The sequence below is a fragment of the Brassica napus genome, chromosome A3 (assembly GCF_020379485.1).
Source record: "Brassica napus cultivar Da-Ae chromosome A3, Da-Ae, whole genome shotgun sequence".
NCBI classification, from domain to species: Eukaryota; Viridiplantae; Streptophyta; class Magnoliopsida; order Brassicales; family Brassicaceae; genus Brassica; species Brassica napus.
In genome coordinates this window covers 25,311,521-25,432,292 of record NC_063436.1, presented here as the reverse complement: position 1 = coordinate 25,432,292, position 120,772 = coordinate 25,311,521, and the positions used below count along the sequence as shown (strand labels likewise).

General features: G+C 33.9%; 12 protein-coding genes, 4 long non-coding RNA genes, 2 other non-coding genes and 1 pseudogene across 21 annotated transcripts; 10 read left to right on the top strand and 9 right to left on the bottom strand.

Moving 5' to 3' along the window:
- Positions 1–12,480: 12,480 nt before the first annotated feature.
- Positions 12,481–15,263, top strand: LOC106440480 (ACT domain-containing protein ACR7). 2 transcript variants are annotated; one of them, XM_013882163.3, is made up of 6 exons: positions 12,481–12,776; positions 13,260–13,305; positions 13,399–13,513; positions 13,604–13,671; positions 13,767–14,438; positions 14,517–15,263. In XM_013882163.3, exons 1-6 carry the CDS (start codon positions 12,715–12,717, stop codon positions 14,904–14,906), a joined length of 1,353 nt encoding a protein of 450 aa, XP_013737617.2. In that variant the 5' UTR covers positions 12,481–12,714; the 3' UTR covers positions 14,907–15,263. The 2 variants fall into 2 exon arrangements, with proteins under 2 accessions (XP_013737617.2, XP_022572561.2); XM_022716840.2 differs by lacking the exon at positions 12,481–12,776 and adding an exon at positions 13,152–13,173.
- A 4,806-nt stretch (positions 15,264–20,069) lies between these two features.
- Positions 20,070–22,065, top strand: LOC106440481 (AT-hook motif nuclear-localized protein 2). Its single transcript, XM_013882164.3, has 4 exons — positions 20,070–20,794; positions 21,064–21,131; positions 21,212–21,343; positions 21,451–22,065. The coding sequence occupies exons 1-4, from the start codon at positions 20,392–20,394 to the stop codon at positions 21,835–21,837; spliced, it is 990 nt and encodes a 329-aa protein (XP_013737618.2). The 5' UTR covers positions 20,070–20,391; the 3' UTR covers positions 21,838–22,065.
- Positions 22,066–27,095: 5,030 nt separating this feature from the next.
- On the top strand, positions 27,096–28,128 carry LOC125575715 (methylsterol monooxygenase 1-2-like). Its single transcript, XM_048777062.1, has 4 exons — positions 27,096–27,260; positions 27,547–27,708; positions 27,805–27,837; positions 28,009–28,128. Exons 1-4 carry the CDS (start codon positions 27,096–27,098, stop codon positions 28,063–28,065), a joined length of 417 nt encoding a protein of 138 aa, XP_048633019.1. The 3' UTR covers positions 28,066–28,128.
- Positions 28,129–28,386: 258 nt separating this feature from the next.
- Positions 28,387–28,459, top strand: TRNAK-CUU. Its single transcript has one exon. It is a non-coding gene; the product is annotated as a tRNA-Lys (tRNA).
- An 805-nt stretch (positions 28,460–29,264) lies between these two features.
- On the top strand, positions 29,265–31,944 carry LOC106440484 (annotated as a pseudogene).
- A 603-nt stretch (positions 31,945–32,547) lies between these two features.
- LOC106440483 (probable protein S-acyltransferase 13) lies at positions 32,548–34,726 on the top strand. The gene is made up of 7 exons (XM_048762680.1): positions 32,548–32,894; positions 33,374–33,596; positions 33,690–33,781; positions 33,879–34,008; positions 34,110–34,195; positions 34,279–34,344; positions 34,474–34,726. The coding sequence occupies exons 1-7, from the start codon at positions 32,706–32,708 to the stop codon at positions 34,603–34,605; spliced, it is 918 nt and encodes a 305-aa protein (XP_048618637.1). The 5' UTR covers positions 32,548–32,705; the 3' UTR covers positions 34,606–34,726.
- Positions 34,727–35,003: 277 nt separating this feature from the next.
- Positions 35,004–37,434, top strand: LOC111208247. Of its 2 annotated transcripts, XM_048762679.1 has the most exons (7): positions 35,004–35,199; positions 35,789–36,220; positions 36,308–36,477; positions 36,551–36,631; positions 36,721–36,796; positions 36,891–36,968; positions 37,060–37,434. In XM_048762679.1, the coding sequence occupies exons 2-7, from the start codon at positions 35,794–35,796 to the stop codon at positions 37,188–37,190; spliced, it is 963 nt and encodes a 320-aa protein (XP_048618636.1). In that variant the 5' UTR covers positions 35,004–35,199; positions 35,789–35,793; the 3' UTR covers positions 37,191–37,434. The 2 variants fall into 2 exon arrangements, with proteins under 2 accessions (XP_048618636.1, XP_048618635.1); XM_048762678.1 differs by having other exon boundaries at positions 35,789–36,477.
- Positions 37,435–42,889: 5,455 nt separating this feature from the next.
- LOC106387487 lies at positions 42,890–44,216 on the bottom strand. Of its 2 annotated transcripts, XR_007326129.1 has the most exons (5): positions 43,801–44,216; positions 43,615–43,722; positions 43,394–43,545; positions 43,239–43,305; positions 42,890–43,159 (listed from the first exon to the last, which is right to left on the bottom strand). It is a non-coding gene; the product is annotated as an uncharacterized LOC106387487 (long non-coding RNA). The 2 variants fall into 2 exon arrangements; XR_007326128.1 differs by lacking the exon at positions 43,239–43,305 and having other exon boundaries at positions 43,801–44,214.
- Positions 44,217–45,123: 907 nt separating this feature from the next.
- LOC125589956 lies at positions 45,124–45,978 on the bottom strand. Its single transcript, XR_007326126.1, has 4 exons — positions 45,742–45,978; positions 45,584–45,656; positions 45,393–45,489; positions 45,124–45,278 (listed from the first exon to the last, which is right to left on the bottom strand). It is a non-coding gene; the product is annotated as an uncharacterized LOC125589956 (long non-coding RNA).
- A 108-nt stretch (positions 45,979–46,086) lies between these two features.
- Positions 46,087–47,415, bottom strand: LOC125589955. The gene is made up of 4 exons (XR_007326125.1): positions 47,060–47,415; positions 46,888–46,980; positions 46,313–46,405; positions 46,087–46,152 (listed from the first exon to the last, which is right to left on the bottom strand). It is a non-coding gene; the product is annotated as an uncharacterized LOC125589955 (long non-coding RNA).
- Positions 47,416–63,892: 16,477 nt separating this feature from the next.
- LOC106440486 (flavonoid 3'-monooxygenase CYP75B137-like) lies at positions 63,893–65,805 on the bottom strand. Its single transcript, XM_013882168.3, has one exon. It carries the CDS (start codon positions 65,681–65,683, stop codon positions 64,106–64,108), a length of 1,578 nt encoding a protein of 525 aa, XP_013737622.2. The 5' UTR covers positions 65,684–65,805; the 3' UTR covers positions 63,893–64,105.
- Positions 65,806–74,873: 9,068 nt separating this feature from the next.
- Positions 74,874–76,649, top strand: LOC125589951 (MYB-like transcription factor ODO1). The gene is made up of 2 exons (XM_048762667.1): positions 74,874–75,400; positions 75,876–76,649. Exons 1-2 carry the CDS (start codon positions 75,138–75,140, stop codon positions 76,420–76,422), a joined length of 810 nt encoding a protein of 269 aa, XP_048618624.1. The 5' UTR covers positions 74,874–75,137; the 3' UTR covers positions 76,423–76,649.
- A 3,439-nt stretch (positions 76,650–80,088) lies between these two features.
- On the bottom strand, positions 80,089–80,162 carry TRNAN-GUU. Its single transcript has one exon. It is a non-coding gene; the product is annotated as a tRNA-Asn (tRNA).
- A 56-nt stretch (positions 80,163–80,218) lies between these two features.
- LOC106444502 (auxin-responsive protein SAUR32-like) lies at positions 80,219–81,512 on the bottom strand. The gene has a single exon (XM_013885975.3). The coding sequence runs from the start codon at positions 80,910–80,912 to the stop codon at positions 80,454–80,456; it is 459 nt and encodes a 152-aa protein (XP_013741429.2). The 5' UTR covers positions 80,913–81,512; the 3' UTR covers positions 80,219–80,453.
- Positions 81,513–96,418: 14,906 nt separating this feature from the next.
- On the top strand, positions 96,419–99,425 carry LOC106440438 (probable trehalose-phosphate phosphatase G). Its single transcript, XM_048762664.1, has 9 exons — positions 96,419–96,649; positions 97,306–97,373; positions 97,460–97,843; positions 97,933–98,073; positions 98,164–98,235; positions 98,320–98,433; positions 98,514–98,750; positions 98,839–99,072; positions 99,169–99,425. Exons 3-9 carry the CDS (start codon positions 97,616–97,618, stop codon positions 99,229–99,231), a joined length of 1,089 nt encoding a protein of 362 aa, XP_048618621.1. The 5' UTR covers positions 96,419–96,649; positions 97,306–97,373; positions 97,460–97,615; the 3' UTR covers positions 99,232–99,425.
- A 20-nt stretch (positions 99,426–99,445) lies between these two features.
- Positions 99,446–100,712, bottom strand: LOC111214277 (protein INAPERTURATE POLLEN1). Its single transcript, XM_048777061.1, has 2 exons — positions 100,069–100,712; positions 99,446–99,970 (listed from the first exon to the last, which is right to left on the bottom strand). The coding sequence occupies exons 1-2, from the start codon at positions 100,492–100,494 to the stop codon at positions 99,611–99,613; spliced, it is 786 nt and encodes a 261-aa protein (XP_048633018.1). The 5' UTR covers positions 100,495–100,712; the 3' UTR covers positions 99,446–99,610.
- Positions 100,713–101,920: 1,208 nt separating this feature from the next.
- LOC125589947 lies at positions 101,921–103,395 on the top strand. The gene is made up of 2 exons (XR_007326122.1): positions 101,921–103,019; positions 103,128–103,395. It is a non-coding gene; the product is annotated as an uncharacterized LOC125589947 (long non-coding RNA).
- On the bottom strand, positions 103,242–105,243 carry LOC125589943. Its single transcript, XM_048762662.1, has 2 exons — positions 104,478–105,243; positions 103,242–104,347 (listed from the first exon to the last, which is right to left on the bottom strand). The coding sequence occupies exons 1-2, from the start codon at positions 105,186–105,188 to the stop codon at positions 103,568–103,570; spliced, it is 1,491 nt and encodes a 496-aa protein (XP_048618619.1). The 5' UTR covers positions 105,189–105,243; the 3' UTR covers positions 103,242–103,567.
- A 607-nt stretch (positions 105,244–105,850) lies between these two features.
- On the bottom strand, positions 105,851–107,517 carry LOC111214704 (protein INAPERTURATE POLLEN1-like). Its single transcript, XM_048762655.1, has 2 exons — positions 106,491–107,517; positions 105,851–106,408 (listed from the first exon to the last, which is right to left on the bottom strand). The coding sequence occupies exons 1-2, from the start codon at positions 107,181–107,183 to the stop codon at positions 106,070–106,072; spliced, it is 1,032 nt and encodes a 343-aa protein (XP_048618612.1). The 5' UTR covers positions 107,184–107,517; the 3' UTR covers positions 105,851–106,069.
- Positions 107,518–120,772: the final 13,255 nt, after the last annotated feature.

Here is a 120,772-nt window from a genome sequence, read left to right as displayed (position 1 = left end):
ATATCTTTTTGGAGCTCTTCTACGGGTACGTACTTTTGACGCAAAGTAGTACGATGTGAAGTGAGAAATTTCTTCCGTCAAACTTCCAGCAATTATAGAACCTTCAACTTTGGCAAGGTTCTTTGCTTTTCCCTTCAAATATTTCATGGCTCGCTCATACTGATACATCCATCCGTAATGTACAGGTCCACGAAGCAATGCTTCATATGGGAGGTGGACAGCTAGATGCTCCATGACGTCAAAAAATCCAGGAGGAAATATCTTCTCCAAGTTGCACAATAAGATGGGATATAAAACACTACGAACCTGCAAGTGCTTCATGTACGTTTGTTGGAAGTAGCTCCGCAAATGCAAAGGGCAGTAGTCGTTGCATAAAGACATGACAAGCATGACTCTTCATCCCAGAGAACTTTTGACCCTTTTCAACACATCTAGAGAGATTTGAAACATACCCATCGGGGAACTTCACTTCTGATGCCACCCAGTTGAACAACACCGACTTTTTTTCTAAAGACAGTCTGAATATCGGAACGGGAACTTGTCCATTGCTTTTAATATGTAACTCGCTTCTTGAGCAAATATACGGCAAGTCCAACCTCGATTTTATGTTGTCTTTTGTCTTCCCTGGGACATTCAATATTGTATTCATGATGTTCTCAAAGAAATTCTTCTCTATATGCATCACATCGAGGTTGTGGCGCAGAAGAAGATCCTTCCAATATGGCAACTCCCAAAATATACTCTTCTTGTGCCAGTTGTGATGAACACCGTAAGAATCAGGCATATTACGAGGGACATGCCAATTACCACCCCAACGAACTGTTTCGTTAGCTCCGTAGTAGTCGATTTGTGCTTCAATTTGTTCTCCAGTTAGATATGGTGGAGAAGTGTCTCTCACAACCCTTTTGTGCCTAAACAAATTCTTGTTTCTTCGGTAAGGATGGCCAATGGGAAGAAATCGACGATGACAATCAAACCAACTTGTCTTCCTACCATTCTTCAGTTGAAACGCATCTGTCGTTCCATTACAATATGGACAAGCTAATCTCCCATGTGTAGTCCATCCAGACAACATCCCATATGCAGGAAAGTCACTTATGGTCCACAAAAGCATAGCTCGCATCGTAAAATTCGTCTTCGTTGAACAGTCATACGTCCTCACCCCTGTTGACCACAAATCCTTCAACTCTTTTATCAGTGGTTGTAGGAAAACATCCAGGGACCTTTTTGGATGGTTCGGACCAGGTATCAATATCGTCAAGAATAGCAACTCCCGTTGCATGCACATCTCCGGTGGCAGGTTGTATGGCGTAAGAAAGACTGGCCACAATGAATATTGTCTCCCTGACATTCCGAACGGACAAAATCCATCTGTGCATAATCCGAGATACACATTCCGGCTATTGCTAGCAAAATCCGGATGTACTTTGTTGAAATGTTTCCAGGCTCTTGCATCTGATGGATGAGTCATCTCACCATCCGTCTGAGTATGCTCGGCATGCCATCTCATCTTTGCAGCAGTCTGCTCTGATTGATACAATCTTTTCAATCTGTCTGTAATTGGTAGGTACCACATCCTTTGGTACGGTACCCTATTACGTCCCCGTCCTTGCGGCTTGAATCGTGGCTTCTTGCAGAATCGACATACTTCTAGCTTCTCATCATCTCCCCAATAGATCATGCAGTTGTCGATGCAGACATCTATCCTCTCCGAAGGTAACCCAAGACTATAAACTAATTTCTGAATCTCATAATAAGAATCAGCAGACACATTGTCTTCCGGCAAATACTCTTTAAACAAGTCCGCCCATTCGTTCATGCAACTTTCAGGTAGATTGTGATCAGTTTTAATATTCATCATTCTAGCAGCCAACGACAATTTAGAGAGACCTTCTCTACAACCACTGTAAAGTGGTTGATTCGCCGCGTTTAACATTCCGTAAAACTTTTTTGCATCTATATTAGGTTCTTCATCTTCATCATGAGCTACGAATGCATCAGCTACCATATCATGAACCCTATCATAATCTACCATCTCCTCCTGATGGTAACTATGTTCATTATGCAAATGATGATTAACCGGTTCTTCCTGAAAATTGCTATTACTACTACTAGCTTCATTCTGATCATAATTATAACCTTCCCCATGTTGAAACCAGATATAGTAATTTGGCGTGAAGCCTCTATTTATTAAATGCTTCCAAACATTTTCACGGTTTGCCAATTTCGAATTGTTGCATTTCCGACAAGGACAGAACATCTTACCACTTTCTTGGGCGAGCGGTGTTGAATCTGCTTGGTGCATAAATGTCTCCAGCCCCGCAAGGTATTCTTTCGTCACTCTCCCGTTAGCATCTCTATGCATATACATCCAATTCTGCAACTCGTAAATAGTCCCAGAGCCAGCCATTTTTTTTTCTTTCACGTTTTTTGTTGTTGGTGTGTTTAAAATGATGTTCCAACATCCATATTTATAGAAAATTTCGAATCTGGTAGTTGTAATTTTACTATGAAATTACGACGAAAATTAATTGTATGGCTAAAAAAAAAACGTGAGCCACCTACCAAGTTGGTGGATTCAAAATTTCCTCGTTAAGTACACGTAAAATATTTCGTCGTAAAGCACTCGCGAAATTTACGTGGCTTTTACGAGAAAAAACTATTTCCTCGTAAAAGCCACGTCAATTTACATCGTCTTTACGACGAATATTTTTTGTCGTTACCTTACGACGAAATAACGATGCTTTTCTTTCTCAACGTACTTTCCTCGCAAAATCAACGTTTTTTACGAGGATTATTTTTCCTCGTTGAACTTCCTCGGTAAAGATACGTTTTCTTGTAGTGTTTGTACTTTGTCGGTTATAATTTGTTTTCTATTTGGGAGATGTTAAAATTGCAATGGAAATGATAAACAAACTTTTAAACAGTGTGTATATATATATTTTGAAACACAAACAGTGTATATATGTATATATTAGTATATAGTTATATACACTGCATAACTAAATGAGGTAGACTACTTGGTTTATACAAACAAGAGGATTAAGTGGTTTAGGTTTGAACATCCCATGTGATGCATCATGAATTAGCTTGTGATTTTCCTTGAAGGCTTAACACATATTTATTACTTCTTGCAATATATTGTCTGCTTTGGTGTGAAATAGTTGTTTAGCCGCTAGGCTTGTAGTAAATCTTCCTTGCGATATTATTCTAGTAATAAAGCTCGTGTAATCTTTTAAAATGTATAGTATAAATATCAATAGAATGACTGAAAAAATAAGAAAGTGAAAGAATTGCATTTATAATTTTAAAATGACAATAATTAAGTGGAAATCGTTCTAGCATAACTAACAATTGGTGGGAAAAATACATTTATTCTTAAACCTAAAATAGCCGAGAAATTAAATTCAGTAATGTAATCACATCATTATACCTGCAGTATGCTGATCATCTGTCAAAACGTGCATCAAAGATGCCGTTAATTGATAACCTGGAGCTTCCCTTCAAGATTGTACTCATTCTTAAGAGCAAGCATATTTTATTTCTTCATAAAATTAACTAGTTACAAAAAGTGAAATCCATATATCTTTTAAACTAAAGGTAGTTGTTCTACCTTTTAAAAAATTAACAAGCTATCATTTTTCGTATACAAATACAACGACTAATCTTGGTATATGATCGTGATCAGGCAGTTAGTTGTCGCTGTAATCATCAAATCTAAAGTTCAAGTTCAAAACTATAAAAATTCATCTTGTCAGAAGAACAAATTTTATGATTTTTTTTTTTATAAATGTTGGCTACAGCTGTAATATACGATACGACCGTAACAGCGACATATAAATACTAAGTATATGTTTTATAGTGATACAAGCAATTAGAAGATGTCACGATCTTCTAAATGTGTGAGTCAAATATTTAAGAAAAGTGGATTATAAAAAATGGCCGGTTCAAATGTCTGAAATTACAAGCCAAGTTATAGTCCCACGCCACACTCTTCTTTTGAAATGTCTTTTGATAATTACTACTTTTTAATTCATACTTTTCTTAATTCCGGCTTACATTTTAAATAATTTAGTCATCCACTAGTATCAAATGTGAATGGAATTATATAAACAAGAAAATTTGGAATCATATCATTGGTTTATTTGATTAATCCTGTAATTCTGACCATTGAGAAGTGAGAACTGTTGCATGCAGTGATCACGTGTTTTGTCTTTGACCAAATCTTAATCGTCTCTTTTGTTCTATGATTCTTAAGATCTAACCTAGCCGAGATCTACGGCTCAAGTCTTCCGGTACTTCAAAATATCAAGATATCACATAAGTTACTCGACGATGCGGTTTTTTTTTTTATCTCAAGAAACAAAAAAAAGTCCTCCAAACAAATAGATCCAATAATAGTTTATCCATATTGGTTTGAAAAACTCATCAAATGTTATTATACAAAGTCTTTTTAAAGATTGCACTCGGATTCAAGTCTATATGCCATCGGTCGCCTATATATCACATTTTTCTTGTGAGCTGTGAAAACACACGCTTAAAGATTGCATCTCTTATCTCGGATTCAAGTCTAATATCTATATATATAAAGAAATGTTCGCCTCTCTCCCGTGAAGCCACATCATCAATTCGTGCGTTTTGAGAGTGACACGTGTCCCATTTTATATTTAGGGCCAAAATAAATGAATGCAGTTAAGGGTAATTGAACCCAGCACCTCTAGCACTGGTAATTTCTCTTAGAACCACTAGACTAAAGTCACTTTTTATAAATATGTGGCCGCGAAAATACTTATTATCGTGTCAGTTGAAAGCCCATGCTTCTTCTGCTTGTGGCCGGGGCCGACACTGAACTAACATCAAGATGAAGATCGTGAAGTTAAAAACTTTGTTCCAAACAGTTTTGCAATGTTTCCAACCTTTATAACTTGATGCATATAATATATATCAAAATACATTTGTTGTACACGCTTTTATTAGTTTTGCTTTTAAAAGAAGGTATTTACAGTTATAAATGTTTTGTGCCAGTGAAGAAATGGTTGAAAAATCTCTATACATATGTCATTTTAAAATAACACCTAACTTCTATATATAGTCAATACATATGTCCATGTTATATTCTAGACTAAATATTTTCTCTTTTAAAAATATAGAAAATAATTTTTTTAATCTACAAGCAAATGTTGTAGAGCAAGTATGCATTATACAAAATAATATATATTTAAAATCCATACACAAAAACATAAAAGTTGTTATAGACCTCTTTCTGACACATGTACACTCCACTATGAATAAGAATTAAAAAAAAACAGTATTGTCATCAAACTTTATCACAAATCCACATTTGTACATCTATAATTATGAGTTGGACAATTAGTTAATTTGATACAATACCAAAGCAAGAATAATCGAAAAACAACTATACCACCGCATACTAATAAGTAAGACATAACAGATAACCAAATTCTTGAATCTTAAAACAAATTTCAACTCGAGCATTTAGTGAATATCAAATTAACTAATATCCCGCCCGTAGGGCGGGCCGACCCTAGTTACGTATAAAAGTAATCAAAAATAGGTGTGAGTCCATAAAAAGACGAAAAAACACAGCGTTGTTACCTGCTACAACTACAAGCACTCAAGCAGACACTTATCATGTCTTCCCCATTTAATATGTCTCGAACCTTCTTATATTTCACATGACACTTTCAACCTCTCAAACATTTCTTAAGATATTTTATATTGCCTAGTAAATCACACTTCCGTTACCGTTACTATACTTCCATATAATAGTGACAAGTATTTATTTAATGGTAACAGAACGGTTACGATCTACTATCATTTATGGCTAAATTTGAGACGGTGAATATTTATGAGTATGTTGTGTATCTTTTTTTTTTTTTTTGAACCAAATGTATCTTCTTTAAAAATGAACAAATAAACCAGCCATGCCGACCAAAGTCGTTCGCATGTCGATAGGTACACGTGGGACCAACTTCTGCTTTGACGCGCCTTCGACTAGTCTTAAAGCCAGAGATTTCTTCTTACCGTGGACACATGATTCTTTTTTCCCACCATTTTCTATATTTTTCAACACGTTTTTGTATTAAAAAGCACATACCCACAACTTATCTTTTCTCTTATCTTCTAATTTCCTCAATTGATAATACTAATATTGTTATTATAGAAAGATAACTTAAAAACTGTATAATGCTAAAAGTTCAAACATTTGGTTCTCTCTATATTTTTCTATAATTTCTTGAAAATGTAAATACTAATATATGTACCCTTTAAATTTTAAATATTTGGTTTCTAACAAGTCACAAGTACAGTTGGAAAACAAGACAAAAGTTTTACAGGTTGAATTTAAACCGTCAAATTTTTGTGTGCAAAAAACCTTTCTGTCAATTAGTGAAATGAAAATCTAAATAGCCTAAAAACATCTGCTAGTGACCGTGATATTTGGCGGGAAAACAACCGACTTTCCGCACGAACCGGACTCATCAACGGCTGTTTGTTGTTACGTGAATCATGTGTCCTAACGGCGTTAATTGTCATTTGCCGTTAACTTTACCGTTGACAAACGCGCGTAAAAACTAGAACTCTCCCACATGTCACGGGACCCCGACAGACCAACTAGCTCTAAGTGTTGCTTTTCCTGGGTTGTACGGCCGAGCCATATTGACAATACATTCTGTTTAATATATTGATTTTCACTGGTTTGTTTGTTGATAATAACGGATTAATCTTATGTTCTGTTGATCTTCTCATGAATTTCTAGAAGGAAACTATTGCCAGTAAGAAAATAGATGAGATAAACATAAAGAAGAAGAATAACGAAGAAGAAGAATAACGATATTCAAGAAGATTGATCGCAACGTCAGGGACACAATACTTGGAAAGAGGAAGACTGCCCTTGTAACAGCCCGATCCTCCGGCGTCCGACCGGGGTTATCGAAGGGGCGTTATGGACACGTGTCTACTCATTTAGACAACCCTACGTGTCCTGTTACTGGTCCCGAGAGACAAGCGCATAACCTTCTTTGAAATACCGTCACACCCACATCCATATACTTCTACTTACAGTCCTGCGCACAGGGAAAAAAAATGGAAATGGAGGGGTGAGCAACAAGTTACTCAGTGAAGTGGTTCTAGACCAGCCTGCCCGCATGACACTCTATACTACTCTATGCGGAAACTAGGACTGACTAGCCACTACAATCAGTTAATGCATTTTATCACTTCCTAACATCATCTATAATTTTCCACATTCACTTCCATTCATTTCTAACCACCTAATGATCAATCAATACAACGATCTCACTCATTGCCACACACGTCAAACCCTAGACTTTAACCGACTCATCTTCCCATTCTAACTCAATCCTATGACACCTTTAACTCCCTGTTACCCGACCATGATCTAAAAACCCTATAATGCACATCCTTTTCATCTTTTCATCCTTTTCCTCTTTTCATCCTTTTCATCTTTTCATCCTTTTCATCTATTCATCCTTTTCATCAGTGGGTAGCCCCAACTAGACTACTACCCCATATTCATGTGGATTGACCACATCTCCTATGGGTAGCCTAGCGTGGACTACTACCCCACCTACTTTCCTTAGACTCTCTATATGATCCCACCCATGCTTAACCTTAACGTTATTCTTCTATACTTTCACTTATCCTTTCACATCCTTATCATTTACACTTATCCCTTCCCATTTTTCATTTACTTTCCCTTTTCCACTTAGACTTGTACTTGGACTCAATCACTAGACGCCACCCATTATCGGTGTCACACACAATACACATCGCACTCAAGTTTCACTTACCATATCAATAGCAATTAGTAGTCATCTATCATCTTAGCATTCATTCTTTCTAGCCCCCTAGCTTTATTCACAAACCATACATGGGACTAAACATCCAAACATACAAGCATCACTCATCAACCACAACATAGATCAGTTCATCAAGTCCCGTTAACAGTATGAGGTTCTTATGCATCATGATTCACTCATCTATCATCCTAGCAGTTATCCTGTTTATATCATCCTAACTCTCAAACAGGGTCTAAACAACCTAACTCCAACATAAAGGAGTATACAGAATCATGAGAGAAAGTTGGGTTCGAGACACTCCACCTTAGTCTTAGATCTGGATCTGGATCTGGAAACGAGGATTTGAGGAGGTTGAAATCTGGTCAGCACCACCACTTCACGGCGCCGGCGAGAGGGAGAGAGAGAGAGCGTGCGACGGCGAGGAGAGAGAGAGAGAGCGACGCGCGGGAGAGAGAGAGAGAGAGAGAGAGAGAGGCGGCGCAGGAGAGAAGGAGAGAGAGCTCGACGGCTAGGATTTTCGGCCTCCGGGAATTCTCTGCAGAGCTTCGCTTCAGATTTGTGATGAGGCAAAAAGGGAGACTGCATCTCTTTTTATAGGAAAGGGGAGGGGAAGCCCTAGGGTTTTGCCAAATGGGCCGTAGGGAAACCCATATTCTTTGGGAAATTTTTATGGGCCAGAAACCGGGCCGTTACAATCCTCCCCCGTTAATCGGAATTCGTCCCCGAATTCCAAAGCCCACATCTTTCAGACCAATCCTTCGTTACCGAAATGAATTCACACATTCACACAACAATCAAGGGAGGCATACAAAGCATGATAACTCTACTGAAATCTTTAAAACCAACGAATGAATGTCATAAATAAAAGGAGTAGGACTACAATAGTTTGTAAGAGAAAACTCAGCACATCTGCACAAAACACAGAATGCCGTAACGAATGGAAAGAACACCAACTCCAATAACCAATAAATGAAATAAAACCAATAGCGAAACACGTGTCCTACTCCTACGAATCGTCCCTAGGATCTCGTCTAGCCACATTGACATGGCGAGGGGCAGCGGGTCTCGGATCCAAGGTCTTCATCACCCTCTGCGACGCGATCATACTCGGCCTCCGCCTCACTTTCCGCCAACCACTCCTCCGCGTGCAGTGCTTGGTTGGCCATCCTTCTCACCAGTGCAAATTCCAGAGGCTCCAGAACTCCAACGAGCTCTTCACGAATATCTCCACGTAGTCCAGCCCTAAACAGATGACACCACTCCTCGGCTGGCTTCGGTTGACACCTCTTGGCCGTATCCAAGAACTCCTCCAGGTAATCTCTCACCTTGCGTGGCTTCTGAACCATCTGGACCAGTACGTCACAATCACATGTCACTGTAGGAGGTTTTCGCGGACGCCCCCGCTTTCCCTTAGCGAGTTCCCCGACCGGCACCTCATGGCCATCGACGTCCCTACCCGGGTTTCCTCCTTCCGTGCTCGAGAGAGCGGCCACATCGGCTGCAATCTTCTCTTCTGCCTCCATGGCGAAGCCTGCCATCCGCCTCACTAGCGCGAACTCTAGGGGCTCCAAAACACCCCTCAACTGTGCCTGGAGTTCCTTACGAAGCCCGTTCTTATACCATACGCACCACGTCTCTGCATTCTTCGGTTTGCACAGCTTAGCTTGGTTGATGAAGTCCTCGGTGTATCCAGCGACCGATCGGTCCTCCTGAGCATTCTTGATCAGCACTCCACACTGGCACTTCCCGGTGAACACCCTTGGGGGTCCCCATGCTGCACTTGGCGGCTTGCATGGACGGCCACGCTTCCTCGGGGGCCCCTCTTCGGTTGCAAGCTGGAACCTCGCATTGCCCTGCAGTAGACGTTCCTCCATAGCCATCCTCTGGAAATGTGGCATCAACACCTTATGCCTCACAGTCTGCTCGTGCGGGTACCTGAATGGAAACTCCCTGTACTGCTCTTCAGGATCCGGAAACATGGGTAGCACCAAGTTACCCTCCATGTCATAGTGACGCCTTTGGACATACTCCCTGGTGTTCCTCCGTCCGTAGTGCATACGCGGCATCCTCCACTCGTAATGGTCAAGCGAAAACATCCTGCAATAAAAATCAGAACCATAATAGAAGTATGGATATAGTGGGATTTTCAAATAATCTTTCACAATCCAAAAACACTTAGTAATAACGAAATAATATATATATATATTTTTTTTTTTCGAAAACGATTTTTTTTAAAACGTCGGAAATGCCGATCCCTTAGGACAGAACTAAGGGATCTTAACCCGCTCTGATACCAATTGTAGCAGCCCGATCCCCCGGCGTCCGACCGGGGTTATCGAAGGGGCGTTATGGACACGTGTCTACTCATTTAGACAACCCTACGTGTCCCGTTACTGGTCCCGAAAGACAAGCGCATAACCTTCTTTGAAATACCGTCACACCCACATCCATATACTTCTACTTACAGTCCTGCGCACAGGAAAAAAAAATGGAAATGGAGGGGTGAGCAACAAGTTACTCAGTGAAGTGGTTCTAGACCAGCCTGCCCGCATGACACTCTATACTACTCTATGCGGGAACTAGGACTGACTAGCCACTACAATCAGTTAATGCATTTTATCACTTCCTAACATCATCTATAATTTTCCACATTCACTTCCATTCATTTCTAACCACCTAATGATCAATCAATACAACGATCTCACTCATTGCCACACACGTCAAACCCTAGACTTTAACCGACTCATCTTCCCATTCCAACTCAATCCTATGACACATTTAACTCCCTGTTACCCGACCATGATCTAAAAACCCTACAATGCACATCTTTTTCATCTTTTCATCATTTTCCTCTTTTCATCCTTTTCATCTTTTCATCCTTTTCATCAGTGGGTAGCCCCAACTAGACTACTACCCCATATTCATGTGGATTGGCCACATCTCCTATGGGTAGCCTAGCGTGGACTACTACCCCACCTACTTTCCTTAGACTCTCTATATGATCCCACCCATGCTTAACCTTAACGTTATTCTTCTATACTTTCACTTATCCTTTCACATCCTTATCATTTACACTTATCCCTTCCCATTTTTCATTTACTTTCCCTTTTCCACTTAGACTTGTACTTGGACTCAATCACTAGACGCCACCCGTTATCGGTGTCACACACAATACACATCGCACTCAAGTTTCACTTACCATATCAATAGCAATTAGTAGTCATCTATCATCTTAGCATTCATTCTTTCTAGCACCCTAGCTTTATTCACAAACCATACATGAGACTAAACATCCAAACATACAAGCATCACTCATCAACCACAACATAGATCAGTTCATCAAGTCCCGTTAACAGTATGAGGTTCTTATGCATCATGATTCACTCATCTATCATCCTAGCAATTATCCTGTTCTATCATCCTAACTCTCAAACAGGGTCTAAACAACCTAACTCCAACATAAAGGAGTATACAGAATCATGAGAGAAAGTTGGGTTCGAGACACTCCACCTTAGTCTTAGATCTGGATCTGGATCTGGAAACGAGGATTTGAGGAGGTTGAAATCTGGTCAGCACCACCACTTCACGGCGCCGGCGAGAGGGAGAGAGAGAGAGCGTGCGACGGCGAGGAGAGAGAGAGAGAGCGACGCGCGGGAGAGAGAGAGAGAGAGAGAGAGAGAGAGAGAGAGAGAGAGAGAGAGAGAGAGAGGCGGCGCAGGAGAGAAGGAGAGAGAGCTCGACGGCTAGGGTTTTCGGCCTCCGGGAATTCTCTGCAGAGCTTCGCTTCAGATTTGTGATGAGGCAAAAAGAGAGACTGCATCTCTTTTTATAGGAAAGGGGAGGGGAAGCCCTAGGGTTTTGCCAAATGGGCCGTAGGGAAGCCCATATTCTTTGGGAAATTTTTATGGGCCAGGAACCGGGCCGTTACAGCCCTGTTCCAGCATCTAATGCAGGAATGGCTGCGACATGAATAGCTTTCAGATTTTTTAGGAAATTTTGCTGTTGGCTTAGCCTTGTTTATTTTTTGCCAAGGTCAACTTAACATAGTATTCTCTCTTTTGTAAAGTTTACAAACTTTTCTCGTATTTATATGATATTCACATTTTGGCAAAAAAAAAAAATGATCAAAGCTAAAACAGTCAAAAATACAAAATGGTAGCTAATAGCTTACCATATTACGATCAAGAAAAGATAGCGAAAGAAGAAAGTTTCTTACTGTATTATTCAACTCAAGTGTAAAGTAAAATACAGAGTTCTGATTATATACATATTTACATAGCATGAAAGATTAACCTGACTATGTCAACATTAAACCATTGATAACCAATCTCTTAACCTAATGTTTTGTCAATAAGCCATTGTATTTTTTCTTTTTCTTTTCCTGATGTTCGTGAAAATAAAAGACAGGAGGGAAAGTGGGTAAGAATCCAGATGGGTGAAAAGGAGACAGAAAGGAAAGTCAAATAAGAAGATTAGTGATTTTGAAAATTCTAATGGTTTAGATTTGTTTTCCTATGGGAGCCCCTAGACGAATCCAAAACAGGAACAGGTCAGCGTCTGTTTTGATTTTTCAAGAGCCGGTCGTAACGCCTCGTGGATATTTTATTATTCTTATTACTACCATTTATTTTCTTATCCTATTATTAAAGCCAGACTTAACTCTGCCCCATAAGAGGAGAGAGAAAGACAGAGTGGTTTTTAGACAGAGAGAAAGAACGACTCTGTGCAAACACATGAATTGTTTTTTAATGATAGCTTCATCCTAACATCTGAAGAAGAAGAAATATAAAAGGGTGTTCCGAGAGGCTGTGAGATATAGTTTGAAGGATTTATTCTCTGTAACAAGGGCAAGAAGAAGAATTGAAGAATAAAGATGGAGTTATCCGATTGCTCTAATGAATATGAGAAGCTCGTTGTACGGATGAACATGCCCAGGTTTTTATTTTTTCTATTACTCTTTCTTTGTTTCTTATTGAACTCAAATCTTTATGCAGGAAAATAATCATCTTCTTTGAAGAAAAATCAAGATCTTTTAAACCAAAAAAAAAAAACAAATCCTATTCCCAGATATTAACCTCTTTTTCTTCTAATCATTAAAAACTTAAATTTTCTGTTAACGTTTTCATATTTAACCAATCCAACAATTTCACAAAATTATTAGTTTTTGATTATCATATGATGAGTTTGCTGAAACAAATATAAGGTTCTTCATTCTTGATGAATTAGTGAAGAAAGAAAAATCTCCAATTTGCATGGAAGTCTTTGTCATCTCCTGGCTTTACCCTCATATATTAGTGTAGAATATATAGTAAAACCAGAAGTCAAATTATTGGTAATTTTTAATTTGTAATGTTTTGGTTGTTTGATTCATACAAAAGATTGAGGTTAAAGGGTCACTGTCTTTTTGGTCACTTGCAGGGTCGTGATTGACAATGGAGTTTGCCCTACTTCAACTGTCGTCAAGGTTTTTACCCTCACGCTACCTTCCTCTGTTTCTTCCTTTTCATTTCAAAATGATTTATAATAATTAATTCATTTATTTGATTTTTCTTGTTAGATTGATAGCGCAAGAAGTCCAGGGATATTGCTTGAATCTGTACAGCTTCTCACCGATATGAATCTCTGGATTAGGAAAGCTTACATTTCCTCTGACGGAAAATGGAACATGGATGGTAAGTATCCCTAATCTTACGCTAATTATACTAATTTAGGAAGTAACAATAATTAGCTAATTCGATTATTTTTTTATTTCGCTTCTTCAGTTTTTCATGTCAGCGATCTTAATGGAAACAAATTAACTGATGAGAACCTAATCCGTTACATTGAAAAGGTAAATCTAAGTTACCATTTAACCACACCATTCATTTGTGAATGTTACAAGTTAATAGGGAATAATATAGAACACTCTTTTTTAAATATTTACAGTCGATCGAGACGTCTCATTACTGTAACAGCGAAGGGTACACCGGTTTAACCGCTCTAGAGTTAACCGGAACAGACAGAGTTGGTTTACTCTCAGAGGTTTTCGCTGTTCTAGCCGATCTTCATTGTGATGTTGTTGAGGCTAAGGCATGGACGCATAACGGTAGGATTGCCTCGATGATCTACGTTAGAGACGGTAACTCCGGGACTCCCATCGACGGAGATTCCGACCGTGTCCAACGGATAGAAGGGCAGTTACATAATTTACTAAAAGCAGACGATGGTTACCAAAATGATACGAGGACATGCGTTACGTATGGTGGCAATACTCATATGGAGAGGAGGTTGCATCAGAGGATGTTCATGGACCGTGACTACGAGAAGAAGTTTGATTTCGAGACATCTCCGGTCGTTTCCGTACAAAATCTTGAGAAACGTGGTTACTCGGTCGTGAACTTGCAGTGCAAGGATCGGTTGAAGCTTTTGTTTGACGTTGTTTGCACGTTAACGGACATGGCTTACATTGTGTTCCACGCCGCGATTCGAACGGTTGGAGAAACGGCATTTTTGGAATTTTATGTGAGGCATAGTGATGGAAACCCGGTTAATTCAGAACCGGAGAGACAACGTTTGATCCAATGTCTCCAAGCTGCGATTGAAAGAAGAACTGTTAAGGTATGAAACAATGAACAATTTCAATTCCGGTTTAAGTGAGATTGGTTTAGTATCTGATTTATTTTTACCTTTATGCAGGGTGTGAGATTGGAGCTATGCACTACAGATAGACCTGGATTGTTGGCAGAAGTAACACGAGTATTGAGGGAGAACGGATTAAACATTGCTAGAGCCAAGATATCGACTAAAGAAGGTATAGCAAGGAATGTGTTCTATGTGACAGATGCAAATGGTAACCTTATAGATCCGGAGATAATCAAATCGATTAGAGAGAAGATTGGAATCGATGATATAAGTGTTAAAGAATCATTCCCGCTTAGTTGCCGAGAAGCAGTTGAGAAGGAAGAACAAAAACAAGAGCAGCAACATCACCAAGCACGCATTGGAGGAGGGGCAGTATTATTATCACTTGGGAGTCTAGTTATGAGAAATCTATACCAATTGGGTTTGGTCAAATCATATTTTTAGGACATTAAACCGGTTGACTAAACGAGCCATATGTACCAATTCAATCGAGTTTGTTAACAACCCACGCGGTTGAATTGGTGTATTTGGATCAGATAGTCAACCGGTAATGGATTTGGTTTGTGGTTTGGTATTGTTATTGTACATAAAGATGGTGGGAAGTTAGCTAAAATATTGGTGGTCGGTCTTCTTGTTGGACCAATTGGTAGTAGAAGAATGTTAGGTAGATCTTGGTACATTTATTTTTTATCTGTACATATTAATTATATAACCTATGGTTGTTAAGAACATTAGCTTGTCAATAGTAAGTCAATGTGTTATGTGAATAACAAGTTAGTTTATGGGGTTTGTTTTACGTAAGGAGACAAGCTGGTCCTACATGTGATTACTCTTATTAGTTTGTTTTGTTTTATGAATCTCGTTCTCATGTGATCTCTTAGCATGGTTATAAAAAGACAACTATATTTCTTCAAGATGAAGATAAGCTTTACAAACCAATAAACAATTATTTGTATAAGAATAATTGTGTAAGACTTATTGGCCATGGACGTGCGTCCCCATGATGCAACACCCACGTATGTTAATGACAACTATGGTGATGCATAATCCTTGCTCTGAGTCTTTTCCGTGTTATAAGAAAAGAATGTCCTTTTACACATTAAATTATTCCATACAGATCAAAGAAATTTTGATGTTTATAACATTGATGACATTAAAATGTTAGTATTATCGTTGGTAAAAAATGTTTGAATTAATGATACTTCCTCCCTGTCAATTTAAATGGTATTTAAATTTTTATTTTATTTTATTTCATAATAACTGATGTTTTTATTATTCTATATAAAATTTAATGTCGTTTTTAAATTTATGACCAATTATAAAATATTATATTTTTTATGGATTGAACTAATTTTATTTAATGTTACTTTTACGTAACTAAGATAAACTATATAAATTTTTTATATTTTTTAGTTTTTGTGCAAAAATTTTAAACACCACTTAAAATGATATAAATGAGTATTAATTTTTAAAAGCAAAACATTTAAATTATGTGTACAGTTCCTTATAATTCATCAAATGAGAAAACAATCCAATAAGAAATTTAAAGAATCTATCAAGAATCTAACTTTACTGTGTCTTTAAATGCAAAGTTGCAAACAGCTAAGCCTCATTCAGTACCGGTTAGTACGAAAAAAGCGAACCACGTGACTTTTGAACCTGAAATCCCTACTAACCGGTTCTTCTGAGATGCTTCCTAATTCCGCCGGTTAAATTCGGGTTCGCATTTTAACTCCACCAACTCTGTTATTCTGTTTTTTCTTATGATTGACAAAAGCACTAAATTATTTAGTGGTAAAATAAAACCATAGGTGATAAAAAAGTATGAGAGAGTAGTAAGACTAGTATGGAATAACTGGACATAAAATTAGATACATTATTCGACCAAAAAAAAAAATTAGATACATTAAAAAGGTGAAAAGAATAACTCATGAAAATAATATAAGGGTTGAAATGGATTTTAACGATGTGTATCATGTGCTAATGACTAATTTACCTGCTTTTATAAATAAAATAAATAAATTTACTGGTTTGTATTAGTTTCGTTATCCGTATTACTATAGAGGTTCGAACTATTATATGATAAAAATATTTATAAGTTTTATTCTTGATATATAATGATATTTATTACATAAATAACATACTTTTACAATTTGATAAACAGTACTATAAGTCTATAACAGTGGTATCTACATAGGGCTTCTGTGGCCCAAACAAGTTACATTGAGCCGTTTATTACATTAGTTCATAGTTTGTTAACACTTTTATATGTATATGTAAGTGCATTATACATATCTATACAAATATTTTGTTGACATATAGTTGATATTTAGCAACAAAAACTGGATCATATTCGAATTCTGAGAAACAAATAAAATTTAGATTAAAATATTTACTGTAAATTAGTTGATATCAAAATAGAAAGTATATCATGTCAACAAAAATTATGAAATGATTTTAATCTTTTAACTCTCTAACACATGATATGAAAAATATTCTTAATAAACTTTTAATCGCACGCCGATGATTTTATAAAATTAGTATACTTGACCACTTGTATTCACATGGTATTACTATTACATACTGCCATTTGCCGATACGTCAGGGGTTAGGACGTAAAGGATAACCTATTTTAGAATAACATGTACTATTAAAATATCTTAGTATTAATCTTATTTCGTGTCACAGTATCTTAATAATGATGGCTTCAAGCCTTCAACAATCAGATGAGAACACTGAACACACATAGTCGAAACTCAAAACCAAACATTCACCTCTAAACTAAATAAATAGCACTAAAACTAAATAATAGTAATACTACTAGATATAAGTATAGCACAAATCGGGTATTTTTTTCTGACAAACGGTTTTCTCTTGTAATACATACAACAATACAAACCTATGACTTTCGCAAATTATACAGTTTGGAAAAGAATATATTAAAATATACTCTCTTTGTTTTTTATAGATCTATTTTTTAGAAAAAAAATTGTTTAAAAAAAATATTTTTACATTTTCAAAACATTAATTAATGAACAATTGTACTTTTCAAAAATACAACTATGTTTAATAAAATCTCATTGGTTAAAAGTTATTGAAAATAATTAATTAAGAAAAATAATGTATTAAAAATACAATTTTAAATATTTTTTTAATAAGTGTGAAAAAACTATAACATGGATTTATTAGAAACGGAAAGATTAAATATTTAATAGTAACCTTTAATTATGGTTCCTTCTTGTTGCCTTAGAATTTTGTACTCTAATTGTTTATTGGTCCGCATTCTACTAATTTTGATTTGTTGTTAAAGATTAAAAAAGGGAAGACTGTGGATTTCTGAACAAACACAAAATTGCCGTGAAAGGCACATCGGAATATTTATAAGAAAATAATTGTATTCTAACAGGAAAAAATAAATAAATTAATACTATAAATACGTGGTTCTTATTTAATCTTTATTTTCTTAATTATCTTATTGCTTTTGACAAATTAGGTGTGTTAATATAGCTATAAGGGTCAATGCTTTTGTGGTCCCGATTTACATTATATTCGGTTTTAAATATAAATTATAAATACTTATGATTCATGATTACTTCCATTTTCTAAATTATTCAAACAATAAAGTAGCCAAACCGGGAAAAAATATTTCTCTTGTATATTTTATCATATACTAATGTGTGTTTATATTAGCACATAAAGTGGCAAACTATAATTGTCGGCAAAGAAAATGATAAAATATGTGTGTATATCTATATATTAGAACAAATTGCTTATAATTGAAGATATCATTAATTAGTTTGGTAGATATCAATGTGAGCTAAACATGTGAAAAGATTACAACTAAATACAAATAAAATAAACTAATACTGTTGACAAAGAAAAATATACAATAAACATATATTCAGTTACAGTAAACATACTCCTCTTATAATTTTTATCATAAAATTAGTGCTCGTAACTCAAGGTGACATAACTTAGTTTGGTAGATAGCAAATTGAGCTAAACCTTAAAAAAAAAAGGGACATGTAATAAAACCCTCCATTGCACACAAGCATAAGAAAAAATATAAAATTTTAGCTATCCCAGACAAAGCCTTTGTTTTTGTTCAGCACCGTAATCCGGGTCAAGCTCGTCGGAGATGAGCAGGTCCTTTCGCTACCTGCCGTGATAAGGAACTCGTGCAGAAGCCCATGTAGTGTTCGATTGTTCCCAAAAGGAATTGTACTCAACATCTTTAACAAATACGTAAACTTCAGTCCTACGCCGTTACACGCGGGTCAATATGAACAACACTAACATAACTAATTATTTACTCCTCGAACCCGAGATTAGTCGGTTTATATTTAGCAAAAAAAAAGAGATTAGTCGGTTTATATGCATAACAAGTATACGCAGTGCAGTGATTGGAAATATCCAGCATGTTTAATCACCTTTTTATACATATAAACTTACTTTCTTATTTCAGAATATATATTAACTGCCGCTTAATCCTGTAAATTGCCATGAATTTTTTTCCATACTATATCCGTTAAAGAGTTTAACTAAAAATGCACGGCAGCATTTCTTTTGTGCAAATTTCCATGTTTACACCTAAAACAATATATACTATTCTTAGATGATGTTAAATTTCAAATTAGCTAAATCGCAGTATGAGCTTGAATGAACAGAGGTATAACTAATAATCTAAGTAGTTCTTCTTACAAAAAGATACGTACTTCTTCTTTTCGTGAACGTCTTTTCTTTTCATTTTTTTGTAAGTTTTTGTTGGAGAATATGCCAAACTCAATACAAGATTATGTAATCATAGGCCATAGACACTTAAAATTTTGAGAAGATTGAGGACAAAACGCTGGGATCATCTAAAAAGAACAACGACAACTATTTAATGTAGAATTTGCTAGTCTTTGAGGGTTACTAAAACAAAGTACATGTGTAATTGGAAATTTTAGCATGAGGATGTTCTAAGAAATTAAATTTGAACTTAGCATAAAATGACTTCAAACATTAAAAGACAGTATTTATAGAATTTGTGTCCTACATTATTTAGTTTTTTTTTTGCTAGATTTAAAATCTAGACATTACAAACAATAGTGAAAAAAATACGGCTAATGAAATAAACAACTCTTGATGTCAAAAAGAAAAGAAAAGAAATAAACAACTCTTATCTGCAGGCCACCTCTGTCTTTTATAATATATAATTCAAAACAAGAGAAATTCAAATTAGTATCACCCACTTTCAGTTTTTCTACTTAATATTTATTATTTATTCTCTCTTTTAATTTATTAATTTTCCCATCGGATTCCAGCTAAAAACACGAATTTCTATATATGCCAAAAAAATATCATTTTCTCCGAAAGTTAAAATATAAATTTAATGTGAGGTGTAGTATAATTTATAACGCTCCATTAAATACATTTCCTTTTACCAAACATACATTTTCTTTTCGAGATTACTTAATTTATTCAATATTAAATTATAAACGGACAGACAAGGAAAAAGTTAGGAAGGAAATGAACTGAAAGCCTGAACCGAAATATTAAAATATAAAGTAAATGTTTTTTTAATCATGATATTTCCATATTCAAAATCAAAATATATTCATTTTCTTTTTCCATCTAAACCATACAGCATAAATAAACCTAATTTTCCTCACTTTCCTCTCAAACATTTCCTAATTTCATCCTAATAATTACCAGTCTTTAAATTCTTAGAAACAATATTTCCTAGAAGAAAATATTTTTTTTGTCATGTATTTCTGAATGATTTTCTTCCTCTTTGATTTTTAATCTGATATTACAAAGTTATTGTTCTTATTTTGGTATTGCTTCTTTAATTTGTTGAATGCTTTAAGCTTTAGATTTGGAAAATTAAATCTTCTGTCCCAAAATCTATATTAAGTTTGTCAAAATAAGTAATAATCTTCTAGATATGGAGTCTACCGGAGAAGTTGTTAGGACATCCGACGTGAGCGACGGTGGCGTTATGGTAGTGAGATCCAACGCGCCGTCGGACTTCCACATGGCTCCGAGGTCAGAAACTTCAAATCCACCTCCAGCCTCCGTCGCTCCTCCTCAAAATTCCTTTGCTCCGACTGCGCCGCCGCCAACAACTGAAGGTTTCTCCAGCGGACCCATGAAGAAGAAGCGTGGACGTCCTAGGAAGTACGGACACGACGGAGCACCGGTGGCCCTATCACCGAATCCGATATCTTCAGCCGCACCAACGACCTCTCACGTCATCGATTTCTCTGCATCTGAGAAACGCGGCAAAGTGAAACCAGCAGCAACTCCGAGCTCCTTCATCAGGACAAAGTACCAAGTCGAGAATTTAGGTAATAATTTTTATGGTTAAAAATATACTTTTGTCTAGATCGTGTTACTGAATCTGAGTTCTCATGGCTTCAAAGTTGGATATAGATTTTTTTCGGATCTTTCTGGGTCTTAAGCTAAAACATGCAAAGAAAAGAAAAGAAAAGGTCTACTATTTCAAGTGGGACCTCTTTAACTTAGAACACGACTTTTGTTTTGTCCGTACGTATATGGCCATCTACGTATACATATACAGTATATTTACATGTATTTTTGTTGTGGTTTTTTGAAGGCGAATGGGCTCCTTCCTCGGCCGGGGCTAATTTCACGCCGCATATAATTACGGTGAACGCAGGCGAGGTCAGGACTATTTATATATTAATATATTTAATTCATTACATAAAATGGAATGGTAGTTGATGATTTGGTGGTGGTTATAGGACGTAACGAAGAAGATAATATCGTTTTCTCAACAAGGGTCTCTCGCTATTTGCGTTCTCTGCGCAAACGGTGTCGTTTCAAGCGTCACTCTTCGTCAGCCCGATTCATCTGGTGGTACATTGACATACGAGGTACCAATGATTTCAAGAAGATAATCAGATTGCGTATCCCTACTTCTCTCATTTTATGTCACTTTTGTAGATCTTGACGGTTGTGTTTATGTGTGCTTTTTTAAAAGGGTCGGTTTGAGATATTATCACTGTCGGGATCATTCATGCCAAGTGACTCGGACGGGACACGGAGCAGAACCGGTGGAATGACTGTGTCGTTAGCTAGTCCTGATGGACGTGTAGTAGGCGGTGGAGTCGCTGGTTTGTTGGTCGCAGCCACTCCTATTCAGGTGGTCGTAGGAAGCTTCTTAGCTGGAACGAACCAGCAAGATCAGAATCCGAGGAAGCAGAACCACAACTTCGTGTCGTCTCCAATGCCAACCACTTCGAATGCAGCTGATCATGGAACCATCCGTCCTACGTCGTCTTCTCACCAGATCGGTACATGGACACCAACTTTAGCTTCTGATCCAAGACACAAGCCCTCTCATGACATTAACATCACTTTAACTTGATTTCTTCCTCAAAATAAGTGGTGGATCCTCTTTATTTCGGTTTAGACTTCTCTCTCTCAAGGTTTAGGTTTTATGTTGGTGTGTACTAAATTAGGTTTGTTTTTCAACTTTTTTTTTTAATTTGGTTTCTTGCATTCTTGGATGTACCAGTAGAAGTTTAATCTTGTTCCCCAATCACTTGACCAGCTACACGTTCTTGTTATCATAAACCGTAGACAATCTCTTTCACACCGATGTTGATTGATGATCCTAAAGTCCAAATCAATGATTTGAACCTGATAAACTCTGCAACATAAAATGTGTGTCGGTATAAAACATATATCAGCAATTATATATCATTATAGACTACTTAGTGAGATTTCTAGAGTGTTAAGAATTTGGAAGTCATGCAATGTAATGTACTTTACAGAGAAATATACTATGGCTGTTACTGGTAACAAAAATTAGGAATACTCTGAATCAAAGGAATTAAAGAAAATGGAATGACAGCAAAAGGAATGAAGGAGGTTATGGAATAAAACAAAATGGAATGAGTGATCATAGGATAACATTTTGGTGAAGCAAAATGGTAACCTTTTAGAGGAATAGATTGGAATTAAAGTAACTATAATTTAAATCAAATTATTAAGAATATTTTCAGTATGCTAATAAAATATATCGAACATACAAATGCACTACTTAACTTAATTACTATAATATTCTAGATTAGAGTGAATCAAAATGAATGCTAAAAGAATCTCATATTTAACCAACGACAGAAAAATTATATAATTATGTGGGTATAAATCATAGTTCATCAAGAAAGAAAAGATAAATAAGCGTGGAGGAAGTGTTTCATTCATTTATCAAAAATACAAAATTAATATATAATATAAAAATGATGAAGGAGATAGAATGCTAGGAGAGAAGCAACTTTTCATTTGATGGTTTGATAATCAAACATGTGTTTAATCAATACAATACTAAAAGGAGAATACCAGCAATAGATAGGCTATCCACGTAGGACTCAAAAATCAACCAGTAATGAAACTTCATTTCGCCACGTCACTGCTATTCATCTTTCCGACTTTCACTTTGTCTTCAACAAATCAGTTTCTCTGTAATCTCCCGTTACCCAAGTTCTTCTTCATCAGTCAAATGTGCACTTTAATACCTTATTTACTGTTTCGTTCTACCTCCCCTCTTTCTCCTCATCTATAAATTGCTAATCAGCTTCGTCGAGACTTGCTTCCAAGCAAACTCCAAAACCTCTTTCCCCGTTATCGTAATTTTCTATAATGAGGACGACGTCTCAAAGATCTGAGTTTTTTTAAAATGTAATTTAATTATTTCAAATGTGAAATATTTTTTTTTTAAATATATATTTTAATTATAAAATTTGTTTTAAATAATATTTTTGATATAAAGATATTTGTTAAATTATTAAATAAATAAATTAATTATCTCTGTCTTAATCTCAAGATCGCAGGAAACCGCCTTTCTCTCTGTCTTGATGCCAACTCTTGGTATACTTTTAATTTTATCATACCCACCTTTATCACTATGAAAATTAGTTGCTTATCTATATTATTACATGGCAGAACATTAGCATCAGCATTATGCTCTACATTATCCAATCAACAATTGATACAAAAGCATTTAAAAGATATTTACTATATGCTAATGCTCTCTGGCAAATGCTCTCATATGAAACTTTTAGAAAAGCATTTGCATTCATAATTTATAAAATTAAGGAAAATATATAATTTATTTATTTATTTTATTTAATAATATCATAAAATTTTTTTTATGTTTTCAAATTATACTTTTTCAAATTCAAACTTTTTTATAAAAAAAAAATTCAAAATTTTTTTTTTCGAATTTTTTTTATTTTATTTTTTCAAATTTCTTTTTGAAAAACGAAAATTATGTTTGATATTTTTTAAAATTTTTTATATATATTTTTAAGTATTTATATATTTATTAGAATCATAAATTTCACATTCCAAAAACCCTACCCCACCCCTCAACTCTAAACCCTAAGTCTAGATTAGTTAACCCTAAGGGTATAATTGTATTTTATCCTTCATTAAAAGTGAAGGTAAAACTGGTTAGTGTAAACTTGAAAAGTGGTATTATGAATGTGATATTTGTGGCAATTTCCCATTAATTTACAAGAAAAATACTTAAAATAGGTATTTCACATTTAAAATGTAATTAAATTATTTCAAATGTGAAATATTATTTTTAAAATATATATTTTAATTATAAAATTTGTTTTAAATAATATTTTTGATATAAAGATATTTTTTAAATTATTAAATAAATAAATAAATTATATATCTTTTTAATTTTATATGTTAATATATTTATATATATATTAGAAATATATTCATTAAAAATAAATATATTATATATTATATATTAATTTTTATAATTATTTTAAATAGAATACTCACACTGCTCTACCAATCATCCTATTAAACAATTTAACCAAAACATACAGCTTCTGTAGCATACTGCTTCTATAGCATACTGCTACTGCTTTATCATCTGCTCTGCCAATCAATGCCTAAGTGGATTACTGGTATAAATTTCAGTACGCATAAATAATCACCTTATAATGAATATCTATACTATTAAAGCAAAATCCTTCTTATGATTATGCCCCTGGTTTTTTTAAAAAATTACAAAACATACCATTGTTTTTTTAAATACTTTTAATGGTTTACATAAATTTAAAGCTCATTCGATAGACCCAAATTGAACCATTGTTAACCCATTAGACCCATTCTGTTTAAAATATATTTAGTGAAAATCATTAAAAAATATTGTTTTATTTTTTATACAGAGATTATACATTTAAGAGATAAACAAATTTATTAATCCATTATGCCAATTTGTGTAAAATATCTATACTTAAAATTATAAAAAGCCTGTTTTATTTTTAAAGTTGAGATTATACATTTAAGAACTAAACAAATTAATATATGTGATATATTTAAGAATTAAACAAACAACAGATTTGAAGTCCAATATGTGTAAACACAATTTTACTAATAACAAATAAATTACAATACAATTTATAAAAATAAAACCATATTAGATAATAAACTATTCAAACACATACTTCCACTAATTAGAATTACAATTTATAAAAATAAAACCATATTAGAAAATAGACTATTGAAACACATCCTCATCTAATTAGAAATAATATTAAAATTGAAAAATGACATTTTAATAGGTAAAATACCCGCCATTTGAAATGGCGGGTCAGTATCTAGTTTACATTACATATTAATTTTAATTAAAACGTGTATACCTTAATTGATTGGTCCATTCAAGACCCAAAACCGGCGAAAATATAATTAGATAAATATAACCATTATTAGAAATTTTTGCCTTTGTTATTGACATATAATTAGATAATGGTGTAGTCAATAGCGTGTATATACATTTACCAGTTTAACCGTACATTGTAATTTGACAAAGAAAACAAACAAAAATCAATAGAGAACTTTTAAGGTATATGAAACAAAAATTGGAAATAACAATTCTTTGTAATTAAAGAATAATGCAATAAAATTATAAAAATACAAGATAAAACAAAAATATACACAAAAAGAAAGATTTAGTAAAATAAAATCATAATATAATTGTGACAACCCGCCCCGTGGGAACTACCTACCCAGTAGACCCTAGGTTCACTGCAAACTACAAATAAAAATGAGACATCATATTTGGATATATTTATATAAATAATTATAAATATATTATATTCTTGATAATTTTAAAATTACTTTAAAAAAAAACTAAATTATTAAAAAAATAATATACAAATAAAACTAAAGCAATATTTTTAAAATCAAAATAATAAATGAATAAAAAATATATTATGTTAATAAAATAGATTTTAGATTTTAAAGACTTCTAATTCACGTAATATTACAAAATTCGAAATTTGTTTATTACAATTAATATTTTACCATTAGATATATTAATATAATATTCTAGATCGATATTCAATTGTCAGTTTTCAACTATTACACGTAAAAAAATATTATTTAGTACGTTTTTTTTTAAAAAAAGGGGGTTTTATATTTTAAGTAGGTTATTTGAGTGCTTTTTATTTCCGGGAATTTATTCGAGATGAGATTCCAATCTTTTAAACTAAGATAATTTAGGTTTTATACATAATTATATTTTTTTACATAACTCTAAAATCTCGGAGTTGATTCTTCATATTTTTTTAGTTAATTGTGTTACATATAATAGAAATACTTACTTCAAACTAAAAATATAAAAAAAGAATCAAATTTAAAAATTAGTTATATATAATTTAATATATAAAAATTCACATTCAAATAAAAATGATAAATGTAATAAATTTAAATATATTATCCGCGCGTAGCGCGGAAAAAAGATCTAGTCAAACGTAAAAATACTTAAATCGGAAAGAAGATGTTGCTATAACTTTGTTGAATTAGCGACAAATAATAAAAATCTACCAGAATTTTAAAATCTTAACAATTCTACTATTTGACTGCATAAATAAGTTAGCTAATGTTTAAATTAATTAAAATTATTTTAAAATTTAATTGTGTTCCATTCCAATGATTCCATCTCATTCACGTACAATTTTTATCCTGAATGTATTACAACTAGATTCCATATGTTTCCACTTATTCCAAAATAATTTATGTAATGCAGTTTATTTTCTTTTCCATATAACTGGTAAATAAAATTTGAAATCTAAAGAAATAGGCTATTTCAAACCGTTTTATTCCAAAAAATGCTAATCTAGTTACACCCTATATCTTTTTTTTTTGAAACACAGAGAAATATACTGTATTACATCAAACTTTTGTCATATACTCCAAATGTATGATCCTAAAACATACATATTGAATAATTTTTTTTTCCTTTCCAAAATTATCATCCCAAGTATATTAAATTTATTTTTTACTAAAACCAGTAAGATACAATTAGTTATATATTTTTGATAAAACTAAAGTTTAAATTAATACCTGAAAATATCTTATATTAATGGATTTCGGTTTGATTATGTTCCACAAGTACATGTCAAGTGACATCACAGTTGTTCTAATAAAAAAGATCATGCCACGTCATCAGTCCAAATATTCGCCAGACCAGTTATATAACAGATAAAATCCAGCTTCTCTCTCAATCTGACGCCATCGCTGTCACCAAAAAAACGAGTGTCATCATCTAACAATGATCCCTTATGCAAGTATGCAACCATCGAAGAGGCGTCGATGGCGTTAGGCAGAAACCTCACGAGACTCGAGACAGTTTTGTTCGAATACTCCGCCTCAAAGTCAGATTACTACCGCTACTGCCACAACATTCTCTTCCTCTTCCTCATCTTCTCCCTCTCGTGTCCATCGATCTTTCGCGTCCGTTTCAGGCTGGTTCGATCGGTAAAAGATTCAGCCTAAGGTCAAGAACTCATTCTCCGACATGTTCCGTTGTTACAGAGACGTCATGAAGATATTTATCCTCGTCGTTGTCCCCTTACGTTTCTTATCCTTCGATCCAGGTAATAAAGTCTCGATCGTTGGCTGGTGGGTGGTTTTTTTATTGCATCGAGATTTGTCTGATGAATCTCGAACCTTATGGTTATGGATAGCTTTACGCCAAAATTGAAGCCATTGAAATGATAAGAATCTCTTCTTGTACAACGTTTGGAGTAATTGTATTATATGATGTTTACTTTGTAGATATGATTTTCCATGGACTCTGACAAAGTACATTCCATTCTACGGTGGAGCTGAGTATCATGATTACCATCATTACGTTGGAGGACAAAGCCAGAGTAACTTTGCTTCAGTTTTCACTTACTGCGATTACATCTATGGAACTGACAAAGTGAGTATATTGTAAAAGTGAGTATATTGTAATTTCACTTCTCCTTTCTAGTTAAAGCATTGACAATGTGGTTGTATCATTCTTACTTTCCATCAGGGTTACATAATACAAAAGAAGCTTCTTCAGCAGGTAAACTAAATACTTCCCAAACTGAGACTTGTACAACTAGCTTATGTCTTGTGATAACCATAAATGTAGTCTCTATGTCCTAGTTTAATGACATAATGATGAGATTTTTCTTAATGTTTTTTTTTGCATATACTCCTCCACTACTTAATGCTAATATCTTAAGAGTTGCAGATTAAGGAGGATTCCAAGAAGAGCAACAAGCAGAGTGGAGGAGAGAAATTGGATTAGTAAACCTGAAACTCCTCACATTGGTTCTGGTTTCTACAAGGTGATAAAAGTAGAAGCAGCTTATAGGTGATAAGGTACAATCTAATAAAGGGTACTTTAGTTTTTTTTTTTAATTCGCCTTTCTCCTTTTTTTTTCATTGTTTGACTTTGTATTTTGAATCCGTGATTTGAAACTCTAGTGTTATCCATAGATTTTAGCTGTAAAAGAGCATTCTTCATTTGGGTAAAGCAATGTTGATTTAGAACAGTTCAATAGAGTGAGATACTAAGATCAGTAAAGTGGTTAAGGCTATGTTAGTGTACACCAAGTTCCAATAAAAAGCCCGTCTAGCTCAGTTGGTAGAGCGCAAGGCTCTTAACCTTGTGGTCGTGGGTTCGAGCCCCACGGTGGGCGTTTGTTTTACAACATTACAAGAATCAGTAGGTTGTTTTTGTAGCATAAATTAAAATTACACACTTTTGTAACGGGTAAATAAAGCTACGTACTCTGTTGCAACGCATTGTATTCATCTCATCGTCAGTGACATCATCCATGATCCTAGCTCTTTTACTGTTTCTTCTTTGATTTTCCGTTCCATTACTTCATATGAGCGGCTTTGATTTTGGGTTACATAAATAAATTAAATTAAAAATGCCGAAACTAGCGAAGCATACATTTCACTAAAACTAGACTCAGCAAACTTCCAAACACTTATTACTAAAAATCATTACTGATTAGTTGATGATATTTCTAAGCATATGGAAAATTTGTGTCACTGCCTAAGAAAACGGTTCTTGTTGAAATTGCTGTTTGGTCTGAAGATCCTTTGTCCGAGCACTGTTGTTCAGAGACGAGAACAACAACTATTATGAGTGTAAGGAAAAAACTGAGGATGGTCGAGCGAAAAAAAGTAGAAACTATCGTTAAGACTCATTGTTTTGGAGATTATACGTGCTTTTTTTCCTTATGATCAGAAAGAACGAACAATAATTACATTTGCAAACTTCAACATTATTAATGACTTTGACTTATTGACTTAACGTGTTTGTGACCCCACTTGAATGTTTGGGAGCATCGCTGTTATCAGTTTGACGAGTTCAACACTAGAAATTATGGAGAGACACGGACAACTTGATTTTTATGTTTTAGCTTGTAAGAAACGGACAGAAGATGCGTGAATACTTTAAAGACAGAGATTTTGCTTTTGCTATTATCATCTTTCAAGTTTCAAGAAAAAAAAATGAAGCCGAGGAGTTTGATATCAATCCTCTGTTTTGTCCTCGTAACCTTTGGTGTTGATTCTGTTTCAGCACAATGTATGAACAGAGGGTATTTCACTCCTAACAGTACTTACGACGTAAACCGCCGTCTCATCCTCTCTTCTCTTCCTTCCAACGTCACAGCTCACGAGGGTTTCTTCTTCAGCGGTTCCATCGGCCAAGAACCTAACCGGGTCTACGCAATAGGGATGTGCCTCCCAGGATCAACTTCAGAGGACTGTTCTGCTTGTATCAACACCGGTTCTGATGGTTTGATAGAGGGTTGTGCTAACCAAACAGAAGCTTATTCATGGCCAGGTGAGCCCATACTTTGCCTTGTGCGCTACTCCAACACTTCTTTCTTAGGATCTGCAGATCTAGCCCCGTCTAGTTTTCAGGTAAACACTAGAGATGTCAATTCAAATCCAACAGAGTTCAGATCAATATGGGAAGGATTGATCGGACGTATGATTGATGCAGCCTCCACAGCAAAAAGCACAACATCTTCTAGTAATAACCATTACATAGCTGATGTAGCAAACTTGACATCTTTCAGTAAGATATACCCTTTGATGCAATGCACGCCAGATCTTTCCCCTGGTGACTGTGATTACTGTCTACGAGAAAGCGTAGGGAACTACAACTCATGCTGTGGTCAGAGGCAAGGAGTCCTTGTTATGCGGCCAAGCTGCCTTTTCAGGTGGGAGTTGTATCCATTCTTTAAGGCTTTTGATAATATTACGGTGGCTTCTCCTCCTCCTCCACCTCCTTTGGCTGTGACCACCCGCTGTTGATCAGGCCAGTACTATCCACAATGGTGAGTTTTCCAATTGAAAAGATTATGATTGTTAGAAGATATGAAATATAAATGATATTGTTTTTTTTGTTTGTGTTATGAGAAGATAGCAAAGGAATCTCAGTTGGAATTGTTGCGGCTATCACCATTCCAAATGTTACTGTTTTGATACTCATGCTTGTTGTAGGAACTTTTCTTTGGAGGAGGAGAAAATTATTCAACAGAACTGAAAATGAATGTTAGTTTCTAGTGTTTTAGCTCTTGTTTTTTCCTTTCATTATAAGTATATAATGACTCTTAGCCAAAAGGAGGTAACATGAACCATAACTTATACACCCTTTCTTTGCAGCTGTACTGATATTTCAGCTGCACATTCATCGCAATACAATTTTAAGACAATTGAAGCTGCAACAAACAAGTTTTCGAATAGTAATAAGCTCGGTGAAGGTGGATTCGGGGAGGTTTACAAAGTAATGATATATTTGTTTTTCATCTTTTCTAAGTTACTATAGGTTATGAACTAAGCAGCTATGTTTGTTTTCATTTAATGGTATTTGTAGGGTAAGCTTCCAAATGGAACTGAAGTGGCTGTGAAGCGGCTGTCAAAAACATCAGGACAAGGGATAAGAGAGTTCAAGAACGAGGCTGTTCTTGTGTGAAAACTTCAACACAGGAACCTGGTCAGGCTTCTTGGATTCTGTGTGGAAGGACATCTATGAGTTTGTCCCAAACAAAAGCCTTAACCATTTCATATTTGGTATGGTTGTACTTCCCTTCAATATCTTATCTTATATTTCAATGATTATTTTTTCAACTTTTAAACTGATTGATCATAAATGGAGATGAACAGGCACTGGAAATCAAAGTCAATTAGATTGGACTCGGCGATACAAGATCACCGAAGGGATTGCTCGAGGAATTCTTTATCTTCATGAAGATTCACAACTCACAATCATACACCGTGACCTTAAACCCATCAACGTTCTCTTAGATGTTAATATGAACCCCAAAATTTCAGATTTTGGTTTGTCAACCATCTTTGGAACAGAGCAAACTCGAGGAGATACCAACATAATTGCTGGGACCTTGTAATTTTCTGCTCATAATATCTGAAAACACAATAAGTTCGTTGAAACATGTTACTATGGCATATTAATACTAACTCGAGTTGTAAATATTTTTCAATGCTTACATGTCACCTGAGTATGCAATGCATGGACAATACTCCATGAAATCTGACGTTTACAGCTTTGGGGTCTTGAGATCATAAACGGCAAAAAAAAACAGTACTGTCTACCAGATGGATGAAACTAGTACTGCTGGAAACTTAGTCACTAATGTGAGCAAAAACACCTCAACTGTCAACCATTTAACATCTTTAAACATATGACAGAGTTCTTGATAAGTTCATTTGTGCTAGGCTTGGAGACTTTGGAGAAACCGGTCACCATTAGAGCTGGTGGATCCGACTATTGGAAGGAATTATCAGAGAAATGAAGTCACTAGATGCATCCACATTGCACTCTTATGCGTTCAAGACCAACCAGAAGACCGTCCAATGTTATCAACCATCATCTTGATGCTCACTAACACAATCACTTTACCAAAGCCTCGCCTACCAAGTTATTTCCGGCGAGTCTGGCACAAAAGGGACCATGCATCAGAGGGATTTGAATCAAGTCAACCTACAGGAAGATCTGTAGGTTGTTCTGTTAATGACGTGACGATTACTGAATTAAAGCCTCGTTGAAGATGTAAAATTTTTATGTGTTCAAGTATAAATGATAAAGTTGTAATTAATAGTGTTTTTCTTAGTTTGGTTGTGACTGAGAATATTCATGTAATTTCTATGCATTTGCTGGATTTACCAAACCCTAAGTCGTGCTTGACAAGGGTCTAATCACACCATATAACTTGGATGAATGCTACTTATCCACCATACGAAGCATTGTAGTAGATATCTTAATATCACTGATACAATTGATTAGAAAAAGTTGAACGAAGTATTAGGTTTCCTATAATGCTTATCTTTTGTTACGTTTTAAGATCGAACATGTGATGAATTCTTAAGATACAGTATAAAGGATGAAAAATGGAGAACGGAGACGTAAACAGTACGCAAAGACATAAATAAAAAGGAAATATCTATAAGTTTTAAATATATAGATTTTATACATGAAACATAGTTTCTGAAAATAATACGTGTATTTATCTTTCAAAAGAAATAATATATGTTCAAATCTAAAATAAATGCGAGAAAAAACAAATCAATTTGACAAAAAAATCTATATATTTTAAATCATACTGGATATTTGTAATTCGGATTCTAAAATTCACCTGCCTAATAGGTCAAAGTAAAATTTTAATTATTACTATTGTTCGCTTTGTTTTTTTATTTTTTTAAATTTAACCATTACGTGTTATTCTGATAGAAAAGAAAAAAAAAAGAAGGCAAATATGGTGGAGACAGGAAGTTGTTGTCGGAAAGGAAAAATATTGAATTTTGAGGTCGTGTTCCTCCCAAATTCACACGATCTTGTTCCTCAATTCAAAAAGGGTTTGCTTCAATTTCTCATTCCACCAAGAAAGCTCGGGTCTTTCAACCATGGCGTGGAACGTGTTCAAGTTCTGCACAGCACTTCGCGCCTTGGGTTCGATCATGATCCTATTCGTAATCGGGATCATCGGATTCACATACTACGCCCTTGTACTCGTGAATTACGGACCGTCTCTGCTACTCGGCGGTCTCGATTCGTTTATAGCTCTTCTCGTTTTAGCTCTGTTTCACTTCCTGGTTAGTCAAAAGTCTTGTCCTTTTTGATGGGACCTTCTAAGATCTTTGCACTTAGTAATCTTCTAATTATTACTCTTCGTGTTCTGTTTTGGCTAATCTTTGGTAGATGTTCGATACTACAATGATGAAGCTGAGGTTAACACTAGATAATCTAAGATTGGCCCTTTCTTTATAGTGTTTGTGTGGTCATAGGCGTTGGCTGTAGATTTGGTTAATTAGATTTGTAGCTGTTGAATTTCAAGTAGCACTATGGTCTCTGTTACTTCTTGTACTAGTACGCATTGCAATTGAATTAGCGAGCTTAGAAGTGGATATTAGAAGCCAATGAATGAAGCAATCAAATATTCATCTTTGTGGATTGGTTTAATGTGTAGAGAGTTACTGTGTTTCCTCTACTTTTGAAACTGTTTTGGTATATTGTAATAGACTATTCTACATTTCAACTCAGTGGTGATGATTGTTGTTGTTGTTGTGTGAAGCTTGTAATGGTACTGTGGAGTTATTTCTCTGTCGTTGTGACGGACCCTGGTGGTGTTCCACCTGGTTGGAGGCCGGAGTTAGACATAGAGAAAGGCGATGGAAACGAAGCAGCGATTGCAGAAGCAAGCCCACTTTCTGTTGGAGATTCCTCCTCTCATATTGTAAGGCATTGCAGAAAGTGCAATCAATATAAACCGCCTCGTTCTCACCACTGCTCAGTCTGTAAGTTTCTCCTCAATGCCTGATTCTTCAGTAATTCGAATCTATTTGTTTCTTTTAGTTAGTGAAAAATGGTTTCTTCTTGTGGGTTTTGAGGTGGAAGATGCATACTAAAGATGGACCATCACTGTGTTTGGGTTGTGAACTGTGTTGGAGCAAGGAATTACAAGTCTTTTCTCCTCTTCTTGGTATGTCTAGTAACATCTCTGCTAACGAATTCGTTGTTTGTGGTGGGCCTTACAGTAACAGTAACCTGAATAATGTTTCCATGATGTCAAAATGCAGTTTTACACATTTCTTGAGACAACGGTGGTTGCAGTATCACTGTTTCCAGCTTTCCTCGTATTCTTTACCGATGGAGATGATGAGATTACCGTATCACTAGGAAGCCTAGCAGCCACCTTTATTGCATTCAGTGGGTCCAGTATTGTTTATTTTTGTTTGTTTCAGAACACCGTAATGTTGTTACCAATATCGTTAGCTAATTTAGAATCTCCCCTTTTTCTTGGTATCCAGTATTGAACATAGCATTTGCGCTAAGTGTCCTAGGCTTCCTAATCATGCACATAATGCTAGTCGCTCGCAACACCACAACTATTGAGGTAAACACAAGTCATTTGCTATTAAGGTAATAATGGCAATAAACTTACTAAACCAGGGTAATACATTTTTTTTTTCATGGCAGGCATATGAGAAGTATACAACTCCTAACTCTCCTTATGACCTTGGTCGTAAGGCAAACTTCGAACAGGTTCTCTCTCCCACCTCAAAACTCATCCTTACTTGGTGCTAATAGAAGAAGTTTCCAGCTACTTAAGATGAAATCTTGGGACATAACCACAATTTTAAAAGTTTGTTTATTTTCTTTTGTATGAATCAGGTTTTTGGAAGGGATAAAATGTATTGGTTGGTGCCATTGTACACGGAAGAAGATATGAAGAGGTTGCCGACACTTGGAGGGTTAGACTTTAGGAGCAGGTTGGAGGAGTCGGAGCCGCTTCAGTCTCTATGACCTTGATTGAAACTACAAAACTTTTGGGAATGGGTCTGCTTTGTGTCTCGTCTGTATTAAAGATTAGTGTTTTTAATGGAATTTGATTTTTTTAGTGAAAATAAATTTCATAAGCTTTTTTTTAGCAGAGCCAACATGTATTTTTTTGTATTCTTATATTTTTAGAATTCATTTTTTTTTAAAGAGTTGACCATTAAAAATAAGAACCAAAACAAAAAATCCTGAAACAATTATTTATAGCAAATAATTTTCTCTACCTTAGATGCAATTTGATCAAAATGACAGTTTCTATAATAAAACAGAGCATATAAAGTAATAAAAATCCTTGTGAACAAATGAAAAAGTAATAAATATCCAAAACAGGCATTTTTAGTTTCAGAAATTAATAGAAAATCTAAGAATGACATGTTTAATTACAAAAATGGTGTTCGGGGGAGAAGCGTGTAAACCTCTCGAGAAGATTCTTTCATCGTCTTCCCCCACCCCGGAGAAAACTGCATAAAGGGTTCTAAGAAAATTCTCAACTTGGAACCGATAAAAAATTTCGTCTTTTCAAGTTTTAATATTTGCAGATTTGCTTGTTGTTGTTCAAAGGTATAACCTTTGATCTCTCTAACTTGAATTTTGCTGTTTTGATTTGGTTATGGTTAGGTTTTTTTTCGTTAAACCGATTTTGATTGCAATTGCTTTATAATCTTAAGAGTTTCTGAGCTGTTTAGCGATTATGTTCTTCGATTTTGATACATCACTCTGGTTTTGCTCTCCTTTAGATTGATTATGTTTGGTCATTTGGTTGGATTGGTTTACTGCTTGCTTATGATTGAGACGTGTGACTGGTAACCATCATATGAACAATAGGAACGGATAGGAAATGAATGAGTAGGAACAAAATTCTAGGAATGATGTTCCTTATCAAAATTAATGAGGAATTAATTTGTTTTATAATTTTCTACAAATAAAAGAATAAAGAGGAATGAAAAGGAAAATCTATTCCTCATGAATGGTAAAAAATTTAAAAAATATTAAAGAACATAGTGTTCCTCCTCGTTCATTTGATCACCAGTCACACTTTGTTTTGTTCTCAAAGTTGTTTTGTTAGTGTTTTTTTTATGACAAAACAGTTTCAGTTTTGATCTTGTGTCTGAAGATTGGCACTTTTCATATGAATTGTGTAATAAAATAGGGAAGATGCAAGGAGGTGGTAGAGATCCTTTCAACTCTGGTGGTCCTTTTGGTGGCCCTTTTGGTAGCCCTTTTGGCAGCCCTTTTGGTGGCCCTAACAACGGTTCACCGAATCTCATGTCTAACTTCTTCGGAGGAAGAGATCCGTTCGATGACCCTTTCTTCACCCAGCCTTTTGGTGCTGGCATGTTTCAGTCCAGCTTCTTTGGTCCCACCATGGATCCTTTCGCTGGAATGCGTCCTCCTCCTTCAGGTTTTATCGAGAATCATCACCAGCCACCACCACAGCAGAGAAGGTCTCATGGACCGATTATTGAAGAGATTGATTCAGACGATGAGGGTGAAGGGGATGGAGATAAAGAGAAGAAAGTAAGGCTAGGGAAACATGGCAGGTCAAGCAATGAGACTGAAACTGAAGACGCTAGAGCTGAAGGTGAAGATACCATTTTATCTTTTTTCTTCTTCTGGAGATTGTTTTGTTTCTTTGTAACTGACTGTGTGTTTATGTTTATATCTGCAGAGAGAAGGAACAGACAAATGCAAAACATGAATGTCAATGCTATGGTGAACAATGGGCAATGGCAGCCACAAACTAGTAGTTACAGTTTCCAGAGCTCCACTGTTACATACGGTGGTCATGACGGAAACTACTATACTTCATCCAAGACCAGAAGGACAGGAAGTGATGGGGTGAGTTGTAACTGTTAAACGCATTTAATTTATGTGTTCAACTACTAAAAAACTTGTCTGATTGTGTAAGCAGTTAACTCTTGAAGAAAGCAAAGAAGCTAATACTGCAACACGCGAAGCGGCGCACAGGATTTCAAGAGGCTTACATAACAAGGTAGCCTGAGGATGATGAATGCTCTTTCTCCTTTTTTGCTGATCAATGATTGAGCTCAATACAAGTGGTGTTCCTTCTTATGCTTGCAGGGCCACACAGTTGCGCGTAAACTTAACTCAGATGGTCGTGTTGATACAACGCAGACCTTGCACAATTTAAATGAAGGTAGAGTAACACTTTGTTGATGAGAGAGCCTTCAAATTAAGATAATTATGTAACCATTTCTTTTTTTCTTGCTTTCAATTGCAAAATTCTGCAGATGAGTTGGCTGATTTTGAACAGTCTTGGAGTGGAAATGCTAGAATGCACTTACCCGGTTCGTCTGGTTCCTTTGGCAGTAAGTAGTCAAATTACACCGTACATCTTTCTTTCTTTTTTGGTTCTTCTTACAATAAGAAAACCTGTCTTTTTTTTTGACATGGTTACAGGTGGTCTTGTAAACAGAGAGCAACCAATGTCGCTTCCTTCAACTGATCCAAGCTCTTCTTCACGTGCAAGAGCAGAGTCATCCGGAAGACCAAAGGCTGCAATGAATTTTAGAGGACATGGCAGAAACTAAATCTTAGGACTATCATGTCCTGTTAGTGAATGTAACCGAAGACTATATCATCTACTTAACTCAGGGTGCATCGATAATGTAGCCTGTATGATGACATATGACTTTGAGGCGCTTATGATAATGATATATGCATGTTTTTATTACATTAACCTGTTCTTAGCTGCTTGTAATCAAGTAATCAGATCAAGGCTTTTCTTGAGCCATAGACATATGCTCGATTATCTTAGTGCGATTCAGTTTTTGAGATGATGGCTTCAAGTCTACTAGACATGGCCATTTTATTGGAATCCAAAAATTCGAACAAGAACCTATTTGAAAACACTCTATGCCAAACCGAAACAAAAAAAATGATCTGGATAGATATGGATCCAAATAGATCTGGATCCGAATAAATCTAATACGTACAATAAGAATCGATTTAGGGTCTTTTAAAGTTTTAAAATGTGGATGTTGAAAATAATGAACAAAAAAACAGTTTTTTTTAGAATAGGCTTTCAAGACTCTAAAGATTTTTAAAGTCTAAAAGAATTGATTGACAATTCTTTACACAACCACAAAGGCTCAACAGTCCAAACAACAATCAGACCCTAAATGAGTTTAACATTAGAATGATTATGACATATAAGTGATAGTATTATTATCTTGCCAAAACTTACAACATACTGTGATCTCTCATATTGTTGGTAAAGCAATAAAGCATTACAATCAAACTATGTTTTTTTTACCCAAAAAAAGAGTAATTTCATGATTGTAAGAGAAATTATTGTGTTGACAAAAAAAAAAGTAAGAGAAATTATTGTAAGTTTTATTTTTGCAACTTTTTTTTTTGCAAATACTGCTTGTCTTTAGACATGTACTTGACTTGGCTATTTCATAAGTAGTGAAATGTTTTTAAAATAATAGTATTAAACTAAGAATACTAATTAACTATCCAATATACAATAACTTATTTGTTATTACTAGATGGTAATATCATAACTTATTTTTTATTTAGTAGAAGCAAAGTGATTTTGACACATGTATTCTCTACAACCATTTTCACTAAATAAATATGACATGACATGCTAGAAATGATGACATAGTTTATGGTTAAATATGACATGAACAATTACATTTAATGCTTAATTATATTTTTGGTAAATCTTTTAGAATAAGGTAGTAAAATTATACATCACCAGTAAAGTAAATCTATTCAAATATGACATTAAATAATATAATAATAGAAAATACGAATATCTAAAAATTTCAAAATATTATTTATTTCTATTTTCATAATTATACAATTTTATTACTAAAAAATATTTTCATTTTTTGCAGTTTTTCAAAAAATTAAAAAAAAAATTAATCTTAATATTATTAATTTCTTAATCTACAAATTTTAGAAATATTATTTAGTTTTACTTTCTGATAATTATACAACTATATATCAATTTTTTTTATTAATTTTATACAAGGTTATTTAATATATTTTATCCAAAAGAAATAGATAAAAAAATCTATTCTAAAATTATAATTTTGAATATATGTATCTATTCTTAAATATATTTTGTTTATATATCTTAATTTTATGTTCAATTAAATCAAATTTTATATTAAAATATTAGTAAAATAATAAAATCTAAAATAATAATATATAATTAAAAATAATAATTTGAATTTATAATTTTTATTACCGCACATGGTGGAAGAATATACCTAATTATAAAATATATACACAATAGAAATCTAAACGAGGTGAGGGAAATAGTGAATCTAAATAGAATAATGTATATTATTTATTTTTTTTGGTGTAAAATAATGTATAGTATTGAACCTAATTAATCTTTCGATTTTACGATCTATTAATACAAAATATATTCATTGGTTTTTGATGATGTTGAACATAATTAACATTTACCATCTATTAATTCAAAATCAAACCCCTTGGTTATATTCAATGAGTTAACAGCAACATTGTTGACATTCTTCTTTGGCTTGGCCTTACTCTAACTTCTACTCTCGGCCAGCTCCAACTTGCTCTGTTTCACTCTCTGTTTTTCGCTCTGTTTTTGTTCTTACCTCACTCATGCTTGTTACTTATGTTCTCTGGCTTATGTTTCATACTTGTGTTACAACTGAACATAAGCACACACACTCTCTTTACTCTCTCTCTCTCTCCCTCTCTCTCTTTTAAGTTTGTTGTTGTTCTTGTAGAGAGAAGAGAGTAAGCTTTAGTTGTCTACATTGTTAACCTTTTTTCATTACCTTTCTTCAAACACAAAAATACATACTTATAGTAGATTTCTCTACTAACTCCACTTACTTGCATCCACATCTAACCTATTATTTTAGGTCCTAGACTCTCTTACACAAGTCACATTACTCATACTTAGACTTAGTCTTACAAGTAAGGTTAACCAACTAACCTTACACATTCAACAACTCCTACTCATTCTTCCACTTACTTCAACTTAACTTAGTTACCTTACCAACTAACTAGTTACTCTTACTTTTCTTGTTGTGTAACTTCTAGTTACGTAACCCATTCATCTTTGACTTCCTGTTATCCATGTTGTCCACGTTGGTTGCTTCTACTTCTTCCTCCGTTTCTTGCCCTCCAAGCTTCTTCTTCTTTTTCTATTCCTTTGTAGCTTCTTCTAAGCTACTCTTGTTTGTTCTTCTCTTGTGTGGCAAGCTTCTTTTCTTCCACTTCTTCTTCTCTCTTGATTTAACCTTCTCTTTGTCTGTTTAATCAAAGGTTTAATTTCCAACACTCCCTCTTGAATCCTTTGTTTAAACTCTTCTTGTTCTTCTTGTGATTCTCCCTCTTGATATGAATCTCCAAGAGCTTCTTCTTCTTTTGCGAATTTTCTTTGTCACCTCCTTGACACATTTTCTTCGCAATCTTCTCTGTTCCCGTGAGCTTTCCTCACGTCTCCACCAGCTGCGTGTGCAACCAGCTCCTGCTCCCTCTTTGGTGAGATTCTTCCTGTTCACCTTGCTTCCTCCGTTTCTTAGGTAAGCAAGTCTTGTTCTCGGTTTTGCTTGAGCTTTTATAATTGCCTCATCCGAGATTTGCTCCTTCATTGGTTTGTTGTCTTCTTTGATCACCAACTTGTGCTATTTGTTTCTAAGAACGATCGTTGTCTTGTTCAACTTTGGTCTTCTTGGTTTCTCTTAACCTTCACCTCAGTTTTCTTTGCCTTAGTATGTTTCCAACTCCTTGAGCATCTCTTTCATCACCAAATTCTTTGCCTTCTTACCATAACCAATCTTGTTCATGTGAGCCTCTTGTGCTTCACATGTCTCTTGTTCTGAACCATCTCCTATTGTTCCTGTTTTTGTCGAGCCTTTAGCTCCATGTTCTTCTTCATCACTGTCACTGAAGCTTCTTCTTTACCAACTTGTGCCTTTAATTCTCCAAACCATCACCTCAGCTTTCTTTACCCTTGGACTCTTTGATTCTTTAAACTTTCACCTTGATTTGCTTCAGCCTCTTATTTCCCTCTTGGAGATAACTCTTTGTTGTTCTTTGCTTCAGCCTCTTATTTCTTCTCTTCGGCAACAAACTCAGCTAACATCAATTTCTTGTTTGATTGTAGGTACTGTCACGTTGCCGTATTCGTGGGATCTTCTTCGCCGACCTTCTTCTTTTCTTTTTCGGTCTCTCTTGACTGACCTTGTAACATCCCGATTTCTGGTATATGCGAAAAGACTTAAGAAAATTTATTTGGCTATCTATGTCACTAAAATTGACTTAACCTTTCCGTCATACAACCGTTTAAAACTCCAGAGTTAAGTGTGCTTGGACTAGAGTAGTGAAAGGATGGTGAACTATCAAGAAATGATTCGCGATACCGTGCGAGTGAAACTAAAACACGAAGAAAGGTCGGATTATGATTGCATGGTCAGTAAACAAGACTTTTGGACCTTGAAAAATCAACGCATGGAATGGAGCCCACAAGCCAAGTGAGTGGACGTGGGTGACCCATTAGCCGTGGGCGGTCGGAAAGTTATAGACCTCTTCTTCACGACCATGTACAGCTCTGATACCATATTGAACTTTTTCTCCTTCTTGGCTTGACCTCCACTCACTTACGGCCAGCCTCTCTTTCTCTTGTTCTCATTCAAGACTGTTTTCTTCAGCCTCTGTTTCCACTCTCAATATTTCTATTTCAATACTTGTTTATTCTCATCACATTTTCTTTGTGTGTTTAATCAAAGATTCAATTCCAACAAACATTCAGTATTTCTATGTACCAGATATTTATTATCCAAGGATTTTTTAACATGAAGTTCTCACTAATTACATTGACTAGAACTTTTCCCCGGGCTACGCCCAGGTTTTTGCCTATGATAGTGTTCCATGGATTTCTAGGTAAACAATTATTTTTCTTCTGTCTTGAGATCATGCAAAAGTTATAATATCCAAGGCTATGTTCACATGTCTGGGTTCTTTGTTAAAGTTAGGAACCATTTGAGAGATTCGCTAAGTATTTTGTTTCGCCTCCAATTTCGTTTTGTAAAAGTGAATAGTTTTATCAGTTTGTAATTTGCTTTAGTTATTTGTATTGAGAAGAGGAAAAAGACTTTTAAGGTTGTGTTTGTGATAAATGTTTGAGAAATGTAAAAATTTAGCAGACTATTCATGATTTTGTTATTGATCAAGGCTCATTTTTGTCCATGATGCAATATTTGCTCATAATATTTTAGGTTTGATTACATTAAAATATTTCAGTGTTATTTACTAAATCTAATAGGTTTTAAAAAATTAAAATTTTGTAAACAAAAACTATTAGTATATACGCCAACATTAAATCTTACTAAAAACTCATAGAAATTTTTTTATAAAGTTAACCAACTTAAGTGTATATATAATTAAGGGAAATTGGGTTTAATAACACCAAAAAAAACATAATTCACTATCTAATTAAAATCCTACCCTCTCTCCTCCATTCTCTTCCTATCTCTCTCTTCCCTCTCTAAAAATCTAATTTTCTCTTTTTTTGGTTATTTCACAAATAAGTCCTATAATTAAATTTCTTCCAGACTCAGACCTAAAAAAAAAAACTGCCCGCTTAACATAGGTTTATAAGTCAGAAATTGTTGTTAAACTTTAAACTTTGTAAATTTATATATTCACCTAAGATTACAGCATTTAAATTTTAAGGAAACTTTTGGAAACTTAGATTTTAATTTTTGTTTTACTCTTCTTTCTATGAGTAAAGTGGGTGTTTTATTTCAGTTTTATATTGTTTGTTATCTTTACATCATTAATTATATTGTAAGATTATATTTAGGAATATGGCTTGGACCAGCACTACATATCTCTCGAGCTTCTCTTCTGCTTGTCTAGTACTCTTATTGTAGAAACACATAATATTAGTCTCGAGATAAATAAACCTTCTGATCAAGCAAAACCATGTCTACAGCATAAACTCTCCCCCTTTCTTCATGTTGCCTAATTGGAAGGGGAAATATAGCTGACAATGGTTACACATCATCGTTGAGAAAAGTCGGGAACAACGGGACATCATCTTTGAGAAAAGTCGGCAACAACGGGACTGTATGTAATGTTATAAAAATGTCTAGATAATATCATACTATCGTTGAGAGTTATTGCAATAGATTGTTCAAATATGAGTAATAGATTAGATATCAAAAGATAAAAGCGGTTTAGTAGATTAGATTTTTGGTGGCAAAAAAAAAAATGTTAAGTATAACAAATAAAATCATTGTTTACAATTTTTAAAAATCAAAATTGTAAATCCAAACACAATGACAAAATCAGAGCACAAACAAAATTTTATGCCTGAAGTTTTTAGTACGTGTAAGTAAAGATAGGCAACAATGTCATGGGAGAGACCAAGGTAAGAATCAATATCAAAACTTCATACATATACTAAAAAGAGCCTTCTCTAGAAGATCTTATTGTTTGGCCTTAATCTTTTCCTTGCCGGGAAACTTCCTTTTGAGCATCTACAACTTCTCTGTAGAAGAAAGAAAAGACAGTATCTTGAAAAACGATAGGAAAAAAAAAACAAAACATAATGAGGATTTCAAACAAACCTGAACTCATCACTGATCTCTTTGCTTTACTCCTTCGTAAAAAGGCATTGGCTGCCTCAACAAATCTCTGTAGAATCATTGATAACTCAGTGAATTATAATGTTTCAGCGTTCAAAGTCAACTGCTTTTTGTAATAGAAGTGAGATGATTTTTACCTGTAGGAAACAAAGAGCAACACCTTCACGGAAACAACATCTTTTAGACCAATCAGGTTTTAGTTCTCTGCAGACGTTAGCATCATATAAGGCATGTTCAGCTTGCCCTAACCGCAACCAGCATAGGCTTCCGTTTCAGAAGAAGGTATGATCTGTGGGGTCAAATCCATAAAACGTTTTTATCTTGAAAACAAAAGCCACTCACCTAAAAAAACACTCACTTCATTCTTCTTGACTGTATCCCCTCTCTCTTCCAGGAGCCTAGTTGAACATCATCACATGTTCCTTTCCTCCTCGCAAGAGCTGTGCTGCTCCAATTTCTCCACCAGCTGTGATACGGAAACAACATGGATCAGAGAACTGAAACGCTAATTTAAAACCCTAAAACGTGGGTGTAAAGCTATTACTTTTTCCGGTGGGAAAAGTGACTTTGGACTATAATTCGAGATCCCACCAAGACCCGAGCATCCGTCATTCCCTCCAATCCTCTGTCTCTCTCGATGTTGACTCTAAGTTGTCACCAGGAACAAATGTTCTAGTGACATCTCATGTCAGAGAGAGTAAAGACACGGGTGTGTTATACGTTTTCCTACGCCTCTTTTTCTTATTTTTCCGACACACCTAAGGGTCCTGCATGATGAGGCAGAGCTTCGTGTCCGTGAGAGGTATTGGGGCCTCGTACTGGTTCCACTGCTTTGGTTGGCTCAGACTTTAGTGTGGGAAGTAGCCATGACATGAAAAGCCTTTGTGCCTGGAGGAACTATCTCCTCCTAACCTCTTTCATCGGATCATGAATGTGATGAGATTTTCCTCATGCTGCCGACACGAATCCAATAAACCGTAAATACCAAAACATAACTGGTAGAGAAAGTAAAGTAAGGTAAGGAATGGACATACCTGGTGCACCACCGTGGACATGTTGGCCAATTTGGCCTACGTTGTAATCTTCAGCATCCGGGGATGAAAAAAATAGTTTAGATCCCAATATGGGTAATCTTTAGTATTTTCAGTGCGTGCCCAGTCGATAAGGAGCAATTTATTACACCTCTTCGTTTTATGAGATAACCCAGAGAGTATGTCTTTAGACAGACAAAAAACAACACACTAGTAAAAAAAGAAACTAAAAAAGACAAAGACACTAAGAAGAATGAATCAAATACATACAAATATCAGAAGTTTCCTAGTAAAAAAAAGAAACTAAAAAAGACAAAGACACTAAGAACCATGGACGCATGAGCTTTTATATATATAATCTTGTCTCTTGTTGCAAACGTCAAAAAGAATAGCCGGTGAGGTTTGTGGTGGTTCAGTCATATTTGAGCTGCTAAACCGAGCCAAGAGATAGCCTCTAGATACAATCATACAATGCAATTTAAATATATAGAAAATACTCAAATAATTTATGCCATTAGCACTGCAATATATAAAACATAAGACATAACAGAGTTCAGAGCTCTTCTAGCATGCCTAAAGGGATTTGCTGACTAAACAGAATCATAATTTTCATCCAGGATGAAAAGAAAGGAATTATAAATCCAGCATCATACCTGTGACCACCACACATGCAATCTAATTATATGCCAGTCTGAATTCTCAATCCAGCGTCGAAGCATAGGGAAAATGAACATGATAGCCGTCAGCACATTTGGGAGCAAGTAAAGAGCGACAGCCAAGATATGGAGCGGGGGAACCCCTTTAACGTCTCGTGGAAGGAATGATATCCATTACTTCAGCATCCCAGGAGCAGAAGAATTGGACTGGGCATCGCAAAGCGGTAAGACTACACACCAAGCGAGACTTACAGCGATCTTGAGAATATTTCTCAAAATTTCAGTAAATTTCCATCTGTGGAAACCCGGGAAGTTTAAGATAATATCCAAGATACCTAGAATAGAAGGAAGAAACAATGTAATCGTTATTTCCTAGATAAGTAACAAAATGATGAAACAGAGGAACTCCAAACAGGGAAAGTTTTGTCACAACATTGAGGGTGACGTACTCTGGAGGAAGCGTAGAAAAGCTGCTGTAATGAAGATACTGGAGAGAGATCTCCATCATCACGCATTGGCCAGCCGAGATAGAAGCAATCTGGAGACCTATATAACAGTGATGTGCAAATGTCACAAAAAAAAAATTAAGATTTCCCAACCAAGTAAATATTCAATTTACAGACTTTGAGTTTTAACGTACCAAAAATATTCATACAGATCATCATAGTTGGACCAATCTGAGTGAGCGGCCTTGCCAGTGGCATTCTTACTTGCTTCCCAATTCATGGAAAAGAGAACTATGGAGTATAGAAGGTCAAGATTATTAAGATGTCATAAACCTATCATTTAAACATTTACCTTTTCAGCAGAAAGGCCTCATCATCTCCACCGTAAGAAGGCTTGATATTTTCTCCAGTAACGATGCTGACATTTCCAGCCAGGAGACCATGGAGTTCATAAGCCATCTGAGAATAAAAAGCAGGTAAATATTGATGAATTCTTGTGTTTGACTAATCATATCAGCTAAAAAGGATTTAAAAACCCATATACAGTATCTTCTGCTGTTGTATATCTTCAGCACCTTGAGAAAGCATTCGCATAAATTAAATGAGTGAATTTTTATTAAGAGTATAAACATCATTCAAAAAGTGTCTCATTCAAGCCATTTGTGAAAATAAAATGTTGCCTGGTACTTAAACTATGTTTGCACCAGTTCTTGTAGTTCTTAAAGAACTTTGTCTTGACGGCATCAACGGCTCTATCGTCGAGCTGCATCGATACATTAATTAACAAAAAACTCCATTGCTTAAAAGTGTTAACAGATAAATATGTATCTTTTTATTGATGGAATATTGAGATAATGCTGTGGTGTTTTACTCATCAGTAGTGTCAGTGGGTCTAGGTGAGTGGAGGGAAGTATCGAAGGTACCTTATTCAGAAACTCTGGCCTGGGAGTCAACCTTATATGATTATCAGCAAGTAAACAAACCAGATGCTCCCTTTGGTTCCTGACATTGTCTCTCTGTTAAAAACAAAGAAATAATAAGTAGGAAATATAGTTCACAGGTTCAACATAAATTCATTAGGTCGTCTTGTTACTCTTCTTAGATCAGCAACTTGCCTGGAATCCATAAATAGCTCTTAACCAGTCAAGAAGATCCAAATTTATGGATATCTAAGAATATAAATTAAAGACTAATGAATACACAATCCTACCCCATAAATAGCTCTTATCACATTAGTTCCATCTTGGTTTTTTTGAGCCATATCTAACTCCTAGCTTCTAAAGTCTTTGTAAAGAACTCTTGTTCCATTTTGGTATAATATTCACATTTTATCAAAAAAAAAGAAAAAAAAAATCCTACCCCAACATCAGCGTTGCCAAGGTAACTGAAATTATTACAGGTGAAGGAGCAAAAAAGACTAAAGAATACACAATCCTACCCTAGCATCAGCGTTGCCAAGGTATCTGAAATTATTACATGTGCAAAGGAGCAAAATTACCTTTTCGTTTTTAGCAGGAGCTTTTGAAGATTTGCCATATACATTTTTTTTTTCTTGAAGAAAGCTAAGTCTTTTAGTTTCATCTTTCAATGACTGCAGAATAGGAAGAAAAATATTCAACTTATACGCTTCCTAGCAAAAAGCTACATTCATTAAGATGTTGTGTATATACCTCTTAATTATTTCCTTGTCTGGTAAGATATTTCTTTTATTCAGTCTCAAACTCAAAATCGATCTCCTGCATACAAATATAAAGAACAGTTCTCAGTTTTTCTGAAACCCACAAACCAATATAGTGTTTTGAGATTCTAAACTAACAAAGGTACTACGTGCTGATTAGGCTGGTACCCTATGAAGCGACCTCCACCTTGATCGTAGCAGCTCTAAGCCAATAAAGGTCCCACCTTTTGCAATGTTTTTGGCCTCCCAGAAATGGATTTTGGTCCGAGCGAAACTTCGGAGGCAGGAGACTTACCGGTGGATTTTGTGGTCGTAATTGTAGCTTGGTTAGTGATTGTTTTTGATTTGGGCTTGATTCAGGGTTTAGATGAAGTGGCTTATATCGTAGGAGAATCAACGGGAGATGGAACAAAACCGTGAAGAAGAGATTAAATAGCAACTTTGATTGATGAAGAGGGCTTTGCAGTAACGGTGATTGCTAGAGAACGGAGATGGTAAAGAATAATGAAGAGTCAGATGGACACAGCTGCGTGACATGTCAAAATATAACCTTTTGATTGGATGAATTTTTAATCCGACGTGGCACATCTTAGAAGCCTTCATATATCCCTTTTAATATAGTATAGATTTCATTATAAAAGGTTTATTAACATGAATCTCTCACAAATTTTACTATTATTTAGTTATAACATTTCAAAAGCTTCAGAAACTCATGATAAATGTCTTCAAGAATTTTTTAATCTCTTATTTGACATGATTTTCAAAATATTTACGAAATTTTGGTTAAATATCAATATAATTTATGTTGACACTTTGAATTATTCAAATTGAGATAAAATTTAGATACTTATCTGGATGACGACATCACACCCATACATATTAGGGGCATATATAGCTGAATTTTACGTTTCGAGAGATGTGTGTGAGGAGATATTTCCTTTTTGTTTGTACGAATCAAATAAATAAAACAACATGAGTATCCATTATTAGTAAGGGCAAATAAAAAAAGGTTATGCAAAATCACAAGGTATACGAAAATTAGAATATTGTGGTACCTTAGCTGATTGCCAGTTCATTTATTGCTGAATCTATTTTCCTCTTTAAATTATTAAGAATATTATTGTAAACCATTTGCGGACCAACATAACCATGTATAGGGTCGTGTATGCGAGCCTCTGCCTCGTAACAGAGAGCGTTCACAGCATATTCATGTTGCCAAGGTTCTTCAAGACGACTCAGAATCTTATAGACATTTTTTACTCCAAAAACTTTATGAACAGATCAAATTTACCAGGCTCTGTCTATGGGAAATATGGTGCCATAACGCATGAATTCCCACTCCCAAGTGTACAAGGAACGTTGTTCGTGAAGTTGCATGCAGCACAAATTGGTAAATCCATTTTTCTTCTTTTCAGGTTTTCCTTTAATTTTTAAAGATGACATTATAAATAAATTTATTCAGTAAAGATTAACATATGCACATTCTATATATATATATATATACTAATAAAATAATATTTTATATATAAATAAAGATACACAATTAAATTATGGAGGGAATACCATAAAAGAGTTTCATCTGAAACGATTGGTAGTATACAAAACTGAAAAATAATGAATGGTTTTTGCGTACTTAGAAAAGAAAAAGAAAGAATCAGTTTTGATAAAAAATTAACTTTAAATTATTTTCTTCAAATATGAAAAGGTAAAAGAATAGTAACTTAGAAGTTAAGGTTTTTAGAAAAGATTTACAAACATATCAATCAACTCATATGATTATATCTGGAGAATCTTGAAACTTATGAACAACAAAAGAAATTACAAATATGATTTAAGTAAAAAATAAAGAATCTAATAAATACGTAAATTTTGACTACTATGCTTTATTATTTGACCACTTGTTCAGCAAAAGATTTGACTATTAAAAAAACGATTTGATTATTATGATTTACTCTTTTGGAAAGATAATACTTTTTTGAGAATGTTGACTCAAAAATGAGATCATATGGTTAAGCATTTGGTTAACCGATATTATTGGATGGATGGTTAACTTGAGTGAAAGAAGATGGAAAGACTCTATGTCAGATAGAGTGTTTGAGTTTTACAGATAAGCTCAACGTCTGTTTTCTGTTATAACGACTTAGGTAACTGTATCTTCTTTGAAGCTTGACATTTCTTGAGTCACAGAGGTTAGTGAAGTGTGCTATGCCATGCTTGATGTTAAAGCAACTTCGCTGCAATGCTGTTTGAGATATCCAGAATCAGACATGTTATGAAGAGTTGATTTGTCGGTGTTTGTTTCACCCCGAGGCTGGTTGAGTTCAATATTCATATCATCAAAAGCAGAACAATCTCTCAAAGAAGGATAATCAAGGCCCCATAAATCAGTATTGTTCTCAAACTGGAATATCTCATTCAACTTCTTGACACCTTTCACAAGTTCAATAAAAACATAGACGAAAATCGAGTCAAGAAAACAGAGAGAGAGAGAGAAACTTTACAAAAGACAATTCTATGAATCTTTACTCACCAGGAGGAACAAAGCCGGAGAGAGAATTGTTGCGCAAGTCAAGAGTGTCAAGCTGAGAAATGTTGTCTAGGGTTTTTGGTAGTACTCCTAAAAGATTGTTGAAGCTTAGATCAAGCCTCGTTCAATAAGATTTGTGATCTATTTAATATTTCTCCAGATATAGACTATTGTAATGTAAGTAAAGACCTGATCAACATTTGAGCTCCATTAAAGCTTTCAGCTCGGCATTAGCTACAAAAATGGTGGGGTTGAAAGAGAGTTTTTTCTTCTCTCTCTCTCTCTCTCTCTCTCTCTCTCTGATCTCTCTCTCTCTCTCTCTCTCTCTCTCTCTCTCTCTCTCTCTCTCTCTCTCTCTCTCTCTCTCTCTCTCTCTCTCTCTCTCTCTCTCTCTCTATCTCTATCTCTCTCTCTTTCTTGACTTGAAAATGAGGTAAAAGAATGAAACTTTCAACAAAAATTGAAGAGTTTTTTTTTAAGAACTTTTGAAAATTTTATACCCATGGAGTTTTAGCCTAGTAAGATTTTAATACTAAAGGCTATGCTAAACGCTCTGGCATCGACGGCCTACTTGTATGTCAAAATACCCGATTGTAGGATGTCGTCTAGAAATTTTATATTCTTTTTTCCCAATTTTTTTCTTTTAGAAACAGTTATATCACAAATGTTAGACAAAATATATGACTTTTTGTAAAGTTTTCTTGTTTTTGTTTTTGTTTTTGAATGGTTAATAGTTACCATTTATCAATACAAAAAATATTCATTAATTTTTGTTTATGTTGAACATAATTAATCTTTACAATATGTTAATACAAAAACTAAACTCTTTTTTGATATTCATTAACATTCCTATTAATACAAAATATATTTACTAATACGCGATTGACAATCATAAGAAATTAACCAAAAAAACTAAACTCTAAATGAAAAGTGGTGAACCTAATTAATCGTTTTTTATGTTCCTTAATTTTAAATTTTATACAATTTGTTTTTGAAACTTCACCAAAGTAACAAGCTGATGAATTAAAAAAATCTTTTTGAGTACCCACACAGTACAGTCCAGAATATGTAACCGATCTCAATAGAATGTGGAAATACAAGGTTAATCAGAGGAATGAAAAAAAGTTTGTGGAAAGAAACACGAGAGAGAAAAAACAAAGAACAAATGAGTACATAATCAGTTAACAACAACCTCTATGACCAAATATATTTTTTTGATTTCATTATTAAAGGTTTATTAACATGAATCTCTCACAAATATTATTATTATTTAGTTATAATTTTCAAAAGCTTAAGAAACTCATGCTAAAATCTCTTCAAGAATTTTTCAATCTCTTATTTGATATGATTTTTAAAACATTTACGAGATTTTGAATAAATACCAATATAAATCATATTGATACTTTGAATTATTCAATTTGAGATAGAATTTGGATATTAGCTGGAAGACAACATCATACCCATAAATATAAGGGGCATATACAGCTAAATTTTACTTTTCAGGAGATATGTGTGAGGAGATTTTTCCTTTTTGTTTGTACAAATAAAATAAATAAAACAACATGAGTAACCATTATTAAAAAGAAACAACTATATAAACTTTTGATGTAGTTGAAATAAAATAAAGGACACCAAATTATCCTGGGAATTGAGATGCAGCCAAATACAAAACAAAAAGACTTTAATTAATTTCAACAAAACTATGGTTGGTTTTGGTTTGGAGGTGCAGATGATGGTCCGGAAGATGTTGATGCACCATCATCTCTAAGAACATCACCTTGATTATTTTCTCTCATCCCAACGATTTCATCCACGTTCCTTCGTGCATCCACATCTGGGAGTCCCCTAAGTTGATTCTTCTGATCCTCATTTAATTCCAACATTTCATTAGTAAGGGAAAATAAAAAAAGGTTCTGCAAAATCACAAGATATAAGAAAATTCGAATATTGCGGTACCTTAGCCATGGTGATTGACAGTTCGTTTTTTTCTGAATCTATTTCCCTCTTTAAATTATTAAGAATATTATTGTAAACCATTTGCGGACCAAGATAACCATGTATGGGATCGTGTATGCGAGCCTATGCCTCGTAGCAAAGAGGGTTCGCAGCATATTGACATTGCCAAGGTTCCTCAAGACGACTCAGAATCGTGTAGACATTTACGACTCCAAATACTTTATTAACACGATCAAATTTTGCAGGCTCTGTCGATGGGAAATATGGTGCCATAATGCATGCATTCCCATTCCCAAAGGTGCAAGGGCCGGTCATGAATTCGCATGCAGCACAAATTGCCATAACCATTTTTCTTCTTTTTTGGTTTTCATTTAATTTTTAAAGATGATATTATAAAGAAATGTATTTAGTGAAGATTAACATATGCACAATATATATATGTAGATATATATTAATAAAATAAGGTTTTATATACAAATAAAGCTACACAATTTAATTATGGAGGGAAGACCATAAAAGAGTTTCATCTGAAACGATCGGTAGTATACAAAACGGAAAAATATTGAATGGTTTATGCATACTTAGAAAAGAAAAAGCAAGAATCAGTTTTGATAAAAAAAAATAATTTTAAATTATTTTCTTCAAAGATGAAAAAGATAAAAGAAAAGTAACTTAGAAGTTAAGGTTTATAGAAAAGATTTACAAACATATCAATCAACTCATATGATTATACCTGAAGAATTTTGAAAATTATGAACATCAAAAGAAATTAATAATTCCTGAATATGATTGTGGTTTATATTGAGAAAATGTCTTGAATTTATAGGCATATCTTAAAATATGATTTAAGTAAGAAAATAAATAATCTAATAAATATGTAAAGTTTGACTACTATGCTTTATTATTTGACCACTTGTTCAGCAAAAGATTTGACTTTAAAAAAAAAGATTCGACTATTATGATTTACTGTTTTGGCAAGATAATACTATTTTGAGAATGTTGACTCAAAACTGAGATCATATGGTTAAGCATTTGGTTAACCGATATTATTGGATGGATGGTTAACTTGATTGAAGGAAGATGGAAAGACTCTATGTCAGATAGAGTGTTTGAGTTGTACAGATAAAATCAACGTCTCTTTTCAGTTGTAACGATTTAGGTAACTATATCTTTTCATTAATTTTTGTTTATGTTGAACCTAATTAATTTTTTCCATCTCTTAATACAAAAACTTAACTCTTTGTTGATATTAATTAACTTTCTTATTAATACAAAATTTATTTACTAATACGCGATTGACAATCATAAGAAACATATAACTAAAAACTAAACTCTAAATGAAAAGTGGTGAACCTAATTAATCGTTTTTGATGTTCATTAATTTTAAATTTTATACAATTTGTTTTTGAAACTTCACCAAAGTAAAAAGCTGATGAATTAAAAAAAATCCTTTTGAGTAACCCACACAGTACAATCAAGAATATGTAACCAATATCAATAGAATGTGGAAATACAAGGTTAATCAGGGGAATGAAAAGAAGTTTGTGGGAAGAAACACGAGAGAGAAAGAACAAAGAACAAATGAGTACACAATCAGTTAACAACAACGTCTATGACCAAATATGTTTTTCTCGAGGGGTTCTTAACATGAATCTCTCACAAATTACATTGATTTCATTATTAAAAGTTTATTAACATGAATCTCTCACAAATGTTACTATTATTTAGTTAGAAATTTTCAAAAGCTTAAGAAACTCATGCTAAAATCTCTTCAAGAATTTTTCTATTTCTTATTTGACATGGTTTAAAAAAATATATACGACATTTTGATTAAATATCAATATAAATCATGTTGTTACTTTGAATTATTCAATTTGAGATAGAATTTTGATATTTAGCTAGAAGGCAATATCATACCCATAAATATAAGGGGCATACATAGCAAAAGTTTACCTTTCAGGAGATATGTGTGAGGATATGTTTCCTTTTTGTTTGTACAAATAAAATAAACAAAACAACATGAGTATCCATTATTAAAAAGAAACAACTATATAAACTTTTGATGTAATTGAAATAAAAGAAAGGACACCAAATTATTCTGGGAATTGAGATGCAGACAAATACAAAGAAAAAAAACTTTAATTAATTTCAACAAAACTATGGTTGGCTTTGGTTTGGAGGTCCAGATGATGGCTCGGAAGATGTTGATGCACCATCAGCTCTATGACCATCACCTTGATCATTTTCTCTCATCCCAACGATTTCATCCACGTTCCTTCGTGCATCCACATCTGGGAGTCCCCTAAGTTGATTCTTCTGATCCTCATTTAATTCCAACATTTCATTAGTAAGGGAAAATAAAAAAGATTCTGCAAAATCACAAGGTATAGGAAAATTATAATATTACGGTACCTTAGCCATGGTGATTGACAGTTCATTTTCTGCTGAATCTATTTCCCTCTTTAAATTATTAAGAATATTATTGTAAACCATTTGCAGACCAAGATAACCATGAATGGGATCGTGTAAGCGAACCTCTGCCTCGTAGCAGAGAGCGTTCGCAGCATATTGACGTTGCCAAGGTTCCTCAAGACGATTCAGAATCGTGTAGACATTTACGATTCCAAATACTTTATTAACACGATCAAATTTTTCAGGCTCTGACGATGGGAAATATGGTGCCATAATGCATGCATTCCTATTCCCAAAGGTACAAGGGCCGGTCATAAATTCACATGCAGCACAAACTGCCATAACCATTGTTCTTCCTTTTAGGTTTTCCTTTAATTTTTAAAGATGACATTATAAAGAAATTTATTTAGTGAAGATTAACATATGCACAATATATATATATAAGTATATATTAATAAAATAAGGTTTTATATACAAATAAAGCTACACAATTTAATTATGGAGGGAATACCATATAAGAGTTTCATCTGAAACGATCGGTAGTATACAAAACTGAAAAATATTGAATGGTTTATGCGTACTTAGAAAAGAAAAAGCAAGAATCAGTTTCGATAAAAAAAAAAGTTTAATTATTTTCTTCAAATATGTAAGAGGTAAAAGAAAAATAACTTAGAAGTTAAGGTTTTTAGAAAAGATTTACAAACATATCAATCAACTCATATGATTATACCTGGAGAATCTTGAAACTTATGAACAACAAAAGAAATTAAAAATTCTTGAATATAATTGTGGTTTATACTGAGAAAATGTCTTGAATTTATAGGCATATCTTAAAATATAATTTAAGTAAGAAAATAAAGAATCTAATAAATATGTAAAGTTTGACTACTATGCTTTATTATTTGACCACTTGTTCAGCAAAAGATTTGACTTTTAAAATAAAGATTTGACTATTATGATTTACTGTTTTGGGAAGATAATACTATTTTGAGAATGTTGACTCAAAACTGAGATCATATGGTTAAGCATTTGGTTAACCGATATTATTGAATGGATAATTAACTTGATTGAAGGAAGATGAAAGACTCTCTGTCAGATAAAGTGTTTGAGTTGTACAGATAAAATCAACGTCTCTTTTCTGTTATAACGACTTAGGTAACTGTATATTTTCATTAATTTTTGTTTATGTTGAACCTAATTAAATTTTATACAATTTGTTTTTGAAACTTCACCAAAGCAACAAGGTGATGAATTAAACAAAATCCTTTTGAGTAACTCACAAAGTACAATCAAGAATATGTAACCGATATCAATAGAATGTGGAAATACAAGGTTAATCAGGGAATGAAAAGAAGTTTGTGGGAAGAAACACGAGAGAGAAAGAACAAAGAACAAATGAGTACACAATCAATTAACAACAACGTCTATGACCAAATATTTTTTTTCTCGAGGGGTTCTTAACATGAATCTCTCACAAATTACATTGATTTCATTATTAAAGGTTTATTAACATGAATCTCTCACAAATGTTACTATTATTTAGTTAGAAATTTTCAAAAGCTTAAGAAACTAATGCTAAAATCTCTTCAAAAAATTTTCAATCTCTTCAAGAATTTTTCAGTCTCTTATTTGACATGATTTTAAAAATATTTATGATATTTTGATTAAATATCAATATAAATCATGCTGTTACTTTGAATTATTCAATATGAGATAGAATTTGGATATTTAGCTGGAAGGAAACATCATACCCATAAATATAAGGGGCATACATAGCTAAATTTTACCTTTCAGGAGATATGTGTGAGGATATATTTCCTTTTTGTTTGTAAAAATCAAATAAATAAAACAACATGAGTATCCATTATTAAAGAGAAACAACTACGTAAACTTTTGATGGAATTGAAATAAAAGAAATGACACCAAATTATTCTGGGAATTCAGATGCAGACAAATACAAAACAAAAGACTTCAATTAATTTCACCAAAATTATGGTTGGTTTTGGTTTGGAGGTCGAGATGATGGCCCGGAAGATGTTGATGCACCATCAGCTCTATGAGCATCACCTTGATTATTTTCTCTCATCCCAACGATTTCATCCACGTTCCTTCGTGCATCCACATCTGGGAGTCCCCTAAGTTGATTCTTCTGATCTTCATTTAATTCCAACATTTCATTAATAAGGGCAAATAAAGAGGGTTGAGTAAAATCACTAGGTATAGAAAGATTAATATTGTGGTACCTTAGCCATGGTGATTGACAGTTCATTTATTGCTGAATCTACTTCCCGCTTTAAATTATTGATAATATTATTGTAAACCATTTGTGGACCAAGATAACCATGTATGAGGTCGTGTATGCGAGTCTTTGCTTCTTAGCAAAGAGCGTTATGATAGACTATGGATTTGATCCATTTTTATCCATAGTTTATAAGTGTTTTTACTAATATTTATATTATTATAGAGCGTATTTATTATATTTATAAGATCAAGAAAGTTTTGGAGATAACTGATGATTTTGGAGCATTTTGGAGATATTTGGAGCAAGCACCCGAGATGACCATCGAGATCGACAATCAGTCGATATTGGAGAGATAGAATCGATCGATACCCAAAATATGGTGTCGATCGATAGCGAAACGCGCAGAAGCCCGTTTGGTCACAGCCGACTTGAAGCCCAAGATTTCATTATTTTACAAGATTGCCCCTGATGAGTTTTACCCTAATTATATAAGCTTTGCCGCCATGTTGGAGGCAGAGTGTGCTTTTGTTTTGTGTTCTTCTTTGTGTTTTATTGTTTACTGATAGATAGGAGAGAAGATCCAAAGTTATAATTTGTGATTGGAACTCCATTGATATTTATCTTATCTATTCTATGCAGTTTTTATATCTAACCATTGTTATGAATTGCTTAGCCATGGCTGAGTAGTTCTATTGTTAGATTTTAGGGTTTAAATAGGTTAGGAGGGATTAGCCCCAACTATGGATTGCTGAGTTGTGATAATCATCATTAGAATTGTTCATTAAAGCTTGTCTCTAGATTAGCTACCTATAACTTATCCTAGGATTGATTGATAAAAGCCATAGCTAATTCTCATCCTGAAAACATTCTAATTGAACTTTGTTTCTTACTATGAGTAAGGCGAGATCTGATCTAGTAACCTTAGTAAGCATTTATTCAACATGCGCATAAAGCTTGACTAGAGCGCGTCGATCGATATCATACTTGAATAATCGATCGACGGTGCAAAAAGTGTATCGATCGATACGCCCATTGGAATATCGATCGACACTTTCTATAGATCAATAAAACGAGAGTTGAGATCATAGATCTAGTTAATAGTCAATAAGTCAATGCTCGCAAAGGCCGAAAGACTTCTTGATCAAATTGTTGAGCTTTACTTGATCATGCATGCAACTCATTAGGCATCTATAGGATTATAATTCCAACTTTCCTGAATAAAAAACTCTAAGTCTAGCTATTTCCTTTTTAAAGCACCAAAACTCCAAACTTGCTATTGAACAATTATTTGTTCAATATATAATATGCAATTTACTTTTAAAACCTCTTAAAACATCTTGCTTAACAAATCACATTAAAACTTTAGGTTCCCTAGCTCCATGTGAATTCGATTCCTAAGTACTACAACTCGACTTCTTATTTGAGAGAGTATAAATCACTCTTTAGGGTAATTTGATTGGTATCACGTTCGCAGCATATTCACGTTGCCAAGGTTCTTCAAGACGACTCAGAATCTCGTAGACATTTTCGACTCCAAAAATTATATGAACACGATCAAATTTATTAGGCTCTGTGGATGAGAAATATGGTGCCATAACGCATGCATTCCTATTCCCAAGTGTACAAGGACCATTGTTCGTGAAGTTGCATGCAACACAATTTGATAAATCCATTTTTCTTCTCTTTTGGTTTTTCTTTAATTTTTTAAGTTGACATTATAAAGAAATTTATATAGTTATGATTAACGTATGCACATTTGATATATTTAATAAAATATGATTTTTATATATAAAGAAAGCTACACAATTGAATTATGAAGGGAAGACCATAAAAGAGTTTCATCTGAAATGACCGGTAGTATACAAAACTGCAAAATATTGAATGGTTTATACGTACATAGAAAAGAAAAAGCAAGAATCAGTTTCGATGAAAAAAAAAAAAATTTAAATTGTTTTCTTCAATTATGAAAAAGGTAAAAGAAAAGTAACTCAGAAGTTAGGGTATTTAGAAAAAAATTACAAACATATCGATCAACTCATATGATTATACCTGGAGAATCTTGAAACTTATGAACTGCAAAAGAAATTAAATTTATGAATATGATTGTAGTTTATATTGAAAAAATATCTTGAATTTATAGGCATATCTTATAATATGATTCAAATAAGGAATTAAAGAATATAATAAATATGTACGTAACTATAATACTTTATTATTGTACTATAAACCATATATTTGACCACTTGTTCTACAAAAGATTGACTATTATGATTTACTGTTCTGGCAAGATAATACTATTTTGAGAATGTTGACTCAAAACTGAGATCATATGGTTCAGCATTTGGTTAACCAATATTATTGGTGGATGGGTTTCCTCGAGTGAAAGAAGATCGAATATGTTAGACAAAGTGTTTAAGTTGAACAGATAAGCTCAACGTCTCCATTTTGTTATAGCGACTTTGGTAAATGTATCTTCTTTGAAGCTTGACATTTCTTGAGTCACAAAGCTTAGTGAAGTTTGCTATGCCATGCTTGAGATCAAAGCAACTTATGAGATCAAAGCAACTTGGTTGCAATGTTGTTTGAGATATGCAGAATCAGACATGTTATGAAGAGTTGATTTATCGGTGTTTGTTTCACCCTGAGGCTGCTTGACTTTGATATTCGCGTCATCGAAAGAAGAACAAGCTCTCAGACAAGGAAAGTCATTAATAAACCAGTATTGTTCTCAAAGTGGAGTCTCTCATTCAACTTCTTGAGACCTTTCACAACTTCAACGAAAACGTTGACGAAAATTGAGTCTAGAAAACAGAGAGAGAGGGAAGCTTTACAAAATACATTCTATGAATCATTACTCACCAGGAAGAACAAAGGCAGAGAGAGAATTGTTGCGCAAGTCAAGAGTGTCAAGCTGAGAAATGTTGGCTAGGGTTTTCGGTAGTACTCCTAAAATATTGTTGAAGCTTAGATGAAGTCTGGTTCAATGAGATTTGTTATCTCTTTAGTATTTCTCCAGATATAGACTATTGTAATGTAAGTAAAGACCTGATCAACATTTGAGCTCCATTAAAGCTTTCAGCTCGGCATTAGCTACAAAAATTGGTGGTGTTAAAAGAGAGTTTTTCTTCTCTCTCTCTTTCTTGCCTTGAAAATGAGGTAAAAGAATGAACTTTCAACGAAAGTTAAAGAGTCATTTATGAATTTTTGAAAATTTTATACCTATGGAGTTTTAGCCTAGTAAAATTTTAATACTAAAGACTATGCTAAACGCTCCGGCATCCACGGCCTACTTGTATGTCAAAAAACTCGAGTGTAGGATGTCTTCTGGAAATTCTATATTATTTTCTCCCAGTTTTTTTCTTTCATAAACAGTTATTTCACTAAGGTTAGACAACATGTCTAACTTTTTGTACAGTTTTCTTGTTTTTTTTTTTGAATGGTTAAAAGTTACCATTTATCAATACAAAGTGTTCGTTAATTTTTATTTATGTTGAACCTAATTAATATTTATCATTTGTTAATACAAAAACTAAACCCTTTGTTGATATTCATTAACTTTCCTATTAATACAAAATATATTTACTAATACAAGATTGACAATCATAACTAATCATTTTTGATGTTCATTAATTTTAAATTTTATACAATTTGTTTTTGAAACTTAACCAAAGTAACAAGCTGATGAATTAAAAAAAATCTTTTGAGTACCAACACAGTACATTCAAGAATATTTAACCGATATCAATAGAATGTGGATAAATCGAGAAAAATTGGAAGACAAGGTTAATCAGCGGTATGAAAAGAAGTTTGTGGGAAGATACACGAGAGAGAAAGAACAAAGAACACACGAGAACACAATCAGTTAACAACAACGTTCCTTATCTCTATTGATTTCATTATTGAAAGTTTATTAACATGAATCTCTCACAAATTTTATTATTATTTAGTTAGAAATTTTCAAAAGTTTAAGAAACTCATGCTAAATCTCTTCTATATTTTTTCAATCTCCTATTTGACATGATTTTAAAAATATTTACGAGATTTTGATTAAATATCAATATAATTTATGTTGATACTTTAAATTATTCAATTTGAGATAGAATTTGGATATTTAGCTAGAAGACAACATCATACTCATAAATATAAGGGTCATATATAGCTGAATTTTAACTTTTGGGAGATATGTGTGAGGAGATTCTTCTTTTTTGTTTGAACGAATCAAATAAATAAAACAACATGAATATCCATTATTAAAAAGAAACAACTATATAAACTTTTTAATGGAACTGAAATAAAAGAAAGGACACCAAATTATTCTCGGAATTCAGATGTAGACAAACACAAAACAGAAAGACTTTAATTAATTTCACCAAAACTATGGTTGGTTTTGGTTTGGAGGTCCGGATGATGGTCCGGAAGACGTTGACGCAAAATCAGCTCTATGAACATCACCTTGATCATTTTCTCTCATCCCAACGATTTCATCTACGTTCTTTCGTGCATCCACGTCCAGGAGTCCCGTAATTTGATTTTATGATTTTTAAATCTATATGCAAATCTAGTGTTATTGGTTATATGCTTTTAAAATAGATTTTGAAATCAAGTGTTCTTCAATGACAATGATTTATTTAAGGATTTGATTTGAAACTATATTTCCATGGATTTGTAAGTATTTTTATGCTCAAAATACAAAAGAAGAAATACAAAGGTTAACCTTGTTATTTTGCTTGGATTTGTGATATTGTTCATTTCTCCAATTCTCTACGCATCACAATATATTTTATGTTCACGAAGACATAAACCCCACCACCTACAGCTACAACCTCACCGGAACACATTTGACTCTTTTTCATCCAACTTCATCTTGACATCCTGAATAGCATGATAAAAGTTGTACGTAAAATTACATGTCAACATGCCAAAGCATAATGACTAAAAGACTTTATCGCTACATCATCTATTATGAAACAGAGGAAGTATATGAATTTAAATCTTAAAGGATACAATTTTTTTTTGCTATATAGCCCATAAAAGTTTTAAGCCGGCTCTACTTGTGAAAATGCCATCAGTCCTTAATATAGAGAACACTTTCTTATAATCATATTTTGTTGCTGTGTGTGATCTCTTTTTATGGGGTTAATTTGTATTCATTCCTTATTATGTAGTGCTTGAGGTGAGTGATTATGTGCTTGAAGTGCTTTTCACCTTTGGCAACACATATTTGAACGGAGACGACTTTGATAAAGTTAGTCAAATCACATAGTAACGATAAAGTCTTTTAGTCATTATGCTTTGGCATGTTGACATGTAATTTTACGTACAGCTTTTATCATGCTATTCAAGATGAAGTTGGATGAAAAAGAGTCAAATGTGTTCCGGTGAGGTTGTAGCTGTAGGTGGTGGGGTTTATGTCTTCGTGAACATAAAATATATTGTGATGCGTAGAGAATTAGAAAAATGAACAATATCACAAATCCAAGCAAAATAACAAGGTTAACCTTTGTATTTCTTCTTTTGTATTTTGAGCATAAAAATACTTACAAATCCATTGAAATATAGTTTCAAATCAAATCCTTGAATAAATAATTGTCATTGAATAACACTTGATTTCAAAATCTATTTTAAAAGCATATAACCAATAACACTAGATTTGCATATAGATTTGAAAATCATAAAGCTAATAACACTTGATTTAGTATGGATTCCTAAATCTATTAAAATATGTACACCAATAACACCTCCTTAACTATTATCATTTATTGTTTTGGCGACATAATACTATCACCGATTTGTCATGTATATATTTAAGTTACTTTATATTTAATACTTGGTCTTTTGACTGATGTTTAAGTATTGGATATGAGCACATACATGATACATGTATGATTACAGGTCCATGAATATGAATTGTATTGTCATAATTGCATTATATATTACCAATTGCCAATCTTTCATTTTATACCTACTAGTCTATCATCTGTGGGATCGGCTATTATTATTTAGATGACATGATCTATTGGCCCAGAGTTTTTCTTTGAAAAAATAATATTTATCTTTTATTATATATAATGAAAGATGCATAATAAGACACATTATAATATTAAAACTTCCACAACAAAATAAGAAAAAAAAAAGGGCAAATTACAATCAACTTCCCCTGAACCAAACCTTTCTTCTTACTTGGTCTGGCTAGCCGTGAGGGAAGCCAATGATGATATATTGATTGGCCCAGAGTTTTTCTTTGAAAAAATAATATTTATCTTTTATTATATACTAGGTGACCGGTCCACACCCTGTGCAGACATAACAAAATTCAAAATATAGAATAAATAGTGTATAGTTTTAGAAGTAACGGATTTTACATCTTAATACCACCGTCTTTGCGAGAAAGCATCAGTCATGGAGAAAAGCTGGTACTCAATATTTGACATGGACGAGAGAGAACAAAGTAACTTCAGTATCAAGAGGCACTTATTGTGTATAGTTATAATTGCAACGTCCCAAAATAATTTGTGTGTTTAAGAAGAAAATTTCAAGAGAGATTTTATATTGTAATAAGGTAAGTCATTACAAACGAATTAAGAATTTAGAAACACTAAGGTAAATTGGCATTTAAAATTTCAATAAATGTGATAATAACTTGGGCAAAAAATGTTTAAAATAAATAAGCTAACTTACATTTAAACTATTCATAAGTTACTTTGCAACTTGCACATGTCAAATCAGAAAACGACATGTGCAATAGGAAAAGAGCTGAAGAAAAAAAAATGATGATATAGCTCACCTTCCCAAAGAACATATAGAACATCTTATTATAATTTAAAACATATGATAAGCCAATATAAATAATTTTATAAACTTATTTATAATTTAATAAATGATTTATAAAGCATGCATGAAATTTATTAGACATTAATAGTTATTATGATACATTATATACAAATATAAGGCTTTCTATACGTATATAAAATCATTATATCAATTCAAATAAACATTTTTGTTTCTAATTTTATGTAATTTATAAATATATAAAAAATTTGATCACATTATTACTCTTTCCTAGTTTCAATAATTAGTTGCCATAAATAATTATTTCTAAAATTATGTAGATTATTTGGAAAGTGGTAATTGAATTATCATTTCCTTTTAGATATAATTATAATAAATAAAATCTTCAAATCATCGGCCAATCAAATTATAACAATTTGAAGAGTTCATGTATGATCGACACGTAATAAAAAAATCACTTATATGACTTCTCAATCAATATGTAGTAGGTTTATATTTTTATAAATAATTTATAACATTTTATAAATTATTTTAAAATTCTGATAAATTTATTCTTTAAACAACGATAAATAATTTAAAAATAATATTAATAAAAATGTTTGGATTTTTTTATATTTAAAATAGTTATTATATAACTATATTCGAATACAATTCATCAAGTAGAGTATAAAACTATGAAAAATTATCTTATATAAAATTTCGTTCATTTTATTTTATAGTTTATAAATATTGAAAGTAATAAATAAAACATTATTAATCTTTCTATAATTTAGAGAATTAGTTTCTATAAATTGTTATTTGTAATATTCTTTTGATTATATGGCACGTGATGTTAAATAATTTTAGACTTACCTTAAATTTGTAGATCTAAATTAAATAATTAAAAATTAAGAACAATCGACCAATCAAATTATAACAATTAAATTGAAACTTCATCTATGAGCGACACGTTACCAGAAATCACTAAAGTGACTTCTCTTTTAATATATAGGAGGATAATGAAAGATGCATAATAACACATTATAATATTAAAACTCCCACAACAAAATAAGAAAAAAGGGTAAATTACAATCAACCTCCCCCGAACCAAACTTTTCTTCTTACTTAGTTACTTAAGCTGTGTAGAGTTTGGGATCAGACAACCTCGGAACAGGAATAGCCACAAGCGGACTCTTCAACTTAAGAACAAGCCCAAACTTCTCCTCAACCTCAAACTTGTGTCCTTTAGGAGCTTTCCAGTCAAAAGAGTGAAGAAGCGACGCAATGTTGAAGAGAACAAGCCTCTCAGCCATGTTAATCGCCGCGCAAATCCTCCTCCCGGAACCAAATGGCAAATACTTAAAATCACCACCGTTGAAATCTAGCGAGTTCTCCAAAAACCTCTCAGGTTTAAACTCATTAGGCTCGTCCCAGTGCTTAGGATCTCTATGAATCGCCCAAACATTGATGAAAATCTTGGAGTCTTTAGGCACAGTGTATCCCGCAACCACCGAGGTTTCGCTGTTCCGGTGAGGTACAAGAAGTGGAAGCGTAGGGTGAAGCCTAAGAGTCTCTTTCATAACCGCTTGCAAGTAAGTGAGCTTAGGTAGATGTGATTCTTCAACGACGCTGTCTTTACCAACAACTTGATCCAGTTCTTGACGTATCTTCTTGAAAACTTCTGGTCTGCTCACGATCTCAGCCATAGCGAACTCCGATGCGTTAACGGATGTGTCGACACCACCAAGAACCATATCCATAAGCAATGACTTCACGTGAGTCAACGAGAGAGGAGCTTTCTCATCGTCGTCTTTAACTCTAATCAAGTATTGTAAGAAATCTTCTTCCTCTTCGCTTTTCTTACCAACCATTTTGACGTGACTCTCCATAACACGGTCGAATAAAATATCTAGCTTCTTAACATGGACCTTCATCTTCTTAACCAACCCCTGGAAATCAAACCTTGCTAACAAGGGGAAGAAGTCTGAGTAGTTTTGAATCCCTTCTATGTCGGAGATATCTGAGATTAGGGTTTTGAGCTCGTTCCCTAAGCTTGTTCTCTCTTCTCCTTCAACCGTCGCTCCCCACATCATTCTCGTCACGACGTTGAATATCGAAAGAAATATTTGCTCTCCAAGATTCACGGGCGATCCGTCACGTGCCATTTCGGACATGTGAACGATAGTTTGTCGTGTCTCTTCCCTCCGAGTGGAGTAAGAAGCTTCGAGAGTCGGCGTGGTGAACATCTTCATGACGCAAAGCTTGCGTAGTCTCCTCCAGTGTGTGCCGTAAGGAGACCAGAGTATGTCTTCCCCACCGTACGTGTTGATCTTCCCGACCTCGGGGAGGTCGTGGTTGGCGAAAGTGACGTCGTGTGTTTTGAGAACCTCGCGAGCCATGTCTGGGGAGGAGACGACGATAGCGAGTTTGGAGCCGAGGTGGATTTTCATGAGAGGGCCGTGTTTTTGAGTTAGGGCTTGGAACTGCGTGTGGAGGATGTCGGAGTTTAGGAACGGGAGGTTTCCGACGATGGGAAGTGGCCATGGTCCCGGAGGCAACGGTGGTTGACCGTTCTTGGACTTGGATTTTCCTTGAAGCCAGAAGTAGCAGAGGACGGCGAAGAGAAGAGCGGCGGTCAGCATGAGGGAGCTGTATGGATCCTCTGTGTTGAGGATTGTAGAGAGTGTGAAGTTAGAAGAAGTCGCTTCCATGTTTGTCTTCAATCTCTGTGTTTTGTTTCTTCTTTATGGAAAGAGAGAAGAGTCTTTGATTATTTAGTTTTGGAGGTTTTTGTGTTGTATGGGGGTGAAAATAGAAGAAGAGAGTGTGGGGATTTATATTGTAGGCGTAGATGATGACAGATTTGTATTATTTAAATTGTTATAAAATCAACATCTATGAAATTTCTTAGGTTCCTTCATATTCAAAACTCAAAAGTGGAAGATATGAGACGGCGGCGAAATTGGAATTAGGTATATTATCTAAAAAATTCAGGAAAGTCACACTAGACAACAGTATCTAATTTACACAAATTAGGTATTTTAGTAAAAGCAACTGGAAAATTATAGTATCTCGTAATACCACTAAATTCATAAGACCTCTTCAAAATTATATTCGCAAGTATGAAGGAGATGGTGAATATTAATAGCAATAATAATACCGCAAAAGTTAAGGATGAATAATACTATAATGATGTATTATTATGAATATTGTAAAAATAAATGACAGAAGGAACCTCAACGCCAATCTTGACTCAGTCGCCCCCAGTGTTGAAGTCCCGTTCAATAATTTTAAGATAGGAGACGAATGAGACAAAAAGAACGAAGTAATTTAATGGTATGAATCAAATACGCAGCCGCGAAAATAGTGTACCAACACATCACTCCGCTTGTGAATGAAATATTCCAAAACCTTATCAAGTATACATTAATCAATAGTAGTAGTAATATGTTGACTCTGACTTATTTTATTGTGCGTGCGCTGATTTAGTTGTTTACTTTTAATATTTAAACTAGTTAGTAACCCGCGCTTTACGCGGGATTAGATATCTATATCTTTGTTGATTGTATATATTATGATTATGTATAACATAAGGTGTAGCTTAAGTAAACGGTGCGTAAAAACTAAAGGTATGATTCGGTTAACTATGATGTTATCGATTCTGTGATTATACGTGATTAATATGTGTAACCCAGAGTCTATGACTCGAGTTTATTTTGACTTGATGTTGATATACATGTTAACTATTCGGCAACCAGTGTGATTATACATGTTTTTTTTTATAAACTGAAGTTTACAGCTCGTCTTGATGTTAATAAACTTCGAAAAGATAGGTCAAAACAATCAAAATTTGTTTCTTTTGGTAGATTAATGAAAATGAAAAGCAAAACCATAACAATATGGAATAAAAAAAATAGTTATCGAAATTCAAAAAACAACATTGAAGCATAAAAGCATTTGAAGGTTATTCGACCTTTAAAACACACATAATTAATGCATAAAAAATCCCAAAATTACATAAAACTTTCATAAGATAATATAATAAAGTCTTCAACTCTCTTGAAGTTGAATCAAAATGCACGGAATGAATCCTGAAAGTAAAAAAAAAAACATCAATACTAATTATGTTAACTATTGTTAGATAAAATCTTGAAATCATTATAAACTCACATTGATTTGTAGTACGTTATTTGAGAAATCTCAGAATCAAATAAAATATCCAAACAGCCTTCAACAGTTGTTAAATGTCTGAAGCGACCTATAAAACTCAACCATTAAGTTCTGATCATAAACAATAAACAATTTTGGGTGGGATATTTGCAACCTTGTATCATTGCACAAACCTTCGGTAGTATCAAGATTCCTTAATAACAATAGTAAAGAAAATACGGTTGTCAAAAATCATTGATCTCAAACCAAGCACCTTAATTTTCCACATAGTTTTCGCAGGATTCAAGTCGATAATGTTGTAAGAAATTCCAGCCATCTTAACGTGGAGTCTACTCTACGATTTTGGTTTTGGGATGGAGAGTAAAAGAGGCGGGGGTTAATATATATTTAGTATCCTCTTAACTATTGGATAGAATATTTCATCTTTGTAAATTAGGAAAGAACCTAGTAATGGTAAGATAATCAATAGTAATAGAGTTTTGCCATAATTTTAGAAATGATTACTTATTGAAAACTTGGGGACCAAGCATTATAACTAAGTTTCTATAAAACTTGGCTTCTGTTAGATGAAAGTACACGATCAAAACTGATATTTTAAATAAATCAATTTCAAATAAATAATCAGGCTATTAATTAAATCTCTTTAAAAACGAACACAACCATATAATACAAAAAAAAAACATAAATTTTATAGTAGACTTCGGAAGTTACACTCGTGGATTTAGCTACATGAAACTCACGTACTCTTCGAGTAGAAACACCTATCGTCTCTGTGATTATATTTAGCATGATGAAACCGAAAATCACGAGTTATTGATGAAGCCGAAAATCTAGTTTAAGGTATAGTGGAAACTACATAGAGGGTGAAAACTACAACCCATGAGAATAAGGAAAAACATATATGTTTATGTCATAAAGCCGAACAACAACTCAGTATCATTCGATAAGATATAGAGTCATCGAGTAACATCATTGGAATGCTACAAACATTACATTCTTTTACTTACTAAATCATCATGCCAATGAATTGTTTTACTGTCTTCCAAGAGCCTAGACCTATTTTGGCTCTCACAAGTCAGAAAACTACATATTCCGTAATATGTGAAAACTGGTATCAAGAACCGGCTACAACCCATGAGAATAAGCTTAGGGTGAAAACTGAGCTTTGCTTTCTGATTTCGTAGAATAATTACAGTGGAAACTACAACCAAACAAACTTGGGAAAACTCAGTGACAACACAGAACTCTTAATCGTTCTCTACCATGGAATCAAGTATTTCAATTATCTAATCATGACGTGGCTTCCGCAATATCTTAAAGCAAACACACAAGTACCGTCAAATCCAATGAGACTCACACACACACACACACCAGGTGATGCGATAGCACAGAATAAGTGATCTAACCTGGATTTCCTGTCTTACACTGTGTATATCTTCTGCACTCTTTTGCAACATAACCGAGTTGTGATAACTCGAAACATTATGGTTCAAGCCACGTAGAATAAAAAGAAGCTTGTCAGTACTGGACACATTATGCTTGAAGCCACTTAGAATAAATAGAAGCTCGTGAGTATATTTTGTCTTAGCCTATGAAGAACCTCGATTTATTGTCTTGGTATAACTTCGAAGCTCTCGTGAGTACTGGAAGCTCTATCACGAACCTCGATTTCTTGTCTTAGCCTGTTTATATCTTCTCTCAGGTACTGTTCGAGCACCAACACCTCTCGTCTCTATGAATATAGTTAAATGATGAAGATGATAATGTCGAGAAGAGAACTTTAGTTCTTACGTCGAAAAGAAACTGAAGAAAAAATATTGCCTTGAGATGTGTCTAGATTTTTAAGGAATGTAATGTTTACATTAAATTCTTTGTGTTTTTGACAAACATTCTCCAAGCGACACATATGCATTTTTTTAAATAAAAGCTTCTCATGAAGCCACGTCATACACTTTGCCTTTTAACTTATAAGGAAACTTTTAAAAGTGCTTCTCCTTTAATATATAGGGGATGCGTTAAAAGGAAAATGACAAAACTTTTCAATAATATGAACTACTTTTTCAGCATTTTTATCAATATTTTGATTATTTTCTGCATCGGTTACTTGTTAATCCCATTCTATTTTAAATCATCGTTAATCCCATTCTATTTTTTTAAGATTATTTTTTATAAAAAATAAATATGTTTACTCTAAATATAGAGTAAAAAATAATATTCATCTATATTCTTCTATACAGTAAAGTACTTCCATTATATAATTATAGTATTAGAACAAAAATTTCTTTATAATAAATTACTCTGTTTTTAAGAAAAAGTTAGATTTGGGTTAGCAATGCTTTTAAACTGGAGGCTAGTCCACTGCATCTAGCTCAATATTAGTTCAACATAAGAACTATATTAAATCCAAAACGGTGCAAGACCTTCACTAATTCTAACATTTTTATTATAAATTAATTAAAAAGATCAAATCAGTAACTTCCTTTATAATTTTTCAAAGGTCCAAAACATTCAATTTTTAAGTGAACTTCTTCAAAGAACTAATATGCGACCAATGTCTTCTAAAAGCATGTGCAACAAAGAATCCTTAACTCGAATCCATAAAAAAGAAATATTAAAACATTGGTGTAGGGTACAAATTTTGTAAGGATCAATCCGAAAAATCCTAACATAAAGATTGATCCTAGTTGCTTTTCGTTACTGTGTCGTGAACCCCACGATACATGGCGGCCCACGATTGGTTTGTTTTTAATTTTTTTTAATTGAACGAAAAAGAAAAAATACTAATAAAATAATTAAAATTTAACATTATAAATCGAGCTCTCCAGGTCTACCATTGCAGGTGCCCTAAGAACCTTAAACATCATTTGCTATGATATCACCATTTAAATTCAATGTAAGACTGATTGTTTCTAAATATTTTACATTAAAATAAATTTATATATTGAAAATGTTATATCTTCGTTCAACGTTTGAAAAGAAAAAATCATTTAAATAACAGCTGTTGATAACAAAGTTAAATGTAAAAAATACAGAGAAAACGTCAAAACAAAGAATGCAACCAATCAAGTTCGATATAACTGTTTATTTTGTAAATAGAGTCCAAACTAGATATGTAATGGTTAAGAGCATCTCCAATGTAAAACTCTATTTTTTTCTCTAAAATGGAGTAAAAGTGAAAATAGAATAAAATTATTTCAACCCTACTTCGTTTTCCACTCTATAATGAAATGATGAACAAACAAAAAATTGATTACTCTATTTATAGAATAAATCTATTTATGGAATAAATTCTATTATGAAGTGAAATATATAGTTGGGTTGAAGCATTTCTTACTCTATATTTACTTTTATTCTATTTTAGAAGAAAAAATAGAGTAGAGATGGAAATGCCCTAAAGCTAATCCGTATTACATTCAAAAATAAGATCAAACAAGTACATTACATGCCCAATCCAAGAAACTCCTAACAAAATCACTGTATTCATACCTGATGCCATCATCAAAAAGTCATGACTAGGAAAACAGAACCTTAAGATAGATCTTACACAAAGCCTCAAACAATCCAACAAATATAAGACAGAAACAAAAATGAACGACGTATCTTCTCCGGCAACGAATTCGTCGTATACTTTGTTCGTTTGTTGTTGAAGTGTGAGACAGAAGCAGCTACGTTTTTTCGTTCAATCAAAATGACGGGTCTGGGCTTAATTGCAGAGAATGAAATCTGTCATGGCCTCAATTTTATTACATAAATATTTTGGGCCTTACAGATATATGATCGTCGCGGTGCAAGATCCAACAAGCCCACTGGAAGATTTAACCCTTATATCACTCAATTTTGTATTTTTAGGTTTCGTCTTTGGTGATTTTTAGTCCAAACAACAACAATTGGTGAAAAGATAGAAATATTAATTCGAGTATGCAAATATGTCACGCGAACCATGCAGTGAGAAAGGATATTATTTGCTCAATTCTTCCCTTTTTAATAACTGGTTTTACCAAAGTGGCTTCTGTTCTAATAATGCTATGAAACATGTAAAGTGTTGTTTTCGTTAAAAAAAAAAACCAGCTCCGGTTATGGTTCTGTCTCCTCTAGGTTGTCCGGTACCGATTTTTCTTCTCTATACGGTCACTGTTAGGTGGATGTATATGGTGGAATGCAAAAGAGACGGTAATCTCTGGTGCAAATCGTTGAATGACGGCATCGTCAGTTTTTAGCTTTTCCTCGTACAGCCGGTGGTCTTTTTTACCTCTCTTGCTTTGAGTTCGTGTTTGGATTCTTCGCTTGGAAGCGTTCTGTATACCGGTTGAAAGCTGTAAGAATTGTAGTATTCAAGGTTTGAGGACGCCCTTCTCTCGATAGCTCGCGGCAACCACTCGACTACTCATCTAGTTCCCGAGTTGCTTGGTTCGAGCCCGTCCCGTTATTAATCTTGTTAATTGCTTGCATTGTGCTGCTCATGCTCGGATTTTTTTTATGTTGTTTGTAATTGTTTTCGTGTTTTGTTGATGGTTTTTTTTTACTACTAGTTATTTTTTGTAATGTTTGTCAAAAAAATTAAAAATTGATAATATTATTTAACATTTTACCAAAAAAATGTCAGTTTTTATATTCACATCCCTTATATATGCTTGCATAATATATTAATATATTATGAATGACGATGGCATTACTCGTAAGTTACGCAAGTGGTAACTTGAAAATGGGATTAAAGCAAAAGTATGACTTAAGACTTTTGATTAAGGAAAGAAGCGATGATTAAGAGTCTTATATCTTAATTAATAATTAGTACAGTACATGAGAGTTGTAGAGAAAATAGAAGAAAGTGGGGGAGCGGAAGTCTCGATACCCTTTTTTTTTGTGCACCAAACTTCTATCTCTGAAGTCTCGATACCTAAGGTGTTGAAATGTCACTTTTTGTTTTGTGTTGACGTATTGAGTTTAAAAAGGAATTAATACTCGTTTGACAAAAAAAGAATTAATATACTATCCCAGAGCATTTTTTTATGAATAACAATGATTCGTTTTATGAATAACAATGATTGGTGAGAAAAGGAAAAATCAAGTTGGTTTGCTTTTATTCTTTAATTTTGTTATTACACTAAATAGTAATACTGATATGTATTTTTTTTTATCAAATTGATGTTATATATAATATAAATATATATATGACTCATTGCACAAAAATTAAGAAATATACTTTTTCCCAAAAAATAACTTTACAAATATAATTTAAAAATCATTCAACTAATTAAAAAATGATTGCAAAATCTAATAGGTTATACAGTTTTCAGTAAAGTTAAAAATAATACAAATATATCAAAACTTCATCTATTTTGAAACAACATCTTTTAAAACATACTATTATGGAACAGGGGGATTTCGGCATATGCTTTAACCGACGTTTTATTTTTATCTTTATTAATTTGATACGACAGTAATTTATGTGCATTACTTAGTGAATTATACTTTCGTGAGTCTAGTTTTTACTGACTCACACTCACAGGGCAGCGAAGATTTTCGTGGCAACATATATGTATTTGGTGTGGACAAATCTAATTAGGAAAATTATTGTATTTAAATATTATTTTGAGCCGTAGTTCTAAACACAAATCAGCAAAATCTGAACCAAAGAAAAGAACTGTAAAGCATTAATTACTAACTTTTTGGTTGAATTGAACTTTGACAAAGAACAGAAAAATACACTCTTCTGGTTTTATACCATATGAACATAAACAGGTTTTAAATGAACTAACAATGTAAATTATGGAATTGGTTATATGAATCCATTAGAAGCATAGTCAACAAACTCTGTTTGCAAAAACTCATTTCAGGTTTAAGAAAATAAATTAATATTCATTTAAAAGTTGGTCACAACTCTTATTTTGGCATACTAGTGATACTACACATGTTTCATCATTTTATAACAGTATTTCAAAATATTATATACTAGCATATCCTTTTTGTAGAAGATTATCTGATATTTTACAGTATTTTTCCGTATCTCTAGATCTGTTCTAATTTACCATATCAAAACTGGATCAAACGAATTATATGATATCCTAAAAATTAAACCATGGACAAATTCTTATATGATCAATAGGTATTGCAAATGAATTTTGGAACAATAAATAGTCGAATGATCAAATACAAATATTTTAACTAAATATAACTTTTATAAAAACATAAAATATTAAATTTGGCTTTAATTTATTAATATCTTATGGTAATTTTGAGAAATAAAACTTATATACAATTACAAATGCCACTAAATTTAGTTCCTAAAAGTTCACTTGACTATGCATAATTTGTCAACTAATATAAACTTCATGGATACTAATTTTTTCTTTTTGGACAAATGTGGTTACTAGTTTTAGCTATTAAAATTTATGGTAAATACAAAATACATTTAGATTAATTTATTTGATATTGAACAAGTATTCGTGTCCAAATGTATGAGTCGCACGTGTGATTGCGTACATAGGCACGCACCCTATCCTTTCGTATTAGTTCAGAAGTCATTTTCACCAACCAAACGCAACATCCCCAGGACTCCTTTCTCTGAGCCTCTGCGACAGATTTAACAAAGTAAGACTAAATATATTTCTTTACCTTAATCATTATTTACTAGATTAATCTTGTTAATATAGGAAACTCATTTTAGATAATTGACTCGCAGTTGATCAATTGTGTATTTAAAAATGAACACTACGATATAAAATTTAAATGAACAATTGCCTACATATGTATGATAATATATAAAATCATAGATAAAATAAGATACAAAAGTTCCTCTCTAACTGTTGAACTTTCCCCATCATGATACATATGTTATATATGTACCTTAAATATTATCTATATGTACATATGAAGCACATGCATGATACGTACTCTTATTCAGACTCTTTTTTTTTGTTCAAACCAAACTTTCATTAGAAATTTAAAATAGTTCAACTTCACAAGGAGAATACATCAAAGCCACTAGACTGAAACATTGCTAAACAAAAGATAAATTGACGATACACATCGTAACAATAGACCATAAGAAATCGAATAACAAAGATTTCATAGTCTTCTTGAATAACTGCATACCGTATATACGTGCGAAGCACATGCATGATACTTATTTAGACCATATACTCCTTTATTTTTTCTATTATTAACTATGAAGAAGTGTTTGATCAAAAAAAAAAAAAACTATGAAGAAGTGAAGAATGGTATATATATACGATACGTTACATCATAAATTCTAAACAGATTCCAATTCTTTTTCTTTCTTTTTTTTCTGAAAAAGAGACGGTAATAAATATTTTGGTGGTTCTTTTTAGTGACTATAAAGAAATATCAAGACAACATTATCGCTTGTATAAAGAAACCTTTGCTTACTTTCCATTTTTAACATGCATATATTATATATTGATATGTTAATATATTGATTTTCGACTATCACGTGTGATTTTCAAACCACTAATATATATATATACTGTATATGCAATCAAAAATAAATTTAATCATTCATTTTTACGTGTTTTAACATAGTATAATTCCTTTTAACAAATTATACGTTATTTTGCATGCTAGGGTATATAAATCACGCACCCCCAAAACTTCCAATGTGAACCTGGCTAACGCACCATATTTTTAACATCATTTTAACGTTTCTAACCACATCTCTTATATTTTCTAAAGTTTTTTTTGTCATGATGACACTAATTTTTTTTGTTATGTTCTAGAATTAATAGGGTTAATGAAAACTCTTATATATGCAAATGCAAAGTTATTAATTTATTTATTAACAATTTTGGGAAAATGTGTGGTTATAAGGTTATATATAGGTGGGTGAGCTTTGGTAAGCTTTTGACATATCTTGCAAGAGATTTTCCATCCTCAATACCTTTAATCTTCGCACCTCTCTTCCCTCTCCCAACTCTCTATTACTTCACAATCCCTTCGAACATATATGCAATCAAACATATTTATACGCAATAATATTTAATGGGGAGGCAGCCATGCTGTGACAAGTTAGAGGTGAAGAAAGGGCCATGGACAACGGAGGAAGACAAGAAGCTCATAAACTTCATACTCACCAACGGCCATTGTTGCTGGCGTGCTTTGCCAAAGCTGGCCGGTCTCCGCCGCTGTGGGAAAAGCTGCCGCCTCCGGTGGACCAACTACCTCCGGCCTGACTTGAAGAGAGGCCTTCTCTCTCACGATGAGGAACAACTTGTCATCGATCTACATGCTCATCTCGGCAACAAGTAAACCTAAATACTAATTATATACTAATTCCACATAATTCTTACGCGAAGCTTTACAGGTTTACATCTGTGTTAGATTTAAAATCTTATGTTTTAAAACAAAAACTAGAGACCTAAGATAAACATTGGTTGGGATAGTGTATAGTAGGGAAAATTTATGAAGTTAATTTGCATGTATATTTAAATTATCCAACATGTTGTGGGTTGTGTATATTTTGCCAAATAAAAATTTAGACAGTTCCAAATAAGATTGTCAAATAGTAGAATCATATAGGGAATTAAACTTTCCATTTACATTTATATTTCTATGAAATAAACTTCAAGACAAAGTAACGTCTTTCTCTTCGGAAGATAGTTAATTTATTTCATCAATTTCTTGTTTTTATATTCCAAGATTTGGACCTCTCCACCAACACTTCCTAATATATATGATTCTTGTGATTAATATTTATTTTAAATCGTTGGTGTATTATAGGTGGTCTAAGATAGCTTCAAGGTTACCCGGAAGAACAGATAACGAAATAAAAAACCATTGGAATACTCACATCAAGAAAAAACTTGTTAAGATGGGAATCGACCCTGTGACTCATCAACCTCTCAACCAAGAACCTAATAACACTGATAATCCCAATAGTAGTTCTTCAACTTCAGATAATATCTTAATGGAACCAAAGAGCAGAAGCCCCAAAAACGTACAGACTAATAGCACGACTACAGAAGACGAAAGCAGCAGCACTGCTACTGGTCAAAACAGTTCCATTAACAATGAAAATCAACTACTTAGTAACATTACTAACGATGAAGAATTGTTTAGTTACTTATGGTCGGACGACACTGCTAAAGCTGATGCTTCGAGGAGTTGTAGTAATTATTATGGTGTTGGTGGAACATTATATAATGAAGATAATATTCCCGGCGCCAGAGCAGACTTTCCGATTTGGTCACCGGAAAGGGTCGGCGGCAAGGATTTGATGTTTCTTGATTACTGCCAAGACTTTGGTGTTCATGATTTTGGGTTTTGACTCTTCACCGTGACATATTGAAACTCTTACGGATGAGAACAACCCACAAGCATTAATCATGTTCATATAAATATATGTACATTATACGTATATATACACGTATACAAATAGTAGCGAAGAAATCCATGTAAAGCAGCAAGGGGCACCATGGTTTCAAGTATTATAATTATAATTATGGTAGGGTGTACATAGGGTTTGTCAAAGTCAATAAAATATAATTTAAACTATATCTGGTTTGTTTTGACCAAAAAAACAACTAGATCTGGTTTGTATAATGTATAATTATTCTCATATTTGATATTTCCAACCCCAAAGACCAAGAAGTCGTAATGAATGTCGTTTTTACTTTTTCCAATTAGGGTCCAACTTAAGGTTAGAATCAAACTTCCAAGAGTTTGAGACACTATGTCCTCTCCTGCTTATGTTTGTAAATTTTATCTTCTCTTTACAGTATATATATATATATTTTTTGGTAAACTCTTTACAGTATATTTCAGTATGCGTACTTTGTAACCTTAAGAGAATTAATATTAGTGTACAAATTAATAAAAAAAAAATCATATTCATCATTTTGCGTGCTTTTTTTAAAAGATTACTCCCTCGAAAAGTTAGTTTATTAAAAACTCCCTCGAAAAGTTAGTTTATTAAAAACTCCCTCGAAAAGTTAGTTTATTATAACCTCAAGCAGAAACCTCAATAACTTGCTGGTTTTAGAGCATTGAATAATTAATTAATACAATAATAATTTAATACTATAACTTAATATCTAGTTAAATTTGACAGTATGAAAATATATAATTATTTTATACAAAGTTGAGCGTTCTCATGAAGAGTCTTTCAAATTTTGTATATAAATTTTCATTTAAAATCTCATCTCGTCCACTATCCTTTTGCTAAAACTTTTTCTACTGATAAAAAACTCACTGAAATATATCTTCAACTAAAACTGATGCTCTTAGTTTTTTGGACAACAAACACTTCATTCATAAAGTTTAATACAGAGTGGGGTGGCAAAGAGGAGAGCGTTTCTCTGCTAGAACATTACAAGATCTCTGAACATGAGAGAAAAAGATGAAATCGAAAGATAAGGATAGATACTTGATATCCTTGAGAACTCCGTAAAGTTCCATAGGAAAAGACTTCGAGTTGATAGTTTTAATGAACTTGAGATTGTCGGATCGCATCCGGACGTTAGGAGAGTGCTGTACTGCAACCATGGCTTCCCTTAAGGCTAAAGCTTCAGCCACAAAGGGGGAGGAGACAAAGTCGGAATGGGTAGATCCCTCGATGAGTATACCTCGCTGTGATTCTTCTAGTACCCAACCGAACCCTGCAGCGGAGGATTCTTGAAACCAAGACGCATCAGAGTTAACAAGAGTAAGATTAGGTGGAAAGATCGGTTGGTTTCCAGTAATAGTGGAGGTGTGCGGTTTAACCGGTATAGTATCATGAACCATCTGCCATTCCCTTGCTCCAGACAAGGCGATATGTAATACAGTAGATGCCGAAACTGCCCTGTTCTCAAAGATCAGGATATTTCGAGCTTTCTAAAGACCCCACTGGATCCATGGGAGGATTTCAGCTTAGTTATCTCTTCTACACCCAACGTATAAAATTATTTGCCATTGAAGTAGTGTGTGGACTTACTTCTTGAGTTGAATTTGTTGATCCGTTTAAATTTCTTTGATGTTTTTTATTTACTTTTATCTTGGAATCAGTTTAGCCAGATCAAAAAAATTGTTAACTCAATTTGTAAGACCCAAACGTTTTACAAATTAATTATGCATCGTTTCCTCAAATTATCAAATTTCAATGTTTTTAAACCAATAATCTTTCAATAAATTCAATTAATTTTATTGAAATTTGTAATTTTTGTATAGAAAACATAAAAATATATTTTTATGAAACATTTTTTTTTCTAAAACTTCTATCTTAATGAAACTGAAGGAGTAGTATTTATATTGTTAGAGAAAAAACACCCAACCAAGTCCACTTCTGAATTAATTTGGACGAATACGAAGTTAAGATTCACTACTATCAGGGTTTAAGGATTAAATTATCTTAACTTAGAGTTGTGGCTCCTATTTTAGTTTGGTTTTTCCAACCATTGACCATATGTCATATATTTCGTTTTTATACTCTTTTTTTTTTTTAAATTGTCATTTTGACATTTTACATATATATTAAAAAATATATTAAAAAGTATTAAAAATGATTAAAAAGCATTTATGTTTTTATCAATTATACCTATGTGATTTAGTATTTAAGATATATAAAATTATTTATAAGATCAATGCAGTTTGCAGTTAATATTAAATTGAAAATAAATATAATTTACATTGAAATTCTAAAATACTTATTTTGTATAATAAATATAAAATGCATTTTTTTTTACCAAACAAGCAGAAAATATGTTGAAATAACAAATTTTAAGAAACTGAGCAACTATTATTTTCAAAGACGGCATGATTTTCATCAATTAAATTAAGGATGTGGAGGAGTTTCCAAATGTGCATCCACATCACAATCCTTTCCTGGGTTGAACCAGTTGTCACACCAATAAATTGTAAATTGTTTTTGGTAAAAGGACCAATGGGGCAGGTATACTTGCCAAAACACAGTTTGGAATTTCATATTGTTTCGAAATATGTTCAGTGGCCACATAGTTGTAGATCAAATATCGTCGTTCAAATTATGGGTTTTACCAACCACATTTAGCCCTTAAAATTAAAATGTTTGTAAGTTCTTCAAATTTAATGGACAACAGTTTTTCTATTGTTAAACAGTTTAAGTTTTCTTCCTAAATGATTCTGATATTTATTTTGGTGATGTTTTTTTTTTTATTTTCTCAATGATTTTAACCTGGTCCAAACAGGAACCGGATTGCTCTATGAGTCACCGGATCATTGGATCATTCGTAACTTTTTGACATCAATAAAAATAGTATATATATTTTTAACTAATGGTCCACCATTTTGATCACATAGCAAATTCGTTTACATTAATTATAAACAAATATTTAGATTAAATCTTTAAATTTACTTTTAATGAAATGTTTGTCTTGAATAGGCCTACAAATTAAATATCACATATGGCTAACAAGTTTGGTCTAAAATAAAATTCTAAATTAACAGATTATTTTTTTTTTCTATTTTATTCTCATTTTCTATTGGTTAAAGCGTTTAGAATACACACAAAAAATTAACATAATTGAATGATTGAATTTTTTTGCATCTAATTAACATAATAGAAAAACTAAAATAAATTATTGCTAAAATTAAAGTTTAAATTGTTTACTTGAAAGTTTGGAGTTTGTTTGATTCAATTTGTTTTATAAGTTTAGCGTTTTTCGACATTTTTTCTCGAAAAATATAAAAAAGTCTTAATTATATTGAAATAATATTTATGTGAAAAGTTAAATGGATTTCCCATGAACATGCCACACCAAAAAAAAAAGAATTAATAACCTAGATCAGATAAAAAAAAAAGTAAAGTTCTTTGCATTTGAAGAAACGAGCAGGTTCAAAACACGTAAAATGATTGTAACAATTTGAGGGAGTGTTCGTATCAGGATCATTCTTGGTAGTTGGTGGGTATATTATCTCTGGTTTAGATGTTGGGAAAAAAGCCAAAAAGGTTAGTTAGTTAATCAACAAAAGTAGATTTCGCTAGAGGGAGGGGTCGAACCTCCGACCTTGTGGTTAACAGCCACACGCTCTAACCAACTGAGCTACCCCAGCAGATGCAATTAGAATCAAATTAATATATCACATTCTATGCTTTTGGCAACAATCGGTTTTCTCCATTTTTGAATAAAATAACTTTAGAAATTTTATTCTTTGTTCATTCTACTAAATATGGTACATAATCCAGATCCGAACGACACTTTTCTTAATATTTGTACATCTATTGGACACTGGACTAATCATACGAACTCCCTTGTAAGGAAAAGTTCCCCATCTCTCTGTTTGACATTTGACTTTATTCTCAGGAAATATAAAAAAGCTAATTTAAGTTTTAGTAAGTCAACCCTATAGAATCTTGAAACTCCACTTACGTCGGCAATGATCCCATGCAGCGATCTTCATCTGAACCTGCTCAAAATCCGATACCCTACATGGTATCGTAATCTGACCCGGTTGGTCAAACCCGTAAACCCGCTCCGCCTGTTCCAGCAACTCCCCGAATAGAGGATGGTTAAAGTAAAACACCGGAACCACCACGCGCCGTGTATCATCGCCTGATTCTCCTACGTGTACCACTAAATGACCTTTGGGAACACCCAGCGACTCCGGGTCGTTACCCAACCGTGTCTGAACCGTTTTCTTTCCTCCGCACAGTCTACTGGCTCCACGACGTAGACACCGTGCTAAACAGCAGATTCTTGAAACCGGGTTGAGAATTCCGGTTAGGCATTGGCGTTTCCCGGTTTGGATTCTTCTACTTCGGAGGATCCATTTAAAGATCTTGAAACCTTGGAGTCTCTTCATGGTTGAGAAAACTGAGACCCAAAAAAACAAAAATGAAACCTTTTGGAGAAATTATTACTAGAACTGCGATTCAGAAATGGGTTTGAAACTTTGGTTTGCTATTTGTCTCTCTCACTCTCTGTATTGTGTTACAGTTCAAGATGAAGAAGAAGACTGAGTATAAGGTTGTGGGAATAGAGCCTCTATATATAGCCTCTGGGGTGTTTCTGCGTGCTTGCATGTGTACACGTGTTACATACTATTAATTTGATGTATAGTTTTCCAAATTTAACATGTCACTAATACTAAATACTAATAATATTTTGATTTTTTTTCTTGTAAAATTATAGTATATTTTAGGCCATTGTCATTTTTTTGAAAGCTTCATTGTAACGAATGTCATATAAGTACAATTAGATTTAAGAACAAACTCTTAGCTCAAGAATATTTGTCAAATGGTTGAATAAAAAATTACATGCTATCACGATTGTATCGTATCGCACTGTGAAAACGAAAACAAAAACATTACGTATGGAAAGGCTCTGAACCGTTCCTATAAACCGGTGCTGGTTAGTACTCAAGTAGCATAACAAATTACCGGTTACGCTTATGTTTTTGGCGACCAGAACTTTTTGTATGGTGTCAATCACTACTGAAAAGTCATACCGTCAACTTATTGAAGGTCACTCTAAGAAAATGCACAAAGGCTTTTCAAAGTCAAATTTTAGCAAAAAAAAAAAAAAAAAGTCAAATCCAAACTGTTGAACGGTAATATGCAATTTAGGCGCTGACCAAGAAGTTTCTGTATTATTTTGTCGCAAGTTCGTTGTATGATAAAGTCTAGAATGTTTATACAAACATCAGCATGGTGGCAGTGATGCAATCATCAGCATGGTGACATCAGAGAGGTCAATTTTTCTTCGTATTTCTCCCATTTGAAATATCAAACTATTCGTATTTAATTTCGCCCATTTGAAATATCAAAGTATATTTTTGAATTCGAAAGTAAATAACCCATGTCTTATAGGTTCACTTGTTTTCTTTAACACCATGATACAACACTAGTTGGTCAAAACTTTTATGCTGGCTTACGCAAGTGCGTGAAAACTATGCCGTTGTAAATTGCATCTAGAGGACCCGTTTGAGTTTATTGTTAATATACTCTTTTTTGGGTAATTCTCTCAAATAAGTCATTTTAAGTTTTTATTACAAAATAACTCTAAAAAAATGATCAAAATAATTTTTTTTATTTTGAAAATCTTAATATTAATTTAAAAAAAAAAATTGAAACCCTATCCTAAAACTCCACCCCATAACCCTAAACAATAAATTTAAATTAGTTAACTTTAGGATAAAAATTAATTTTTACTTTTTAATAAAACTTATTTTAGCTATTTTATTCATTGAAGATTATTCTTGTGAAAATAAATTAAAAATGGTTATCATATTAAATTTTTCTTTTCTTTTTATCAAAAACTCATTTATTTTATCATCTAAGTGTTCAATATGTCGTTTAGTGTACATGCACATATGGGTGCGTTTATCAGTCTACGTACATGCACTAAGATCATCTCTAACCCATCCTTATTTATATCTCTATATTTTCCCATAAAATAGAAAAACTCTATTATAGAGGTGAAAATGCTCTAATGTATCTCTCTATAATAGAGTTTCTCTATTTATAGGGGAAAATATAGAGATATGTTATTTTCACCTCTAAATATAGAGGCAAAAAGTAACTTTTCTCTATATTTTTCTCTAAAATAGAGAAACTCTATTATAGAGACATATATTGGAACATTTTCACCTCTATAATAGAAATCTCTATTTTAGAGGAAATTATAGAGGTGTACATTGGAGATGCTCTAATTAAGTCTTAGTCCAATTTAGATTATATGGGTTTTGATACGAGAACTCGATCTATCTATGTAAAAATAATAATGAATAACATAAACGGCCATATTTAAAGATATATCTCAGAGTGGAGATCAAACAAAAAACTTTTAGAGATGTTTAACTACTTCATGTCAAATTTTTATATTCTAAAATAACAAAAAGTAAAGAGCAGAGGATGAAGAAGAAAAAAGTCAAGCATTATTAGACACTAAGTGTCCTACATCGGTAGTTGGAAGGGATCCTTAGTAATATATAAAAGAGATGAGTCAATCCACTTATCACCAATTGATTTTAGGTTGGAAGCTCATCTAGCTTAACATGGTATCATATTCTGTTCCAAACAGTCCACTCCGATCTACATCGATCTGGCCCAAAGTTGGTTCATTGATCCTTGTCCGAACATTCCGAGATTGACTCTTAAAAAACCATCATTTCGAGTAGGCGTATTAGACACAAATTATCCCATATCGATAGTTGAAAGGGATCCTTCTTAGTATAAAGAAAGATGGACTAATCCACTTATGACCAATTGGTTTTAGATTACCCATCTAGCTTTAACAAGCATGTGTAGTGTAGGAGAGACATTAAGTGGGGGTTTGGTCGGCAGTCGGCACATCCCGTGCGATCTGCGTAACATGCTTCAGTTCACAGAAAGCGCTCCCTTTCTTTTTTCTCTTCAATATCATAATATCAGAATCAACACTGTAACTATTGAAAGACAAAAATACGAACAGCAAAATAGCAAGAAGGCAAGTAAAACGTCAGATATGTTTGGGGACAAGAAGATAATATGCGATTTTCTAAATTTGTTAACTTGTTGTTAATCCACCAATCACGGATCTTAATGTTTTGCTATAATCATGTTCCTTATCCTTTTGACATTTTCTGACTTGAATTATACAATCACTAGAATCCAACACAAAAACAGTTTTTATACATCATTCATCAATTACTATCGGTATGATCAGATTTCTAATAATTAAATAGTTTCGTGGAACTATCCATTTAAGTACTTGATTTCAGGAAATGAAAAAAAATGATTATATTTCTTTACCAATTAAACGACAATGAGAGTGAAATATAAAATTTAAAAAGTTTTTCCTGGATTGGCTACATTACCAGTAGATGATTTCATATATATATATGAGATGAGTTTAAACAATACATAACCCACATGTGTAGGATTTTTCTTTATTAAAAATGTGTATAAATTATTTTTACAATATGGAAAACTAAAACTAGACTCAACACAAAGAAACACTTAAATTGCTGGATAATTGGTATAATACTGGTTTGTTTTGTAATATACAATGAGTTATCTAGAATACCAGCTACTTCTGTCATCTCACATGTTCTTTACATGTATTTTTTTTTTTGATCAAACTAAACTTGCATTAATCTTAAATATGTTTACACTCCAACAAAAGAGGATACAATTAGGCTATTGACAGCCCAACAAACAACAACAACAACAACATAAGACTATATACAATGGTTGGATAGATTCAACACCCTATTTTTCTCTTTTTACTACTCCACATCATCTTCTCTCTCTTCCACGTAGTTATTCAACACTTATTTCAATACTACAAATAATGTAATACTAGTTTGTCTCCAGCAAAAAATCAAGACAACAAATAATGTAATACCACGTGTAACAATTTTTTCATTCTACATTCTAAACAAAAAAATAATAAATCAGTTCGACAACTTTTTCTAGTTTGTGTGGTCTGTATTGAGTAAGATAGTTTTGTGGGATCCACTTTTTGCTCTTTCAACATGTTGAATAAATTCAACTATGTTGAATCCACATCATTTTTTTTTAGTTTTTCAACAGCCTCAATGTAGCTGTTCAACAGTTAAATATTTGATTCAACATGCCCATTGTGGATAGTCTAAGAGATAGAATGGCGATACAAATCACAAGAAAGAGCCATATGAAATCGTATCACCACAACATCATAAGCTTTTTCAAAGACCGCATCTAGTGTAATCCGTAGGATCACACATACTGCACCATACGCAGAGAAGAGCATTCGATGGGAGGAAGATCCTTGCAATACCAACGAAACTTGTTCATCCAATTCACTCCATATAGGAAGAAATCTTAGGAAATAAGACTGATTCAAACAAGGGACAAACGAGAAATCATAACCCGCCACATCCATATTCATCGGGATAAAGATGACAATGAGCTTCTCTTCTATCTGCCACCAAGAAGAGAGATACACAAACACAACACCAACATCCAGAACAGAACCCGTAAGAGAACTGCATACCACAGAAGCTCGAGCCAAAGGCGATATAAATGCTACTAGAGGTCGCAAAGGTAGAACCAAATGAGACTAAGCCCATCGGTATATCACAATCATGAACCTCAATTCCAACATCACCCATACAAATAGCTGTCAAAACCCATTCTACAGTAGCAGAATAAGTGGAAAATAAAGAGCTAAGATGAGCATGAAGGACCTTACAAGGACGATTGGTAAGGAGGTTGAAACTAGAACTGATTGAATGCCAGTCGACACAACCAAATAGAGACCTGTATATCACAGGAGAATGGAGCCCGTAGGCAAAGGAAGTGTCATCGACACACCCAAATAGGAACATGTATACCACATGAGAAAGGAGCCCGTCTGGGAAAGACGTGTTGTTAGCAGACACCGAGAGACCACCACCACCACCATTCTTTGTCCCCATCCTGGATGGGGGCTTCAGAGTTGAGATATGGGTAAGAAAGTGAACAATGAGGCGGAATGAATAGTCGGGACAATCTGGTGGTTCTGGCGAGGAGAGAGCTTCGAACGGCACCGGAAAAGACGAGCAGAGCGGCAGATCTGATGGTTCTGGCAGAGAGAGAGCTTGCGCTAGAAAAGACGAACACGGCTGCGGAGAGAGAGCTTCGAACGGCACCTGAAAAGGCAGCCACATCGGCGGATCTGGAAGAGGGCGGAGTTGCAACGGAGGAAACGACGGCCGAAGTGACGATGGACGAAACACAATCACCATCGGAGCCATGGGAGAGGAGAGCTGCTTCAGAGGGTTGGAGACTGGAGAACTGGACTGAAACTGAAGAGGAAATCCATGGAGAAGGCCACCTAGGGAAGAACGTCATAGAGAAAACCTTTAGGGCGAACTCGCACTTAAAGGAGTGTGGACACATGTATTTTTTTGTTAAGACCCACTTCTAGTTGTTGTTATATAATTTTTTTATAACTTTTATGTATAATTTGAATTGTAAATACTAATGTTTATAAATTCTTAAATATCCTTTCATTTTACATTTTATAATTTATTTTACAATTATCTAATTTATTTTATATTAAAATACATTCCCGACAGTCCAAATCTGTTAGGATTTATAAAAATAACGACGGAAGGAATTTATCGGGGATATTTCTAAATTTCGACCGAAATGATTTGTCGGTTTTGCTTTACATTCTCGACAGACTTCTTTTGTCGGTATATTGAAAGGATCCCGACGAACCAAGACTGTCGGTTTTTAAATACATTTTCGACTAACAGATTTATCCGAAAAGTTGAAAAATACCGACGGAAAAGATACCGGTCGGTTTTTAATGTTCCGACGACATTATGCGTCAGAAAATTGTCGGGATAATGTTCGTCGGGAATCCGTCGGGAAATCCCGAGGATTTTCCGACGGATTTATTTTTCCCGACGAAATGATACCAACGGCTGTTTTCGTCGGGATTCCATCGGAATCGTTGTTTCCCGACCGAGTTCTGACGGTTTTGTCCGTCGGTATCCGGCAGTTTTCTTGTAGTGCGTGTCTATCACTTGGTTTAATTCCTATCTTGTAGGGATTGCAAATTGCAATACTACTACACGTTCATCTGTCTAATCTATATACTCTCTAGAACAATCTTGAAATCAACTAACTGAAAATGTATTAAAATTAGTTTCGAGGTTGTACGACTTAAAATAATAATAATTACATTATTAGGACCAGATATCATAGAATATAGAAATCAGACTTACAACCAAATTGATGCAGCAATCTTTTTCTTTGCTCCTCCGTTGGCGTCTCCGCCTTTGCCACTCCGTTGGCGTCTCCGCCTTTGCCACACATAACCATTAAAGTTGATTAATTACCATAAAATAACACTAACAGTTAACAAAAAAAAAACGCTACAACTCTTGTTCCAAAATGCACTAAGAATCTTCAAAACATAGGGGTTTCTAAATAAATGTTTGTATGTTCTTTGGTGGCAAAATTCCAAAACGCCCCAACTCATATTTTGGAATGTTTCCCAAATAAATATTGCCTTGTAAACGTTTGAACCCAACAATTTTGTCCCAATAAGATGAAAACTATAAAGTTCATGTAGCCCCACAACAACAAAATAAAGGGGAAAGTTAAAGCAAGTACCATTACAGGCAAATTTGTCGAGAACGCCACAAGCGTTGCTGACTTAGTCGTAGAGAGGTCGAGTTAAGTTGCCGTTAGAAGGATTAGCAATGAACATTTAGCAGAGACAAGTCACTTTCGTCTTGCTCGCCGTTTTGAGATCCTTGCAGCATTCTTCTGATTGCACTAAACTGATCCATGCATAGCAATGTTTGAAGATTTCAGGAATCGCTCACTGGATCCACCTTTCCTTTCGTTTTTTTTTTGTTTTTTCGCTTCTGTCCATTGAGGAGCGCTCATAACCGCTAGTAAGCGCGGAAGTTTGTTAGAGAACGAGCTCAAAATGCTCTGATACCATATGAGTAAAATAAACTCATTCTCATTAAATGAACTAGGCAAAGAGCCCGTGCGATATCGCACGGGAACTCATTTTATAAAGAATATATTATAATCTATAATATATAATTTTATATGCCTGATAAAAAAATTAAATCATATAAATAATTTAATTTAATTTTGATGATTAAAATATGATTTACAAAGTATTCAAATATATATATATATATATATATATTTTTATAAACCTTAATATTCCCTTTAATTTTTTATCAAAACACATATTGCATACAATTGTGTCTTCATCCTTTTTAAATTTTTTCATACATTTTTCACATGATAGTTATCTTCAACCACTTTTTGAACAAAATGCAATTTTTTTTTGCATGATATATAATTTTTTTCCTATTTAAGACATAATATTAAAATTATTAGTTTATAATTTTAAACAATTATAATTTGTATGTTGGTAATTGTTATTTTGTATATTTATCTACCTGCTTTATTTATTGAAAATAAATATTCAGAAAATTGAATATTGTAATAAATATATGTTGATTTACGTTAATATGACCTGTCTCATTTATAATATTTTTTTTTAATTTTTGGGAGAGTTCTCATAAAATACCAACACTTATTATATAAACTAACACATTACTTAAATAAAACCTATATTTTTTAAAGCAATCCCACTTTGAGATGAAAAGACACCTTGTTTAGATGAAAAATTGCAACTTTGACATTACTTTTTTCACCATTTTATTATTAGTAGATTAGTGAAAATTTGATTTGAAAAATGTATGGGAGAAACTATTTATAGATTTTTTAAAGCCTATTTGAATAGTCACAACCCTTCAATATGAATAGTTGCATTCTTCTAACACTCACAACTTCTCATTTTTTAAAAGATACTAGTGAATAGTCACAACTTTTAGACTATTTTTAGAAGGACACAACCTTACAACATATAACTCTTAGAAAAGACACAACTCTCTACACATATTTTTCAAAAGACACAACCTTTCAACATAATTGAAGTTCACAACCTTAGGAATTAATTGGAAAAGACACAACCTTACTACATAGAACTTTTAGAAAAGACACAACCCTTTACACTACTTTTTCAAAAGACACAACCTTTCAACATAAGTGAATTCACAACCTTAGAAATTAATTGTAAAAGACACAACCTTCCAACATAGAACTTTTAGAAAAGACACAACCCTTTACACTTCTTTTTCAAAAGACACAACCTTTCAACATAAGTGGACTCACAACCTTTGGAATTAATTGGGATTGCTACTATTAGTAGATATCAATGTACAAGTGTTGGTATTTATACTATGTACAGACTCTGTTATCTCCTGCTATACAAGGACTCTTTTTATACAAATGACTAATATAGATAATAAGAACAACTATTGCAACAGAACGGCAGCCGCTGATGGAACTTTAACAGTGTAAGCCATGACGGTTGTCTAGCGCCGGCAAAAAACAAGGTTTAAGTTATTTTCTTGAATGACTAGTACTATTATCTAGCTTTCCTTTTTTGTATGTACTTTGACTCCTCAAAAGTACATTATCATATAGTCTTAAATGTATATTACTAATAGTTTGATTATATCATGAAGTTATATTGTTTTGGTACACAGCCAAGTCTGAACGACTTTCTATATCCTTTCCTGGCATTTGATTTGTTCATATGTTCTGAGAATCTTATATTTATAAGTAAACACAATCACGTTCAGAGACGGTTATCATCCGGTCAAGGGTGTAAATGGTTTGATTAGAACAGATTATATACGGTTTTCATCACTTTACAGAGACATGGAGTGTTACTTGTTCAACTAGGAAGCATCTCCAAATGACAAAATTAAAACTCTCTAAGTTCCGTTTCTTCTTATTGCTACTTTTGATTGATACTCAAAAGAGTGTGAACTGTGGAGTCTATTTTTAATGAATGTTTTATGTTAGTTTTGGTTCAAATTCGATTTTATAGATTTTGCCCCTAACTGCGGCTGCCGATCAGTGGGCCCGTAAATAACTTTAGCCGAGAAACATTACCAAGCCCGTAAACCTAGAACTCTGATAGAATTTCATCTCACTGTTTATGTCCAATTAGTTAGAAACATATTTAGGCCCACCAGTGTAAGCGAATTTTTAAAACGTTAGAAAGTGAATAATGTAAGCGTTAATCATCATAGCTTGAACTTGGAAGTTGATTTGGTTTAATCATCTTATAAACGTGTCGTACAAATAAGACTTCCTAAAGTAAGGTCTATTGTTTTGTATATTTTAAGAACTCATTGAAACAGCTTGATTATTATGAACTAATTTGACGTTTACATGGTTTCAAACGCTAAAAATTAGGGCAGCTCAAAATTTTCAACAACTATGTATGTATTTTAATAAAAATAAGATTTGACAACAACGTCGGGTAGGCGTCGACCAACTAAGTAACCTCCCTAAAAATAAACGAGGGATTTATTTAATTGGGTGTTATATATTATATATAGAGTGATTGAGATATTTCAACCGTTTTGAAATAACCAAATGCTCGTGCATTTAATAATAATATACATATGGCCTGGCCTAAACTGGTCATATATTACAAGATACTCGACGTATTCTCCAAGATTTGCTGAGCCTACTAGTGCTTATTTCTTCCCATTTCTTTAACGCGCAATATGCTTCCACTTGTTAGCTAGTATGTTGCGCATGTGTAGTATAAATGATCATTGGTCATTTATCTTTGTTCAGATCCAATATAATACTATTGGAAATGTTGTTCACATGAAATAATATTATGTATTCGGTGGCCTAATACTAATCCTTTTCCTATGTCTGTTAACCATTTGAAGAAATACAAACCTCAATAAAAATGTCACGTAGCATGTGCTATATGAGTTGTTTCTATCGTTAGTGGATCATGATTGGTGGATATAGGATCTTTTGGTAAAGTTCCTGATCGACCAATCGAATTAGTTTGTTATAATGAAGTGGTTCCTGAGTTCTTAACTATGGTGGATAAAAACCCATAAGCATACTTGAAAAAGAAAAACTTTAGGAATATATACAGTATGTTATGGTATGCATAATTCTTCAGAAAGTTACCATGAAATTGCCATTACATAGGTAAGTCGTAGCCATTCTTTAAGTACAATAACAAGAATGTATCAATTCTAGCTACTAGCATATTTACCAAATGATTTACGATAGACTAGTTTTCTTAGATTCTGTTACAACATTATTCGAGTATTTTAGTAATCGGGTGCAATGCAAGATCTCATAACGAAACGAAAACAAAAATGTTGGAACATATACGATATACTCGAATGTATATTTATGAATTGAGATGCGTGGAGACACATATGCAGGTGACTTATAACCACGTTATATGTTATCATATAGTGTCTTCTTATCATTATCAATCTGATAACATGTGGACTTTGACAAAATGAGCTTATATTTAGTGGTCGGCACGCATGATTTCTTTATCAACAATTTCTTTATGTGTTATTATTATATTGTGATTTGCCAAACCAAGTACCATCGATACCAACAAAAGAATAAAGGTTACTACAGGCTGTTTTCCTCTGTACAATAATAAAAAATAATATTGCGAAGACTAAAACATAGAAGAAAAATGACTGTCTTTGTCTTTTTCAACTGTATGTTTACACTGGTTTGTCGTCGGTTTACATTGCAATGCCAGAGAATGGAAGGATCTGAGTAGTATTACAGCCAATATATAATATGTTACATTAAGAATTAAGATACATTGAATCTTGTATTTTTTTAGCACAGACAATAATCCCCTATATATTAAAGGAAAAGCACTTTTAAAACTTACCATAAAAGTTTATTGGCAAGGAATGTGATGTGGTGACGTGGCTTCACGAGAAACTTTTATTTAATAAAACGCTTAGGTGTCACGCAGAGAACGCTTCTTACCAAAACTGTAAATTTAATGCGTTCATACTAACATTACTTTAAAAAAACTTCATATCATCTTTATCATTATTTTTCTCGTCAAACACTTTTACGTGATAAACCTTCAGCTTCAACTTTGATTAGTTGATTTATCAATCGTCTCAATATAATCATAGCATCAATAAAGCTTCCTTATTTCTCTATATGTTTCTGTTAAAAACGATAACCTATTTGATCAATCGCCATTAAGTCGACTGATCCGTAGAGACGACAAAACGATGAAACTTTAGTATGATGCCAAGTGTTAATGAAATAACCATTTTCTCCATACATGCCTTCATGCATTTAGTAGAGCACTCACGTTCTTGAGAACCGTCTCTCACTGCTGAAAGAGGACGTTGAAAATATATTTCTAGATAAATGTGTCGTACTCGATTTTGTTACTGCTCGATGAGGTGATATCTGTTTCGAGGAGATTCAATCATTGTAAATCGTTTCAGTTTAGTGTATTAGTCTTCTCGAACAAGCAATATAAACATCCGAGTGTCACCACCTTCGCCGCCATGAGAGCTCTGCATTAGACGATTTTGAAAATGAGGAAAAAATTTCAGGAACGAACCACCAGCAAGTCTCACATGCTGGTCGCATCCAGAATAACCTTTACAATTTAGAAAGATCGAATAACCTTCATTTTTTCTATTATGCAACTATGTTTTCTGAATTTAAAAAAACTATACTTTTTTTAATTTCACACAGTTATTGTTTTGTTTATAATATGTTATTGATCCATTTTTTTCGATTTTATTTGTTAAATTCCTAAATCCATAACTATTACAACGTGATAAGCGAAATAAAAAAAATTATTTTCCAAAGCTTCTTCTCAAATGCAAACACCATATATCAAATTTTAATATTAGTGCACCCATTATACCTTTAGTTCTATCTAACTATCGCTTAAAGTATATCTTATGTTATACATAATCATAATATATAATTTCAACATTAATATAGACATCTTATTCCGCGTAAAGCGCGGGTTACTATCTAGTCGAATGTATTAATTATGCACTCGCACTAAGCCACTAATAAGTATCTTATAATGTTTTTTTTTTAATCTTACAACATTCAATTATTTAACCAGAAAAAGGAGAGAGAGCAGGGCTGTCTTTTAGCACGTGCATGTGGAGCGGTCGAACAGGGTCCAAAATTTTAGAGGGTCCATAATTTTTTTATTTTTAGTACTAGCTATAAATTTAAAATCATATATTTATTAAAAATAGATAACTATATTTAATTTAATTTTCATATTTATTAAAAAATATATATAAATTATAAATTTGATTTTGTTTACATAATCAACAAAAATGCAATAAGTCAGGAAAAGATTAACATTTATATCAATTATATATTTTGGAAAGTGAAAAATAGATGTTGTTGTTTGATTTAATATTCAAATTCAGAAAGTAAATATTATAATTTGATAATATTTAGGAAACTATTATTAATTAGTGATTGTAAATAAAGAGGGAAATATATAATTTTTCAGCAACTTTTACAAAAAAAAATAGTAAACACAAAAAAAAACACTAGCCTAAGCTTCTATCGAGAAGAAAACTGAGGAGTCTCCAACTTTTTGTTTAAACAAATCAAGAGTCCACGGTTTTATAGATTATAACTCTTGATTGTGGATACAAAAAAAATCAAAAAAAAAAAGAAACTGAAAAATTCATAGTTCCGAAAAGATGCTTTTAATAAGTTTTTAAATATAAAAAAAAAAGATGTTTCTTCCACTCAAATTAAATTGGTATATTTATTATATATTATAATAATATTTTAGCAGAAAAACATAAATTATTTTGGATTATTATAAAAGGTCTTTTTTTTTTTTAACATGGTTTCCATAGACTTTGAGACGGCCCTGAGAGAGAGAATAAACAAATGGCGACTCGACAAGGTATCGATCTATCAAATACTTTAATTGGAACATCGAAAGAAACATATTTGTATAAAGTCCGAATTCATGAATCATGTCATTTTTAGTTGTCATAATGGCGTCAGCATATGTGTTGTGACTCGTCAATCGTCATAGGTGCAGCGTAGGATACACGTGGAGAACCTTCATAAGATATTTGTAAGACAAAAAATAAATTCTAGCTGGTCTTTTCTGTTTTTTTTTACATTAAATAATTATTCTATCACTTAGTTTTGAAGTGGAACTGAATCTTTTCTGTTTATATTTCAATTTTGTTATTTTCACTTGATTTAATAGTAAGAGAAAATAGATGCAAAACCATGACTTCTTCATTGTTATTTATAATTATTATAATTCATTTATAAATGAAGAAATTATTTCTAAAAATAATTATGCCCAGCTCCACCATAATCCATGAAAATATGACTAAAATAGCATAGAACTGTTGGTTACCTTACCTCCACCAACAATAAAGTGATCACAGAGAGCAAATCTCAGCCGTGTATTCAGTGCAGGGCCCTCTTTACAATTCAAACTTTCTGTTGGTCATTTATTTATGAGTTTTATGATGGGTCCCGTGATCTTTAACTCTTCATCAGTTAACAGTTTACACCGTAAATAATGGCTACTTTTATTATAATCAAATATCCGAACCAAAAAGTTACACGTTCAGCCTCAGCAATCACATTATTCCGTCATTTTCATCACGAAAATATACTTTCATCAAATTATGCACTATAAAATTTCAATATATAAGATGTGATGTGTGTATCTGAAATTGGTTGAATGTCTAAATAATTCGCGAACCTTGTATAACAAAATGGCAAATGATAAATCAGATGCCGGAAAGAGACAACGGAACTAGAAAAAGCCAGTTGATTTGTGGGGGCCCATTAAGGCCCAACTAACACGTGGTTACAGCACCATCTTAAATGTAACACATGGCGCTTACGCTTTATTCAACTCTCTTGACTCGTAACCACGTGTCCTTCAAGAACCAGCTCCTTTTTAGGTAACGAACTAACGTCCGCCTTACGGTTGTTGTTCATACAACTAGTTTTAGTTTTTATTTTTTTTTTCATTTTTTTTTCTCTCAATTTGTTGCAATAACATTTTATTAGTGGAGGAGTTAGGTTGCATGGAAACGGAAATGGATACGTTGAAACGAAACGTTTCAAAACGTAGAAACGTGATTTTTGATTTTTTATGCTTTGGAAACATTTTAGAAACATCTCTATATATATATATATATAACTGATTAATATTTACACTCATTTTTATTATGTTTACTATATCTTAGAATACAAATAAACAAATATCCATTCTATTTAATCATACGAAAAAATAAGTCATTATTAAACATCAAAATCATATAAAAAATTCAAAATAACAAAAACGCAGTACTTAAATATTAAATAGTTTAACTAAAATAAAAATCATAACAACAAATCATAATTAATTGGAAAGTTTTAGCGTTTTCAGAACAGAAACACGAGTTTCCAAAATAGAAACGCAAGTTTCCACTAAGTTTTCAAACTGAGATTTTTAAGAAACGAGTTTCTAATGCGTTTCCACGAGTTTCCGAAAGATTTCGATTCTGAAACATTTCTGAAACGTGAAACGTACCTTCAACCGAGTTTCCATGCAACATAGTGGGGGAGGTTTCTTCTCCTTATGCTTGGTTCTCTCTCCTAAATCCGACACAGAGGAACGGCTGAGATGAAACGTCAACCGGAGTTTCTTACAAACTCACTTCCGGTTAGCAAGTTTGATTCTGAGAAGCGGTGATTCTTTCTACACCACCATCGCCAGCTTTCGTTTCTGAGAAACGGTGGCTCTGACAGCACCGGTTTCACCGGCTTTCGTCTCTGGGGAAGCGGTGGCTCTGACAGCACCGTTTTTTTGCCGGTTTTTTCTCTAGATTGATCCAAAATCAGTTCACGATCTACGCTTTAGTCTTTCTTTACCCAATCGATTCTCGATCTGAGAATCCATGTTGATTTCTTGAATCGATCGCAGATGATTGATGTTTTTTTGGAAGCGTAAATCCATGGTTAGAGATCTGCAACGATTTTGGCCTCCATGGTGGAATTTGGTCGCACTTTTTCTCTGACTCCACCGGAAGATGATGTTGTTTTCCAGTGGATGTTCGATTATTTGGCGACGAAGGTTGCATGCCGGTGAGGTGAGGGGGCTTCGATCTTAGGACACGCGTCCCTCAAGTGGTGTTTCGGTCAAAACGTGACGACCTTATGACGGGTGTTCTTCAGAGGTGAGGATAACAACACGTGTTCTGTGTACGCAACACGCATGAGTGAAATGGCGCTTTCTGGGTTTAGGATGATGGGCTTACGGCCCAAAATAGTTGCGGTTTGATTCGCACGTTGAATTTTACGTTTGGATTTTTGTATCGTATTGGACTTGGTCTTATGGGCTTTGTCCCTTTAATAAATTTTAGATGAAAAAAAAAACATTTTATTAATCAACACGGTATTAATAAATTACTTTTAATGTGTTTGTGGAATTTTTATAGTCATCTAGAAAAAAATCTAGAACCGTTAGATATGGTAAATTAGACGGCTGCTTCACGCCGTTTGAAATATATTTTACTAGTATAAAGATTTGGAACTCACAAGAATATTATATAAAATGTTAATGCATCGCAAAACCTTACCAAAAATTTGAGATTTGAATAAATGAAAGACTCCGCACCAGAAAGTTGAATTAAGAAACAAAAGAATATGACTAATGAGGGACTCACTAATCATAAACTAATGTATTAATTTTATTCAGGGAAGCTAATAACGTGAATAATAATAAATTAAGAATTTAAGAGGAGGATGCGATGGCAAAATGGTATATAAGTCAAACATGTGAGGTGGAATCGAGTATTAACAACAGCTTAATAAACCTTGTTAACCACGTCTCTTTCTCTCTCTTTCTCTCTCTTTCTCTCGCTGTCTCTTTGAGAAACGGACCTGTTTTTTTTTTTGTTTAAGAGAAAGGGAGTGTATAAATAGCAAAGCCCATTATCCTTCATTTTCTCCCTTCCCCTCTTTCACAATCTTTTCCTGATTTTTCGTATATTCTCTCTTAAATTTTTTAGGGTTTTCGAGAAAGTAAAACAAAAACAAAATCTCCCTCTTCACTGATCCCTGAGGTTCTGTTTCTTTGAGGAGAAAAAATCTGCATTCTTCAGAGATTTTATCTTCTGGGTTTCTTTCTGTGTTTCTACCTCGTTTCAATCAGGTTTTTAAATCTAAACCCTATTTTGATTCTTAGATTTTTGCCGTTCGTTCGATCTGATTAAGGTTCATTGTTGCGTTTTAGTTATCTTTTCTATTGACAGTTACGCCCTTTTTATTCGTCTTCATCGAAAACTGTTTCCTATGTGATGTGATTAAACTCTCTTATTTCGTAACCTTACAGAATGGTTTATTACAAAACCTTGTCTTTTGTAGTATTAGAATGGTTTGAACAACCAAACTAAAGACTAGGTTTGAGCGATGAAGCTATAAAGGTTTTTGTCGGTAGCGTTATAATTAAAATAATAATATAAGTAAATGGTTGTCATATCAGAAAGGCAGTTGAAAACTTCGGTACTTGTCAAAATCAGTGGCTCCTTTTCTCTTCATATCATTAAACAAACCATTAAGACGATTAGGTGAAAAAAAGAACAAGAGGAAAGATATCAACAAAAACATAACTCCCGTGTTGACTTTGTTATGTTCTGCTTTTTTTATTGTCTTAAAAAGAACTTTATAGAGGTTCAATCTTTTTTTAATTGACCCTTTGTGAGAAAGAAACTTTAAGATTCTGCATTGTCCTGTTATTGTCCCGTTACATTAAATATTCAGAGATTTTGCAGTATGGTTTACTTGTTTTTTGGTGGTCATGTTATACAGGGTTTAAAGTTGAAAGCTCAAGACCAGCCTAAGAACATTTTCCGTGGTGAAGATTTAGAGACGATGAGGTAACGTGAAAAGATAAGCTTTCGACTTTTTTTTTTTGGTTTTTGCGTATTTTTAATGTTCTGAATATTTGTTTTTTCGTGTTCAGTGTTCACTGTTAATGGACCACCGTTCACCAACAAGCAGTGACAAGAAAACATTGAAGAAGTGATTTTTCATTGACAAAACAGTTGGATAAAAACACAAGAACAAGTGCTTTAGAAGAAGATCTCTTATTTGAATACATTTTGGTTTTTGGAGTACGATGGATACTGACCCTGAATCACCAACCAACAAACCAAGACTCGGATCATCATTCCCTTCAGGAAGATTCATGATGAAGACAAGGAAGAAGATCCCTAAGCTGGACGATGTCAGATCAAACGGGTGGTTGGAAGCAATGATTTCCTCTTCCCCACCACGTAAAAGGCTAGTCAAGGATTTCAACGTCGAGGTTGCTCCTGAAGATGACTTCGCTCAACGGGCTTGGATGGTACAACATAACATCTCATTTGCTTCATTCACAAATGTTTTTATTTTTCTGTTGTAATTCTCATTCCTCACCACTTTCATTCTTGACAGCTCAAGTACCCATCAGCTATTACCTCATTTGGTCACATTGCAGCTCAAGCAAAGGACAAGAAGATAGCTATGTTTCTTGATTACGATGGAACTCTTTCCCCAATAGTCGATGACCCTGACCGTGCCATCATGTCTGACGCGGTAAGAACCACAACCCTTTTGTTATTTTGGATGCTCTCTGGTCTGAAACACTATTTTGCTAAGTGTTTATTCTCTCTATATCTCTCTCAGATGCGTGCTGCTGTTAAAGACGTCGCCAAGTACTTCCCAACAGCAATAATTAGTGGTAGAAGCCGTGACAAGGTTAGACCCTTAAACCTATATCAGCCCTATCAAACTAAAAAGTTAAAAACGCTAAACAGTGTAGAGGGTTTGTTAATGTGCCAGGTTTACGAATTGGTAGGACTAACCGAACTCTATTACGCCGGTAGTCATGGGATGGACATAATGACTCCTGCTAATGTTAATGGCTCCCCTGAAGACACCAACTCTGACCAACAGGTGAAATTCATTGTACCTCAGTTGAACTATATGATCAAACAAACTCTTCTAATCTCTTTGTTCCTTGTTTTTGTCAATAGGGTGAAGAGGTAAACCTCTTTCAGCCAGCAAAAGAGTTCATACCGGTCATCGAAGAGGTTTATAGATCCCTCGTGGAGCTAACTAAAGGTATCAAAGGTGCAAAAGTGGAGAACCACAAGTTCTGCGCTTCTGTGCATTACCGTAACGTTGATGAGAATGACTGGCCACTCGTTGCTCAACGTGTTCATGACCACTTGAAACAATACCCTCGTCTGCGTCTAACTCACGGTAGAAAGGTACTTCTTACTTGGAACATATAGTCTAATACTGATCATCACATATATGTTAAGTTAAAATGACTTGTTATGGTTTAATATGATTCAGGTTTTAGAGGTTCGTCCTGTGATCGAATGGAACAAAGGAAAAGCAGTTGAGTTTCTGCTGGAATCTCTCGGATTAAGCAACAACGGTGATTTTCTCCCAATCTTCATAGGAGATGACAAGACTGATGAGGATGCGTTCAAGGTACTAAGGGAGAAGAAGCAAGGATTTGGAATCTTGGTATCCTCTGTACCAAAAGAAAGCAATGCTTTTTACTCTCTTAGAGATCCCTCAGAGGTACAAATTACATAATATAATTTAATAGTCTATACCATCGTATATATGTTACATTATTTATGTAATGTAATGGTTGGTAAAATGGTGTTGTTGCAGGTGAAGAAGTTTCTCAAGACTTTGGTGAAATGGAGAAAGATGGAAGACTCTACAAGTCAATGATGATTGTGTAGGAGTATCAGAAGAAGCTTCATTCAACTCTTGCTTTCTATTTTTTTTCACATTTTAGTTTTCTATATCTTTAATAGTCTCTGCTATTATATCTTTGAATTGATCATTTTTTTCCATATTATCCATGAATTAAGCTGTATTTAAAATCACACACTTTTCATAATTTATTTAAACGCTGGAAGGAAGGAGATTGTGTCTAAAATGGTAACCGAAACAAATCCTCAGTTCATATTAATATTCTGGTTCAGCTTACAGATTAAGGCATAAAAGAGAAGCAAAGCTAAGGAGAAGTACAAAAAACAAAGAGACTCTAGAAACTACATTTAGTATCATATCAATCCCAAGTATATAGTGAAGGAAAGTGGGACTACTAGATAGAGTTCTTAGCTGCAGGACCAATATGCATTTGCCTATCTAAAAAGATCTTTCGGTTCATTACCTTCATAGCATCCCATTTCTCCCTTTCATCTTCAAAGCTAACAAAACCATATGTGGCTCCACTTCTTCCGTCGAAGCAAATCTTTGCTTCCTTAGGCGAATGATAATTACATTTAAACCGCTCGAGTAGCAAATCATCCGTGGCCTCTGGGGCCAAGTTCCCAACATATATAACGTGATCCTGCTGGTGCTGGTTCATGGGCGGTGGTGGACGCTGAGGTGCATCATGCTGCTGCATCATGGGCTGGCGGATGAGAAGATTATCAAATAGAGAATTCTGAAATGCCTGATCCTGCAAAAAACACATAATCTCAAAATATAAACTCTACTACGTACTACTAGTCATGTCAAAATCATCCTTAAAAAAAAGTTGGTAAAACTCATTAAGACATGGTGTTCTACTAGTCTCGAGACTGTTTCGTTGATAGTGTTCTCGAACTCGGACGACAGGTCTTTCCACGACGCAGCAAGATTACTGTAAGTGCCGATCGGATCTTGATCGAGTCCGTTGATGAAAGACTGGACAAGGCTGGTGAAAAGACGAGGGTTGATGTCGCCGAGGAGGAGGATCGACGTCTCGAGCGAGTTGCTGCGCCATGAGGGGAGGAGGAAGTAGAGGATGGTGTCTCTGTTAGCGTAGTGGTTTAGAGTGTCGTAGTATGAGTGTATGTCGCCGAGGACGGCGTCGTTCTTGGCGTCGGAAGGAAATATCAGTAAGGGAGGGAGACAGCGTTCGGTTAGGTGTTTGGACCAGTCGGTGTAGAAGCCATCGAGTTGGTTGAAAGGTCTGTTACGGCGGAAGAGATCGCCAGCCATTTCTCGGAGAAGACGACGACGATGATCGAGACTCTTCTTTTATTTTGCTCTGTTTTCTTTGGGAGGGAAAGGATATATAACGGACTCGTTTCAACTTTATAACCAACTCGAAATCTCATTAAAATTCAAGATTCGCTTCGGTTAATTCACGTGAACGATGCCAATTTATAACGCAACAAAACCGGATTGGTTTGAGTCTAATCAATTCTAATCTCATAAAATTTCATTTGGTTCGCGGTTAACTCACTAGAACCATGCAAATCAAACCTAATTTTGTTTATTTATTTATATTACTAAAACTGAAATACAAATTAAGTTTGTTTAGAAAGTTAAAAAAAAAGGGTTTGTTTGGAAATATGTACAGCAGTTTAAAAAATATGTTTGTTTGAAAACATGAATAACTTTATAAAAAAAATATAATGTTGTTTGGAAACATGAATAACATATATTAATTAAAAAGTAATGGGCTTATGTTATTGATAAAAATTGGAAGTTCTTATATTATGAAAAACTATCTATTTGAGTCAACTTTAAAATATACGAAAATGGACTAATCTAATTACTTAAAAACATTTTTTATCTAAAATAATCATAAATAAAATTTAATCCTTATATACATATTTCAAATCAAAATAATAATTTAAAGTTGATTTATATCAATAATTGATTTAAAATATGCATACATTCAAACATTTATTTTTACTAAAATATTTACCAATAACCATTATTAAAAAAATGTTTTCAATATATATAAGAAAAATATAATAAAAATTTCAATTTCATATACTGACTTAAGTTATGGTTTTAATATTTCACATTAAATTTTAAAAATATAATATATGTGAGTATTTATACGATGGTACATATAAAATACTATTAATTATATGATTATTTATATAATGGCACATATAAAATAAGATTAATTATACGATGACATATATATGATATATAATAGTGATTAGGGTGGGCATTCGGGTATCCATTCAAATTCGGTTCGGATCTATTTAGATTTCGAGTTTTCGGGCTCAAAGATTTCAGCCTCATTCAGATTTTTCTAAATTTTGGTTCAAATTCTATTCGGATCTTTATGGGTTTGGGTTCGGATAACCCATTTAAATTATTTTTAAAAATTTTAAATTCATTATATACTTTAAATTTCTCAAAATATATAAATAAAATAATATATCACATATAAATTTGAATAACATATGTGAGAATACCTAAACTTAACATATAAATTGGTTTGGTTTAGATATTTGGATCGAGAATCAATAATTATTTTAAGTATTTTTGGTGTTATGAGTATATTTTAACTATTTTTAAATAATTATTTTTGACTATTTGTATATATTTTCAAGTATTTAAACCAACTTAAAAGTGTCATATATATTCTGGATTTCTTATATACATTAAATATAAAAATAATATATATAAGTATATAAATCTTTTTCGAATACATTTGGGTATCTGAAATACTACAGTTCGGATCGGATTCGGTTTCGGTTCTCTAAACATCAAAATTTTGAATAATTTAAATATTTAATCAATTTTGGTTCGGGTTAGGTACTACTCTTTCGGATCGGGATCGGTTCGGTTCTTCAGATTTGAATTTTTTTTTTCAGCCCTAATATTGATATGAAAAACAAATAGCAATTTATTTTTAAAAAATATATTCGCACGGGTGTGCGGGTCAAAATCTAGTTTATTTTCTTATTTTAGGAGTCAAGGTCAACTGTGACAAAAAAAGAAATTAAAAAATCAATTATTGAACATATAATTTACTTGGCGTAGAAACAATAGATTTTAGAAGAATACACAATAAACGCAGAAATAATTACACGCCCAATCTTTCATTTTATGCTTGCAATCTTGTTTCTCTTTTCTTTACCAAGCATATAATCTTTGTTAATCATCTTTTTGTTTCTATATATATATTTAACAGTTTCTGCTTTTATATCTTTAATTGATCATTTTTTCCATATTTTTCATAAATTAAGTTTCTGCTATATCTTTTAATCACTCTCTATCATAATTTATTTCACAACGTAGCCCTGAAGCCCATATAAGGGAGATTCTGTCTAAAATGGTAACTGAAACAAATCCTCACTTCATAGAACATTCTGGTTCAGTTTACAGATTAAGGCATAAAAGAGAAGTAAAGCTAAAGAGAAGTAAATCCTTTTACAAAAACAAAGAGACTCTAGAAAGGTACTTACTTACTTTGGATATATATAAGTCTATATGGTCACATATGTTATATTATTAAGACTTGTTTTGTTTCAATATGATTCAGGTTTTAGATGTTCGTCCTGTGATAGAATGGAACAAAGGAAAAGCAGTTGAGTTTCTGTTGGAATCTCTAGGATTAAGCAAACGATGATTTTCTACCAATCTTCATAGGAGATGACAAGACTGATGAGGATGCGTTTACGGTACTAAGGGAGAAGAAGCAAGGATTTGGAATCTTGGTATCCTCTGTACCAAAAGAAAGCAATGCTTTCTACTCTCTTAGAGACCCCTCAGAGGTACAAATTACGTAATAGTCTATACCATCGTATATGTTACATTATTATTTTTGTTTTTTTTGAACAAACGTATATGTTACATTAATGGTTGGTAAAATGGTGTTGCAGGTGAAGAAGTTTCTCAAGACTTTGGTGAAATGGAGAAAGATGGAAGACTCTACAAGTCATTTGATGATTTGTGTAGGAGTATCAGAAGAAGCTTCATTCAACTCTTGCTTTCTATTTTTTTTTCACATTTTAGCTTTCTATATCTTTAATAGTCTCTGCTATTATATCTTTGAATTGATCATTTTTTTTTCCATATTATCCATGAATTAAGCTGTATTTAAAATCACACTCTTTTCATAATTTATTTAAACGCTGAGAGAGCACATAGTCTAAAATGGTAACCGAAACAAATCCTCAGTTCATATTAATAGTCTGGTTCAGCTTACAGATTAAGGCGTAAAAGAGAAGCAAATCTAAGGAGAAGTACAAAAAACAAAGAGACTCTAGAAACTACTTTTAGTATCATATCAATCCCAAGTATATAGTGAAGGAAAGTGGGACTAGTAGATAGAGTTCTTAGCTGCAGGACCAATATGCATTTCCCTATCTAAAAATATTTTAAGGTTCATTTCGTTCATGGCATGTACTTTCTCCCTTACATCTGCAAAGCTAACAAAACCATATGTGGCTCCACTTCCTTGGTCAACGCAAATCTTTGCGTCCCTAGCCGAATGATAACGACTAAACCGCTGGAGTAGCAACTCACGCGTGGCCCATGGGGCCAAGTTCCCAACATATATAACGTGATCCTGTTCAGGTGCATGCTGCTGGTGCTGGGCCATGGGCGGTGGTGGAGGCTGAGGTGCATGCGGATGAAAATTGTGGTGTGCGCCAAGAACCACTCCGAATGGAGCAAAAGGCGGGAAGAGCTGGCCGTGTCGTGGAAACGGACGTGCATACTGATACGTGGGCGGTGGTGGACGCTGCTGCATCATGGGCGGAAGATAATACTGTACAATAAAAAATCCGGATGGATCAAAAGGCCGGAAGAGCTGGTGGCCATATGGTGGAAGCAGAGGTGGATACTGCGGCTGCATCATGGGCGGAGGATTATTGTTCTGGTGAACCAATCCGGATGGATCAAAAGGCCGGAAGAGCTGGTGGTCATCTGGTGGAAGCAGAGGTGGATACTGCGGCTGCACCATGGGCTGAGGATGATAATTATGGTGTGCATTAACCTCTTCCGATGGATGAGGAGGCTTGAAGAGATTGTCATCATCTGGTGGAAGCTGCTGGTTAATGAGATTATAACCAAATAGAGAATTCTGAAAAGCATTATCCTGCAAAAATTGTAGAGATAAAAACATATAATCTCAAAATATAAACATATAATGTCAAAATCAACTCAGTAATCATCTTTATAAAAAAAACAAAGTTGTAAAATCAATAAGCCATGGGGAGAGGAAGAACCTGATGTTTAAACCCTGAAAGAAGCTTGCACACGCTTTCAAGAAAGAGAACCTTTTGATTCATGTTCAACACTCCAGCAATGTCGGTGATCACACTCATCCTCAGTTGATTCGCTTCACGGAACATTCTCACAAGCTCCTCCATGATCGCCGCACCACCACCCTCCTCATCCGTCGTCACTGAAGTCGCCGTCTCCATCACTACCGTTCCACTCTGAGAATCACGAAACGACGACACCCACTTATCCGAGAAACGTCTTATAAAACCGTCTTGCGCTTCCCTCATCTCACGTAGCAGACGCGAGACTGTTTCGTTGATAGTGGTCTCGAGCTGGAGCGACAAGTCTTCCCACGCAGCAAGAGTACTGAAAGTGCGGATCCGATCTTGACTGAGTCCGACGTCGTCGATGAAAGACTGGACAAGGCTGGTGAAAAGAAGAGGGTTGATGTCGCCGAGGAGGAGGATCGGCGTCTCGAGCGAGTTGCTGCGCCATGAGGGTAAGAGGAAGTAGAGGATCGTGTTTTTGTTGGCGTAGTGGTTTAGAGTGTCGTAGTATGAGTGTATGTCGCCGAGGACGGCTTTGTTCTTGGCGTCGGTAGGGAAATCCCGTAAGGTAGGGAGACAGCGTTCGGTTACGTGTCTGGACCAGTCGGTGTAGAAGTCATCGAGTTGGTTGAAAGGTCTGTTACGGCGGAAGAGATCGTCAGCCATTTCTCGGAGAAGAAGACGACGACGATGATCGAGAGGGTTTCTTGAAAGGTGCTTCTTTTATCGTTAGGTTTGCTCTGTTTTTTGGAGGGAAGGCATATATATATATAACGAACTCGGGTTAACTGTATAACCAACTCGAATCTCAAAAAAAAATTCAAGATTCGCTTCGGTTAAATACTTAAATCACACGAACCATGCCAATTTATAAGGTAATAAAAACCGGATTGGTTTGACTCTAATCAATTCGAATCTCATAATAATTCTATTTGGTCCGGTTAAATCGCTAGAACCATGCAAATTTAAACCCAATTTTGCTTTTTCTATTTGTTTTCTTATTTAAGTAATCAAAAGTCAGCTTCAAAAAGAAAAAGAAAAAATCAGTTATTGAACAGGTATTTTACTTGGCGTATAAACAATAGTCACTAGAGTCTAAATGACTAGACCATGCGACATTTACAAATTACAAACATCTTTTGTTTTTAGAAGAACACACCATAAACACATAAAAATTAAAGGCCCAAATCTTCATTCTATGCTTGCAATTTTGTTTCTAATTTTCTTATACCAATCATATAATCTTTGTTAATCATCTTTTAGTTTTCTATATCTTTAACTGATTATTATTTTCCATATTATTAAGCTGTACTAAAATCACTCTCTATCATAATTTTTTCCACAAAGCTACCCTGAGCCCATATGAAGGAGATTATGTCTAAAATGGTAACTGAAACAAATCCTCACTTCATAAAATCTTCTGGTTCAGTTTACAGATTAAGGCATAAGAGAGAAGTAAATCCTTTACAAAAAACAAAGAGACTGACTCTAGAAATTAACCGCTTTAATTAGTATCAACATCAAGTATATAGTGAAGGAAAGTGAGGCTAGATATTGCGGTGAGCTTCACTACGAAGATGCATTGGCTTTTTTAAAAGCATAGCACCGTTCATTTCCTGAATAGCACGCCATTTCTCACTTTCATCTGCAAAGCTAACAAAGCCATGTTTTTGGCCACGTCCAGGGTCATTCACAATCTGTACCTCCCTAACCGAAGGATAACGTCTGAACATCTCTCGTAGCATATCACGCGTGACATTCCGGTCTATGTTCCAAACGCATATATCGTGTAACACTTCAGGCTGCTGCTGCATCATTTGCTGATAAGCAAGTTGATACTGTAGTGCAACCTGGTTAGGAAAAAACTGAGCCGGTACATGTGCAAGCTGTTGGATCATGGAAGGGTTACCCAAATTTTAGATTAAAATAAAAAATAAAAAGTGTTAACCGGAAGAGAAGAGAAAGAACCTGATGTCTAAACCCTGCAAGAAACTCGCATACGCCTTCAAGAAAGAGAGCCGCTTGATTCACGTCTGATAAATTAACAATGTTGACGATCGTAATCTTCCTCAGCTGATTCGCTTCACGGAAGATTCTCACAAACTCCTCACCCAACGTCACTGAAGCCGCTGTCTCCATAACCGTCACACTCTGTCTCCCACGCTGAGAATGAAACCACGAGACCCAGTTATCCGAGAAGCCTTGTATGTAACCCTCCTGCGCTTTCCTCACCTTACTCAGCAGACGAGAGACACTCTCGTTAACATCGTTCTTGACGTCATCGACGAAGTGGTTCACCGGAAACGCTAAGTCTCTCCACGGGGCAAGACGTAAGTGGATGCGATTCGGATCTCTCAAAGATTGGATGAGACTGATGAAAAGATGAGGGTGGACGTCGCCGAGGAAGAGGATCGAGGTCTCGAGCGAGTTTACGTGCCACGAGGGGAAGAGGAAGTAGAAGATGGTGTCTCTGTTCGCGTAGTGGTCTATAGTGTCGTAGTATGAGATTAAGTCGTTGAAGACGGCGCCGTTAGTGACGGCGGAAGGAGGAGAATCACGGAAGAGAGGGATGCAGCGCGTGGTTAGGTGTTCGGACCATTCGGTGTAGAAACCATCGAGGAGATGGAAAGGTCTGTTACGGCGGAAGAGATCGCCAGCCATTTCTTGAAAGGTTTTTTCTTTTATCGTTAGGTTTTGCTCTGTTTTATGGAGGGAAGGCAATTATAACGAACTCGGTTTAACTGTATAACCAACTCGTGTCTCATTAAAATTCAAGATTCGGTTCGGTTAAGTTACCAGAACCATGCCAATTTAAAAGCTCGTCGTTGTGGCTTTTGAGGAAAGGCAATATATGTACTGGATTGGTTTTGACTCTAAAATCAATTCGCATCTCATAAATTTTCATTGGGTTCGGTTAATCACTAGAACAATGCAAATTTAAACCCAATTTGGCTTGTTTTTATAATTTATTTTCTTGCTGTAGGAATAAAAAGTCAACTGTGAATAAAAAATGAATTAAAATTCAGTTATTGAACACACAATTTACCCATAATATTCTCCGTTCACACTACCCTATTTATTTGTGTTCAAGCACCGTTAGATTTGTCTTCTAGATATCGCCAAATTATTTAATTGCTTTAATCAAAAAGAGAGCTAACATTCAGTTAAAACAAGTGTTTTGAAACCCGACCCAGACCCGCAGTTGAACCGGTAAACCTTGAATCAAGCAAAATTATGAAAAAAACTGGTCTCTTAAGGGCTTCTCTCCTATTTAGAAATAGTGTGGGTCATGTTAAGCCATTTTCGGAAACATATGTTATGAACCAACGTACCGTGACCAAAAAAAATATTATGAACCAACGCGAATCAATTCGAAATAACAAAGAAAACTTAAAAGCAAAAATGTATTGAGCCAAATACCCATTTAAAGTTTAATATATTATTTTAACTATAACTATGCTTTTGATAAAAAAAAAAACTGTAACTATGCTTCAAAATCCACCGTCACAACATTGACCACCTTCTTCTTGTTCCTCTTCATCGAGCATATCGCTTCTTAGCAAATCTCAACGTTGATTCAAAATGCACCGGCCGTTAGATACACATTCATACACTCCTTTCACGATACAATCTCTATCTTTTGTAATCACTGTCCAATCACCGAGATTGAATGCCTTGAGGTATGTATAATAGAAGACATGGTGCTTCAATGGAGTTAATGCATAAGAAAAATGCTGTTGATATCGCCATTGATGGAGTTTTGCAGAAGACAAACATATATTATTATCATGTTGTTTGATTCATGGTAAGAAGGTTTTTTTGATTCATGCTAAAAACCTACATTATATTTTTTTACATTTAGGTGTTTTTTTAATGATAATATATAGTTATTACAATTTATATTAGTGAATATAAGTTTGGGTATTTAACCCTCTTGATCATACGGCTCTTGAATCAGTTCAGGTCCTAGTAATTTATTAGTGATTAGTGTAAAGTATAGTTGTCGGATAATGAATGAAAAATATGGTTTAGGTTTAGGGGTTTCTTTTATCATGTAGATTTGGATAATTGTGAGCTCTGTTGAATGTAGAGTTATTAACAGAAATAGACACATTTTGTATTTTTATTACACCATATAACACAATGTGCGACCGAAGTAGTTTATTGTGGTTGAAGATCCATTTAACTTCAGAAAAGCTAAACTAAAGATGGACATTTAGGTAAATTGACATTTTTTAGTTAGGCTGGTTAGAAAATTTAAAATTCAAAAATGTTGGGTAATGCACGGTGGACATGAAATAAAGTTGAAATACGTTTATATTTTATCTTTGGGCCCGTAAAAAAGTAGATCTGATCTGGTAAAATTATTTTCACAGAGAGGGAAATAGAGGGACGGTTCTGATGGAGAAGATGACGACTGAGAACGTTTATACGGTGGAGACTGACGGAGAAGACGATGTCGTCGAGAAATAAATGGACGTCAAAGGGGAAAGACAAAGGTTAGATCTTTTTCTTGTTTCGAGTGCGTTCGAGTTTAAGTTTCAGATTAGGGTTTGGTCCACGAAAGGACTCCAATTTGGGAGTTATCTAAGATTGTTGATGTGTTTTGTGAATTCTGGGTTTTGGGATTTTTGGTTTCAAGATTAGTGAAGAGATGGAGACGATGAGCTTCAGTTGTGGGCATTTGAAGCTATATCAGCTTGGCTTAGTCGTTTAGGGGACGATGACAAGTTGAAGCATCTAAGTTATGTCAATGAGAAGCTCCCACAAGACATATTGTTGGTTTTGGCGGAGGTGCAAGAGGCTGAGCATGATCCTCAGGTAACTATTTGTACACATGTACGAACGTTTAAGGTTGTACACGTTACGTGTGATGTACATGTGTACAACAACATATGTGTATATGTGTACTTTGCATACTATGCTTATATGGTTTGCGGTTGAGGTGTGTATTGATTTTGCTTTGGTTTGTCGTGTTTTTATGTTTGCTGCTGATTGTGCAACCTACGGTGGAGTGTGGGGAGGACAAGGAGGATGGCTGGGGAGAATTTGACGATGAATTTTTTGAACATAAAGTTGCCGACATGGTTAAGCTTCTGAAGGTTGGGCACAAATTCAGAAAACATAAGTGGAGTGGCGGTGATGCATTTGAACCTATTTACATGTGTACAAGCAAGTGTGTGCATGTGTATAAGAAAATGTGTACATGTGTACAACACTGAGTGTTTACATGTACACAAACAAGTATATGTACATTTAGGGTGTGTACATAAGTGGTTTATTTTGACATGTTTGTTGGTGTTGAAGGATGAATGTGTTTAGCATGATACTATAATATTTTTAGATGTTTTGGGCATATAATGTAAAGTATCAAGATGACTATTGATTCTAAGTAAAACTTTTCGCATTGATATGTATTTTTGTAGTGTACATATAAGTTAAAATTGTACATAGTAAATTAGTAATGATCCATGTAGAAAAATTGTAAGATCTCTTTAATCAAAAACCAAAAAGTTCACTATGATTGTCAATGATTCATATATACACAAGTTCAGTTGTACAATGATTTCTATATACATCGTATAATTTTTATACATTTGCAAATTTAAATATTTGTAAGGTTTATATTGTCAACGTGTACACATGTATTTCATTGTCCACATGTACACATGTTCATCAAAAAATCTATTTGATTTTATCATATAATTGCAAGTTTGAATATTTTAAGGGCCAATATCTTCTAATATCAACTAAAATCGTCTAATATAAAGTAGTGTACATACTATATGGTGATTTTAATGGTTTTCACAAACATCTACATGTACGCTTAATTAATAAACATGTACATGTACACTTAGAATGTACACATGGACATATGTCTACGTGTACACAATTTTTTAATAATTAATTCATTAATGACATCATTGTAATTATGAAAGATAAACATGTACATGTACACTTAGCTCATTGGTAGGAACAAAATGAAAGATAACCTCAAATCATTTGACTTGGTCTTATTGCTCTTAATTTCTTGTTGATTTGTTAGTTGCGATTGTCGGTGGTAAAATGAAACAAGACGAAGAAGGAAAACAGGTACATAGCAGCACGAGAAGTTTCTCAGTGACCAGAGCTTAACGGTGACAACAAGTGAAGCGGCTCGGGCAAAGATGCTCACCGTGGTTAAGGTTACCCGCATTCGAGCTTGTGTGCTCGTGACTCAATCATATTCACGATAGAGAGTTTTGACGAGGGCTGAGATGGTTCTGACGGCAGCGGAGATTCACAGAGAAAAGGGAGAGAGAACAAATTTTAACCATCCAATATGTAATTAAATCAATGGTTTATAGCAATTCACGTGACTTTATTAATTGATGCAAGTTTATTTATATCTATTTTCTAAAAGGATGTAACTAGATTAGTTAAAAGACAAGGAGAAGTTAAGAAAAAATATCTCAAGAGTAGAAAGTGTCTTAAAATATAATAAATAAGAGGTAATGTGACCTATTATGTAAATATTTCTTGTATATTCAGGTCCCACATTACGATTTTTTGACATGGCTAGATCCTACACCAAAGAGAGAGGGTCGACAACTGAAGTTGTCCAAACTCTTGCATAGATAATACAAGTAAGAGAATACTTCAATACTCACCGGCTAAACCACTTGACGGACATTTTTTTGTTTTATTAAGAAAACTTCATTTGAAAATTTCATACACTTGGCGTCTAAACAATGTTTGAGCACCATTACATGTGTTCGAACAAAATCACCGTTGGGAATGACGAGGAACTAAATACACTAGAGTCTAGACCAATACAGGAATCTAAGGGCATCTCTAATCTCATTATATTTTTCATTATAAAATAAAGTTTAGAGTAAAAATACTCCAACAAAAATATGTTTACTCAAAATATAGAATAATTTGTTTTTTTTAATTCATCATTCTATTTTCTATTCTAAAATATAGTATCATTAGAGCAAACTTAAACTCTATTAGAACATCTCCAAAAAACATGTATAACTTCAAATATATAGTGTTTTATTCTCCAAAAAGGAACTTCAAAACTTAAAATTTAGAATTTTAAAGACTGAAACTTCATATTTAAAGTCTCACTACTCAAAACTCTAAATTTGAAGTTTCATCTTTTTATTTGCATTTTGGTCCTTATAATTAATTACACATCACATTTATGATTCTAAGTATTTTTTTCATTTATCGTTTTAATATTTATAACTTTTGTATAACATAATTTTTTCAAATTTAATTTTATAAACTCAAATTTTACACATAAAATTGAATAAAAATTTTAAAATAAGATTTATAATATTTTAAAACTAGAATTAGACAACAAGAATATAACAAAAGAAAGTTAATAATTGTTTTTAAGAAAAAGATACATAAATACATAATTATTACATAAATTTAAATATTACAACAACACTAATAGTCTAGTAAATTTGCTCCAGAACCTCTAAAATAATTGTCCAAACAAATTTTATATAACCGAGATGAAACATTACGAAAATAATTATATGGAATAATATAATATTTTGCTTATAGTTTAATATTTAATTATATATTTCTATTTATAATTTAAAATTTTAGTTTAAAATTTTATTAATTAATATCATTGTAATGCTTTTACATATGTGCTATTTATTTATAAATGTTTTATGGATTTACATTATTTATATGACAAATATAAAGACCATAGCGTAAATTATAAATAATTTTGAAATTATATTTGAAGTTTTATTTTTAGATATGCTCTTATAGAATTGCTCTATTTTAGAGTAAAAATAGAGTAAACAATTGGAGATGGTCTTAACATTGAGACATTCTGTTTATTACCATGCGACATTTATACATTACAAACATCATTTATATTTTAATTAGAAGAACACACAATAAACATAGATACACATGCAGATAGATTTTAAAGCCCAAATATTAATTCTATGCTTGTGATCTTTTTTCTCTTTTCTCTATCAGTCATAAAATATTTGTTAATTATTGGCTTATTGACGATTTTTCAGAACCATACGCAGAAGACTGCTATATCTGGCGGTAAAGCTTCTGCCCTAAAGGTGGAGGTACCAACTGATAGGTTCGTATTTCAGGAGCTGAAGAGAGGGGATTTAACTTTTAACTTTTGTTTCTAGTCCAAAAAATTATGAGTTCGGTCTGCGATAAAAAAAATATATTTTTGGCCCCTGGCTGTTGAGTTCATCTCAACTCCTTCTCACTCAAATTCTTTGGTTGATGAAAAAGTAAAACCTTTCTTAATGAATGATGTCCTTGATAGTCAAAGCTTTTATAGGTGAAAGTGAAATGCTTCTAAAATATTTGAGGTGGTAGGACTTTATAGCCTATCCAAAAATGAAAGAGTTCAGCAGTAATCGGAGTCGTAGGAGCGTGGCCGTGGTGGTCGTAACTCCTAACTAAATTATATGTTTTAATAGAATATTAGATTTTAGTTCACTCTCTCAAAGCGCGAGATTTATCTCTTTGTAAACATCTTTAATTTATAACTAGATCTTGAACATGTATTTGCTCTTGTTTATATGTACAAAACATTTAGTTTTTACATCATTAGTTATCTATTCTAGTAAAATTGAAATACAAATAATATTTATCTATTTTAAATGGTTTCTTACATATTTTCATTATTTTTTAATCAATTCTAACCATTTTATTTATTTATTTTTTTCAAATTAAGTAGAAAATATTTATTACAAAGTATAAAATAGAACTTACTTATTTTAAATGTTTATTATTTTTCTTTTTTTTTTTTACTTTTCTTAAGAGCATCAATAATTGTATTTACTATAATAATCAACACCATATATTTTAAATGTTAACCATAATAATTTCACCGTTTTAAAAAAAAATTGCTTCATTTGTGACAAAAATTTAGACCGGTTAATAAATAAAATTTTTATTTTTTTTAAAGAATCAATTAGACATATGCATCCGAGTATCCACTCGGATACGAATTGATTTTTTATATCGACGTATTTTGGTTTTAAAACTGAACTCTATTCATATATTTAATTTTTTTGGACGGGGTTTGAGTCGGATCCTTCCGGATTCGAATAAGTTCGTATGAACCTAAAATATCCAAATAACCCACATGTTTAAAACTGTCATTAAACCATTTATAAAGAAAAAAAGTAAAATTAAACCGACCAAGCTCTAGTATATATTATAATATAAACTTTTTCAGATGTGTATTAACAGGTTCACAATAATGTTAGTTTACTTGTTTGTTATCTAATTAATGTTCTCAAACTTTCACTAATTAAATTTGTAGCTTTTTATCTTTATATATTTATTTCAGTAGATTTGTGTTTGATTATTAGAACATTTAGTATTAGTTATTGTTGGTATGAAAAATGAGCCACATTGGCATATATTCCTACGATAGAGTGAACCGGTTTGGTTTGATTTTAATAGGTGGTGAATCTTATATATTAAAACAGAAGTCACAATTTTGATTCATGTGTGATTGTTTTTTAAAAAAAATGGACCTAATAGACCTATTACTAGAAAGTCATGTTACATTTAATCTCTAATCTTATCATTTAAATTTTGGGTCTACCAGAAATTTTCATTGGACTATAAATAATTAGATTTAAAAAATAGATTATCTAACAATGATTAATATTTACTACCTTAAACCAATGAAAACAAATTTTAAACTATATAATTTATTTTAAAAATTAAACAAAAACTAAATGTTTAATTATTTACTCGATAATATAAATCTATGAAGCGAAAAGTTTAATTTTTAAAAAACATTCTTAATTTGTGAAATGTTACAATATCTTTGATTATGACAATAAAACAATATTTTACTAATCTTTATATATATAGTTACGATTTTAATAATGAAATAATAATCCGAAAATATATATATATATATATAGAAGAAGATACAAATACATGTGAAAGTTTAAAACAATATATTCAATGAAAAAATATACCGTAACCACATTATGTTTAAAAAATTGATAGACACATATATTATAATATATACCAATTTAGAATTGAAAACAAAATATTTATATAAATATAAATGAACATAAAAATTCGCAGGGTTGTGCGAATCGAGATCTAGTGATTTAGTTAAATTACAGTATGTTTGTTTAAGAGAAAGGAATATTCCTACATAAACTCGGGTGATTATGCTTAGACGTTAATAATGTATAATAAATAAAATGTTATTTAATTTATGACTTTCTAGTGAAAATCCATTTTTAAAATATCATACATGAAAATAAGTTGTGATTTCTATTATAATAGATAGGATTTATACATTTATATTATACTATGGTTTATGAATTGTTATAACTATTTTAAATTTGTTTGAAAAATATAGATGTATATCATGTTGTATTTATATCATACTATGATTTTTTTATTTTCTATATTGAATCAATTTTCTGTTATAATTTTTGCAGAAATTTTTATACTTTTCTCCATATTAAAGTTTTTGGCAGTGTAAAATTTTATAACGTACAAAACAACTTAAATTATAAAAGTTCGAACTGGTTTTATATTTTTAATATCAGAAAGGGTTGAGAATATTATAGTCGTATATTAGTTGTAAATATCAACTTACGTTTGAAGCATGTATAAATTTGGTTTGATGTTTTGTTTTTTTAAGATAATTAATAAATCCTTTAATTGTGCAACGTGAGTGTATATATATAGGGAGATATGAGCATGTATAGGGGATGTGGATTTAGTTAATGTGGTTTAGTAATTTTAGGAAATGTGGTTTTAGTTAATTAGGAAAATCATATATGTATATTTTAAATTTTAAATTTTATAAATATTAAATTTTTAATAAATGTATGAGTTAAACGACAAATAATTCTAAAAAGTAAAAGCATAATATAGAAGCATATGATTAATCATATTCTTCTCAACTTTGTTTTTTTCTTTTGTGTTGTAAACTTTATGTGTCTTTTATTTTAGTTAAGAAACCTTTAATCTCTAATATTAATGGGTGTTTCAAAAAAAGAGTGTTTAAAAAGAACCTTTAATATTAATAGAAACATTACAATATTGTTTTGTACCCACGTGTCACCATAAAAATGAAATTCCGAATTCTTAGAGGATTAGATTGGTCTATCTTATTATACTTTTTATTAAAATAATTATTAAATTGATAAATAGTTTATAAAAGAATATTCTCGCATTTTCTTTAAATAAAATCTACGGAATTGTCTAATATGATTAACGTATATATGACTGTTGTTTTTTTTTGAGAAAAAAAAAATATATGACTATTGTTTCGATGTTTTTTTTTTTTTTGTAACACAAACTTCCTTAAATCATCAGAGTATGTGGTTAAACCACTTGATACAAAGCCAAAGCCTGTTTAGCCAAACCATCTGCAACAGAGTTTTTTGCTCTAGGAATCCAACTAAAATAAACAGTTTCAAAAGCAAGACAGTTAATTCTAATGTCTGAGATGATCCCGTAGATCTCCGGAGGTTCCAACTTCGACCGTAGGGCTTTAATAAGTTGAGCAGAATCTGATTCCAGTCTGATGTGCCGGAGTCCCAGCTCTTTGCATTTCTTTACTGCCTCTCGCATGGCCAAACCCTCTGCGATGAGAGGGGAGCTTACAAAGCAGTTCACCGATTGGAAGTTCAGGGTTTCACCTGTTTTCCTGATTGACCATCCCAGTCCCGCTGTCCTTGAGTCGACTTTCCAGGCTGCATCAGTTTGAATCACAGCTTCTTGGGGGGAGGTTGTTCGGCATGCTTGGGGGTGTGGGCTCTGTCGCTGTTCCTTGCTCTGTGCGTTGAGCCATTCCCGAGCTGCCGCCACTGCGTGGGTGATCACTTCTTCTACAGTGTACACTTTGTTGTTGAAGATCAATTTGTTACGTGCAGTCCAAAGCGCCCACACTATCCATGGTGCAAGTTGACCATCTACAATCCCAACCGGTGGCAGACAGGGGTTCTCAATAAGATGCGACCAATCGGTCCTCAAATCTAGTAATCTTCTCCTATCAACTTGTTGTAAAAAATGAGCTTTTCTCCACACTTTCTCAGCAAATTCACATTGAAAGATGAGATGATCAATAGATTCGATATTACCGCATCTTTTGCATCGAGGGTCAATATTTATCTGTCTTGCCAGTAGTTTTTCGCCTACCGGGAGAGCTCCGCGAAGTGCCTTCCACACAAGAATTTGAATCTTCGGTGCTGTCTTCAGGTTCCAAACGCATTTGTTCCAGTTGATGGTGTGCTCGTTCTCTAATCTGTCTTCTTCTTCTTTGCGTTTCTCCACCGCCGTCGTATATCCCGATTTGATCGTATAAACTCCATCTCGGGTGTGAATCCAGAACAGCTTGTCAGGAGCCCCTAACGAGCTTGGCTTGATGCTGAGGATGGTGTCTGCCATAGCAGGGAATATTTGCTGAATCATCGGGTGATCCCAAAAAGTTGTGCCTTCTATCATCAGGTCAGAAACTTTGAGGTTTGAGTGAGTCTCTAAGGCTGGTCCTATGGGTCTGGCCAGACTCGTTGAGCTAAGCCAGGGGTCTTCCCAGGCATGAATTGATTTCCCGTTTCCCACCGACCATCCCATGTTTCGAACCAGTAGGTCTCTACCTATCAATATTCCACGCCAGCCATGCGACTCAGCATTGCGATCCTGGCAGGTAAGGAAATCTACCTCTTGGCAGTATTTGTGAAATAAGATCCTAGCAAGGAGACATGAAGGGTTGTGAAGTAGTCTCCAGCTCAGTTTGGCCAAGTAGGCGTCGTTGAAGCACTGAAAGTCCCTAAAACCGAGACCCCCGTTAGTTTTGGTTTCCGCCATATCGTCCCAAGAGACCCACGCCATCTTTCTATCACCAGAGTTTGAATCCCACCAAAATCTTGTTACTGCTGACTGTATCCGCTTACAGAGAGAGATCGGAAGCTTAAAACATGACATAGCATGTGATGGCATGGCGTTAAGCACACTTTTTAGCATCGTTAGTTTTCCAGCCGTAGATAAGAAGCGATTCTTAAAGCTCTTGGCCTTTTGCTTGATCTTATCAACGATTGAAGCAAATAAATCCTTCTTACGCCTGCCGAAGTGCTCGGGGAGTCCGAGGTATTTCCCAACACCACCTTCGTTTTGGATTTGTAGACAGTTTTTTACCCGGTTTTTGATTTGTGCTGGGGTTCTTTTCGAGAAAGAAGCAGAGGACTTTGCTGCGTTGATTGTTTGTCCAGACGCTTCTTCATAGCAGAGGAGGAGTCGTCTAAGAGAGTTACTGGCTTCATCGGTGGCTTCTACGAAAAACATCGTGTCGTCCGCAAACAATAAATGGTTAACCCGCGGCCCTCCTCGAGCTACACTGATTCCTTTCAAGGTACCATCCCCTTGTGCTTTGTTACATAGTCCCGAGAGAACTTCACTACACAATATGAAAATGTATGGTGAAAGTGGGTCTCCTTGACGGATTCCTCTACTCGGTTTAACCCTTCCCCTAGGCGAGCCGTTGATAAGGAAGGAGTATGTAATAGTGGTAATACACTCCATGATTAATGTAATCCACTTCGGATGGAACCCCATCCTATGTAGCACTAGTGAGATAAATTCCCATTCGAGTCTATCGTAAGCTTTGCTCATGTCTGTTTTAACAGCCATAGCACAACGGACTTCAGCCTCCGACGTTTTCAAATAATGAAGAACCTCATGTGTGATCAAAACATTGTCGGAAATAGCTCTACCGGGCACAAAAGCGGACTGGTTTTCTGAGATGATTGAGGGGAGGAGTGGCTGGAGTCGCTTTGTCATGATCTTAGAGATGATCTTATAGTACACGTTGCACAGTGCAATTGGCCTGTACTCCATCACCGTCTGCGGGCGCTGCACCTTAGGAATGAGGCGGATGTGCGTCCCATTTATCTTCTCCGGGAGTGTGCCTGAGATGAAAAACTGTTGGATCTCAGTGGTTATGGATTTTCCAACACTCTCCCAGTTAGTGTGGTAGAAACCCGCCGAGAAACCGTCCGGGCCAGGGGCTTTGTCCGCATGAATCGAAAACACTGCTGCTTTAATTTCTATGGCCGTTGGCGGTTGAATCAGAATGAAGTTCTGTTCTTCAGTGATGACCGGGTCTAAAGCATAGCTCACTGTTTCCGTGCTATTTGTAGCTGAGGATGAGAAGAGCTTCCCAAAATACTCCACTATGACTTGGGCAATTTGTTCTTCTTTGTAGACGGGTGCTCCTTGCTCATCCTCTATCACCGAAAACATATTAGCTCTTCTTCTTCCTTTAGTGACTGAGTGGAAGAACCCGGAGTTACGGTCCCCCAATCTGAGCCAGAGAAGTCGGCTCCTCTGCTTCCAATAAGCTTCTTCTGCGAGATAAGCTGCTCGTAAATCTGCTGTCACCTTCTGTATCAGCTCTGTGTCGTTCCTCTCATCAGTCAGAGCGGCTTCTAGCTCTGTTCTTTTTGCGTCGATGACCAGCCTGCTGTTTCTTTGCTGGTTCCTATTCCAGTGGGAGATGGCTTTTCGACTCTCTTCTATTTTTTCCTGGACTGTCAGCCTCGAGCCATTCTCCCAAATAGCGCGGACTAGTTCCCTAACTTCAGCATTGTCCTTCAGACGCCTGTCATAACGGAACAGGCCGTTTCGCTTTCTCTTGTGGGGCTCTAATAGGGTTATGATCGGCTTATGATCAGATCCTTCATAGTCCATATACTGGCTGCGTGCTGTAGGGTACAGCTCCGCCCAAGCAGTGTTAGCAACTGCTCTATCGAGTCTACACCTAACCAGGTGGTCACCCCGCTTCCCTCTCCATGAGAGAGGATCGCCTGAGCTCTGAATATCATAGAGATCGCCTTCGGAGAAAAACGTTCTCAGGTCCGTGAACGAACCCTCTGGTCTTGCCGGACCTCCCGTCTTTTCCTCATTACTAATTATGTCGTTGAAATCTCCGGTGACAAACCAAGGGCCACCGCGGGCCTCGTTAGTGGTGATCAGTTGATCCCAAAACTGTCTTCTGTTTAAAATATTTGTATCACCATAGATGAAAGAGGCAAAGAAAGGTTTTCCTTCGAATGTAACAATCGTGTCAATCAAGTTATTAGACGAGCTTAACACTTCAATGTTTACATTTTCCTTCCATAGGAGAGTAAGGCCTCCCGCACAGACACCCGTAGGCGGGATGATATGATGAAAGGCGTAATCTAACTCCTGCGTTTTCGAGAGAACCGTTTCCGTGGGATTTTTTGTTTCAGAGAGAAAAATTATATCTGGTCCAATAGACCGTTTAATCTCTCTGAGTCTTTGAACTGTCTCGGGGCTCCCCAACCCTTGACAGTTCCACCCCATTATTTTTAAGGAACGAGAGTTGATGGATTGTGAAAATCCATCCTTCTCTTCGAATTTGGTGGTAGCAGTGAGCTAATGGGTTGGTTTTCATAGCTCTGGCTGGAGTTTGCTTGTCTAGCTTGGCCTTTAGATCCTCCTGCCACATCTTTTCCACCGTTTGTCCCTCTTGGGGTTTGAGTTATGCCCTTTACCGTTCTTCTTTTCCCTGTCTGAGCCTTCTGAACGACTCTCCTCTTAGCCGCCAGTGGTCCTGTTATCTTCAGAGGGCTTTCTTGTGTCCTCCTCTTCCCCGGGGGCTTGCCTGGTTTTCGCTTTGTCGGGGGTTCAGGGTTTCCATCAGTTCTTGTTTCCTCTTGCGGAGAAGGTCCAAGTCTGAGAACTGCTGGGATTCTAGCTGGAATCTCCACTGGTGGTGACCTTGTAGGTGTTGTGCCTTTGGAGGCTTGGACCATTCGGATTGCCGTTTCTTCTATTTCACCTTGGGCCTCAGCCAATCGCATCCGTTCTTTTCTTGCGGCACTCTTTGTTGGGTCTGCACAGGCCGTATATTGTGCCATTGCCTCCCGAACTTCAACTATTGCCAACTCCACTGCATCTTTGGGGACAGAGTTTGAATTCCCCGTAGGAGGAGCCCCTCCTACTAAAGGACTAAGCTCTGCTCTGTTTCTAGCTGGTTCCGTGCTAGGTTCATTCCCCTCCCTATGACTGCCAAAACCTTGGCTTCTAGTGCTTCTAGCTCTGCGATCTGACCCCTGCTCTTGGGAGTTAGTGTCTTTAGAGATCGGTTTGTGAACTCGTTCCTGCGAGTTTTGATCACGGGGTTGATAGCTCGTTTGCACATGTCTCTGAAAGAAAGACGAATGTTGTTGGCTTCCTCTGTCTCTAGAGTTTTC

Coding starts and splice junctions, on each gene's coding strand:
- LOC106440481 (XM_013882164.3), top strand. CDS start 20,392: ATGGAGTCTACCGGAGAAGTTGTTAGGACATCCGACGTGAGCGACGGT. Junction 20,795..21,063: donor GTACCAAGTCGAGAATTTAG/GTAATAATTTTT, acceptor GGTTTTTTGAAG/GCGAATGGGCTCCTTCCTCG. Junction 21,344..21,450: donor GTGGTACATTGACATACGAG/GTACCAATGATT, acceptor CTTTTTTAAAAG/GGTCGGTTTGAGATATTATC.
- LOC106440486 (XM_013882168.3), bottom strand. CDS start 65,683: ATGGAAGCGACTTCTTCTAACTTCACACTCTCTACAATCCTCAACACA.
- LOC125575715 (XM_048777062.1), top strand. CDS start 27,096: ATGGCGTTAGGCAGAAACCTCACGAGACTCGAGACAGTTTTGTTCGAA. Junction 27,261..27,546: donor GTTTCAGGCTGGTTCGATCG/GTAAAAGATTCA, acceptor TGTATTATATGA/TGTTTACTTTGTAGATATGA. Junction 27,838..28,008: donor AAAAGAAGCTTCTTCAGCAG/GTAAACTAAATA, acceptor TAAGAGTTGCAG/ATTAAGGAGGATTCCAAGAA.
- LOC125589943 (XM_048762662.1), bottom strand. CDS start 105,188: ATGGCTGACGATCTCTTCCGCCGTAACAGACCTTTCAACCAACTCGAT. Junction 104,348..104,477: donor TTTCAGGGTTTAAACATCAG/GTTCTTCCTCTC, acceptor CAATTTTTGCAG/GATAATGCTTTTCAGAATTC.
- LOC106440438 (XM_048762664.1), top strand. CDS start 97,616: ATGGATACTGACCCTGAATCACCAACCAACAAACCAAGACTCGGATCA. Junction 98,236..98,319: donor GTGGTAGAAGCCGTGACAAG/GTTAGACCCTTA, acceptor TTAATGTGCCAG/GTTTACGAATTGGTAGGACT. Junction 98,751..98,838: donor GTCTAACTCACGGTAGAAAG/GTACTTCTTACT, acceptor AATATGATTCAG/GTTTTAGAGGTTCGTCCTGT.
- LOC106440480 (XM_013882163.3), top strand. CDS start 12,715: ATGGAGTTATCCGATTGCTCTAATGAATATGAGAAGCTCGTTGTACGG. Junction 13,306..13,398: donor CTACTTCAACTGTCGTCAAG/GTTTTTACCCTC, acceptor TTTTCTTGTTAG/ATTGATAGCGCAAGAAGTCC. Junction 14,439..14,516: donor TTGAAAGAAGAACTGTTAAG/GTATGAAACAAT, acceptor ACCTTTATGCAG/GGTGTGAGATTGGAGCTATG.
- LOC106444502 (XM_013885975.3), bottom strand. CDS start 80,912: ATGAAGAGACTCCAAGGTTTCAAGATCTTTAAATGGATCCTCCGAAGT.
- LOC111214704 (XM_048762655.1), bottom strand. CDS start 107,183: ATGGCTGGCGATCTCTTCCGCCGTAACAGACCTTTCCATCTCCTCGAT. Junction 106,409..106,490: donor TTGCAGGGTTTAGACATCAG/GTTCTTTCTCTT, acceptor ATGATCCAACAG/CTTGCACATGTACCGGCTCA.
- LOC106440483 (XM_048762680.1), top strand. CDS start 32,706: ATGGCGTGGAACGTGTTCAAGTTCTGCACAGCACTTCGCGCCTTGGGT. Junction 32,895..33,373: donor TAGCTCTGTTTCACTTCCTG/GTTAGTCAAAAG, acceptor TGTTGTGTGAAG/CTTGTAATGGTACTGTGGAG. Junction 34,196..34,278: donor GCAACACCACAACTATTGAG/GTAAACACAAGT, acceptor TTTTCATGGCAG/GCATATGAGAAGTATACAAC.
- LOC125589951 (XM_048762667.1), top strand. CDS start 75,138: ATGGGGAGGCAGCCATGCTGTGACAAGTTAGAGGTGAAGAAAGGGCCA. Junction 75,401..75,875: donor CATGCTCATCTCGGCAACAA/GTAAACCTAAAT, acceptor GGTGTATTATAG/GTGGTCTAAGATAGCTTCAA.
- LOC111208247 (XM_048762678.1), top strand. CDS start 35,794: ATGCAAGGAGGTGGTAGAGATCCTTTCAACTCTGGTGGTCCTTTTGGT. Junction 36,632..36,720: donor CAAGAGGCTTACATAACAAG/GTAGCCTGAGGA, acceptor TTATGCTTGCAG/GGCCACACAGTTGCGCGTAA. Junction 36,797..36,890: donor CTTGCACAATTTAAATGAAG/GTAGAGTAACAC, acceptor AAAATTCTGCAG/ATGAGTTGGCTGATTTTGAA.
- LOC111214277 (XM_048777061.1), bottom strand. CDS start 100,494: ATGGCTGGCGATCTCTTCCGCCGTAACAGACCTTTCAACCAACTCGAT. Junction 99,971..100,068: donor CGAGACTAGTAGAACACCAT/GTCTTAATGAGT, acceptor TGTTTTTTGCAG/GATCAGGCATTTCAGAATTC.